The sequence below is a fragment of the Cololabis saira genome, chromosome 6, assembly GCF_033807715.1.
Source record: "Cololabis saira isolate AMF1-May2022 chromosome 6, fColSai1.1, whole genome shotgun sequence".
NCBI classification, from domain to species: domain Eukaryota; kingdom Metazoa; phylum Chordata; class Actinopteri; order Beloniformes; family Belonidae; genus Cololabis; species Cololabis saira.
Window position 1 is genome coordinate 41,406,998 of NC_084592.1, and position 144,179 is coordinate 41,551,176.

General features: G+C 39.8%; 2 protein-coding genes across 2 annotated transcripts; both read left to right on the forward strand.

The window, feature by feature from the left end:
- The first annotated feature begins 1,722 nt into the window (after positions 1-1,722).
- LOC133445638 (S-antigen protein-like) lies at positions 1,723-3,449 on the forward strand. Its single transcript, XM_061722961.1, has 4 exons — positions 1,723-1,755; positions 1,817-2,063; positions 2,111-2,405; positions 2,552-3,449. Exons 1-4 carry the CDS (start codon positions 1,723-1,725, stop codon positions 3,447-3,449), a joined length of 1,473 nt encoding a protein of 490 aa, XP_061578945.1.
- A 20,756-nt stretch (positions 3,450-24,205) lies between these two features.
- Positions 24,206-116,017, forward strand: LOC133446553 (phospholipid-transporting ATPase IH-like). Its single transcript, XM_061724600.1, has 30 exons — positions 24,206-24,354; positions 51,611-51,733; positions 53,096-53,185; positions 53,596-53,676; positions 56,625-56,732; positions 59,072-59,200; positions 63,370-63,473; positions 64,210-64,260; positions 66,167-66,231; positions 66,315-66,396; positions 67,310-67,460; positions 69,180-69,377; positions 70,757-70,930; positions 72,650-72,816; positions 74,575-74,646; positions 78,330-78,403; positions 78,492-78,595; positions 82,672-82,853; positions 87,221-87,454; positions 90,651-90,828; positions 91,890-91,992; positions 93,442-93,587; positions 94,610-94,669; positions 95,156-95,283; positions 96,888-97,023; positions 99,243-99,266; positions 101,200-101,265; positions 102,669-102,772; positions 106,839-107,004; positions 115,346-116,017. Exons 1-30 carry the CDS (start codon positions 24,316-24,318, stop codon positions 115,610-115,612), a joined length of 3,606 nt encoding a protein of 1,201 aa, XP_061580584.1. The 5' UTR covers positions 24,206-24,315; the 3' UTR covers positions 115,613-116,017.
- Positions 116,018-144,179: the final 28,162 nt, after the last annotated feature.

Below are 144,179 nucleotides of genomic sequence, written 5' to 3' on the forward strand. Positions count from 1 at the left end.
ATTGATTCATTTTTTACTAAAACGGACTTTGGAAAACGTTGCTCAGCCACGTTCTCAACCACCACGTCCTGCCGGCTCACTGTATTGCTCCTGATCGGTTGCTAAGCAGTTCAAACTCCTCATTTCTCCCTACATTTCCTTCTTGCCTTCTCAAGTACCATCATGCACCTGACACCCCCTTCAGGAAACTTACCTGTCCAGGTATTGCAGTTATCCAGGCCAAGGATTGTCAGGTGGAGGAAAGTCTATCCCAGGGTGGAGACAGGGGGATGATGGGAGGAGGAGGAGGAGGTGATGGGGGGGGTCACGACCAGAGACGGGGGGGGTGGGGGGGGTTGGGCAGGTAAAGGGGATCGTGTTCAGGCTCCTGGGGACAGGAGGCTTGGCGTGGCACCGCACTGCCCACCCAACATCAACGCTCTCAGGTTCCCTGGCTCAGATGGGCCAGATAATCACCCTCCCCTCCACAGGGACCATCTGGAGGCAAGAAAAGGAGCTGAGGGCCATATTTTATTTCCATAAAATCTAAATTTACTCATCTGCTGGAGAAAAGAAAGACGGCTTCTCCCAAAACCACCACAACCTGATAGGCCGATTCCCACAAAACCTTCAGACACGAGCGAAACGTTTAACGGTTCGTCCGCAGAAAACGCAGACACGTGTTGTCGCCTGCAGCGGTGCTGCCTCTCCTACCTGAGAGTCTCCCGTTTGATTGACGCTCCTGTCTCTGCGGAGATCAGAGGACAGCCACTGTGATGGTTATCTCCCTGCGGTAACCAGGACACCCTTAATCCCATAATAATCTTTAACAGGAGTACCCTAACCTCGTGCAAAAAAAGCACATGCAGACAATTGCACGTGTGCATACACTGACACAATAACAGGCACGTTTGAAAACAACATTTCAAACCTCTTTCTGAGAGTTTTCTGTCAACAAAGTCACAGACCAGAACCTCAGAAGTGCCGTACCATCAGCGAAATTAATAACTTTAAACCATATAATGACTTTTTGGGGTGTTTTTGTCCACATGGAGGGAAGGACTGGGTCAGACATCCTTTTTCTTTTATTTCTTGTTTTATTTTTCCTCTGAACTGTCTCTATTTGACCCATTTGTGAATATTCCCAACACTTATGTGCTCTGTGAGGCAATTCAGGCCGGTCACTCTGCAGGGAGATGTGCTCCGTAGGGGGTCTGGGAGTCACTGGATGTCACTGTTTAACAAGCTGTTACAGCTCTGCCATATAGACACAAAAAACCAGGACAAAGAAAGGCCTTTTCAATTTACTGCCAGTGTTAGCAAGCTGAGGGGCCATCATGGGAACCTAGTCGGGGGTCCAAATAGGTCATTAAGTTAACTCAAACCAAAACAAAAAAGGTCTGTTCATCTTTACATTTCTATTTTTCGATGGCAAAGTGTTCTACAATGATTAATCAGTTACACTGACACGTAAAATATATGCTTTCTTACACACATTGATAAGTGAAAGGCAGCATGGTGTGGAGTCACAGGATACAGGTGGGAACAATGAGGATGAACAAGGTGGGAACAAGAATGATGATGCAGGTGGGAACAAGGAAGATAATGCAGGTGGGAACAAGCGGGATGACAGAGGTGGGAACAAGCAGGATGGCGCAGGTGGGAACAAGAATGATGACGCAGGTGGGAACAAGGAAGATGACGCAGGTGGGAACAAGGAAGATGATGCAGGTGGGAAGGAGCATGACGCAGGTGGGAACAACCAAGATGACTCAGGTGGGAACAAGCCAGTGATGGAAGTGGGAACAAGAATGATGACGCAGGTGGGAACAAGCAGGGTGACGCAGGTGGGAACAAGCAGGGTGACAGAGGTGGGAACAAGCAGGATGACGCAGGTGGGAACAAGCTGGGCGACGCAGGTGGGAACAATCAGGGTGATGCAGGTGGGAACAAGCAGGATGACGCAGGTGGGAACAAGCTGGGCGACGCAGGTGGGAACAAGGAAGATGACGCAGGTGGGAACAAGGAAGATGATGCAGGTGGGAAGGAGCATGACGCAGGTGGGAACAACCAAGATGACTCAGGTGGGAACAAGCCAGTGATGGAAGTGGGAACAAGAATGATGACGCAGGTGGGAACAAGCAGGGTGACGCAGGTGGGAACAAGCAGAATGACAGAGGTGGGAACAAGCTGGGCGACGCAGGTGGGAACAATCAGGGTGATGCAGGTGGGAACAAGCAGGATGACGCAGGTGGGAACAAGCAGGATGACGCAGGTGGGAACAAGCTGGGCGACGCAGGTGGGAACAATCAGGGTGATGCAGGTGGGAACAAGCAGGATGACGCAGGTGGGAACAAGCTGGGCGACGCAGGTGGGGACAAGCAAGGCTTGAGAACAAGCAGGATGACGCAGGAGGGAAAACGCCAGTGATTGAAGTGGGAACAAGGAGAATGATGCAGGTGGGAACAAGAATGATGACGCAAGTGGGAACAAGCAGGATGACGCAGGTGGGAACAAGCAAGGCTTGAGAACAATCAGGGTGATGCAGGTGGGAACAAGAATGATGATGCAGGTGGCAAAAAGCCAGTGATGGAAGTGGGAACAAGGAGCATGACGCAGCAGGGAACAAGGAAGGTGACGCAGGTGGGAACAAGCAGAATTATGCAGGTGGGAACAAGCAGGATGACGCAGGTGGGGACAAGCAGGATCACGCAGGTGGGAACAAGCAGGATGACGGAGGTGGGAACAAGCGGGATGACGCAAGTGTGATCAAGCAGGATGACGCAGGTGGGAACAAGGAAAATGACGCAGGTGGGAACAAGGAAAATGACTTAGGTGGGGACAAGCAGGATGACGCAGGTGGGAACCAGGAGGATAATGCAGGTGGGAACAAGCTGGGTGACACAGGTGGGAACAAGCAGGATGAGGGAGGTGGGAACAAGAATGATGACGCAGGTGGGAACAAGCAGGATTATGCAGGTGGGAACAAGAACGATGACGCAGGGGGGAACAAGCAGGATTATGCAGGTGGGAACAACAGGATGACAAAGGTGGGAACAAGCACGATGACGCAGGTGGGAACAAGCGGGATGACGCAGGTGGGAACAAGAATGATGGCGCAGGTGGGAACAAGGAAGATGATGCAGGTGGGAACAAGCAGGATTATGCAGGTGGTAACAACAAATGATGACGCAGGTGGGAACAAGGAAGATGACGCAGGTGGGAACCAGGAAGATGACGCAGGTGGGAACAAGCGGGATGACGCAGGTGAGAACAAACAGGATGACAAAGGTGGGAACAAGCAGGATGACGGAGGTGGGAACAAGCAGGATTATGTAGGAGGGAACAAGCCAGTGATGAAAGTAGGAACAAGAAGGATGACGCAAGTGGGAACAAGAATGATGACGCAGGTGGGAATAAGCAAAATTACACAGGTGGGAACAAGCAAGGCTTGGGAACAAGCAGTGTGACGCAGGTGGGAACAAGCAGGATGACGCAGGTGGGAACAAGCTGGGTGACGCAGGTGGGAACAAGGAAGATGATGCAGGTGGGAACAAGCAGGATGACGGAGGTGGGAACAATCAGGATGACAAAGGTGGGAACAAGCAGGATGACGCAGGAGGAAGCATCAAATACCTATTTTAAACAGGCCTTGAATGTCTTAAAAACAAGCTTTTTATTTTTTTGCTAAATAAATTTGAAATTCAGCCTCTGAGCCATGTCTGCAGCATCCCATTCTCAAACCTCGTTATCTATGCGGGATTCTGAGTGGGCGGGGAGGCTATGATAATGAGGATCTGCAGTTGTGTTATACATCAAAATGTGCGTCTCGATCCTGCGACGATGCCCATTACTTTTCTCAATCAAAAGCGTTACTGTGGCGACGATAGACGCCAAAAAGCGCGCCCCCCCTTCATCTGATTGGTCCATATTTGATAGTTCCTACTTTCTGCTATAACTTTTGAATGGTTTGACATAAAGACTCGTGGGTGGTGTCATCGGACATGGTTTTGAGTCCTTGAATATAATTGGTGCAAATTAGCCCCGCCTCTTCTTCTGATTGGTCGATATTTGATAGTTCCTACTTTCTGCCATAACTTTTGATTGGTTTGATATAGAGAGTCGTGGGTGGTTTCATCCGCTAAATGTCCAGGCCTGAAGAATCTACATGCAAGTCATACAAGCTTCCACTGCAGCCTGAACGTGCACAAGGGTGCGAGGGCCCGCTCATCGCTGCTTGCAGCTTTAATTACTATTATTATTATTGTTTATGTTGTAATTCTGCATGTTTTCTGAATAAAGGAATACAGGAATGTCTAACCTGAGCCGGTCTCTGGTAAATCTCTGGTACCTGGTGCCCGGTAGGCCAGAGAAGCTCAGCCCCATCTCCTCCCTCGCGGCCTCTCAGGTGCTCAAACGTACCGTAGAAACACTTGAGGGAAAGAGTGCAGCGGCTCAGCAACGCCACAGGCTTTCAGACTTTTATGACTAGTCTCAGTGGTATAACTGCAGCGCACATCCATCTCCTCGGCATTAGCGTGATAGATGTATTTTTCATGCTGCCATTACGGCTGAAGCGGTGTGCTGTGCGGAGCTTGCATATGCTAATGTGCCCTCTCACACCTGCAGTTTCCAATTACCCCTGAGGAACAGAGCCAAGACGCAGTTTGCAGCCTCCGGCATTAATATGAGTAATGGCGAAATTGCACAAGTCCTTTTGTAGAAAATTGGTAGAAAAAGAAAAAGGAGAAATCACTCCAGACGGGGGTTGGAGGGGGCAAGGAACGCGAGGCAGAAGTGGGAGGACAGGTGAAGGCAGGAAGAATGGGGGCAAATTTTCATGGTTCCACTTTTTTTTTGCCTTGAAATTTTCGTTGCTACATATTGATTTTACCATTTTCGAACAACGGCAGTCTATTTGTGAACCCGACTGTTTCCTCCGATCCAAATTGATCACTTTGTGAGATTACTCGCGAGAGTAGAAGAAGTGATTTGAAAGCTTTCCTGTTTTTTTCTTCCTTATTCCTGTGTGTTCAGGTTCGTAGCTGATCTCTTCTCTTACTTTCACTCTGCCTCTCAAACTCAGAGATCTCTCCATCCCCAGTGTTTTCTTCTCCCTCTATCTCAGCCACAAACAGCATGAGATGTTTAGATGTGTTTGACCACATTATAAGGGGATAAATAACATCTGATCGGCCCATTTTCAGTAGTGATGTGTGGATCCATACTGAAATATCGATACTTCTGCTCTAAAATCAATTCTCAAATGAAAAGATCGATACTTTTGATACTAATTTGTGGTCATTATATCATTAGCAGGAATATGATGGAAAGTAACTAAACAATTCAGATTTTGTCTAAATGACACGCTGCTGGTAGGAACTACTTTTTTCATTTTCATTTCTTATTTTTGTTTATTATTCTCTTATTTATTTTAGTGGTTTCATTATTTTACTTTATGGAAACACCTTTTTCCAACTCTGGTTTTCCTGGTGTTGTAACAGCTCGGCTGTGTCGTGAATGAGGCCACTACCTCAGTATAATTCTGACTTTAAAATAAACAGCTGAATAAGTGACTCTGATGTCTTGTATTCTTAAACTATCTAAAATACACCAATTTTTTTAGATTTTGGGGACATTAGTGGCGCTTTTACACTAGTACCTACTCAGCCCAACTCGACTCGCCCTCGTTTCTTTTTCAATATCCAGATCGGAAGTAGGTTGGAGCGAAGCTGCTGTGACGTATTTGATTGTGTATCTAAACGGAGAAGACAACAACACTAAAGATGTAGAACCTGGAGATGATATATGTGCTGCTGGGTCTGTGGCTTGTGTTCGATATCAAGTTAAAAAATGAGAGTGAGAGAAGTTTCAAGCGGCAATGCTTTTTTTTTTTTTGTTCGTCTCGGCGCTGCTGAAAAGTCAGCTGGTAGTCGCGAGCAGCTATGAAGTGACAGAGCTCCTGGTAGATCTGGTCGTTCCTTATCGCCGTCTAGATCCCTTTTTAATTCTCTCCTCAGCACCAGGTTTATGAACATCTGCACCTCAGAGTTGGATCACCAAACAGACTTTTGCTTCATTGCTGCTGGAATAAAATAAACAAGAAGCCGCCAGAGTTGCTCTTTCGCTGATGTCACATCCTGACTCAGACGTCTGACTCCAACTCCCCGACCAATCGGTGGCCTGTAGTGTGATGACATCACAGCCCGACTCAGCCGCTTAGAACCTCTGCAGAGTAGTTACAGAAAAAGTATCTACCGTATTTTCTGGACTATAAAACGCTACTTTTTTCATAGGTTTTGAACCGTGCAGCTTATACAAAGGTGCAGCTATTCTGTGGATTTTTCTTCCACCGCTCGGGGCGCTATAACCGGAATTAGAATCAAAACTAAGACAAAATACATGCAATACATACATTTTTTAGCAGATAGAAGTAGAAGCAGATTTCAAACAGATAAATAAATAAATAAATAGCGGTTATTTTCTCTTGGTTCTGTCCTGTTTTAATCAGCAAAGTTGCTGCCGTGTTAAAAGACACTGTTAGGAAAGGATCTATTTAGGTACAAACATGTACATGATTTACAGTTCAAAATCCTTCTGTACATGTAGTAAATATCTAATCTAACAACATAAATATCTGCGGCTTGCATATCTTTTTTTTTAAGCGGATGCAGCTTGTATATCTTTTTTTTATTATTTTTTTTAAAAATAGAGAGGATGCGACTTATATGCAGGTGCGGCTTATAGTCCAGAAAATACGGTACTCGGCACGTTAGACCCCTAGTGGGAAAGAAGCAAACCGAGGCCAGGCGAGCCGAGCTGAGTAGGTACTGGTGGAAAAGCGCCATAGGTGTATTTGCACAACGTATCGGTATCGAATCGGTATCCCCGATACCAGCCTGAGTTTCACACAATATCGGATCGGAAAGGAAATCGGTGGTATCGAACATCACTAGTTTTCAGCACTTTGAGTTGACAGTGTGATTGACAGGATTCCTCCTCTGCTCACCTCTACTGCAGCCACGCCCCTTTATTTCCCCCATCCCTGTCGTGTCATTTAAAGAGTATAACCTATACCACATGCATGAAGGAGACCGACACACACAAGTCATGCATGCACGGGCGACAAGAGGCACCTGGTAAAGCCCTGGCAGGATTAGAGAGTTGTAGGAGTTGGTTACGGTGAGGAACACATGTTCAGGTCACTCTCTGTCTGGCTGCTCTGCTCCAAACACTGTTCCTCTTATTATATTCCCCTCTCTGCTTTTCTTTTCTCTCCCCTTCCATCCGCAGCCCCCTCTTTTCTCCTCCTCATATCTCCATTGGTGTGTGCGAGCGACCAAACTGAATAATGTTTAAGGGGTAAGGAGGGGGGCACCAAATCCTTAGAGAGGACTTGGCAGTGGCTCTCTCTCCCTCTCGCTTCATTGCTTCGGTCCTTCCCAAATCCTATTTCACGGTGCCAAGCATCCGCTCCCTGGGATCTCACAGCTCCCATCTCCAGACGCAGGTTTAAGCCCCTCTCTTGGCACCCGGACTTGGGCACGGAGAGGAGGCATGTGACACACATAAGCACCGCCAGAGATACAAACACACCTATTATCTTTGTTTGGAGAGGGGCCTTGTGTCCTGCAGCGTGCTGCACAATCTTTGTCTCACAAGCTCCATTAGACACATGGGCTAACTTCAAACACCAATCGAGAGGTCACACAAAAACGTTGCACAAACGGTGCTTCATCCTGCCGGCCGGGTCGCCCCCAGCAGTCACCCGCAAGCTGAACACTCTCAAAAACTCAAACAACAACAAATAAAGCTAATGTGGCCCCCGCAGCTGGAGCTTCACACATTAATAAAACAGCTCACAAAAGGCTGTAATCTTAATCATCACCTTCTGCTAATTTACTTTGCCACGATACTGGATATGGTCCTTCAATTACAGCTAATCAAAGCAATTAATTAGTGACCAAATTACTAGAGTCTACACACCGACTGAGCCACAGCCAGACACGCGCATGTGCCATTTCCGGCTGTTTCCTGCGCTTCTGCGCAACGGCCACTAGATGGCGCCAAATACCCGCGTAAACCGTACGCAGTGGTTGTTATGAGACACATGATCAAACATTTACCCAAATAACACTTCCATATATACATTTCCAGTGTTTGTGTTATGTTCAGTACTCGAGTTGTAAAAAGAATTCAGGGGGGATGGTGGATTTTATCATATGGGGACAGATAATTTGTGCTGATTACAAATAATATAATATATTAAAAATAATAGCACTGACCAAAACAGCTGCAGAAATACTGCAGGAATGACATAGCAGCAGTTAAATGCAGCCTTCTGTAAGCTTTAAATATCCACTGGGCTTACATCAAATACATCAAAACACAACAATAAAAAACAGTTTTCTGAACTTATCAATATGACTCTGTCCTTCACAGGATAAGTAACATGGATCACTGAAAAAACTCAAAATCTTAACAAGAATATTTGTCTTATTTCTAGTTAAAATGTCTAATTTTAGTAAAAAAAAATCTCATTACACTTAAAAACAAGACTCATCACTGGAAAAAACAATTTCCACCTGTTTCAAGTAGATTTTCACCAGTGGAACAAGATTTTTTTGCTTGTAATAAGAAGACAAATCTTGTCCCACTGGCAGATTTTTCTACTTATTTCAAGTGAAAATTTACTTGAAACAGATGAAAATTGTCAAATAAGTTATTTTTCTGGTGATGACTCTAAATGTTGAAATAGCAGTAAAACCACATTCATTGATGAAATGACATAAGGGATGGAAAGGAGGGATGGCAGTTTTACAGGGGGGATGATTTTGACCGTTTTTATTTCAGGGGGGGATGCCATCCCCCCTCATCTCCAGTACTGGTTATATTTATGTAATAATTGCTCGGGGATCATGTTCTGGGTCTCTGGAAAGATCCTGGAGACAACTTCTGTTGTCATACACGCTATATAAATAAAATAAAATTGAATTGAATCAAATTGAATACCCTGAGCAGATCGTGATTGACCCTTCAGTCTAAGTTCATAATGAAATTACATGAACTGAGATGACGTCACTGCAGCCTTCCTAATTAGAAATAAACCTGAGATTGGAATTAACACCAGTGAAGTTAAAAATATTCAATAACACAATCGGATGAATGTGAAGCTGGCACTAGTACCAATCAAACACATTTCCAGTAACATCACTCATATTTACCAGCTGTCTTTGAAAGCGCTCAGGAACATCTGCACTTTCAAATGGATGCAGCGGTTTCTCCGTCATCAGCCCCATATTCTTCATTTTCCGTGGCCGTGGCGTCGATAATTCACGCCCACAGCATGATAGGATCCTGTGTTAATGCAGACAATCGTGCAGTCTCAGCTTTTCACGGTGCCACAAGAGCTGTGATGATTACAAAAAAAGAAAAACTGTAAAGAAAAATGTCCCCAATAAAAATTGTTGGCAGTGTATAACAAGCAAGGATAGAGGAAATGCTTCTGTGTTTCTATATAGTTGAAGCAGCTAATGTTCTTGGACCTTGTTTTATTTTTTGTATCAGGGATTATTGACAGGACATATAATTTAGTAAACTGATGAATGAACTGAGTAAACTGAATACAGTCTGGCAACAAGGATGGGATGCTAAAAGATGAAAATTACTGTAAAAACCTGGGACCTGAGACTGGAAAAGTGGAAACTGTGGCAAATGAAAAGGAAATTGGTGTTTTCCTGTCGATTATTGACAAGCTTTTGAAAATTTTACTCCTGCCACATAAGCCAAGTACAAAAAGTTATGCCCAATTCCCCAAAGCAGTCAGCAATCATTACAAGCCTCAGCCATTTGTTATCGGGGACAGGTTTAATTTCAGAGGAATCAACAAGAGAGTGAATGAGTGAGTGACTTCATAGCAGCTCTGCAACAGCTGTGTACCAACTGTGATTTTGGTGCTGGCTTGGATGATGCCCTCCGTGACGGGTTTGTGAGTGGACTGAAGGAATTCTCTGGGAAAATAAAACAGTTAATCGAGTGTACAACCAAAGTAAAAAGAGAGATGGCAAGCGGAAATCAAGTAACACGATCTGTGGATGACAAGCACTAACGGACACATGGGCTCTACGGGAGATCAAATCAAATCAAACTTTATTTATATAGCACTTTTCATACAATAGTAACGCAAAGTGCTTTACATAATAAAATCTTTTTTTCTTTAAATAAAAGCTTCTTTCAGTTCACTTAAAAGACAAATATGTGATCAAAACTTACTTATCCAGACAGACATTAGAATTATAACGCCTGTCTTTTATATTCTGCTGAAAAATCTGCTGTTTTCTTTGTTTTAAATTGTGTTTTCTATGTATTGATTGTTGTACGGCGACCTTCAGTGCCAAGAAAGGCGCCTTATAAATAAAATGTTTTATTATTAAAATCAACATTTTTCATAGAAAAACTCACTCACTAATGGTTAAAAATACACATCTTTTTCACACACATCCTCATGTTAATAACCACACAGCACACATGTACCCCAATCCCACAGACTTTAAAACATGCAAGTTCAATGCTATTAAGGCACTTTAACCTTTATATCAAAGCATTTTGTTTTTTCATATAAAATAAATACATTTTTTATGCAGTTTAGAAGTTTTGGGGATGTCCCTTTTTTTGGCACCTCCGCTGCTGAAATCGGGGCGTCCCTTATTTCTATTTCTGAAAGGTGGCAACTCTAGTCTCAACAACCCCATCCATCTTCCAGGCAGTGATGGATCAAATCCTACAGGGAGTAGGACAGGTAACCTGCCTCCTCGACGACATCTTAATCCCAGCTGCTTCAAGAGGAGAGCATCTGTGTAAACTAGAGGAAGTGTTGAGTCGCCTGGAAAAATACGATGTGAGGGTCAAGCATCATCTCCTGCAGAGGAGCTTAGTGGTTCATTATGGCCTTGTAGACTTGTAGTTCTCCAGACCACTTTTTGGTGGTCTTGGTCTTGTCTCGGTCTCGGATAATTGAGATGCTGTTGGACACCAAGGTGACAAAATCTTGTGGTCATCAGTTCTTCAGTGTTATCTGGCTGCTATAATGGTAAATAATATAATTTCAAGTTGATAATTGTATCTTTAATATTTACAATTCAGGTTTCATCTCCAAATTAAGTTTAAATCCAATTTAAATCAGTAACATTTACTATTCCTTCCTTTTCTGAGGTGGAGGGGGGTGTTGGAGCTGGTTATTCTGCTAGAGGACTTTGGGACTAGTTAGTAGTCGTGTTAAATCCTTAAAAGCACTGGAGTCAATCCTCCAATAGTGTAGAAATAGCGGTAGTGCAGTCGCCACACATATCTGATCTCAGCTGATGGATGGAAACATTTATAGTGAGTTCAACATCATCATCCACGTCTCTGTGTTATTGTGCTGCAGTTGAAAACAAGCTCATATGGAAACTAGCTGAACCAGGATGATGTTCTACAATCACGCAGGATCAGGACATTACCAGGTTTGTTTTGGTCTCAAGCTGAACTAGTCCTGGTCTTGATACTCTCTGGTCTTGGTAGTGTCTTGGTCTCGGTTTATGCGGTCTTGACTACAAGTCTAAAGAATCTCGTACATTAACTGAGACAGAGAGCAAATATGTTCAGATTGAGAAGGAAGGCCTGTCTATTAATTCACAAGTATTTCCCTGAGATTTATCACTAATTTTAGATCTCTTACTCACCACTGTTCTTTGTATGCCCGGGTCGAATGGTCTGCTCTAGCCACCCGTACACTTTATCATTGGTATGTCTTTGTTTGTAAGGCCATTCTGGTCCTGCTTCCAGCTTATTTGGGGAGGTATCTCTCTCAAAAAAGCACTGGGAGTCTGAATCTTTGGTCGCAGGACTTATTTTTACTGACTGTACCAAGAGTCTGCACTGGACAAGCTAGCAGGGCTTTCAGCGATGCTGCCCCCTCTGCTTGGAATGACTTGCTGAAAATCTGAAAATTGAATAATCTGGTATCACTTGATGCTTTTAAGGTTCTTCTGAAAGACTTGGAAGCAAGTACAACTGGCTCTAGATGCTTCGACTGCTAATTTTGTCTGTGATCTTTATTTCTGATTTGTTTTTAACTGTTTTGGTATTGTTTGTTTGTGCAACTTTCTGTTTGTGCTGGTGCCTGTCTTGGCCAAGACTCTCTTGTAAAATCGATTTTTAATCTCAACAAGACTTTTTCCTGGTTAAATAAAGGTTATAATAATAATAATAATTAAAGCTGCAAGCAGCGATGAACGGGCCCTCGCACCCTTGTGCACGTTCAGGCGTGCTGCAGTGGAAGCTTGTATGACTTGCATGTAGATTCTTCAGGCCTGGACATTTAGCAGATGACACCAGCCACGACTCTCTATACCAAAACATTCAAAAGTTATGGCAGAAAGGAGGAACTATCAGATATCGACCGATCAGAAGAAGAGGCGGGGCTAATTTGCACCAATTATATTCAAGGACTCAAAACCATGTCCGATGACACCACCCACGAGTCTTTATGTCAAACCATTCAAAAGTTATTGCAGAAAATAGGAACTATCAAATATGGACCAACCAGAGGGGCGCGCTTTTTGGCATCTATCGTTGCCACGGTAGCGCTTTTGACTAATTTCGTCGGAAAGGGGGGGCGGCGCGTTTTTTGGTGTCTATCGTCGCCACGGTAACGCTTTTGATTGAGAAAAGTAATGCGCGTCGTCGCAGGATCGAGATGCACATTTTAATGTATAACACCCCTGGATGCACGTTACGGTTCGGGCGAAGAAGCGGCCGAAGAAATGGCATAAATTGCACCAATATTACACGATTAATTCAAAATGGCCGACTTCCTGTTAGTTTTCGGCCATTGCGCCAAGAGACTTTTATTTAAGTTGCGACATGATACAGGTGTGCACCGATTTTCGTGCCCATTAATGCAAACCATTAAACATCAAATGTTTCGCCAGGCCTGGCTTGCGTCCAACATTTGGTGACTTTTGGGGCACGTTTAGGGGGGAAAAAAGGCCCTCCTTTCGTCAGAAGGAAAATAACAATTCCTACAGATACAATAGGGCCTTCGCACTGTCAGTGCTCGGGCCCTAATAATTTCTATGGGAGAAAGTTAACGTTCATTACGGACCACAAACCCCTCTTGACTGTCCTTGGGACGAAGTCAGCCTTCACCACATGAGCTGCTTTGAGAAGGCAGTGGTGGGCGCTCATATTGATGCCCTGTAACTATAACTATCTATAACAGTCTGCAGGTCACGCAAATGCAGATGCACTATCAAGGTTGCCAAGCAAGGTCAACCAACGTCAAGCAAGGTCAGAGAAACATCTTCCATTTCTCTGTTATAAAGGATTTTCCTGTGAAAGCCGATGACATTGTGCACCGCACACACAAAGATCAGGGAGCTCACTCTGAAAGGCTTCCCAAGTCCTGTAAGGGAAGAGACACTCAAACGCTTCTTTAGAAGAAGAACCGAGTTATCAGTGGAACAAGGAGGCTCTCCGGACCCTCCAGCTCTCAGACTAAAGCTGCTGCAGGATCTCCACTAGGTTCTGAGAGGAAATGGCATCAAACAAACCTCGGTCCCAGCTCATCTCCCAGCTTCCAATGGGGCAGCTGAAGGATCAGACGGTCACGTCTGCACTGATGAGGCAGGGGTTGGCGGATAAGGGCTCTGTCACGATGATAAGGAGTTGTTTCTTAATGAGGACCCGGTTTAGTCTTCTGAAACCGAGTCCTGCTGAAACCGTTGAGGAGGAACAAAAAGCTCAGAAGAGATCCTACGGCGAGAGAAGAAAGTGTTGTCTGAGGGTGATCCTGCAGTGCCTAAGAGAACTTTCCGTGAGGGAAAGGAGAAATGGATCAGAGGAACAGTTGAAAAAAAGACTCAGACCTGTTTCTTCCCTGATAAATGATGGTGAGAGAGAGCGCACCTGACACCAGATATGGATTCAGAACAACCCGGCAGCCTCCAGGAGGCAGAAGGGAGGATTTCGATTTCAATTCAATTCAATTCAATTCAATTCAATTCAATTCAATTCAATTCAATTCAATTCAATTCAATTCAATTCAATTTCAATTTCAATTTTATTTATATAGCGTCTAATACAACAAAAGTTGTCTCTAGGTGCTTTCCAGAGACCCAGAACATGAACCCCCAAGCAATTATTACATAAACAATGGTAAAAACTCCCATAGTGGGAGAAAAGCCTAAAGCCAAACAGTGGCAAGAAAAACTCCCCTTTAGGAGGGAAGAAACCTTGAGCAGGACCAGGATCATAAGGGGGGACCCTCCTGCCGAAAGCCAGGTCAGCACGCAGCTCCTGAAGCTCCGGCCTGCAAACATGCACAAAAGAGAGAAAAGGGGGCCAGCACAAGGAACTACAGGAACGATGGACAAAAATGATGGCTATGAGATACTTATAATAAATAAAAATGGAAAAGGAGAAGAGAAGAAGGGAAGAGGAGAAGAGAAGAGAAGAGAAGAAGTGTGAGAGACACCGCCCAGTGGATCATGTCGGTCCCCCCTGCAGCATAGGCCTATAGCAGCTTATCTACCACGAAGCTATATTTGAGACTAACTATTAAGCCTGAGTTATGGTTCTGTGTCAAAACGACGCCGTGCCTACGGCGTGTGGTACGCGTCGACGCAGACCACACGCCGTCACTGACGCCGTCACTGACGTGTACCTCCCAGAAATTGTAACTACGCCGAGAGGGCTGAGATTGGTTCGCTTGGTAGCAACGCATTTCCGGTTTCCGGTTTGAAGCAGTCATGAACTTTCTGCGCTCTTTTCTTCGTGTATGTGTGATTTTTTTTGTTTAGTTTTTTTGCACAATAGTTGTCCTTATCTCTTTGATTCACTGTGACCGGAAAAAGTCGGATAAACCATTCAGGAAAAGATTGCTAAGTAGCGGTCACGGGGGGGTACTGCACCGCAGCGAAATGGAGTGATGGAGAAGTCCGAAGGGTTCACGACGGCCTCACGGCGACGGCGTGTGCTCTGCGTCGATTTGACGCAGAACCATAATTCAGGCGTTATAGTCTTGTTCTATAGCTGCAGCTATGACTACTGACTCTAACACACTAGAGTTTACACTACCTAGAGGTTTACTAACAACAACTAGAGGTTTACTAAACACTAATTGTAGGCTTTACTAAATAGAAAGGTTTTAAGTTTGGTTTTTCTACCCCGGTACTCGCTCTCTGGTGAAGCCTCCAGTACATGCCGGGATTCTCCTAACCCAGCAGAGCCGGTGTCTCAGCCGCTACACAACTACCTGGACGCCGCCGTCCACAAAAAACAACTGGACCTTTAAAGAGCAATGAAACTGGATCCCTTTCTGGGTCAAGTGTTCTGATCATCTTTCATTAACTGGTTCTGAAAGGTTCATTATTAGCATTGGAAGCTATCTGTTCTGTTCAAGAGCAACTGGAATGGAAAAAACATTAGACACAGTTTAATTCTTTTTCAATTCATGCAAAGTGAATATTTTGTGAATATTTTGTTTACAGTATTTTTGTAAATTGCAGTATTTTCAGTTTTGGGGATTAAAGTTTAAAGGGGAGGAATGAGAGTGCTCGGCCCTCTGGTGGTCGTAGTCGGCAACAGCCTGGTCTGGAACCTGAGTTTTTGCACGTTGTTGATGTCTGAGTCCGGGTCTGCACTGCAAACTTTATTTCTTGTATTTCATTTAGTAAATTCATTTTAATTTCAAATCTGTACGTTAAATATCTTTCTCTCTTTCTGTTGCTGTTAAACTCTTTTACTTTTTAATGCATTTTGATGTAAAGCACTTTGGCTTGTCTTGTACATGAAACGTGCTTTACAAATGAACTTCTTCTTTGCCTTCCTCTGCTGCATCTGCCCTAAACCACAACATGTGACTTCAGTTTTGAGGACAACCTGGAAGAAACAAAATCTGCCTGGACTGCTCGCTGGAGGCCGGCTCCAGAAGTTTTTAAATGCCAAACTTCACATCAGAAATAAACATGTTTACAGGCTTTCAATTCAATTCAAATTCAAAAATACTGCATTGATCCCTGAAGGGAAATTAAATGAATACATTTATTTTTATGTAACCATTTTGCTCTGTATCACTCTGAGGAGTTTGAATGTTTTTGTACCGTGTCAAGTGAATTTATACAAAACAATATTTACTTCAAATATGAGGTGTAGCCTTTTTAATTGACAGTTGGCTCAGCTAATGGCAAGTCAATATCATTTTCTCATCAGTCATCATCATGCTACCACGCTTACATTTACTTCACAGCCTGCCAAATGTTTTTGGACGACTGAACAAACAAAAATAAACAGCAATAAATTACAGGTTGCAATAAAGAAATGACAAACCACGTTGCAATTATATCAAGCGTAACAGTTTTTATTTATGGTGCAACATTGTTCTTTGCTGTCAGTGTCATTATGTTTCCTTTTTTTATTTTTACAACTTTGCTATCAATTTATCAGTTTGAAAACAAAGCCCCATCAATCAACCTGTCCATTACGCTCAGAGGCGGTTCTAGAGTTTCTTGGGGTCCAGGGCAAAGACTCACAGGGGGCCCCTCCAACTTATTAATCAACCTTATATAGTTAATAATCTGACACTAACAAAAAATGTGAGGGAAAACCTTTTTTTTTTAAATATGGCGCAATTGTATTGTTTCAAAATAAAATACAAACACAACTGGCTCACAACAAGTATTTCCATCCGTGCACCATAGTAGCACATTTTCTACATTTTTGGCATTTGAACTGCATTGAATTCTATTCTTTCTTTCTTTTTTTTTTTGTTTTTTTGTTTCTCCCTCCCAGATGGATAGCTTCTCTTCATCTTGACAGACCAGCTCTCGCTGCATTCTTCTTTTATGTCTCCTTTATGCTGTTACACGTTTGCAAATAGCAGAAAAGGCACATTAGGTACCTGTCATGGTCAGCAGTTCTTGTGTGGCGCAACAGTGTAATGAGGACCGTCGGCTGAAGAGGGCGAGGACGGGGTCGGGGTTGGGCCTATTATAACCCTTTTACACCAAACTGGCTCCAGTGCTGGTTCTGGTTCACAAGTCGTTAAAATTGTAAACCAGCTGAGAACCGGTTTGTTTTTCCACAGCTCGGGTGCTAAGAGGAGCCACGTCATTACATCACTGCAAATGTCAGTTACGTCGCTGCGTTTGCGTGAAAGTTGCAGCAACAACAAGGTATCTGCTCTAATAGGACTTGGTCCACGTAGCTCCTCCATGGACCACATCTAGGGTTGCTACCTTTCAGAAATAGAAATAAGGTATGCCCTGATTTCAGCAACGCAGGAGCCAAAAAAAAGCCCCAACACTTCTAAACTGAATAAAAATGTTTATTTTATATGAAAAAACTAAATGCTTTGATTTAAAGTTTAAAGTGCTTTAATAGCATTGAACTTTCATGATTGTAGAGACAGCCAACCATACTAGCAACTGAAATATCCTCCTATGCTACGTATGTCCACATCAGCCAAGATGTATAATATAGCCTACAGGTGAAGAATATGGTGTAAAAGTTAATTTATTTCAATAATTCAACTAGAATATGGTGTAAAAGTTAATTTATTTCAATAATTCAACTAGAATATGGTGTAAAAGTTCATTTACTTCAATAATTCAACTAGAATATGGTGTAAAAGTTCATTTATTTCAATAATTCAACTAGAATATGGTGTAAAAGTTCATTTATTTCAATAATTCAACTAGAATATGGTGTAAAAGTTCATTTATTTCAATAATTCAACTAGAATATGGTGTAAAAGTTCATTTATTTCAATAATTTAACTAGAATATGGTGTAAAAGTTCATTTATTTCAATAATTCAACTAGAATATGGTGTAAAAGTTCATTTATTTCAATAATTCAACTAGAATATGGTGTAAAAGTTCATTTATTTCAATAATTCATCTTAAAAGGTGAAACTAATATATTACCTAGTCTTATTACATCCAAAAGCAAGATATGTTAAACCTTTATTTGTTATAATTTTGAATAATTTTTAGCAAAATTTTTTTCTCAAATAAAGGACAATTCCGTATTTTACGGGACGGGTGGCAACCCTGACCACATCTCTAAAAGACAGGTTGTCTCCTCCTCAGACCCATGATGCTTTGCTGCATCCAGATTCATTCTTATTTGAAAATGTCTCCGTCTCCCAGTCTTGCTGTTGACGTTGGTCTTAATAACTCCGCTCCCTCCGCTTACGTAAGCGGTTCTTTCCTCTTAGCCTAGCAAAGAGTTGCTGCTACCTTGGAACTCAGTGGAAACAGAAAGCCCGGTTCCAAACTCAGTACTGGCCCAGAACCAGAACCAGCCCTGGAACCAGTTTGGTGGAAAAGGGGTATTAGAGGGTTCCTTCCCCTAACGGAAACACATCTCCTTCCCTACTAAGGGGTCTGTTTGTAGTGATGGATATCTGTCAGATCTTTTCATTAGCCTTCTACCAATCGGTGCAAAATTCTGTTTTTTTTCCCTCCCTGTAGCACCCTATAATGTAATAATTTCCTGAAAATGTAATAAAATTTGCACTTAACTCATTCGAAAATGTAATAAAATCCAATAATGTAATAACTTCACCAATAATGTAATAAAATATCCTGACTGATATTGTAATAACATTTTTACCGATAATGTAATACCGTATTACATTATTGGGAATTTATTACATTTTTAGGTGGGTCTTTTTTTTTTTTTTTAAACAAGTAATACTTGACAGATAATGTAATATATATGTTCATTTTCAGTCCAGAGTTCTACATTTTGTGTTTTAAGAATCTAAGAATGTTATATACACTGGATTTCAAACACCAGAATGACTATTGGGTTAAATTGCAGACTTTGAGTACTATGTAATAAATGTTATTACAATACCCGTCAGGATATTTTATTACATTATTGGGTTTTATTACATTTTTGATTGCAAACACCGCAAACATCCCCCGGAAGCTGTATTAATAATAACTTTAATCAAAGGAACGTTTTCTATGTGCATTAAATAATTCAGGTAACTGAGTTAAGTGCAAATTTTATTACATTTTCAGGCGTTATTACATTTTCAGGAAATTATTACATTATAGGGTGAAATTATTACATTATAGGGTGCTACACTCCCTGAATAGTCCTTTGGTTTATATGTTTTTATTCTCCATGTTCTGCTTCAGCAGTGCTTTGGGTTGAAAATACAGGACTTTGTTGTTACTGCAAACTCTTGACCTCCCTAAACCGCCAACGTGTCATCATTCATTTCTACGACATAACAATCCACACGATCGCCACCACTGATGAACAAAGAACATGTTGCATCGTTCCACTGACTCATCACCACTCTAAGCACCTCGGGGTCTTGAGGGAGAGAAACAGCTGCATCGAGCGCCGACGGGTCGGAGCTGAGAGCGCTGGATCCCAATGCATTATTAATAGGGCCGGTGCTAATTGAAAGTCTTAACTCTGCAAATGAAACGTCTGGAGCAGACATCCCGCCGTACTGCCCTGCTGCTAGAAGGGCTCCCTTAGAGTCGGAGCTGCCCTCATTTTAGCGGCTCGTTCCATAACTCATCTACTTGAGTTTACATTTTACACCAACAGGTCCAAGAAGATCACTGAATGACTCAATGGAATACTCTGCCAACCGACATTATTTCATGTACAAGTCCCCACACCTTCTCACATCTGGCCAAGCATTGGTTAGCCTACTGTCAAAACAAGTCTGTGTACATTTATGAAGTGTGTTGTGTGTGTGTGTTGGGGGGCAGCCTAGCTTTAATCTTAGATGCCAACATCTGACAGATCCCATGCTCTGTTGAATCTGCTTCCATGTTTTATTTATCTATTTTATCTATGGTCTTTTTGCTTTGTTCTGCTCTTTTACTTGTTCTTTCTTTTTCTATACTAATTTTTATGTAGTATTCCATCAACCTGCCCAGGGACTACAGGTGGAAAATAGCAAGTTGCTACATCCGGGCACAATATATTCTCTTGTAAAAGATTACTGTCTTATTGTGCACTGTCCTTGTTTTGAAATAAATAAATACATTACAATTACTACTGTAATAGCTGTTCATGCACAAAATGGACTAGTTTTTCCTTTAATTATTTACTTCACACATGATGTAATACTGTTTATTTATGTATATAGATTTACTTTCATTAATAGTTTATATTTTATTTTATCTTTTACATGCCCCACTTGTAATCTCCTTTTGTTAGACTATTTGATTTTTATTTCACAGTCATATTGACTGTGGAGAATTTCTTTGTACTGGGAACTTGTTTCTTACTGAACATATGACAATAAACATTTTGACTCTTGAATCTTCTGAAGTCCAGGTATAATATACACTTGTAAATGTGGGTCTGATTTTATTTATTGTGTCGTAGGGCCGGCACCGACACCAGGGAAACAAATCTAATTTCTTCATGTCTGACATGACAATAAAATCTCCTCGAAACCTGAGTGACTTTGCACAAGTTCTCCTTAAAGCACGCTTTGAATTTCCCTCAGGATTTAATAAAGTATCTATCTATCTATCTATCTATCTATCTATCTATCTATCTATCTATCTATCTATCTATCTATCTATCTATCTATCTATCTATCTATCTATCTATCTATCTATCTATCTATCTATCTATCTATCTATCTATCTATCTATCTATCTATCTATCTATCTATCTATCTATCTATCTATCTGAACGTTTTCTCAGTTGAAACTCTTGGATTTTCTCTTAATGTCAAGTAAACCGAGTTAAAGAAAAATATAAAACAATTTGTGCATGCATTTAAAAAGAAACACATATATATTTATATAAATAGGCCAGTCTAAACGTTATTAACTGGTTTTGTTTTATGGCTCCAAATATCAGTACAGAATGAATAATAAATGAACAAATAATGAATGATTTATAAGTTTGATTTGTCCATTTGAGCACCTGGTCTAGACAACAGATGGGCCGAGGGCTCGACCAGCCTCTTAAATAAGATACAACACAAGCATTTACTTGCTTTTTGATAAATATTCTGATTGAAAACAAAGTTATATGTTATTTATCTTGACTACAGTACGAGCTTTGTGCTGACGCGGTGTGTGTGTGTGTGTGTGTGTGTGTGTGTGTGTGTGTGTGTGTGGCAGCTGGCATTCAGGGCATGTGAAATGTCTCTTTCTAAGTATATTCATAGATTGAATACTCTAGCAGCCAAATAATTATGTCAGAGACTAAAAATACACTCAAACAGCGGCCACAGTGGTGGACGCTGCTTTAGGACCAGATTCTACTTCTGCATCACTCTTTTTACTTTAGTTTGGTAGTTGTATATTAAGTATAAAATGGATTATAAATGTTTCAGTAGTGCTACGAACCCCTTTGATTTGGCCGTATTACACATGGGAGGGGGCAAATGTTGAAGAACTTTTGAGGGTGACAGTCATGAAATTCATTCATTTGCAGAGCTGGGTAGAGTAGCCAAAAATTGTACTCAAGTAAAAGTACTGTTACTTCAGAATAATATGACTCAAGTAGAAGTAAAGAGTAGTCATCCAAATAATTACTTGAGTAAAAGTAAAAAAGTACTTGGTGAAAAAACTACTCAAGTACTGAGTAACTGTTGAGTAACGTATGATTTATTTTTTTAACACAACCATTCAAACAGACAAAAGTACAAAATAATCATCTTCAGGCAAATTAAATCAATAAAATAAATTTAAATTAATAAAAAATAAAAAATACTGTAGCTTAAATTAAAATAAGCTTAAAGTAAATTCAAATACTTTAATAAATAATCAAATAAATAAAATAACAGAATAAAAAAATAAATGAAGCACAAGTAGCACAAAATTTCAAGCCTTTGTACTTTTCTTTTTTAACCAGGCAGAACTAGAACAAGCCCATGAACTCATAGAAACTCTGTGTGTGTTTGAGTCTGTGTAAATGTGACAAAACATGCAAAAACAAACATTTTTCCCAAAGAATCACCCAGTGATGTCATAAGACTGACACGTACACGGATAAAAGGGATAAAAGAAAAGTAACAGCTCAACGTAGCCTAATGTAGCGGAGTAAGAGGAACAGTTTCTTCTTCACAAATCTACTCAAGTAAAAGTAAAAAGTATAGTGATTCAAAACTACTCCTAAAAGTACAACATTTCTCAAAACTTACTCAAGTAAATGTAACGGAGTAAATGTAACTCGTTACTACCCACCTCTGTTCATTTGCCACCGTCAATTGCAATAAATTGAGATTGTGGACACCAACATCCTTGATCCAGAACAAAGAAAATATCAGTGTTGAGTGTTTTATCATGTAGTTGGAAGTCAGTAAACAGTGAAAATACAGTACAACAGTGTTTGCATGTTTGCTCATTTTAATGTTTTCTAATATCTCCTGAGCATTAAGGCAAATGTTACATGTACATTTCTATCAAATCACAACTTTGATCAGAAACAGATTTTTGTTTTCATGCATCTCCCAAGTACAGCACAGTTGGTGCGGTACAGTTTTACGTTGTCATGCAATGTGATCTACAGAGAATATATTGGAATATTAAATTCAGTTCTTAATCTGTACATAGATAAATTAATTTAATTTCACTTAAGTTAAGGAAGTTGTATACCATTGTAAATCAGACCTCACATATTTTTCTATTTTGTATGGATAGAATCATCTATTAAATATATAATAAATATATATAGAACAAAAAAAACAGCTTATGCATGTGTTATTTGGCTGACCTGGTCCTGTTTTTGGAATAAAGGAGTATTTCTGGTACATCCGTCGGAAATGTACAAGTTTTGAAGGGCTGACCACCACACTGAAGTCTTAACTGTTCACAGAGTTTCACAAATAATTTAAAAACACAAATGCAGATAATAATCAATCAATTGAGGTTTGTAAAATGGGACTCCCCAGAAGCTACTGCTTATGAATAGGGGCCCAGTCACACAGCAAAACTACTATAAATTACACAGATACATATAATAACCTTATACATCAGGTATTGGTACATAAACATTGACAGATAGTTTTAGAGTTAGACATAATTTGAGAATAAGACATCATTTAATAAGAAGAGACATCATTTAATAACAAATTTTGTTTTAGTCTCTTTTTGAAAATTGAGAGAGATGCAGACTCTTTTATAGCATTTTATATCAATCTCATTCCAAATTTTTGGACCTTTACAAGTTACACTGAAACTTGTACATTTCAGTTTCCTTTTCTTTCCCTTTAAAAGTTGTTTTCCCCTTGTGGCGTGTTCATGAGTGGGAGCATAAGTTATTGAGTCCGTCATTGAGTCTAAAAACTACATTCTACAGCAGGCATTGTGGAAAATGTTCCACTCAGTAAGTTTCAGAAGCTTATATCCATAAAAAAGAGGATCAGAGGGAGCACTAAATTTGCTCCATGATAAAACTCGGATCACTTTCTTTTGTAAGATCTGTAATTTGTCAACATAACTTGGATATGTATTACACCATAAAACATTACAATCATTTAAATGAGGCTCAAATAGAGACCGGTACAGAGTTAGGAGAAGCTTCAAGAGGAAGAAAATGTCTCAGCCTATAAAATAAGCCAACATATTTAGATAATTTCTTTGATAGTTCATCGATATGTTTCCTAAAGTTTAAAAATTCATCCACATATATTCCCAAAAATTTAATAAATTCTACCCTCTCGATAGCTCTACCTCTCAACTCTTTCAAACAACCTCCTCAGTGAAACAGAAATTATTCCTGGACTTTAGTTTGCTTGCAGTGCTACTCTGGAGTAGTTTTTCCTCTTTACACCACGAGCAGATCTACTCTCCCTGCACTTTGGTGCGCTGTTTGAATTTATTCCCATAAATCAGAGCCGCCAGTGCGCATGCGCCGCGCAGTCATCTGACGGGTGCGCGCTGTGGCCGTTTTCTCAGCAGCGGCTCAATCGAGGGCCAGCGTCTCCGGCAAAGAGCGGCTCCTGCTCCGAGCACCAGCATCTCCTGCAGGGACAGAGCATCCCACCGGCCGGGGGGGCTGAAGGGTCGCCGGTTCGATCCCTGGGATGTAGCGGCGGGGGCGCGCAGCTCGCTGCGGGGACGCGCCGCTCGCTCCGCGGCTGCAGCATGAGAACCGGAGGAGGAGCGCAGTGATCCGCGGCTGTTCGGGGACCGGGGACTCGGTGGCGGCGGGGAGGAGGAGGAGGGGGGGGTGCATGGATCATGGATGCCGGGGGAGACTCCCGCACTAGGTAGCGCTCACGGAGAGAGCGCACCGTCCCCGTGGCACCGCGCACCGCCGCGGGGCGCACCGCCGCGGGGCCAAAGGGACGATGGACTTCAGCCTGATCCGGAGCCTCATCAGCAGATACGTAAGGGCCGCGCCTGCATGTGCATGTGCACCCCCGACTCCTGCACCTCACCTGTGCACCGTGCACGTTCATCCACCTGAGCGGTAATAACGCGCAGGGACGGACTCATGTCCACATGTGGACTTCTGTCCGTCCCTCCTGCAGGGCCATTCTGCAGCTGAATGGAGAACCTGCCATTGCATGCATTAGTATTAGGGCCAAGAATGAGAAAAATACAAATAATATTTTAGAGGAGGAAGATTTTTTTTTCATTATGCACTTCGAGAAAAAAGTCGAAATGTCGAGAAAAAAGTCGAAATGTCGAAAAAAAGTCGAAATGTCGAAAAAAAGTCAAAATGTCGAGAATAATGTTGAAGTGCAATTTCGAGAAAAAAGTCGAAATGTTGAGAAAAAAAGTCAAAATTTCGTGAATAAAGTTGAAATGTTGAGAAAAATAGTCAGAATTTCGTGAATAAAGTTGAAATGTTGAGAAAAAAGGCGAAATGTCGAGAAAAAAGTCGAAATGTTGAGAAAAAAGTCTAAATGTCGAGTATAATGTTGAAGTACAATTAAGAGAAAAAGTCGAAATGTTGAGAAAAAAGTCGAAATGTCGAAAATAATGTTGAAATGTTGAGAAAAAAGGCGAAATTTCCAGATTAAAGTTGAAACACAATTTCGAGAAAAAAGTCAAAATGTTGAGAAAAAAGTCGAAATGTCGAGAATAATGTTAAAATAGAATTTCGCGAAAAAGTCGAAAGGTTGAGAAAAAAGTCAAAATGTCGAAAATAATGTTGAAATGTTGAGAAAAAAGGCAAAATTTCGAGATTAAAGTCGAAATTTCATGAATAAAGTCGAGATTTCGAGAATATAATCGAAATTTCAAGAATAAAGTTGAAATACATTTCGATTTTTTTTCTCGAAATTGTATTTCAACATTAATCTCGACTTTTTTCTCAACATTTCGACTTCATCAGCAGATACATAAGGGCCGCCGTGCGTCAGCCGCGCCTGCATGTGCACCCCCGACTCCTGCACCTCACCTGTGCTGCACGGGCACGTTTATCCACCTGAGCGGTGACGCGCAGGGACGGACTCATGTCCACATGTGGACTTGTGTCCGTCCCTCCTGCAGGGGCAGGGCTGGTTGTTACACCGCGTCTCTGCAGCTGAATGGAGGACGGGCCAGTGGCTCCACATGCATTAGTATTAGGGCCAGGCAGGAGAAAATACAAATAGTGCAATTTCAAGAAAAAAGTCAAAATGTTGAGAAAAAAAGTCAAAATTTTGTGAATAAAGTTGAAATGTTGAGAAAAAAGTTGAAATGTCGAGATTAAAGTTAAAATACAATTTCGAGAAAAAAGTCGAAATGTTCAAAAAAGTCGAAATGTTGAGAAAAAAGTCAAAATGTTGAGAAAAAAGACGAAATGTCGAGAATAATGTTGAAGTACAATTTCGAAGAAAAAGTCGAAATGTTGAGAAAAAAGTCGAAATGTCGAAAATAATGATGAAATGTTGAGGAAAAAGGGGAAATTTCAAGATTAAAGTTGAAGTGCAATTTCGAGAAAGAAGTCAAATGTTGAGAAAAAAGTAAAAATGTCGAGATTAAAGTTGAAGTGTGAAATGTTTTTAGTTTAGTTTAGTTTATCGGTCCTTTCAATTTCCACAACACAAATAACCCAAAGTACAGGTGTAAATCGTCAGTGTTATACAAAAAAAAAAAAATATTTGGTATATATATATATATATATATATATATATATATATATATATATATATATATACAATTTTAACTAAATGTTGAGAAAAAAGTCAAAATTTCGAGAAAAAAAAGGCTAAATCTCGACTTTATTCACAAAATTTCAACTTTTTCCTCAAAATTGTATTTCAACATTATTCTCGACATTCTGACTTTTTTCTCGACATTTCGACTTTTTTTCTCGGAATGCATAATAAAAAAAAAATCTTCCCCTCTCAAATATTGTTTCTCCTGCATGGCCCTAATACTCTTCCGTACATTAACGACTCGTGTCATGCAGATGGACTTAGATGGCCTGTTTAAATGAGCCACAACACCCAGCGAGTCAACCATCTCCCAGCTCTGGGTCGCACTCGGGTCTGCAGAGGAAATAAATCCCAATTAGGGCCAACAGAACCCGGAGGCCCTGCAGCGGCTCTTACAGCCGTGTGGAAGCAGATTAATAAGATGTTTCAGGCAGGAAGTCCTGGTCGTGGTTTTAGGGAGTGATCCGGTAACCGTGTAACTGGTCCGGAGCACCTTCTGCAGGCAGGAGCTCGTGATTGTGTGACAGGACAGGAAAAAGCTGCAGGGCTGAATTAGAGGGAAAGAAGTGACCTTTGACCTGCTGGTGAAGATCTGAGCATCCCTGAGTATTCTCACCTGCGACCGCTTCGCCTGACCCCAAAACCGACTCAGGTGTTGTGAGCAGCCAGCAGGCTGTGGGTTGTTTCCAACTAATTAGTGTAAACGTGTTTGTTAGTGGCAGGTTGATCCAATAAACTAATATTTGGAGATATCAGGTCCAGCAGGAAGGAGGATGAGAGACAGAGGGAGGGATGGACATCAATAACGCCTCATTAGGGATGGGAATTGATAAGATTTTTATGATTCCAATTCCATTTTCGATTCTGCTTAACGGTTCTTCTTGGTTCTTTATCGATCCCCTTATAACGGAAGAGTATTAGGGCCATGCAGGAGAAAAAATATTTGAGGAGAAGATTTTTTTTTATTATGCACTTCGAGAAAAAGTCGAAATGTCGCGAAAAAAGTCGAAATTAATGTTGAAATACAATTTCAAGAATAAAGTCGAAATTTCATGAATAAAGTCGAAATTTCGAGAATATAATCAAAATTTCAAGAATAAAGTTGAAATACATTTAGACTTTTTTCTCAAAATTGTACTTCAACTTTAATCTCGAAAATTCGCCTTTTTTCTCAACATTTCAACTTTATTATCGAAATTGTACTTCAACTTTAATCTTGACATTGCGACTTTTTTCTCGAAGTGCATAATGAAAAAAAAAATCTTCCTCCTCTAAAATGTTATTTTTATTTTTCTCCTGCCTGGCCCTAATACTCTTACGTACCTTATCGATTCTCATTTGGAGAAAAAAAAAGCCCAACAACATGGCACTAATATGATAGGCAGTGTTCTTTAGTTAATTAGTTACCTGCAGTTTTATTAGCCAAGGACATGCTAACGATGCTGCTGGGTTGAGAAGTACCGACATTAGTCAGGAGTGGATCTAAAACACGACATTCATTGATTGTTATTGCTGCTGTGTTCACAAATGTTTTTGCATGTTGGTAGTATTTCCTCCCTTTGACGAAATATTCACTTGGCAAGTACTGAAAGTTGCTCTGTTGTCGTCTTTTTTGCTGAAATGTAACCAGATTTTCGAGCGTTTGTATCGCTTGGTCGCCATGTTTACTGTTGACCACTGCCTTTCGGAACAACTGGAATTGAAAATGGAATCGTTTGTAAAACTTGCAAACGATTACAAGGAATTGAAACACTGGGAACTAGGAATGTTTTACCGTTCACGATATACCGTCAAAAAAAATTCCCCACGGTAAGAATTTGTCATCTCGCGGTAAAAACGATAAATTCCCATTAATTACGTTTTTGTGTAAAGATTATTTATGGTTCTGCGTTAAATCCACGCACAACGTACGGGAAGGAAGGAAGGAAGGAAGGAAGGAAGGAAGGAAGGAAGGAAGGAAGGAAGGAAGGAAGGAAGGAAGGAAGGAAGGAAGGAAGGAAGGAAGGAAGGAAGGAAGGAAGGAAGGAAGGAAGGAAGGAAGGAAGGAAGGAAGGAAGGAAGGAAGGAAGGAAGGAAGGAAGGAAGGAAGGAAGGAAGGAAGGAAGGAAGGAAGGAAGGAAGGAATAGATAAATTCCCGTTGATGAGGTTTTTGTGTAACAAACATGGCGGATCTGAGTCATTCCAGTTTTGCAGTACAGGTGTAACTAATTTAATTGGTTTTTATTAATTCAATTTAATTGGTGTAGTTTAGTAGCATTTAGTATCTTTTAGAGCAGTGATTTGGGGGCTACAAAGACTGAATGTGGATAGATTTATAGTTAAAAAGGTGGAGTTGAATTGGTATTTTTTTTTATCGTCATTTTTATCGTTATCGGGATAAATACCAGAAATTATCGTGATACATTTTTTAGTCCATATCGCCCATCCCTAACGACTGGAATTGAAAAGGGAATCGTTTGTAAAACTTGCAAACGATTCCAAGGAATTGAAACAGGTTCTGGATTCCCGTCCCTGCCTCTCATCCCTCATCCCTCAGCCTCCGCCTCTCCATCCTCAGAGACTGAATCGTTGTGAAATTATGAATCACTTGACTTTTAGAGCGGCTGATAAACCTGCACGTGCCGGGTATCTGGACGGCTCGTACTCGCGTATCGCCCTCTGATAATCCTGCAATACTCCCAACAGCTGCTCCCGTAATGAGACGACGTAGTAGAACAAACATTACATCATGCAAGGTGATTAAAATGTGATGACCTGCGAGTCGAAGCCTTTTCAGACAGCGAGAGCCGTCTGCTCCCATCAAGGTCACTGCCCAAATGTGGCCCAACAGCGCTGAATTAGTCCATCTACTTAAGCCATTAAATCGTGCACCTTCGGTTCACCTGGACTCCGCGCCGCCGCGCGGGTTCGAGGCCTTTTAACGATGCGTTCGGTGTCCTCTCGTAATCACGCTGTCGCCGGGTCGGGGCCCGTCCTTGATGCATCTGTTTGTGGAGAAAAAAAAGAGTTTTCCATCTCCGTCGGACAGACCTGATTTTACTTCCTTTTGCTTCGGTCTCAGACGACAAAAGTGCATATTTATAACATTTAAAAATTAAAATGTTGTTAGAAGGAAAAAAAAGTAAGACTTTTGTCGTCTGTTGTTTTCTTAATCAAGTTAATTTGACAATAAATTGATGTGAAAAATACAGAGAAATTCAATTAGATTAACAGTCATTTTATTTTGTAAAAGAGCAGATATTAAAACAGTCGTTTATATTAAGTACATATAAACGACTGTTTATATGAATGGGGGTAGGATTAAAGAAATTTACACTTCTTCCTACTCCTTTTGCACATGTAAATTAAGATATTAAGTGTTAAAAGATGACATTCTTTGTATTTTTTTTCTTTTCTTATCTTCTCTTTTATTTGTGATCTTTTTACATGTACAAAATAAATCAATCAATCAATCAATCAATCAATCAATCAATCAATCAATCAATCAATCAATCAATCAATCAATCAATCAATCAATCAATCAATCAATCAATCAATCAATCAAATTTGCTTCTTAGCTGCCTTTAAAACTTTGGTTTTGTCACCTGTTCATGACGACTGTCAGAGTTAAATTTAAACCTTCACCTTCGTGATGCGGGAGTTGCCATGGCTACGTTGGTGAGGAACCAATCAGAAGATGGATTTGATCCCGGCTCCTTCTGTTGGATAAAACGCTGAACCCCCCCCCACACACACACACACACACACACACACACACACACACACACACACACACACACACACACACACACACACACACACACACACACACACACACACACACACACACACACACACACACACACAGGCCCTGACGGACCGCATACAGCAGCTACAACAGGAAACACTATAAAGGGGTGTGAATTAGAAACTATTTAAAATGCTTTGTTTGACTTGGAAATCTTTAAAGGAGCAAATAGATGTTCAATTCCATTATAGACTTTTTTTTTTACTACATGCAACAATTAAAATGTGTCAGCCAGGAGTGTCCGGTGAAGTGCGTTTCAGCTTTGCAGTACAGCAAAAAGGTGTCTTAAAGAAAACGTGGCATCTTTAACGTGCAAGAGGCTGAAATGGGCCGTTTTGTTGTGTAATAACTTCAGTCCCAATACACCCACTACCCCTACTTTTCAGCACTACCCCTAAATTTTGCACGTTCCCGTGAGGGTAGTGGTGTCCCAATTCCTCTTCTCATCTAGGCGGAGTGCTGAAAACGAGGGTAGTGGCTATGAATCTGGCCGTGCGGATCGAGGGTTTTCAGATGCTCACTAACTGACAGAGGGCTAGAAAAATACCCCAGAATGCTTTACGTCATCATTTGCAGACTGAATAATAATTAAAAAAAAACATGGCAGACATTTCTTATTTTTTAGTGAATAAAATCAATATTTTGAGTTAGTTTCTGCATAAAAATGCGTTTTGATTACATTTATAGTGAGAAATATATATTTTACTTTCATAATATTCACTCAGTGAATGTACATAATCACTCGTTTGCCCGTTGTTGCGAAGATCTCGCCAGAATAAAGGCTGATTTATGGTTCCGCGTTACACCAACGCAGAGCCTACGGCGTAGGTTATGTGGCGACGTGCGCCGTACGCCGTACCCTACGCCGTACCCTACGCCGTAAACTACGCTGTAGGCTCTGCGTCGATTTAACGTGGAACCATAAATCAGCTCCCGAGCCGGCAGGCTCTTCTCATCCCGAAAACGTCTGATCAAATTTCTTAACAGGCGTTATTTGGATAAACTGAGCCCAGGTTGGGGATCTTAATAAAGATCTTACGCCTGAAAAAATATTAAAACTTAATAAAGTGGCATATTAACAGCGCTACAGCTGAAATTAAAACAGCGTTTGGCTCTGGGCTTCCTGATATGGTGTGACGTTTGTGCAAACGTAACTACACAGTCGCTTACGTACCCGAACGTAAACCACAGTGACGTAGCAAGTGGTGTCCCAATCCCTAGGGAAGATTACAAGGGCCCTACTCATTTTTAGGGCTAGTGGTAGAAAGTAGGGGGTGTATTGGGATTGGCCCTTAAGTCTGTTTACTCTTTCCATCTTGTAATGAAAGAAAAGACGAAGGCCTCATGCAGGGAGACGTTTGGTACCATAATGGCACTTTTACTCTAGTACCTACTCAGCGCGACTCGACTCGCCATGCTCCGGTTTTGCGCTTCTTCACTAGGGGTCCATACTTTTGAATTGATACTTTTTCTGTAGCTATTCTGCCGAGGTTTTAAGCGGCTGAGTCAGCTGTATCTGACATCATCACACTACAGGCCTCGGTCGGGGGGTTGGGAGTAGGGATGGGCGGTATGGACTAAAAAATGTATCACGATAATTTCTGGCATTTATCCCGATAACGATAAAAATGACGATAAAAAAAATACCAATTCAACTCCACCTTTTCAACTATAAATCTATCTCGCTCTCAGATCCGCCACAAAAACGTCATCAATGGGAATTTATCCTTTTTTCTTTCTTTCTTTCTTTCTTTCTTTCTTTCTTTCTTTCTTTCTTTCTTTCTTTCTTTCTTTCTTTCTTTCTTTCTTTCTTTCTTTCTTTCTTTCTTTCTTTCTTTCTTTCTTTCTTTCTTTCTTTCTTTCAGGCTCATTTCCTTCCTTCCTTCCTTCCTTCCTTGTTTTCTCCCTTCCTTCCTTCCTTCCTTCCTTCCTTCCTTCCTTCCTTCCTTCCTTCCTTCCTTCCTTCCTTCCTTCCTTCCTTCCTTCCTTCCTTCCTTCCTTCCTTCCTTCTTTCCTTGTTTTCTCCCTTCCTTCCTTCCTTCATCCTTCCTTCCTTCCTTCCTTCCTTCCTTCCTTTACACAAAAACGTCATCAATGGGAATTTATCGTTTTTACCGTGAGATGACAAATTCTTACCGTGAGGAATTTTTTTGACGGTTTCTCGTGAACGGTAAAATATCGCCCATTCCTAGTTGGGAGTCAGACGTCTGAGTCAGGAGGCGGAAATCAGCGAAAGAGCGACTCGCGGCTTCTTCATTTTATTCCACCAGCAACGGCAGCAGAAGTCTGTTTGGTGATCCAACTCTGAGGTGCAGATGTTCATAAACCTGGTGCTGAGGAGAGAATTAAAAAGGGATCTAGACGGGCGATAAGGAACGATCAGATCTACCAGGAGCTCTGTCACTTCATAGCTGCTCACGGCTCCAGCTGACTTTCAGCAGTGCCGAGACAAACTAAAAAAAATTTTAAAAAGCATCGCCGCTTGAAGCTTCTCTCACTTTCATTTTTTAACTTGATATCAAACACAAGTCACAGACCCAGCAGCACATCTATCACATTATCATAGACGATTTACACACTGGATGACTCTGACTTATAAGGCTCTTCTTGGCTTGGTTCCTGTTTATTTATGTTTATTTCTTCAGAGAACTAAAAGCCATTATGCTTTAAGGTCGAATGACACTTTGCACCTGGCTGTTCCTCGTTTTCGGACTAATTTGGGGAAAAAAGCTTTTAGTTTCTCTGCACCCTCTGTTTGGAATACCCTCCAACTTGAACTGAAAATGCCTAAACTTGTTTCATTTGAAGCCTTTCGCTCACTTCTTAAAAACCGACAACGAAAATCCTTTCGGCAGTGCCTGTGTTTTTAAACTACATGTGCTAGTGTTGTTGTCTTCTATCTACTGTCATTTAGCAGACGTTTTTATCCAAAGCGACTTACATCTGAGAGAACAACACAAGCACAAAAATCACATAGGAGGGTGCATCTTGGGCTTTATTTCTCTTCAGTGACATCACATCTTAATATCTCATGAAAATCTAATTGAACTGTTACGCGGGAAAAGACCAAATCAGCTGGTTAAAGGGCCAGCTGTCTCTTCCTTTTATGTAGAAGGTGCCGTCATGTCTCGGCTCGCCGAGCGGCCCGTGGAGGGTTAGAGCAACTTTACAGCCGGCTGGTGTTGAAAGACGGGACGCTGCCCGCCACGGTCCAGTTTCCCACATTACACCCCGCTGCTGCAGACGGTTAAGGGCAGTCTATTCCCGTCGTCTGCACGTTGACTGGGCCGGCTTTAGGTGGCCAGGACCTACAGCTGCCATCTGGGTCTGTTTGTGTTCAAGCCCGAGCGACGCGGCGTGCATCTCTGTTACAGGGATCTTTAAGTCACATATTATGGTAGAAAAACATTCTTTTAAACATTAAATGCAGACAGAATGACGGCTTCTTAGGATGCAGATTGCAGTGACGGGAGAGAGGAGCTAAGTGAGGTAGCACAGCTGGATTAAAGACTTATGTAACGGTTGGATCACAGCGAGTCAAGTGGGAGAAGAAGCTGGGACATCAACAGAATACAAACGTCCTCATCTAAAAGCACTTTTCTCTCATGTTCAGGCTTAGATTTTGTCACAGGTATTCTGTCAAATGCGTCATTAGTATTTGGAAAGCTTCAGTTTCTTTGGCGCTCGTTTTATTTTCTTACGGTGAACTAAAAGCGTCAGGTGGTAAATCTGTTTTTTTCTGGAGATATGGATATGGCAAAATATCGCGATACTTTGCCGGCCGATTCGATATATCAATTTTTTTTTATTAATTAATTTTTTTATTTATTTATTTTTCAAATAATAAATCACGTTTCAGACAGGTTGTAAATCGAGTGCAACTTTTTTTTTGATCACATTTTTAAATCCAGTGCAACTTTATTGTATACATGAGCTTAAATAATATTGTTAATGTTAATTTCATATTATGTAAATAATATGAAAAACATGCAAATACTGTATGTTGTAACTTTAGCTTGTATAGTTACAATAAAACGGCATGGATAATTTGAATTACATTGTTTTGACTCAGTTTGTGAATTATCACCATAATCTGATGTATGCACAACTCAGATTTTAAGATGCAGAATGCCTTTTACAGTTTTCAGCGAACTTTGTATAACATCGCAATATATTGCAAAATTTGGATATCGCAATATCATATCGTATCGTAGGGCTGGGCGATATGGACCAAAAGTCATATCTCGATATTTTCTAGCTGAATGGCGATACTTGATATATATCGATATTTTTTCTGTGCCATAATTGGGGTTTCCCCCAAAGCATTATAGCATAGCATCTCTGTTAGCTTCATTTTTCTCTGAGGCAAACCCTTAAAAAAACAGTCAGTTTTAATACAAAGCCTCGTGCCAAATGTCACACAGGTTCCTTTATTAACAGAGGTCTGCACAATATCAAAATGTATAAAACAAATGAAATAAAAAATAAACTGCCTGCATATATAGAATAAAAATGCTTCTTAAATAAAATAAAACAAATATCCCTTTCTTGCATAACAATTAAATTAAAATATACTGTGCAATTAATACAATGTAGACAGTAACAGGCAGACTTTTCCACTGAGGTTGACATTTGTGCAAATAACAAAACATTTGTGAGGATGTAAAATAAAACATTCAAGTCAATTTCTCACAAAATATCAAAATCATAAAAAAAAAAAATATATTTTTTTAAATCGATATAAACGATATTGTCTCGTACCATATCGCGTTTGAAAATATATCGATATATATTAAAATCTCGATATATCGCCCAGCCCTATCGTTTCGTGATGTGTATCGTGAGGTCCTTGGCAATATTCATCTATGTAATGTAACTCTTTATTTCAGTCTATTGTGATAAAAGAAAAAAGAGTCCAAAACATTCTCTTTGAGCCCAAAAATCAACGTACAACAAAGATGTTACAGATATTCTATTTGTTTTCACAGGATGCATTTTAGGATGAAGGCAAACTCATCCTGTTGTCAGTGTGTAATACAACCTCATGGAAATCTTGTTTCATGAAACCCCTTTAGACTCGATGTAGCTGTCTGTTGCTACGGTGATTACATGAGTAGAAGTGGGGGATCTTCAGCCTGTTTCCGCCTAACTTGATGGTCTAAAGACATTTTTATGTGAGCAATGTCACAACAAATTTCATAACAAGTCGACTTTTTCTGCAATAAAATGTCACTTGTTCCTCATCAAAGTCAAAATAATAGACACAATTGGCACGATTGGGTGTTTACATGCAGCCTATTTATGTGTTTTAACGCAGGACGACCTCAAACCTCAAGATTTCAACATCAAATTGCATTTACCCTCCAAATAAAATGTGATTCAGCAAACACAGGTTCAGCTGTTCTGCTGTTAAACTCACCCAAATAAGCTTTGCTGCCAACATTAACCTGCAGCTTTAATGAAATGTATAGTTTTATTTACAAAATATACTTCATATCCACACAAAAAAAAAAAAAAAAAAAACAAGGATGAAGGACATCTTTTGAATTCTGTTGTATTTTCTTTAAAGGGAGAGGATGTTCAGATTTGATCTCGACCTTCTAATCAAGTTTGGTCTGGTTTGTGCTGGAATCATCACAACTGACGTGCTCTGACACTTCAAAGGGCCACTTTCAGTGACACAGTTTGACGAGACATGAAAGGGCATCTCTGACTAACCCCGTCTCGTGATCGTGCAGCTGTGCAGCCAGGCGGCGTATGCCACCAACATCATTATTTAGCCAAAATCAACATCACTAAAGGCTCAAAAGTTACAAATTATGTCGTACCTGTGAGCATAATGTGAGATTAAATCAAACGTCAGACCGTCTACCAACTGGCTGAAGAAAGTGCCAGATGTGTGTGAGCACGTGCAGTTTAACTGACACTCAAATGACATATTCAAATGACATGTCGAAAAATATGCCGTGACCAGATGTGGACCGTGTAGCACCTGGACCTGACAGCCTGGGAATGTCGTTGCTCCTTCTTAGGGCTGTGACAGTCTTCCCACTGATGGGAAATCTGGGTATTATTTCCTTTTATTAACCCCATGTAAAGTTTGAAGCAGCGCGGGGGAACATTTGCCATTTTAAACTGAGACTTTGAGTCGTTCTGATGACGCTGTCCAAAATGAGTCCTGTTTGGTCTCTGGGTTCGATCACTCGTTTTCTCTTCTGTCAGTACTTTCCGGAGTCTCTTAATCGTCGCCGCCGTAATGTTCACTAAGGGTGCTTTCACACCTGTCCCGTTTGGAGCAGTTGTTCCGGCACAGGGAGCGTTTCCCCCTAAAGATCGGAACGTTTGGTATATGTGAACACAGCAATCGCGCTCGGAAACGGCACAAAACAAGCGAGCCGAGATCTTCTAGGAGAGGTGGTCTCAGCCTGATTCCATTCTAAACCTGAAGCGGTTAATTTTTTTAATATGTAGTGAGAACATAATCGACACAGCAACCGATACAACTCCATTCATTGTGTATGTCCGACCGCGGCGCAAGGAGAAGAGTTGGTGCAGCCTCGACCACCTTCTCTCCTATTGGACGTGCCGAGATGTTGTCCCAGCGCGGCACGGTGAAATTAAAAAATGTTCAATTCGGGCACACGCAATTACGGCGTGTGGTACGCGTCGACGCGTACCACACGTCACTGACGCCGTCACTGACGCGCACCTCCCAAAAATTGTAACTACGCGTCGAGGCGACGCAGACCAAACGCAGGCCGAGAGGGCTGTGATTGGTTCGCTTGGTAGCAACGCATTTCCGGTTTGCGGTTTGAAGCAGTCGTAAACTTTCAGCGTTCTTTTCTTCGTGTATGTGTGATTTTTTTTTTGATTTTTTTTGTTTTTTTGCACAATAGTTGTCCTTATCTCTTTGATTCACTGTGACCGGAAAAAGTCGGATAAACCATTCAGGAAAAGATCGCTAACTAGCGGTCACGGGGGGTACTGCACCGCGGAGAAATGGAGTGACGGAGAAGTCCGAAGGGTTCACGACGACGTCACGGCGACGGCGTGTGCTTTGCATCGATTTGACGCAGAACCATAATTCAGGCTTAACGCGGAACCATAAATCATCCTAAAGCCGGCGGCTGCGGTCTGTGCTTTGCGCCCTCTCTGTGAAAGGGGCTTGTTGTTTATCCCGGGGTGCGGAAGACCGATCCGAGATTTCAGTCTCCATATTGATACAGACGCCTGTGGTTTGCATATTGGTTGATACCTGATACCGATCCAGTACCATTGTTGAATTGTACGTCAACAACAAAATTGAAGTAAGCGTATCGGTTCGTGGATTGGTTCGGTTTTTTCGGTTGACATCCATCCATCCATCCATCCATCCATCCATCCATCCATCCATCCATCCATCCATCCATCCATCCATTGAAAGTAATTCCACAGCGTCTGGGGTCTGGACTCTGCAGGGTTACTCTTGCTTCTGTGGTGGATTTACTTTAATGCTTAGAGTCGTTCTGCCATCTCACCCAACTTCTACTTTGCTTTAGTGGCCAACACCCACCCTGATGATCCTGCATGGTATTTTGGTAAACCTGGGAATTCCTTTCCCCTTTTCCACCAGACCGGTTCCAGGGCTGGTGATGGTTCACAACTTGTTCAACTTGCGAACCGGCTGAATACCGGTTTGTTTTTTCCATAGCTGGGGTATCATTGAGCCATCAAATCAAGCCCAAATCATAATGTCTGGATAGAGGTTCTGCTTCCGCGTTGTTTTTTGAGAGCAGGAACTTCTGCTGTGGCGTTCTACCGTTGACATCCTGCCTGGTGACTAGGGATGGGCGGTATGGACTAAAAAAATGTATCACAATACTTTCTGGCATTTATCCCGATAACGATAAAAATGATGATAAAAAAAATACCAATTCAATTCCACCTTTCTAACTATGAATCTATCACCACATTCAGTCTTTGGAGCCCCCAAATCACTGCTCTAAAAGAATATTAAATGCTACTAAACTACACCAATTAAATTGAATTAAAATTGAAACTGTAATGACTCAAGCTCCTCGCTCTCAGATCCGCCTTCCGCCATTTATCTTTCTGCCCCCAAATCACTGCTCTAAAAGAATACTAAATACTACTAAACTACACCAATTATATTGAATTAATAAAAACCAGTTAAATGAGTTACACCTGTACTGCAAAACTGGAATGACTCAGATCAGCCATGTTTGTTACACAAACACGTCATCAATGGGAATTTATCCTTTTTCTTTCTTTCTTTCTTTCTTTCTTTCTTTCTTTCTTTCTTTCTTTCTTTCTTTCTTTCTTTCTTTCTTTCTTTCTTTCTTTCTTTCTTTCTTTCTTTCTTTCTTTCTTTCTTTCTTTCATTCTTTCACGCTCATTTCTTTCTTCCTTCCTTCCTTCCTTCCTTCCTTCCTTCCTTCCTTCCTTCCTTCCTTCCTTCCTTCCTTCCTTCCTTCCTTCCTTCCTTCTTCCATTCTTCCTTCCTTCCTTCCTTCCTTCCTTCCTTCCTTCCTTCCTTCCTTCCTTCCTTCCTTCCTTCCTTCCTTCCTTCCTTCCTTCCTTCCTTCCTTCCTTCCGTCCTTCTCCCTTCCTTCTTTCCTTGCTTCCTTCCTTCCTTCTTCCATTCTTCCTCCCTTCCTTCCTTCCTTCCTTCCTTCCTTCCTTCCTTCCTTCCTTCCTTCCTTCCTTCTTTCCTTGCTTCCTTCCTTCCTTCTTCCTTCCTTCCTTCCTTCCTTCCTTCCTTCCTTCCTTCCTTCCTTCCTTCCTTCCTTCCTTCTCAAAATCAGCTTTACATAAAAACGTCATCAATGGGAATTTATCATTTTTACCGTGAGATACAAATTCTCACCGTGGGGAATTTTTTTGACGGTTTATCGTGAACGGTAAAATATCACCCATTCCTACTGGTGACGTGTAAAGGATGGTAAACCAGTCCGGGTGACGTCTTCCAGCCAGTAGCCGTTAGCCAGTAAGGTTCTTCTTCACCTCAATGAGGACTGCATTGTCTTTGTATTTATCTTGGCTGGCCTCCCACTCCTCGGACAAGCAGCCAAATAACTAAACTGTCTATTTATAGACGGCCTGTATGTGGAGTGATGGATGCCTCAACACTTGGAGATTTCTTTGCAACCCTGTCCAGCCTTCTGCAGATCAAATAGTTGTATGTTTTTAAGAGATCATCTTTCTCCGAGTCTTGGTTCACTTCAACAGATGGAACAGCAGACTCAAAATGTTTGAGGATAATTTATCAAAGTACTTCTAAACCACACATGCAAAGTCATTTCTTTAATTGGACTCCAACTGTGCAAACTTCTCGTTATGGGATGGAGGAACCTCCCTAATGCAGGAGAGGCATCAGGGGTGCAAAGTTCCTGCAAAATTCCTTAATTATTTATAACACAATAAAGGACTTCACAGGAATCCAAAATAAGCTAAAAAACAAACTCTTTTACAAGGAATAGAAAGAAAGAAAACCACAAGGAAGACAACAGAACAGCCAAATAAGACACACGTGCAAACAAGGAAGTCAGCCTAGAATTTGAGAAACCAAGAAATAGACTTTCAAAATAAAGCAGGAATGAGTCAAAACCCAACAGAATTCCAAAACCATGACCCCACTGACTCCAATTCAACTTCATTGAAGTGATTTGTCACTTACAGTTCATTTTAATACTTTTTCCTCCAAAATGTAGTATGCAGCAGTACACAGGATGCTAACAATTAAACTGACAAGTATCTGCTAAAATGCCCGATTTTGTGGTGGAACACATTTTCTGATGTTGAACTGACCAGTCTAGCGTAAGAATGGGCGATATTTTACCGTTCACGATATACCGCGAAAAAAATTCCCCATGATAAGAATTTGTCATCTCGTGGTAAAAACGATAAATTCCCGTTGATGACGTTTTTGTGTAAAGCTGATTTATGGTTCTGTGTTAAATCCACGCACAAGGTATGTGAAGGAAGGAAGGAAGGAAGGAAGGAAGGAAGGAAGGAAGGAAGGAAGGAAGGAAGGAAGGAAGGAAGGAAGGAAGGAAGGAAGGAAGGAAGGAAGGAAGGAAGGAAGGAAGGAAGGAAGGAAGGAAGGAAGGACGGAAGGAAGGAAGGAAGGAAGGAAGGAAGGAAGATGAAGGAAGGAGGAAGGAAGATGGAAGGAAGGAAGGAAGGAAGGAAGGAAGGAAGGAAGGAAGGAAGGAAGGAAGGAAGGAAGGAAGGAAGGAAGGAAGGAAGGAAGGAAGGAAGGAAGGAAGGAAGGAAGGAAGGAAGGAGGATAAATTCGCGTTGATGGCATCTTTGTGTAACAAACATGGCGGATCTGAGAGCGAGATTTATAGTTACAAAGGTGGAGTTGAATTGGTATTTTTTTTATCGTAATTTTTATCATTATCGGGTCACTGTGGTCACATAACTGCCGTCCAGTTTTGGTTGAGCATAACCGCTTTTAAGGTATCCTTGTACGTACTAACAACTGCCAGACCAGTATGCAGTGAATAGTGAATAGTGAATACTGCGTTACACGCAAAGTATGTAATATCTTTTTTTAACCCTTGTGCTGTCTTTGGGTCAAAATGACCCAATTGTTCTATCCTTCTTTCTTCCTGCTCTCTCCTTCCTTCTTCCTTTCCTCTTTTCCTCCTTTTTTACCCTCCTTTACTCCTTTTTCTTCCTACCTCCCTTTCGTCGATAAAAAACCCTGAGCGCTTTAATGCATTTTTATTGTTTTAAGGCCTATGTTACAATGTTCAGTCAGTTAAGCCTAACGTAAGCTCAAAGATGGCCAAAAAATGTATTTAGGCAATTTATTTATTTTAAGTTATTGTTCTTTGCTGGTATAATGTCTGCTGGAATATTTAAGAAATGCTGGGAAATTAAAAAATGTTCAGTTTTTTATGTTCAACAAATGTTTTCTACCTTGTAATTTTGTAAAAGATTTTTTTCTTTTAAAAGCATGCCTAAATCAAATTTATTTGATTTATGCGATGGTGAAAAAATTGGCAAAATAAATGAAAAACTGCGAAGAACCATGTTCGGTATTGTTCGGTATTCGGCCAAGTGTTTATAATTATTTTCGGTTTCGGTTTCGGCCACAAATTTTCATTTCGGTGCATCACTATTTATTACCTTCTTTGCTTTTCCTTCCTCCCTTCTTTCCTTCCTTTCTCCCTTCCTTCCATCTTTTCTCCCTTCCTTACTCCCTTTCCTACTTCCTTCCTTCTTTCCTTCTTTCTTCCTTACTTCCTTCTTTCCTTCCTTCCATCTTTTCTCCCTTCCTTGATTCCATCTTTTCTCCCTTCCTTACTCCCTTTCCTACTTCCTTCCTTCTTTCCTTCTTGTCTCCTTTCTTCCTTACTTCCTTCTTTCCTTCATTCCTTCTTTTCCCCCTTCACCCTCCCTTGACCCAAAGACAGCACAAGGGTTAAATCTGCCTTAATCTTTTTCCACCAGATGGTTTTGTTCAATGAATTCACAGGAAATTGTGATTGTTTGGGTGTTTGTCACCTTAAACATGATGCGTTTGTCTGTTGTTGTGACTTAGATGAAGATTAGATCACGTCTAGGGCAAAGTGCTGCCTGAAACCAGGATTCACAGGGGTTCACATACATACGACACTCTGCGTAAACTGTTTGTTTGTATTTCATTTTTGGGTGAATTATTTGTGAATTTAAAAATGAAGTGAATTCCCCAGAACTAAAGTATCTGAGGTTTTTAACCACGTCACAGAGTTTCAAGTTATTATTGTAGTAACTTCTGTGAGTTTTCCCTGAAACAGTTTGGAGGAATCGAGCTGACGCTGCAAAAACCTTCTGGTTCAGCCTGACGAGCTTTTCCTGAGTGGAACTGCTGAAGTTTGCATTAAACATCATAAAAGTTTTTAATGGGAACCAGATTCATGAACAGGAGCAGTCTTAAACTCTAACACTTTATGTGACAATAAATTTCAGTGGACTGTAATGTGTCAAATTAAATGCAGGATTTTTTTTCAGGGTTTTTTAAGTGTGAAACACTAGATCCTGCTACCCTGACATTATACCACATACTAGTGTAATGCGTGTGTATGTATATGTATATATGTTTGCATGTATATATATATATATATATATATATATATATATATATATATATATATATATATATATATATATATATATATATATATATATATACAAACATAGGACACTCAAGGTCGCCGTACAAAAGGACAATAAAAACAATATATATATTAAAAAAAATATGAATATATATATACACGCATACATAAACTTTTGGTCTGTACCGTATGTATGTATGTATATTATATGTGTGTGTGTATATATCGTTTATTTCCCCTGATGCTTTCCTGGATCAGTCTTGAAGCAGCATGTATATATGTGTGTGTGTGTGTGTGTGTGTGTGTGTGTGTGTGTATATATATATATATATATATATATATATATATATATATATATACATACAATTTTATACAATTTTAACTAAATGTTGAGAAAAAAGTCAAAATGTCGAGAAAAAAACGCATAATCCGATCTGATTGTAGAGTTTAAAGCACTATTTAGGCTTTTTGAAATATAAATAAGTGCAAATATCTTTTTTTGGATGCATTATCTGTGCCCCAGTACAGTCTTAAAGGGGACCTATTATGAAAAACACTTTTCTCTTGCTTTAATATACAGGACTGTCTCAGAAAATTAGAATATTGTGATAATATAGAATAGAATATTGTGAAGTTCTTTATTTTCTGTAATGCAATTAAAAAAACAAAAATGTCATACATTCTGGATTCATCACAAATCAACTGAAATATTGCAAGCCTTTTATTATTTTAATATTGCTGATTATGGTTTACAGCTTAAGATTAAGATTCCCAGAATATAAAATTTTTTTGAGATAGGATATTTGAGTTTTCTAAAGCTGTAAGCCATGATCAGCAATATTAAAATAATAAAAGGTTTGCAATATTTCAGTTGATTTGTGATGAATCCAGAATGTATGACATTTTTGCATTACAGAAAATAAAGGACTTTATCACAATATTCTATTTTATTATTTTCTGAGACAGCCCTGTATATACATATATATATATATATATATATATAATTTCCATATTTTTTTCCCGATGCTTTCTGGGATCAGTTTTGAAGCAGCAGTGGATGCGGCCAACCGTCAGGTCTCTCTTGCATGTGTTGCTTAGTCCGGCTGTTAGATACCCATGTGGACTCCCTCCCTGCACTGCGTCCCACTTCCTTCCTGCGCGTCGGTGTGTCCGGCGTTGGCGGGAGAAGTCCACTGAAGAAGATACCTGTGGGTTAATGAGGTATCGCTGCTCAACCTGTGCCGCTGCCGTGCAGCGTGAAGAAGTGTAGACACTAATCAGGTCACTTAATGGTGTATATCTTGTACTACACCTGTTACATAACGGAGATGTGTGTGTTATTGCGCTGCTGTGATGAAGCCTAGTTTCTCTTATAATAATGCTGCAGATCTATGCATCCAAACATTTAAAAACAATGCCAGGGCTAAAAATACCCCCCTGGCTTATAAAAAGCCGGAGGAGTATTACGGTCTGGGAGCCAGCGGCCTGCTGCAGCGATGCACCACGTTGCCGTGGGAGACCTCGGCGCAGAGCTGCAGCGGCGGGATGCTTCGCTGCTATCAAACCCATTGTGCCACCGCCGATGATTGATGATGATGTAAGAGCATCTCTTTGTTAATAAAGATAAAGCCTTCATGTGCTGCAACCAAACCCACGAGCCGCTTTGTTTGACGGAGCAGCGGAGTGAGCAGAGAACTAGTGGGACGCGGGTTGATACGGATCAGCGAGGATTAATGATCAGATAACTACAAACCACACACAACCCCCCCCTCATCGCTCTCCAGTAGTTATACTTTGTCATGGTGTGACACTTGCTGCCAGGAAATGGTGGAAACAAAGAGCAGGCAGATGAAAACGGTTTGGAAAACGGATAATCGGATGCTTGAATGGAGGAATTAGATGTCATAAACCAAAGAATTAGCTGATCCATGTCGTTAGTTATCAATATTTGCTATTTAACATTAGCGCTGGGGATCGATTCAAATGTCAAGAATCGATTCGATTCCGATTCTTAAGATTCAAAATCGATTATCAAGATTTGATTAGATCCCATTCGATTCCAATATTGATTTGGGTTAGTGTTATTATACGTTTTTTGAGCTGTTGCATGAATTATATGACTGTAGTTATGCAACATATTAATACTAGTATTATATTGAGATTCAACAGCAAGTATTGGCAGCTAATGATGCTGTAAGGACAAATCAGCTCCCAGAATGCTGATAGAACTGCTTTCAGAAACATCGTGGGGCAGAATTACCAAACAGATCCAGGGAGGAAACAGAGACGGATGAAATCAGTTTTATTTTTTCCCACATTCCGTTTAAATTTTTTCCATTCTGTGTATTTCGGTTTTTCATTTTTTGAGAATTTGGTTTTTAGCATTTTATGCAATTGTAATCCTAAGACAGTATACAGGACTGTCTCAGAAAATTTTAATATTGTGATAAAGTCCTTAATTTTCTGTAATGCAATTTAAAAAAAACAAAAATGTCAGTTTAAAATTAAGATTCCCAGAATATTCTAATTTTTTGAGATAGGATATTTGAGTTTTCTTAAGCTGTAAGCCATGATCAGAAATATTAAAATAATAAAAGGCTTGCAATATTTCAGTTGATTTAAGATAAGATAAGATAAGATATCCTTTATTTTCTCCCTCAGTGGGGACACTTATTTTTGTTGTCAGCAGTACACTTAGCACTCACATGCAGGAGGTTGTAAAAAGACTGAAAAGTCACAATAAAAAATATATAAAAAATACAAAAAATACATATAAAATATGTATAATCACAGAATATGAACAGTATATACAGATTTGTAATGATTTTTGCATTACAGAAAATAAAGGACTTTATCACAATATTCTAATTTTCTGAGACAGTCCTGTATAAAGTAATGAAATATAGACAATTTATGCAATTATGACTGAAAACTTTAACGTTTTCATACCTTTAAACATATTTAAAGGCAAAAACACGGCAGCAGTTATTCTCGTGTCCAACAAAACATTCCTTTTTTGGGCCTAAACAAAAAAATACCTAAAGTTGTAATGTAATGATGAAAAAAAATCGATCTAAACATACGAATCGATTCTTAGGAATTAATATGAGAATCGATTTAGAATCAGAAATCGATTTTTTTCAACACAGGCCTATTTAACATACTTTTCCCTGTGTAGTTTTGTCCTGATGTCCTCGTGCTTGCAGCAGACCTGCTTCTTGCTCTGACCTCTCGATCCCTTCTGCAGATTCTCCCGGGGTCTAATGTTTGGAGGGGTCTCAAGTCGCCTGACGCTGTCGGAGACACGTCTATTTTTACCTCATTGCCGAGTCAGATCTGTGATTCTGAGGTTTTAATGAGCTGCTCGTTTCACAAGCTGTTGCGTCAGGTGTTAGTTGATCGTCTCAAGCTGGTTAGGGTCTGTGGATCATGTTGTCCAGAAACACGTGAAACGGGATCGTAGCGGGACGTTTAGGCCACGTGGAGCGAGAACAATAACGAGGTCCGGCTCTGCCAAAATGTTGAGGACATTTAGGTCACCGGAGCGCTTTTTCCAGAACTTCTCTGTTAACGGTGAACACTCGTGCGTTGAGCTGAGTCAGACGAGACGCTCTGCTGGTTCCGGGCCAGTTCTGGTTCACAACTCCAACCTGCCAACCAGCTGAGAACTAGTGATGTGCGGACACTAGCGGAGCAGGCGGGGGGGCAAACCTCACCTTGCCTTGCACATCGCCATTGATGAGAGCAAAGTGATTGAAAGGTTTGTGGCGATGAAGAACCGGCTGATCGTTAAATTTGTAACACCACCCCACCGGATGGAAATATGTTTTGTTGTGGTTCTCTGCCCACCGCTGGATGAAACCATCATTGGTAAGCTGTCATAATATTAATTATTTCTAATAACATTTTCATGACGCTGAATATATGGCCTTTCCTATATTGTTTGTTGCTGTTTGACCGTCCTGTCGCGCGGTCATTGTGTTAAATACATGTCGTCCTTGTAAACTGTTGTCGTGTAGGTTGAACACACGTGTCTTAATTGTGCTACTCGGCGAATCCGACATCTATGGCTATATAAAAATATCCCCACAATAAGTCATAATTAGGGGTGGGCAAAAATATCGATATGGCAATATATCGCGATACTTTACCAGCTGATTCAATATCGATATTCAAAATTTGAATATCGATTTTTTTTTTGTTTTTTTTGTTTTTTTTAAATATTTTTTATCCCCGATTTTTTTCCCATTCTATCACCCAGTGCTCCTACCTAAGTGACAGTCCTGGGCATTGCCACTCTCTACCAACCCTAGGAGGGCCCTGCACTGAGCTCAGGTTTTATTTCACGTTTTATTTCATTTTATAATTTATTTTTTATATAACACAATTGCCTGTCCTTAAAAAATGAAAAATAATGGACAGAGGTTAATTTATTTATGGATTTATATCTATACTGACTGATCACTGTGCCTGTCCTTGGTTTTAGTACCCATCTTTCTTGTGTTTATTATCATTTGCCACATAATTAAAGCAACCTCATACTAAATTTAATGTTAATTTCATATCATGTAAATAATATGAAAAACATATATAAATAAGTTGTAACTTTAGCTTGTATAGTTATAATAAAACATTGTTTTGACTCAGTTTGTCCCATGAATTGTCACTATAATCTGATGAACGTGCAACTCGGATTTTAAGATCCATCACTATCATCTGATGTACATATATACAACTTGGATTTTAAGATGTGTAATGCCTTTTTCAAATTTTTCGGTGAACTATGTAGAATATAATAATCGGGATATCGCATAATCGGGATATCGCAATGTGTATCGTATCCTGGCTCAAGTATCGTGATGCGTATCGTATCGTGAGGTCCTTCCCACTACCCATCCCTAGTCATAATTATGAGATAAAAAGTCGAAATTATGAGATAAAAGTCGAAAGTATGATATAGAAAGTCGAAATTATGAGATAGAAAGTCATAATTATGAGATAAAAAGTTGAAATATGACTTTTTCTCATAATCATGACTTACCGTGGGGATATTTTTATTTTTAAGGCTAAGATTTCATCTTATTTTTTTCTTTTACTGGCGGAAATGGGCTTCCATAGACATCACTGGATGTCATTTGATTTTTATCTCCAGTTTGATAGTTATATCTACGTCTGCATTAGGCTAATAATTAGGTTTGACATAATGACTGGTAAATCCATGGTGCTAGAACCTCATGTGAAGGTTCTGACCGTGTCGCCTGCGTGCTGTGGTTGTGTGTCAGAGACGCTGATCTGTGGCATTCTTTTAGCGATTATGTTTTAACGGGGATGTTTAGGCCACAAGGGCCCATCTAGAATGCTTCGCCCCCCCTTGGCTGGGACCCCTGCTCCGCCCCTGTGTGCGGATCAATACTGAAATATCGATACTTACGATACCAGATCTGTATAAGCTCTAAAAAAGATTCTCAAACTAAAATATCAATACTTCTGATACTAATTTGTGGTAATGTTTATCATTAACAGGAATACGGTGGAAAGTAACTGAGCTATTCAGATTTAGTCTAAATCCTGCTGGTGGGAACTACTTTTCTCATTTTTATAGTTCCTATTTTTGTTCATTATTCTCTTATTTATTTTGATGGTCTTATTATTTTACTTAGGATCTTTTTTTTAAGTGATGGAAACACCTTTTTCTAACAATCTGGTGTTTCTGTTGTTGTAACAAGTACTCGAGTTGTAAAAGAAAATCAGAGGGGATGATGGATTTTATCATATGGGGACAGATAATTTGTGCTGATTACAAATAATATAATATATTACAAAGAATATTCGTCCTATTTTAAGTTAAAATGTCTCATTTTAGTAAAGAAATCTTATTACACTCAAAACAAGACTCATCGCTGGAAAAAACATAAATTTTCACCTGTTTCAAGTAGATCTTCACTTAAAATAAATAGAAAAATCTGCCAGTGGAACAAGATTTTTTTTGCTTGTAATGAGAAGATAAATCTTGTCCCACTGGCAGATTTTTCTACTTATTTCAAGTGAAAATTTACTTGAAACAGGTGAAAATTGTCAAATAAGTTATTTTTCTGGTGATGACTATACATGTTGAAATAGCAGTAAAACAACATTCATTGATGAAATGACATAAGGGATGGAAAGGAGGGATGTCAGTTTTACAGGTGGGATGATTTTGACCGTTTTTATTTCAGGCGGGGATGCCATCCCCCCTCATCCCCCCTCAACTCCAGTACTGGTTGTAACAGCTCGGCTGCATGGTGGATGAAGCTGCTTCCTCAGTATACTTCTTACTTTAAAATAAATAGCTAAATAAGTGACTCTGATGTCTTGTATTGTTAAACTATCTAAAATACACCGATTGTTTTAAATTTACCAGGCACAGTAGGTTCATTTCGCTGATACCAGCCTGAATTTTACTCAATATCGGATCCGAAAGGAAATCGGTGGCATCGAACATCACTGACAGGTGGTGACTTTGTTAGACGTCGCTAACGAAATAAGAGTGGGAAATCCAAAGTGGTGATGAGAGTCAGACCCAAGGGGGATTTAGGTGAGTGGACTATCAGCGTGAAACAGTGCTTAACGGTGGGATCATGGTGGTTCTGGTCAGGACCTCTGCGTCTACGATCACAGCTTGTGTTAGTTCACTAGATACAGGCCCAGGGATGCTGCAGTGGTTCCCTCTCAAACGCTCTACCTTAAGCTTTACAAATGTGGGTACATGTTTCCTTAATCATCAAGCCCTGAACCACATTTTTAAACCATTCAAATTAATTTCACAAACAAATTGCACAGTAATATGAACTTGTCTCATCAGTCGGTTCGCCTTTACAGGACTGTCTCAGAAAATTAGAATATTGTGATAAAGTCCTTTATTTTCTGTAATGCAAAAATGTCATACATTCTGGATTCATTACAAATCAACTGAAATATCGCAAGCCTTTTATTATTTTAATATTGCTGATCATGGCTTACAGCTTAAGAAAACTCAAATATCCTATCTCAAAAAATTAGAATATTCTGGGAATCTTAATCTTAAACTGTAAAACATAATCAGCAATATTAAAATAATAAAAGGCTTGCAATATTTCAGTTGATTTGTAATGATCCAGAATGTATGACATTCTTGTTTTTTTAATTGCATTACAGAAAATAAAGAACTTTATCACAATATTCTAATTTTCTGAGACAGTCCTGTATAATTGGCTAAAAGAGTTTAAAGCACTATTTAGGCTTTTTGAAATATAAATAGGTGCAAATATCTTTTTTCGGATGCATTATCTGTGCCCCAGTACAGTCTTAAAGGGAATCTATTATGAAAAACAAGTTTTTTCTTGCTTTAACATATATAGAGTGGTCTCCCCTCAGCCTGCCAACTCAGATAAGTAGGAAAGCAACCAAATTCTGCAGTGTCTGTACAGCCGCCCGGATGAGCCGTCCAGTGTGATGTGGATCTACGAGCCGTTCAGATTGTGCTCCCTTTCGTTACGTAACGTAAATGTGATTTACATCGGTTGGCCTCCGATGCGTGAAACCACGCCCACAACTAACTCCGCCGGCCGGAGCTTCCGCCATTTTTTCGTAGCGGTGTATCTCGTCATTCAGGCAGCCAATCAGCAGAGCCTCATTATCATAGCCCCGCCCACTCAGAATCCTGCATAGATAATGAGGTTACAGAATGGGATGATAAAGACATGGCTCAGAGGCTGAATTTCTAATTTATTTAGCAAAAACAATCAAAAGCTTATTTTTAAGACATTCAAGGCCTGTTTAAAATTGGTATTAGATGCCGTAATAGGTCCCCTTTAAGTCTAGTCTAGTCCTGGTTGGTCTTAACTCAGAACTGGCCCAGAACCAGCCCTGGAACCGGTTTGGTGGAAAAGAGGTACCAGAGGCCGCAGACGTCGGGTGGCGAGCAGAAACAAGCAGCTGAATGTTACAGCGTCTTAGTTCTTCCCACAGTCACGTTAATTAAGACCCGGGGTTCCTGTGCGCTGCACCGAGCTCCAACAAGACACTCCGTCCCTGTGGAGCCACTGGGATGTGATTAAGACGAGAGCAGCTGGCACACATGGGATCCAGTTTTACTGGTTGTTTCTGTCAAGGCAGCAATTCTATCGTAAACTTTAAAACAAGAAGACTGAATATTTGTAAGTTCTTATGTGACATAATCTAAGGATGGGGCAAACTGCACTTCACCAGAGGTGAATTCCCCCCTCGGTCGGGGCGTCTCGTCTGCACAATTTCTTTCTAATAGTTGACGTTATGGAGCACAGACATTTATTTTAAGACCAAATGTTTCCTTCTTGTTATGTTATGTTTTATTTGGTTCTAATTGATCTGCTATTGAACTGATGGATTTCTACAAGTAACTTGGCTTATTTTGAATAGAGCTGGGGATCGATTCAAATGTCAAGAATCAATTCGATTCCAATTCTTAAGATTCAGAATCGATTATCAGCATTTGATTAGTTTCGATTCGATATTGATTTGGGTTAGTGTTGCCTGGATTATATGACTGTAAAATAACTATTGAAATAATTATTTCACAATAATTATTGTGAAATAACTAAGAAATAAATAACTCAAATAGGCATTTCAATATCCATTTAAAGTGCAAAAAAAGAAAGAAATTGCAACAGCTCAAGCAGTAAACAAATTATTTTAGATTGTCTGATTTATTCTGTCACCAGACACACAGCTTGCCATGAAGCACCCAGCATTTTTCAGGTATTTCATGACAAACCGTGTCTGATAACAAAGAAACCAAACAAGCTATAGTAAATATAGATAATATGAACTTCATTGAACTAAAATAACATTTAGAAATTTAAGCTGAAATGTCCAGCATTTTCTCTAAAGAAAAATAGTTTTTAAAACTACTGGGACTACTGGGATTAAAGTTCACCAGGCAAAAATGTAATGATGAAAAAAAAAAATATATATATTTTTTAATAAAAAAAAAAAAAAAAATCGATCTTTAGACATACAAATCGATTTTTAGGAATTAATATGAGAATCGATTTAGAATCAGAAAATCGATTTTTTTCAACACAGGCCTAATTTTGAAAATCTTGAGAAAAACCTAATTCTCATTTTTGAGATGATGAAAATAGTGAATTTCTGGGATTTTTAAAACCTTTTAAATCACTTCAACATTAGTTTTATAAATTAATTGAGCGTTAATTACTCCATACTGGTCTTTTTAATCGTATTGTGCAAAAGGAATGGCCTTTTTCCAAAGCAATGTTCTTCCACTTTGACAGTCTTTTTCTTTAGACCAGACCCTCACAGTGAACACATTGGGGGTGGGTTGTTTACCGTCCTGCCCGAGGGCACTTCGGCATGTTGACTGCAGACCACAGACCTTTGGACTTAAACGTGAAATGAGAAGCATAAAAGTGTAATGTTTATTAAACGTGGCTGCTTATAGCAGCCACCGTTTCTGAGCAGACTTTGACAGCTCAGCAATAAGTCAAATAAATGCAAATAAAATCACGGCTAAATCGTGTGTTGAACTCAAACCTTCTCCCTTTGAGCTGGTATTCATGTGTCCGTAATGTGTTTCTCTGTTAGTGTGTGGGGGAGGAGATCTGGGTGGACAGTCGGACGGTGTATATCGGACATAAAGAACCCCCTCCGGGTGCCGAGGCCTACATCCCCCAGCGTTACCCCGACAACCGCATCGTCTCTTCCAAGGTGAGCGAGTGAGAGTTCATCATCTTTCTGATCCTCTGCTTCACGTCCCGGAGGTCGTGCAGTCGCTCTCCAGCAGAACCCGATCGATGCATCGCCGTTTCCTCTCGCCGGGAGGATGTTTGTGGCGGCGCCGCCGGTTCCCTGTCCGGTTCTCTCTCCCTTTCCCTGACCAATTCCCTGTCCATTTCCCTTTCCTGTTCCCTCTCTAGTTCCCTGTCCAGTTCTCTGTCCTGTTCCCTGTCCGGTTCCCTCTCTAGTTCCCTGTCCGGTTCCGTCCGGTTCCCTTTCCCTTTCCCTGTTCGGTTCCCTGTCCGGTTCCCTTTCCCTTTCCTTGTCCGGTTCCCTATCCTGTTCCCTTTTCGGTTCCCTCTCCGTTTCCCTCTCCGTTCCCTCTCCATTTCCATGTCCTGTTCCCTGTCCGGTTCCCTCTCTAGTTCCCTGTCCGGTTCCGTCCGGTTCCCTTTCCCTTTCCCTGTTCGGTTCCCTGTCCGGTTTCCTTTCCCTTTCCCTGTCCGGTTCCCTCTCCGTTTCCTTATCCCGTTCCCTCTCCGTTTCCCTTTCTAGTTCCCTGTCCGGTTCCCTCTCCGTTTCCTTGTCCAGTTCCCTGTCCGGTTCCCTTTCTAGTTCCCCGTCCGCTTCCCTGTCTGGTTCTGTGGCTGGTTCTTTCTGGTTCCCTCTCCGTCTCCCTCTTCGGTTCCATGTCCAATTCCCTCTCCCTTTCCCTGTCCGGTTCCCTGTCCGGTTCCCTGTCAGGTTCCCTGCCTGGTTTTCTCTCCGGTTCCATGCCGGTTTCCCTGTTTGGTTCTCTCTTCATTTCCCCGTCCGCTTCCCTGTCTGGTTCTCTGTCGGTTCCCTGTCCGGTTCCTTCTCTTTTTCCATGTCCGTTTCCCTCTCCGTTCCCTCTCCATTTCCATGTCCTGTTCCCTGTCCGGTTCCCTCTCTAGTTCCCTGTCCGGTTCCGTCCGGTTCCCTTTCCCTTTCCCTGTTCGGTTCCCTGTCCGGTTCCCTTTCCCTGTCCGGTTCCCTGTCCGGTTCCCTGTCCGGTTCCCTGTCAGGTTCCCTGCCTGGTTTTCTCTCCGGTTCCATGCCGGTTTCCCTGTTTGGTTCTCTCTTCATTTCCCCGTCCGCTTCCCTGTCTGGTTCTCTGTCGGTTCCCTGTCCGGTTCCTTCTCTTTTTCCATGTCCGGTTCCCTGTCCTGTTCCCTCTCTTTTTCCATGTCCGGTTCCATGTCCGGTTCCCTCTCTTTTTCCCTGTCCGGTTCCCTGTCCGGTTCCCTGTCCGGTTCCCTGTCCGGTTCCCTCTCCATTTTCCTGTCCGTTTCCCTGCGTCTCTGTTCCCTCATCTCTCACTCTCTCCCACAGTACACCTTCTGGAGCTTCATCCCCAAGAACCTGTTCGAACAGTTCAGAAGAATCGCCAACTTCTACTTCCTGGTCATATTTCTGGTCCAGGTAAGTCGCGTGTGATTGGTTAAAGACTCCTTGTATAAACGAGTCTTCCAGCTTAACTTTGGATTAAACAAAGGACTTTCTTAATGTGTTTTATGTTTCTAAACCCTCTTAAGGGAACAAACTGAACACGGCACAGTAACGTTTGTGTTTACTACTGTAATCCTTGTTTGGTTCATGTTTTCTGTACCAGTTTATCTGAACTTTGGTCCGTAGGAGCGATTGTTGTGTAAAATTAGAAAAGTCCATGACGAGGACACTTCAGATTTGCTATCGTGGAGCTTATTTTAGAGGCTTCCAAGCTGCGGCGCCTCCACCGTCAGCTTCCCTTTTCTCATCCTCCCCCTCTGTTTCTGCTGCCCCTGTTTGCCCCCCCGACTCCCCCAACCTCCCACCGTTCCTCTGTCCTGCAGCTGATCATCGACACCCCCACCAGCCCCGTCACCAGCGGCCTGCCCCTCTTCTTTGTTATCACCGTCACCGCCATAAAGCAGGTAGGACGCACTCATCTCCAGGAAATATCACCCGCAACCCTTCGGCCTCCCCAACCAGCCTGAAATAAACACAAACACACACTCTCTCTCCACCAATCGGGTGCTTTATTATCTGTATATACAAATTCCTCTCCCAGCAAAAGGACACACCATTGAATATGTCTGGTGATGTGAGAAATGTGATAATGAATGGCCTCCACTGTTAATCATCTGAGCCGAAGCTCCGGTGAATCCTCTCCTCTGAGTCCTGGTGCCGACTAAAGTTGCTTTCTTCAACGAAAATTATGATTTAATATCGTCGTCAACGAACTAGGGCTGTTCGATTTTGCCCAAAAATAAAATCTCGATTTTTTTCTCTCAAAATCCGATTTTCGATTACGATTACGATTATTTTGTGAATTGACAAAAGGCAAAGAAATGATTTCAAATATGCTGTTTTTTTATTGAACATTTGCCCCATTGGGCTTTAAGTGCAAACTTTGCTCTTATTAAACCAAAAATGAATGAATAAAGTGCAAAACTCTGTAAAATAAGTTGAAAAAAAGTTTTAAAAAATATAATAAAATATAAAGTTTTATCTCTGAAAAAAAAAATCAGCAAATCAGCACTTGCAAACATACAGTAAGTTATATTTCCAATGAAATAAAACAATAAATTTTCTAATTAAACTAAACTGGGTCTTTGCATGCTAAATAATAATGCAACCCATGAAGGAGGTAGAGGTGTGTAATGTCAGTCATTACATTTGCTATTCACATTTGCAAGTTTTTTGCAAGGAACACGAGCCGGTCTACCGGTGGCATGTTCCAACGCCCCCTCCTACACTAAAGAGCCTCTCCCATGGGGCACTTGTCGCAGGTATTGAGAGGTATTTCCATCAATCATTAATATGGTATCAATCATTAATATGTGTGCAGACAAGGTAAAAAAAAAAAAAAAGGGGAAAAATCGATTTTACGAGTTTCACGTTTTAACATTGTTCTAATTACATAATCGCTATTACGATTTAAAATCGATTAATCGAACAGCCCTACAACGAACCTTTATCACCTGAGGAAAACGAGACGCAACGAAAATGCTGGTCATGTGACGATAACGATAATTAAATATATAATGCAATATCGTAGAGGAATAAAAATGAACTAAAATGTAGATTACAAAATAAAAATTCTGCTAAAATGTGTCTTCATTTTCGTTGACCAAAACGAGACGAAATGTTCTACCAAAGATCTTTAATGTCCATGTTTTCAGTAGTTTCTCTGGTTTAGTTCTGCTGGGTGACGTTAGTCCTCAATCCCAGTCGCTGCAGCGGGGAATCAGATCCAGAAGATGCAGCTGCAGAGTTAGAGGCTGATGCCGTTAACGCAGAGCTCTAGTTAACGTCCATTAAAAACAAAGTTACATAGAGAAACGCGGGGATCTGCTCTGGGACTGGAGAAGAAGAACCATCTTTGGATACACTTTCCTACAAAGATGTGGAAAAGAAAACCCAATGTGTCGTCGGAAAAGAAAAAGACGGCGAGAAATGTGGAAAAATAAATAGGTATCAATAATGTAATTATAAGATAACCTTGTTTGAATTGTAAAATGGGTTTGGCTAAATACAATCTTTCACTAAAACTAGACTAAAATGGTCCCGGACAATTCTGACTAAAGTAAGACTAAAATGCTCAGACTTTTAGGCGACTGAAACTTGACACGATTAAAAAGAGAATGACTAAAACTAATAAAAACTAAAATGATAGCTTGACCCAAAGACTAAACTAAAACTAGAATTGAAACAGGCTGACAAAAACAACACTACATCCATCCATCCATCCATCCATCCATCCATCCATCCATCCGTCCGAGATGGAGACTAAAATGTCATCAGTTTTCGTAGACTAAAACGAGACTAAAATGGACAATTCTGACTAAAATAAGACTAAAATGCTCAGACTTTTAGTCAACTGAAACTTGACACGACTAAAAGGAGAATGAACGTGACTAAAACTAATGAAAACTAAAATGATAGCTCGACCCAAAGACTGGACTAAAACTAAAATAGAAACAGGCTGACAGAAACAACACTACTGCTGACGGAGGAGATCAGCGATAGGTGACGTTTGAGTTTTACTGAGAGACAAACGTCTAAAAACACGTTTGCTTTGAAATCCCAGATACAGGCCAGGAAATCAATCACAGCGTGTGATAGGGCTGGGCGATATGGAGCAAAAGTCATATCTCGATATTTTCTAGCTGAATGGCGATACTCGATATATATCGATATTTTTTCTGTGCCATAATTGGGGTTTCCCCCAAAGCATTATAGCATAGTATCTCTGTTAGCTTCATTTGTTTCTGAGGCAAACCCTTAAAAAAACAGTCAGTTTTAATACAAAGCCTCGTGCCAAATGTCACACAGGTTCCTTTATTAACAGAGGTCTGCACAATATCAACATGTATAAAACAAATGAAATAAAAATAAACTGCCTGCATATATAGAATAAAAATGCTTCTTGAATAAAATAAAACAAATATCCCTTTCCTGCATAACAATTAAATTAAAATACACTGTGCAATTAATACAATGTAGACAGTAACAGGCAGACTTTTCCACTGAGGTTGACAGTTGTGCAAATAACAAAACATTTGTGCAAATCTCAAATAAAACATTCAAGTCAATTTGTCACAAAATAAGCTATATCAAAATAATAATAACAACATTTTTTTTTTCTATTTTTATTTTTTTAAATCGATATAAACGATATTGTCTCATACCATATCGCGTTTGAAAATATATCGATATATATTAAAATCTCGATATATCGCCCAGTCCTAGCGTGTGATTTAAACCTCCTCTCCACGTCTCCCGATCCCATGTACTGTAGGGTCTGCATAAGAAAAAAATCTATATTCTCTCCTCCCTTTTTATCCTTTCCTTTGCCATCTTGTGCCGTCTCTCTCAGGGCTACGAGGACTGGCTGCGACACAAGGCCGACTGCTCCACAAACGAGTGTCCGGTGGACGTGGTGCAGCAGGGGAAGGTGGCGAGGACACAGAGTCACAAGCTGCGGGTAAGAGTGGCCTCATTAGAGGAGTACAGCACCTGAGGCCTCGGTGCAACGCTGCAGCACTGCTGCACCGCCGCCTCCCCCTCTCCCTCCCCTCCGCAGTGCTCTCTACCTCCGTCCCACTCGCCTTTCCCACCAATTAATCGTAGCGAAGCTGCGGCAGGCGCTCCCCTGCTGCACTGCACAAGAGTCTGGGGCAGCAGCAACCCGGCCGGCGGTTTCATGCGTCAGAATGTTCCTGCCATCCTCCTCTGATGTTCTCTCATGTCAGTCTGATGCAGAAACAGGTCACTCTCTGGTACCGGGGCTTAGCCTTTTTAGAAGAAAAGAAAAACAACATTTATATAATGTCAAACCTGACGGCTGAACCTCCCCCGGGGAAAACGTTTCGATTTTTATCAAGTTTTTACTTTTCTGTATTAGGTTCAAACCTACACTTGGATTTTATGGATTAAATACACAAGTCTTGAGTATTATTACTATCTCAGTCAAAACTGATGATTGTCTTCAGAAGACCTGATGAAGATTAGACTTTTGAAATCCTCTTGACCCGTGCTTTGTTCAACATTAGAGGAAACTGATGCATGCATGAGACTGATGGAGGCATGAAACTGATGGATGCATCAGTCTCATGCATGCGTTGATCTCACGGAAATCTGTGAGGCCTTCATGCAAATCTACTAAAACCTCTGCAAACACACACAAAGCTGTTTGGATCCATAGTCTCTTACCTGTATGTGACCTGAGGTCCCGTCTTGAATGCAAGAAGCTTTTCAAGACAAGCTGCATTTGAAAAAAATCTTCTTTCTGATTAAAATGTCCTCTGACTACAATTATCTTCCAGTGCAACAACAAAAAACGCAAGCAATCTTTATACTGTAGATGAGGCCCCAGGGGCGTGCTGCCACTCACTCGCTTTATTTTATACTATTTATATACTTTTTATTTTGACCACCAAATAATGTGGTTTTCCTGCCTCCTCCTCATCCACAACATCTCCATCTCAGTCTCCGTGAAATTCAGAGGCACGGTGGCTCGACACGTCTCATTCATCCTGACGCCCAAACAGGCTGCAGGAAGCCGCTGCGCATGCTCAGCAGGCTCATTTATATGCAAGTGCTACTTTGCATTGCCCTTTTATGGTAAAAAGTGGAAGTGTAGAGGGCGGGATATGCAGCAAATTCACCTGCGCAACCTTCCAGCTGGACTGTGATTTATAAAGCGAACATTGCCTGCAAGTGTGCGTGCACACGGTTTTATAAATCCGGATTTCTTGCGCCCGCCATTTTCGGCTTTTGGCTTTACGTGCACTTTTAGTATGAATCCTTCGCACTCTTTTATAAATGAGGCCCCAGGGAAATAAAACAGGACTCAGATGAAAATTCAGATGACCCAGCTTTCCACCAGTTTGAATTCGTAATTATCCATTTGTCTGTAACTTTGAGCTTCGAGTTACTCACGCACAAATTAAATAATACGCACAAATCAAATAATACGCACACACAAATGTTTGCAGTCGATTTTCTCTCCATAGTTCCTGGCCTCTGGTGTTTGAAAAGCTCTACCAGCGTTTGCTCTGTTGGCCTGAATTAGATTTTTGCCTGAAATTTAGATCTGAAGTTTCTTTATGTTACATTTGATAAATATTAAGTTTGACAGATGCAACATGCCTCAAAAGCTGGCAAATAATTATTTAAACTAACTGTGATGTCAGTGTCGAGGAGAATCAACATCCAACTCTGGAAACACAAACTGCAACGAAACAAGACCGAACTATTTGCATTATTTAGAAGTTTGTACATATAAATATATAATACGGGCGGGCATTTAGAAGACAGTTTTCCCATGAGCCTTTGTGCCTGTCATTTGTCTGCCTTCACAGCTGGCCGTAGTTTGATACGATTGTTGAGAGCGACTTGTGCGTGACGTCATCACATGACTTCACCGTGATCTTCATCGGCGGAGAGAGAGAAGAACCTCCTTTATCTCCTCCTGCTTCTTTATCTGTCACCGTTGTTGTTTCTGCGTCTCACCGTCTCTTTCTTGTTAAGATCTGTCAGCGCTGCAGATCAAACGGAGCGGATTAGAGGGTGAATTTGGAGCAGGAATAATGATGAATACATTAATCATATGAAATCAGAGAGCATGTGTCATGTGCATGGCCGCCGCCGAGATGGGATTTACCCGAGTTTAAGCTGCTCTGCTCTCATAATCTCTTATGCAACTTCTCAATCCTTTGAAAAAAAGGACTGGTAAAGGATGAGCAGATGGTTCCCCAGGTCTTTATGTTCCTCTCTCAGTCTTTGTGCTCATGTGAACCAAACGATGTCCCTCTCTGCCAGGTGGGAGACGTGGTGGTGGTGCGGGAGGACGAGACGTTCCCCTGTGATCTCATCCTTCTGTCCTCCAGCCGCTACGACGGGACCTGCTACGTCACCACCACCAGCCTGGACGGAGAGTCCAGTCACAAGGTGACGATTCCTCTTCCTCCCACTCCGTCTCGCTTCAAGGAAGAGTATCAGGGCCAGGCAGGGGAAAAATAACAATAATGCTTTAGAGGAGGAAGATTTTTTTTTCATTATGCACTTCGAGAAAAAAGTCAAAATGTCGAGAAAAAAGTCGAAATATCGTGAATAAAGTTGAAATGTCAAAAAAAAAGTCGAAATGTCGAGAAAAACGTCAAAATGTAGAGAAAAAAGTCAAAACGTCGAGAATAAAGTTAAAGTACAATTTCGTGAATAAAGTTGAAATGTCGAGAAAAAAGTCAAAATGTCGAGAAAAAAGTCAAAATGTCGAGAAAAAAGTCAAAATGTCGAGAAAAAAGTCAAAATGTCGAGAAAAAAGTCGAAATGTCGAGATTAAAGTTAAAGTACAATTTCGAGAAAAAAGTCAAAATGTCGAGAAAAAAGTCAAAATGTCGAGAAAAAAGTAAAAACGTCGAGATTAAAGTTAAAGTACAATTTCGTGAATAAAGTTGAAATGTCGAGAAAAAAGTCGAAATGTCGAGAATAATGTTGAAATACAATTTCAAGAATAAAGTTGAAATTTCGAGAAAAAAGTCAAATGTCGAGAAAAAAGTCGAAATGTCGAGATTAAAGTTAAAGTACAATTTTGAGAAAAAAGTCAAAATGTCGAGAAAAAAGTCAAAATGTTGAGAAAAAAGTCGAAATGTCGAGAAAAAAGCCGAAATGTCGAGAATAAAGTTGAAATGTCAAAAAAAAAGTCGAAATGTCGAGAAAAACGTCAAAATGTCGAGAAAAAAGTCAAAACGTCGAGAATAAAGTTAAAGTACAATTTCGTGAATAAAGTTGAAATGTCGAGAAAAAAGTCGAAATGTCGAGAAAAAAGTCAAAATGTCGAGAAAAAAGTCAAAATGTCGAGAAAAAAGTCGAAATGTCGAGAAAAAAGTCAAAACGTCGAGATTAAAGTCAAAATGTCGAGAAAAAAGTCAAAATGTCGAGAAAAAAGTCAAAATGTCGAGATTAAAGTTAAAGTACAATTTCAAGAAAAAAGTTGAAATGTCGAGAAAAAAGTCGAAATGTCGAGAATAATGTTGAAATACAATTTCAAGAATAAAGTTGAAATTTCGAGAAAAAAGTCAAATGTTGAGAAAAAAGTCGAAATGTCGAGATTAAAGTTAAAGTACAATTTCGAGAAAAAAGTCAAAATGTCGAGAAAAAAGTCAAAATGTCGAGAAAAAAGTCGAAATGTCGAGAAAAAAGTCAAAACGTCGAGAATAAAGTTAAAGTACAATTTTGAAAAAAAGGTTGAAATGTATTTCAACTTTATTCTCGAAATTTCGACTTCATTCACGAAATTTCAACTTTATTCTTGAAATTGTATTTCAACATTAATCTCAACATTTCAACATATTTCTCGAAGTGCATAATGAAAAAAAAAATCTTCCTCCTTTAAAATATTATTTTTATTTTTCTCCTGCCTGGCCCTAATACTCTTCCGTACGCTTCAAACCTGATTTTAAATGATCATCTTTGATCCCCCTTCAGTTAAAAAACCAAAAACCCAGCAGGTTCACGAATCCACACATCTGTAAGATTAGTTCCACACTTTTCTGAAGGGTTTCAAAAGTACAGAAGTATAAATTTAAGCCCCTTCTGAAGCCTGAACAATGCCCGCCTCCTCGCTCAGAACAATGCCGGTTATGTAACGGCGTGAGATCTATTTCTGCAAGCATCAACACAAGACAACGGCGGCGTTGCCAGGGGCAGCGGATCAAAGATGTTACACGTTTAAATCCCAGCGTGCGTGGTCCGGAAAAGATTTAAAATAAATAAAAAAGGTGAAGAAGCCGCGTTCTGATCTTTCCAAGAAATATGAAATCATTTCATTTAATCTTCTCTCTGCAGTCGTCACATAGTTGTTTCATTTCTTTAGTTTTATCTGACTTTTATCAGGTCGGTTTGAGTTTATAACAGTTGTTGAATTGGTTTTGACATGTGTTGAATGTTTGATCCCCAGACATCCAATAATTATTTTTTATTTTTAAAGCAGAAATATTGATATTTAAGCAGTTTTAAGACACAATGAACCGTAGGAAATTCAGATTCAGACGACTTTATTAATCCCTTTAGGAGGTTCCCTCGGGGAAAATGACATCTCCATCTCACTCACTCAGCACCGTCATATACGAATCAAACACCCCAGAAACCAAACACCCATGTAAAGATAAAAAATTAAAAAATAAAAATAAAAACAAAAATAGAAATTAAAAAAATAAAAAGTGCAGTGCTATAAATAAAATTATATGGATAAAAAGGTTAAAAGTTAAAGTTAAAAAAGTTAAATCAGACATCTATATGAATATTTATTTAATTTGTATGTTTAAATACACAAATGATGTGTGCATTAAATTAAAAAGATACTTTTAAAAATGTTTTTGACAAAAATTCAGTAGAATAAAAGGTTAAACGTGTTTCAGGTGTTTCTAACTGCAGCTCAGACGCCTTTAATGGCCTTTAAGTTTCAGATGTTGGCTCCGTTAAAAAGATCCTCTGATATTTATAGAAATAGATTATTATTATTTTACCCAAATGTGACTCAAATGTGACTCAGATGTGACCGAGACCTTTATGTACCTAAACTACAGAGGGTCACATGACCTTCTTTTACTCGTTACGAGTTTGTTTATTCGTTGTATTTTAATATGAAATTGCATTGTTGAAGGTATTGCACGACACTGTTAATACAAACGTAACAAGATCGGCATCCGTTTGTACTTATTAGCCTCCTAGTTCAGATTCAGATTCAGACGTTTTATTGTCATTATACGAGGTATACAACGAAATTAAAAGCAGCATGGAGTGGTGTTTTCCGTCAAAAAAATGTTTTAAGTAAAAAGTAGAAAAAGTATAAATTAAAATAGTACAAAATAAAATAGAATAGACTCTGTAATAATGGTATATATACAAAAGATTTTCAACAATGCAGCAGTGCAAACATAGCTTCAGTTTCAGTGAGAATACGCCATTCAGTTCTTGAAAATGCTTTTATTGTGAAATATTTGCAGGAAGCTGTTGGGAGAACGCTCATTTTAAGCAAATTTCAAGTTAGCACTTGAAATTGCAATAATGTTTAAAAAAAAACAAACAAAGAAGAACACGATAAGCACAGTAACACAAAGAAGAAGAGGAAAAAAAGAAGTAGACGATAATGGCTCATATAAATAAAAAAGACCGCCTGTTCCGAAGCTACCGGTAAAAAAAAAGAAAACAGACGTCAAAAAGAGACTTTATAAAGAAGAGTATATCATGTTTGGATTTAGAGCAGCTGAATTGGACCCTCAGCCCCCTCCGTGTTTCTTATGATGAGAGTTTCTGGTTCACAAATTTGCAAAAAGGTGGAGAACCGCTGGTTCAGAGGCCCGTCAGAGGCCCTGATGAGCCCCGACGCATTCTGTAATAACGGTGCATTTTGTAATAACGGTGCATTTTGTAATAACGGTGCATTTTGTTATAAAGGTCCAAAATGTAATAACTTTGTCATTTCATTTTGTAATAAAGCCGCATTTTGTAATACATTTTTTTTGTATTATTAAGTTATCTTATATTAAGTTATTACATTTTGAGAAGATTATTACAAAATGCACTTGCAACTTATTTATTCTCTAGAAAATGTAATAACATGGTGCATTATGTAATAACAATTCTAAAGCATAGTTTATTTGTTTGTTATTGGCCTATATAATTCCAAACTTCAAATAGGAAACTAAAGTTATATTTGGAGTATTATACATAGATTAATTGGGCTACATAGCTCGAAGGGAAATTGCATAAAAAACAGCAAAAGTCACTCTTGTATAAATTCGTTGTTAAACAAACAACAATAATAGGTATTATTACATAATGGACCATGTTATTACATTTCCTAGAAAATAAAAAAGTTGCAAGTGCATTTTATAATAATCTTCTCAAAATGCAATAACTTATTACATAATGTGGCAAAATGTATTACAAAATGGGGCAGTTTATTACAAAATGCGGCTTTATTACAAAATTAAATGACAAAGTTATCACATTTTGGACTTTTATTACAAAATGCACCGTTATTATAAAATGCGGCTCAACACGCCCCCCCACACTGGCTGTGTTGGTGACATTTCCTCCGTTTCCCCCCCCCTCAGACCTACTACGCCATCCCCGACACCATGGCCTTCAGGACGGAGCAGGAGGTGGGATCTCTGCACGCCACCATTGAATGTGAACAACCACAGCCGGACCTCTACAAGTGAGTGGAAATTATATTACAAATAATATAATATATTACAAATGATAGCAGTGACCAAAACACCTGCAGAAATACTGCAGGAATGACATAGCAGCAGTTAAATGCAGCCTTCTGTAAGCTTTAAATATCCACTGGGCTTACATCAAATACATCAAAACACAACAATAAAAAACACTTTTCTGAACTTATCAATATGACTCTGTCCTTCACAGGATAAGTAACATGGATCACTGCAAATACTCAAAATCCTAACAAGAATATTTGTCTTATTTCTAGTTAAAATGTCTCATTTTAGTAAAAAAATCTCATTACACTTAAAACAAGACTCATCACTGGAAAAAACAACAATTTTCACCTGTTTCAAGTAGATTTTCACTTGAAATAAATAGAAAAATCTGCCAGTGGAACAAGATTTTTTTGCTTGTAATAAGAAGATAAACTGTCCCACTGGCAGATTTTTCTACTTACCGGTATTTCAAGTGAAAATTTACTTGAAACAGGTGAAAATTGTCAAATAAGTAATTTTTCTGGTGTTATTTTTCTGTTGATGAATCTAAATGTTGAAATAGCAGTAAAACCACATTTATTGATGAAATGACATAAGGGATGGAAAGGGGGGATGGCAGTTTTACAGGGGGATGATTTTGACCGTTTTTAAATTCAGGGGGGGATGCCATCCCCCCATCTCTCCCACCCCTGCACGTCTTCATTGATTCCTCTGTGGCTTCTCTCTCAGATTCGTGGGACGCGTCAACATTTACAAGGACAAAGACGAGCCAGCAGTGAGGTGGGTGTGTGCCTCTCCTAAACTACTACTACTAGTATTATTATTACTACCACTACTGCTACAGCTACTACTACTATTACCGTATTTTCTGGACTATAAGTTACGTTTTTTTCATAGTTTGACCTGGGATGCGACTTATGTGACTTATGTGTGAAATTATTAACACATTATTGCCTTTCAAGATGACATGTCTATTCTTGGTGTTGGATTCTATAAAATAAATTTCCCCCAAAAATGGGACTTATATATGTTTTTTCCTTCTTTATTATGCATTTTATGGCTGGTGCGACTTGTACTCCGGAGCGACTTATAGTCAGGAAAATACGCTACTGCTACTACTACTACTAGTACCATTACTACTAATACTAGTTGTCAGGGTTTGAAATTTCCCCCAGTTTGAGTTTCAGTTCTGTCTCCTGTTTCCCATCTGCCCTGATCGTCTGCACCCGTGTCTCGTTAACCCCTGTGTATATCTAGTCTTGTCTTTCCCCTACTCTCTGCTGGTCCGTACTGTTTCCTTCCTCCATGTGGCATGTCAAGTCTGATCCTGTTTTGAGTTCTGGTTTTTGGTCTGCCTTTTTTGATCCTGCTCAGCAGCGTTTTTTGGTTTTTGTCTTTACGAATAAATCCTGCTTTTGGTTGAACTCCTGCCTCCTGCTCTCCTGCGTTTGGGTCCTCAACAAAACCTCATCGTGACACTATTATTATTACTACTACTGTCATCTAGCAGACGCTTTTATCTGAAGCGACTTACATGTGAGAGAACAAACACACAGGGAGTAATTATGGTTAAGGCCTTGCTCAAGGGCGTGGTTCATCTTGGTTGCCATTCTGGGGCTTAAACCTGGTTCCTCCAGACCAAAGTCCCCCTCTGTGGCCACTAGACTACCACTGAACACACATTATTATGTGTTTTTAGTTAAAAAGTGACGACCTTTCTGGACTACTTAGAACTTAGAACTCTAGAACTCACTGCCATTAGAAATTAAATCCATCTCAGAGTTTAACATGTTCATCACCAAAACTAAAACCAGGTTAAAGAAAAATCTAAACTGTACTCATCTGTAAATAGTGTGTATATTTGTGTGGGAGAGTGGGTGAGGGAAGGTTTTATATCATGTAAATGCAATATTGCATTATTGTATTATTGAATTGTATGGTCTTTTTAATTGATGTATATGAATTTCATATTGTACTGCAATGTTGTGGAAGAGAATTAGCACTAGCTATAAACTCTACATGCATCACATCAGCTGCAAGCTATTAATATTAGTATTAATATACTAGTATTATATTGAGATTCAACAGCAAGTATTGGCAGCTAATGATGCTGTAAGGACCAATCAGCTCCCAGAATGCTGATAGAACTGCTTTCAGAAACATTTGTGGGGCAGAATTATCAAACAGATCCAGGGCAGCGAAAAGAGACGTATGAAATCGGTTTTATTTTTTCCCACATTCCGTTTTTATTTGTTCCATTTTTGGTCTTTTTCAGTTTAAAATTTTTGAGAATTTGGTTTTTAGCATTTTATGCAAATGTAACCACAAGACAGTATATAAAGTAATGAAATATAAACAATTTATGCAATTATAACTGAAAATGTTAATGTTTTCATACCTTTAAACATATTTAAAGGCAAAAACATGGCACAAGTTATTCTCGTGTCCAACAAAACATTCCTTTTTTGGGCATAAACGGAAAAAAAAACAAAAGTTGTAATGTAATGATGAAAAAAAATCGATCTTTAGACATATGAATCGATTTTTAGGAATTCATATGAGAATCGATTTAGAGTTGGAAAATCGATTTTTTTCAACACATGCCTAATTGTCCCTGTCAAATAAATAAATAAATAAATAAATACAAATACTAACCACCTCCTCCTGATTTCCTTCCCCTCTGCAGGACACTGGGAGCGGAGAACCTGCTCCTGAGAGGAGCCACGTTGAAGAACACGCAGCACATCTACGGTAGAGTGACGAGGAGGCGGTCGCCGTGGAAACCTCTCCGGGTCCTGGTTTGTCTGTGTAACTCTGCGTCTTCTCTCCCTCAGCGGTCGCCGTCTACACCGGCATGGAGACCAAGATGGCCCTGAACTATCAGTCCAAGTCCCAGAAGCGCTCTGCCGTGGAAAAGTAAATCACCATCAAATTAAAAGCAATCAAAATATGAAAAAAAAGCAAAACAATTTAACAGTCTCATCCAGAATTAAAGAACAACAGCAAAATAATGTGTTGGAGAGGGAACAGGAGGAAGCAGAACGCTTATTTAGTCCTGTCCCTTCCTCACAATATCATATCATATATGCCATAGAAAATATAACAATTAAAATAAAATAAGAAAAGAAAGAAAAGTCAAAATAATAACAAAAATAAATAAAATATAAATAAATATAAATAAATAATATATATAAATATGAATTTATAAATAAATATCAATATAATATATAAAATAATATGTATTGTATATATATTATATTATTTTATATTTTTATATTTGTATTATTTTATTTATTTTATATATATAATATATAAAATAAATATATATATTTATATATATATATATATATATATATATATATATATATATATATATATATATATATATATATATATATATATATATATATATAATAAATAAATACACACAAACAATTAATAATGTATCGTATATGATTTATCACGTAAGGAACAGAATAATAATAAAAGAAATACATACAGAAGGTAAATTGAGTTCTTTAGAGGTCCTTATTTTTATATTTTTCAAGAATTGTTTTCCTGTATGTGTTTTTAAACTGTATAGAGTTAGTGCTTCGTTTGATTTCATCATCAAGACCATTCCACAAAGTTACCCCACAGACTGACATGCACATGCTTTTAAGAGCAGTACGTACACAAGGTTGTTTAAAATGTAGTTTTCCTCTTAGATGATATTCTTCTTCTTTATCTTGAAACATTTTTTGAATGTTTTCAGGCAGTGCATTATTTCATCAGGGATGTGGAGTCGGTCCCTGACGCTGACGCCTCTCTCCTCCGTTTCTCCCCGCAGGTCCATGAACGCCTTCCTCGTCGTGTACTTGTGCATCCTGATCAGCAAGGCGGTGATCAACACGGTGCTGAAGTACGCGTGGCAGTGGTCGCCCGGCCGGGACGAGCCCTGGTACAACCACCGCACCGAGGCGGAGCGCCAGCGGCCCGTGGTGCGTCTGCACCGCCACGCACAATCTAACTTTATTTGTATAGCGCTTTTCAGGCATAAAAATGCAACACAAAGTGCTTTACATAAAACAATACACAAACATGGAACTTATTAATGAAGTTAAAATACTACGGAAAAAGGATATGTATGTATATATATGTATATATATTAGTAAAATAAATATATGTGACATATTTAATAATATATCATATATTTTTAATATCAAAAATGCACATATATATGCTTTAGGTTCTTACCAGCATGGTATTACCCATTAATAAATGTGCAGTGCAATACTACGGAAGCGTATTGCATTCACTTAAGAAAAAAAAACTGCTCTTTTTTTCTGAATTAACGAGATAATTATCTGAGAATTCCGAGAAAAGTTTTAATGAAAAAAAATAATTCTCTGTTTTTCTGAATTAATGAGATATTTATTTCAGAATTCCGAGAAAAGTTTTAATAAAAAAAAAAAATATGCTCTGTTTTTCTGAATTAACGAGTTCATTATCTCAGAATTCCGAGAAAAGTTTTAATGAAAAAAAAATGTATTAATTAATTTAATCAATTTTTTGGTTGCTTTTGCTTTTGGTTTGAAACATTGGGAGATACTCTTGTCTTTAAGTTATATAGATGGTATAACTGGACAGGCGGAACATGTTACTTCCATGAAATCAAGCTCTCAAGTGAATGACAGCTTCTTGCAAGTTGTGAGGTATCTGCTTAATTCAGAAAAACAGAGCAGATTTTTTTTTCTCAAGTTAATGCAATACGGTTCCGTAAAATAAACACTAAAAAAGTATAAAAGTATACCATAAAATCCTAATTGTAGGTCTAAAAAGCAAGATATTAGAAACTGGGAGAATAAAACAATAGAATGTATAAAATAGACCAAAAACATTTAAATATAACATTGAGATAAAACAATGAGATAATAAAACAGGATAAACTAAACTAAAGATCAATATAAAACAGAGTAGTAAGATCCAATAAAAATAGGGGTGAGCATAGAAAATTATAAAGAGTTAAATGAGTCAGTTAAAAGCCTGAAGTACGGAAGAGAGAAAAAATATTTGAGGGGGAAGTTTTTCTTTTATTGTGCACTTCGAGAAAAAAGTCGAAATGTCGAGAAAAAAGTCGAAATGTTTCAAGTTTCAAGAAAAAGTTTGGCCTTTTTTCTCAACATTTCGACTTTTTTCTCGGAATTGTACTTCAACATTATTCTCGACATTTCGACTTTTTTGTCAACATTTCAACTTTATTCACGAAATTTCGACTTTTTTCTCGAAGTGCATAATGAAAAAAAAAGTCTTCCTCCTCTAAAATATTATTTTTATTTTTCTCCTGTATGGCCCTAATACTCTTCCGTAACATTGAGATAAAAGAATGAGATAATATAACAGACTAAACTAAAGATTAATATAAAACAGAGTAGTAAGATCAAATAAAAATAAAAATAGGGGTGAGCATAAAAAATTCTCAAGAGTTAAATGAGTCAGTTAAAAGCCTGATTAAAAAGATGGGTCTTGAGCCTCTTTTTAAAAACATCAACATTCTCTGCAGCCCTGAGGTTCACCGTGAGGCCCAAGACCATTAAAACACTTAAAAACTAGTAAAAGAACCTTAAAATCGGTCCTGAAGCGCACAGGGAGCCAATGCAGCGATGACGTTTCCTCACAGCTCACGCTTGTTGCTTCCTCCTCCCTCCTCCCTTCTGAAGCTGATCCGAGCCTTCACCGACTTCCTGGCCTTCATGGTTCTGTTCAACTACATCATCCCGGTGTCCATGTACGTCACCGTGGAGATGCAGAAGTTCCTGGGCTCCTACTTCATCACCTGGGACGAGGAGATGTTCGACGAGGAGCTGGGCGAGGGAGCGCAGGTGAACACGTCGGACCTGAACGAGGAGCTGGGACAGGTACGGGGCCGCCGCTGCTGCCGCGCTGACAACCACAAAGTATTAATATCTAGGGACCATTATAGACAGAAAACTGTCTTTTGTGGAATACTGTGAGGTAGGAATGGGCCGGGCCATATTTTACCATTCACGGTATACCGTCAAAAAAATTCCCCACGGTAAGAATTTGTCATCTCGCGGTAAAAATGATAAATTCTTGTTGATGACGTTTTTGTGTAAAGATGATTTATGGTTCTGTGGTTAAATTGACGCACAACGTACGTGAAGGAATGAAGGAAGGAAGGAAGGGAGGGAGGGAGGGAGGGAGGGAGGAAGGAAGATATGAGCCTGAAAGAAAGAAAGAAAGAAAGAAAGAAAGAAAGAAAGAAAGAAAGAAAGAAAGAAAGAAAGAAAGAAAGAAAGAAAGAAAGAAAGAAAGAAAGAAAGAAAGAAAGAAAGAAAGAAAAATAAATTCCCGTTGATACGTGTTTGTGTAACAAACATGTCGGATCTGAGAGCGAGGAGTCATTACAGTTTTGCAGTACAGGTGGACTAATTTAATTGTTTTTTATTAATTTAATGTAATTGGTGTAGTTTAGTAGTATTTAGTATCTTTTAGAGCAGTGTTTTGGCTCCAAAGACTGAATGTGGTGATAGATTTATAGTTACAAAGGTGGAGTTGAATTGGTATTTCTTTTATCGTCATTTTTATCGTTATCGGGATAAATGCCAGAAATTATCGTGATACATTATCGTGATAAATTATTTGGTCCATACCGCCCATCCCTACTGTGAGGCCGTGTCACTGTCACTGAACTGTATGGTGTATTGTTGTAAGTTTCTACTTTTTACCTGCAAACAAATCTACCTTCGGGTATCAATAAAGTTACCTTACCTTAAGCTGGGCATACACTGTGCGATATTTTATATAGATATAGTTTGAGACTGCCCCATCTCACACTGCACGACTAGATCGCGGAGTTCAAAAGTTCAGAGCCCACAATTTATGGTCTCAAACTGTACGACCCGATGCTTGGATGCGCGACCCGTCTGTTCACACTATACGTTCATAATCCTCCCGTCGGACCTCTCTGTACTGGAACTCGAAGCCGGTTTTGGGGCAGGGGTGGGCTGTGTCCACCCAAATGTGCGTCCTGCCCACCCGATCAAAGGTTATGGGATCCTTTATTTTTTTATAATTTTATTTTTTATATATATATAAAAAAAAAATCACAAAATATCTGTACCGTTTCTGATTGGGTGGGCACTGCACATCATTTTTAGACACAACAATGAACGCAAATGAACTGCAAAAGTTCTTTTAACTGCACTTATTTGTGTGATGTTATTTTTTATTGTATGTGCTAAATAAAACTAAATCAACACACCCCTCCCACCAGGTGGAGTACGTGTTCACGGATAAGACCGGCACCCTGACGGAGAACAACATGGAGTTCATCGAGTGCTGCGTGGACGGAAACGTCTACATCCCTCACGCCATCTGCAACGGGCAGATCCTCAGCGCCGCCTCCAGCATCGACATGATCGACTCCTCGCCGGGGGGGTACCGGAGGGTGAGTACAAGTACTACTACTGTCATTACTACTACTACTACTACGGTCATTAATGCAGTGGCCACGCCCCCTTTCAGCTGGACCTGTGACCTCATCACATGAGGTCACAGGTCCAGCACCGTTTCAGATAAGATGTCAGGATGTGGTTGGAGTAGGACCCGGATGCAGGAGACCATGAGGAGTTACTGAAAAATAGTAACTAGTTACCGTTATTAGTTACTTCATTAAAAAGTAACTCAGTTAGTAACTCAGTTACTTAGACCAAAAAGTAATGCGTTACTATGAAAAGTAACTTTTTAGTTACTTTAAATAGAAACATTATTTTATGCTCCCATTTAAAGCCCCTCTAGCCTTCATTTCAGCAGGTGCTGTATGGATTTGCATTGTGCCTTGTGTTCTGCATTCTGATTGGCTAAACAGTCTCCCCACTTCTTCACTTCCTGTATCAATAACGTTGGTCTCTTAGCAACAAGCTGAGAACGGCCAATGAGCTTCAGCAGCAGCTCAAGAACGGGAGCCTTTGATGAATCGTTCATTACAGTCTCAGATATAATCCATGGTGGCATGTCGGTTTAGAAGAATCTTTTTGCCCAGAATGGAAAAAGAGCGAAGACAACGACCCATAACTATTTTCTTCTCTGGAAAAAACACTCCTGCACCGCGGCTTTAGGAGAAAAAGACGCTACAGAGTCAGGATGCAGCGGCTCAGAAGAGCAGTGGAATACGTGCGAGGCGGTGCTGATCTCTGCAATTTGAAGCCTTCTATAATTGTAAAAAGAATTTCACTTATCACAGGTTCTTTTTGGAACGTAACCCCTGTGAAAAACCAGGGATTACTGTAATGATAATATCTCCACGTTGCGAAACTCACCTTCTCTTGGCTCGCCATGACCGTCATGTTTTTGAAAGCACACACACACACACACTACATTTCCTCTGGTCTCCGCGTGTGGGGAAAAAAAGCTTCACTGTAGCCAGAAATAAAGGGGTAACGCACCGTTTGGTAACGGTAATTGCGTTACTGAATTTAAAAAGTAATGCGTTAGAGTATTAGTTACCGCAAAACTAACGGCGTTACTGTAACGCGTTACTAAATAACGCGTTAGTCCCAACACTGACCACAAGGCAGGAGTTCCAAAGGCCAACACATTAGTCAGAGCTGAAAGACAGGGTTTAAAAAAAATACCTATAAAAACTGAAAATAATGACACAGAAAAACAGTCTGGGCAAAAGTACCACAAAAAATAGAAAATTATAGAGAAAACTGAGCTTTTTTATTTTTTTTCCAAGTGAATGCAGCACCGTAGGATGTGTCCTACATCCATTCCAGGAGAAGATCTTCTTTTAAAGTCTTTTTATTAGTCTTACACGGGGAGAAAATGTCCTCAGGTGCCCAGAGAAGAGATGAGCCTTGCTTTAATGGTCGGAGCAACGGAGATTAGTTTAGCTTTAATAAAAGAAATCTCGCTGAGTCAGCAGGAGCGGCCCCCGCCAAGGCGGGGATGTGCAGAACCGGCGCCTCGTTTTATTGTAAAGTTCGCTGAGAAACGACCACAAATACACAAAATCAATTCTGCAGAAGAATCAGCAGGAAATGGGAGGCTTTGTTTCGCTTGTTAGTTCCTACGACGCGTCTTTGGACCCGTTTCCACCTGAGTAAAGCGTGTGTGTGTGTGTGTGTGTGTGTGTGTGTGTGTGTGTGTGTGTGTGCGTTTGCAGGAATACGAGGACCTGTTTTTCCGGGCGCTGTGCCTGTGCCACACGGTGCAGGTGAAGGAGGAGGAGACGGTGGACGGCATCAAGAGGGGCATCCACCAGGGCCGGCCCACCTCCTTCTACATCTCCTCGTCGCCGGATGAGGTGGCTTTGGTGGAAGGGATGAAACGGTAAACGTTTTTAGATGACCTCCCATAAGGCCGAGCAATCGAGAGCATTTCGTACTTCCAGTAAAACGTAAAAGGGTTGGTCCTGATGCTGTGATCTAGTTAAGGCAAGGCAAGTTTATTTGTATAGCACAATTCAACAGAAGATAATTCAAAGTGCTTTACATCAACATTAAAAGCAGCAAGACACAATTAAACAGTAAATAACAAAGAAAATGAAATAAAATGATAAGAAAAGAGGTAAAATAATATTAAATTTAAGAGTACGCTTAAATAACAAATAAAATGAAATACAATGATAAGAAAAGAGGTCAAATAATATTTAATTTAAGAGTACGCTTAAATAACAATTAAAATGAAATAAAATGATAAGAAAAGAGGTCAAATAATATTTAATATAAGAGTACGCTTAAATAACAAATAAAATGAAATAAAATGATAAGAAAAGCAGTCAAATAATATTTAATTTAAGAGTACGCTTAAATAACAAAAAAAATGATAAGAAAAGAGGTCAAATAATATTTCATTTAAGAGTACGCTTAAATAACAAATAAAATGAAATAAAATGATGAGAAAAGAGGTAAAATAATATTTAATTTAAGAGTATGCTTAAAAAATTAAATAAAATGAAAAGAAAATAGGTAAAATAATATTTAATTTAAGAGTACGCTTAAATAACAAATAAAATGAAATTAATAAAATGATAAGAAAAGAGGTCAAATAATATTTAATTTAAGAGTACGCTTAAATAAAAAATAAAATTAAATAAAATGATAAGAAAAGAGGTAAAATAATATTTAATTTAAGAGTACGCTTAAATAACAAATAAAATTAAATAAAATGATAAGAAAAAAGGGTCAAATAATATTTAATTTAAGAGTATGCTTAAATAACAAATAAAATGATAAGTAAATAGGTCAAATAATATTTCATTTAAGAGTACGCTTAAATAACAAATAAAATGAAATAAAATGATGAGAAGATAGGTAAGATAATATTTAATTTAGGAGTACGCTTAAATAACAAATAAAATGAAATAAAATGATGAGAAAAGGTCAAATAATATTTAATTTAAGAGTACGCTTAAATAACAAATACAATGAAATAAAATGATAAGAAAAGAGGTTAAATAATATTTAACTTAAGAGTACGCTTAAATAATAAATAAAATGATAAGAATAGAGGTAAAATAATATTTAATTTAAGAGTATGCTTAAATAACAAATAAAATGAAATTAAAATGATAAGAAAAGAGGTAAAATAATAAAAAGCACAAGTTGTTAAAAAGTAAGGGCAGTACAGCAGGTAAGTATTTAATTAAACAGTTCAGTCTTTGTAGGCCAGCAGTAAGATTTTAAACTCTGGAAGCCAGTGTAGTGATTTCATGACCGGTGTAATATGGTCCAGTTTCCTGGTGTTTGTAAGAACTCTAGTTAACTTCACGCTTCCAGACCTCGGGAGGACACGTATAATAATTCCTCCGCTCGTACTCATTCCGTTAAAGCTTTAAAATCCAACTGGACCTCCCAGACTGTTATAGCCCTTCCACCCTTCCTTAAATCCATATCCCTCCGAATATCCGCTGCTATTCTCAGTCTTGCGGAGTGCAGCACTAAACATGTGTTTCATCCCTCTGGTGCATTGATTTTACAGATGTGTGGGGGGCTTATCCATGTTTTTAGATCAATTCCTGCTCAGCTCTGTCAGAAGTGACTCATCTTTGCGGCGTTAACTCGTGTTTTTCCTCCTTTCCCCGGTCAGACTGGGCTACACGTACCTGAGGCTGAAAGACAACCACATGGAGATCCTCAACAAGGACGACGAGATTGAAAGGTCGGTCTGTTAAAGTGTCTTTTGTGTTTCCACAACGGGAGATGAATCAGGATTCACGGCCTTGTTTGAATAAATATATGAATAATATTTGCATATCATTGTGATTGATTAAGCATCAGGTCCATTTCAGTGATGCTGATATACGGTGTAATCAGTACTCGAGTTGTAAAAAAAAATCAGGGGGGATGGTGGATTTGATCATATGGGGACAGATAATTTGTGCAGATTACAAATAATATAATATATTACAAATAATAGCACTGACCAAAACACATGCAGAAATACTGCAGGAATGACATAGCAGCAGTTAAATGCAGCCTTCTGTAAGCTTTAAATATCCGCTGGGCTTACATCAAATACATCAAAACACAACAATAAAAAACAGTTTTCTGAACTTATCAATATGACTCTGTCCTTCACAGGATAAGTAAAATGGATCACTGCAAAAACTCAAAATCTTAACAAGAATATTTGTCTTATTTCTAGTTAAAATGTCTAATTTTTAGTCAAAAAAATCTCATTACATTTAAAACAAGACTCATCACTGGAAAAAAACAACAATTTTCACCTGTTTCAAGTAGATTTTCACTTAAAATAACTAGAAAAATCTGCCAGTGGAACAAGATTTTTTTGATTGTAATGAGAAGATAAATCTTGTCCCACTGGCAGATTTTCCTACTTATTTCAAGTGAAAATGTACTTGAAACAGGTGAAAATTGTCAAATAAGTTATTTTTCTGGTGTTATTTTTCTGGTGATGACTCTAAATGTTGAAATAGCAGTAAAACCACATTCATTGATGAAATGACATAAGGGATGGAAAGGGGGGATGGCAGTTTTACAGGGGGGATGATTTGGACCGTTTTTATTTCAAGGGGGGGATGCAATCCCCCCTCATCCCCCCTCAACTCCAGTACTGGGTGTAATTGAATTGAATTGAAATTTTATTTCGAACATGAAACAGTAGTGAATACAAAACAAAACAATAATAATCAATAATAAATACATGTAAATAAGAAAACAAAAAAAACAAAAATATGAATAAAAACATGCATCCATCATAATTAACATGCTCGAAAAGGAGTAGGAAGAAGTAAAAACGTATTAAATCCTACCCTCTAAACTCATTATAATCAAAATGAATTTAATTTATATACAAAAAACAAAAGATATCTATATATATATATATCTATATATACATTTATAACACTGATGGATGGAAACATTTATAGTGAGTTCAACATCATCATCCACTTCTCTGTGTTATTGAGCTGCAGTTGAATACAAGCTCATATGAAAACTAGCTGAACCAAGATGATGTTCTACAATCACGCAGGATCAGGACATTACTAGGTTTCTGTTTGGTCTGGAGCTTAACTGGTCTTGGTCTTGGTTAAAACAAAAAACTGATGTCAGTAAGATTTCCTGGGGTTTTATAAAAAGCTCCTGCTGCTTTGATCCATGTGTTTACGTCAGCGCCCCTCGTTCCCCGTGGCTCTCCATCACGCTCAGCGGCCGCCTGTCAATACAGGGCTATTTTAAGGAAGCAGGGGAGCTGTGTGTGTGTGTGTGTGGGTGGGTGGGTGGGTACGGTGGTCAGAAGTAGCCGTTACAGAAGTTAAGTCATGGACTTGAAACAAATTTATCCAAGAACCAAGAACAGTGTTTTACAGAGACCCATTGACAAGCTCTGCTTACTCCTGGAAGCAGCAGATTGATTTCTGATTTCTTAGGGCTATGTGCTGGAAACCTCTGGCCCTCCAACACCACATACACAAATACATGCAGACTATACAGGACTGTCTCAGAAAATTAGAATATTGTGATTTTCTGTAATGCAATTACAAAAACAAAAATGTCATACATTCTGGATTCATTACAAATCAACTGAAATATTGCAAGTCTTTTATTATTTTAATATAGCTGATCATGGCTTACAGCTTAAGAAAACTCAAATATCCTATCTCAAAAATTTAGAATATTCTGGGAATCTTAATCTTAAACTGTAAACCATAATCAGCAATATCAAAATAATAAAAGGCTTGCAATATTTCAGTTGATTTGTAATGAATCCAGAATGTATGAGATTTTTGTTTTTTTAATTGCATTACAGAAAAGAGGACTTTATCACAATATTCTAATTTTGTGAGACAGTCCTGTATATACCCCCGCCTGAACTCATACATCCCACATACATATTGAAACTCTAAGCATATATTCGTATGGACCAGGAATCATGAACTGTTATGGACTATGAAATACTTCTGAATTTGTGAGATTGATATTTGATGTTTGTGTATTGATAACGTATGAGAACCCTGCCTGAGTCTGTTTCTTTTTGGCCCTTTTTTGAATGTGTGTCAGTAATTGTGCTGCTTTAGCATCTACAATTAGGGGCCGGTTTGTTGAGGCCAAAATTAATCTTGGTTAGTCTACATATACTTTATTTACTTAATTCTTTATTTGAAAGAAGGTGTATATATTGGTTTTTGGGGGCATGGTGTTGTTTGTGTTGTATGTATTATGGACAGATAAGTTCAGAAGGAATAATTTTTGTCTTCGTGCCCCTCCTTTCTGATGTCAGAGCTTCTGCAGTGATTTGATTAGTGATTAATGAACCTGCAGCTGAAGGGAAGAGAGTGAGAGTGGGAAATGGGACAGTTTTGTGACCGCAAAGGGCAGATCGCAGAAATGATACTAAGATACTTTTTGTCTTTTTATAGATACTTCTTGTAACAGTATAATCTGCTGAAGTGGTACACTATTATTAAATTCCTGTAAAAGACTGTGTTGACCCGCTCAGTAGCGGCTCACAAAAGTTTGAAAGAGAAGCCACAACATACTGTTTATCTACTAAAGCAGAAGAATCTAAATAACCTGCCGTTTTGAAATTTTGGTCTAAAAAATTGTTATTTTCCTCTCATTGATCTCCCGATGATTATGTCAGGGTTTAGTTTAGTTTCAGTTTATTTATTTAGCAATATAAGACAAATTGAACAATAAATGTAAAAACATTGAAATAATATGCAAGGAAAGGAAGAAGCCCGGTGGCTTATATAGAATCCTTTCCCAATATGAATAAAAAACAAAACAAAAGCTACACAAGGGGGAGTAAAAAAAAACAAAAAACACAAAAGAAAATGTAATTCTTTAAATGTTTTTTGAATATTGGCAAGGATGGTGATGATTTAAGAGATTTATTGAGTGGATTCCACAAGTGGGGCCTCTGAAAGATTGAAAAATTGATGTTTACATGTTCTACAAAACGGTAAATTAAAATCAACTTTGTGCCTTGTGGCAAAAGAATGAATATCGGAATTAACACAAAAGAAATTATGAAAAGAAGAAGGAAGATCTTGTATACAGTATAATTTTTAAATTTGAACATAAATAAACATGTTTGAAAAATGTTAATTTTATTGACGGATAATAATGAATATTTAATGGGGGCAGATGGCTCATATCTGTTTGCATGTGATATCATTCTGAGAAACCTTTTTTGAATTGTCAATAATTTATTAATATATGTTGAATGTGTCGAAGCCCAAACAATGTTGCAGTAATTAAGATGAGGGAAGATTAACCTATAGTAGAGAGTTAAATGAATGGAATTTGGTGGTTTGTAAAGCAGATGAATGGATAAATGAAGACCTGAACAGGCGTGTGACGTCCTCTCCTCCTCAGGTTTGAGCTGCTCCACGTGCTGAACTTCGACTCGGTCAGAAGAAGAATGAGCGTCATAGTCAAGTCGGGTTCAGGTAAGATGGTTTTAGAGCTCCTATCACTCATGACGGGAGGCTGGCAGCTGATTTGACGTGTGTGTTTCTGTGTGTGGGTTGTTCTCAGGAGAGTACCTGCTGTTCTGTAAAGGTGCCGACTCGTCCATTTTTCCCCGAGTCGTGTCTGGAAAGGTGGAGCAGGTGAAGGCGCGGGTGGAGCAGAACGCTGTCGTAAGTAAACCGGCTCAGACGAGGTCTGAGGATACGCTGGAATCACATTCATTCATTCATTCATTCATTCATTCATTCATTCATTCATTCATTCATTCATTCATTCATTCATGGTAGGGCTGGGCGATTTTGGACAAAAATAATTTTTTTCTCTGAAAACCCGATTTTCGATTTCGATTTCGATTTTTTTGGTAAAACTACAAAAGACAATGGAATAAATTGTTTCAAATATTTTATCTTTATTTTTAAAGAAAAATAGCAAACAAATTTCCCTATTGGGAATGAAGTGCAATTGATACTGTAAATCCTCCTTGAGTTTAGTAAACTGACAACATTTACAATTTTCTTGACCAAACAAAGATGACTAGACGAGCTCTGTCTGTAATGCAGCCAGCTGCAAAAAAAGGAAAATCGATTTTCTGATTTTCCTTTTTTTAACATCGTCTTGATTAATAAATCCGATTTAGATTTAAAATCGATTAATCGCACAGCCCTTATTCATGGGTTTTCCTTTCTGGACCTTTAAGGCAGGAAACCTCAGTATACAACACGTGTTAAAAAATAAAATTAAAAACAGGATCAGTCAATATTGACGGCTTTAATCTCCTAAACGACTGGTATGACTCCGCACTCGTGCAGCGTTGTCTTTTCAGTCTGTTCTGCGTCTGTTATCACGTCACACTTTGATCTAAAATGAAGAAGCAAGTCATCACAAAGATATTTGAAATAAAAAATCTGCTCTTTGTTTCATTAATGATGCTTTGTGATGAGACTTGGACTCCTGTCTCCTCGTTCTTCTAAGGAAGGAGGACTTAAGACTCGAGGAAAGGAACCAAAAATGTACAAACTGGGCTAGTACTCTGTGTGCGGTTTTAGACGTTTCCCTGCTTCCACACACCCTGATACGAATTCCATCCATCCATCCATCCATCCATCCGTCCGTCCGTCCATCCATCCATCCATCCATCCATCCATCTATCCATCTATCTAGGGATGACCCTTGATTAGAATCAGGTGTGTTGAAGCAGGGAAACATCTAAAACAGGGGTGTCAAATGTGCCGCATGCAACCCGAGAGAGATTTTCATGCAGCTGTGAGAAGTTTCCAACGCAAAAAAACGAAATGTTAATTTACTAAAAAGGAAGGCATAAATAATTGCCATGAATCGCAGCATATCCAATAATATATTTCTTCTACAAATCCATCGTTATTCCACAAATAGAGCAGTTTTCAACTTTTTTTTAGTTTTCTAGAATGCATTTGCCGATTTTATTTCTTTGTAGACGGTCGTTTATTTTTATTAACTGACTACTATTATACATTTTCGCAGGAAAAATATCACTGCTAAAAAAGATGAGATATTTATTCAGAGAATTTCAGTTTTGAATACGATAGTGACAAAGTAAAACAGTTAAAAAAAGAAGTGCTGACTTTTTCGGCACACTGGCGTAAATATCCGCGCCAATTTTTAAAAATAAATACACTTAATTGTACTGGAAAAATCTCTAAATCACAAAGAAACACTCTCAGATGTAATAAAGATTTTGCTTTTAATTAAATTGCCTATAAAAAAGCGAAATATAAAAAAAACCATAATTGTTTCTGTTTATCTTTGTAAAATGATATTAAAAGTTTCTTACATAATTTGAAAAAAAAACGAGAAATTTCAAGAAAAGATCCTGAAGAAATATATTTTACATAATTAGAGTGTAAACAAAGTGCATATTTCCTTTAAAATTAACTAAACTGATATTGGATTAGATAACAATAGTAAAAAAAAAGAATTAGAAAAAAAAAATGTCACACCGTTTTTGTTATTTTGAGCGTGCAGCCCGCGAAAAAAAAATTGGTCAAATCCGGCCCGCCAAGCAAAATGAGTTTGACACCCCTGATCTAAAACATGGTGGACTTGGACTCGATTGTATTTATAATAAGACTGCAACTACACACTATTCCTTTATACTATATTAGTATAACAGACTATTTATTATACTGTACTTACTATTTTTGTAGTTCATTTATTCAGTTTACAGTACACTTGTTCAGTTTCTGTTTATTTTATACAGTATTTTTCATTTTTCATACTTTTTCCTACAACCGACTTTGAGCTGCTGTAACACCCGAGTTTCCCCTCTGGGGATCAATAAAGGACTATTTTATCTTATCTTCTCCCTGGAGGACCAGGGTTGGTGACCCCTCTCTTAGAGAAAATCTCTCTCCAGGGAGATTTCCTCATTTCCTTCCTGAAGATCATCCAGTTTATGGTTGAAGAGACAGAGTTTGTTTGTCCTCGTGAGGCCGTCTGGCGAGCCGGAGCCACGTAGAGATGTGATGTACTTTATTTATACAGCACTTTCCAACAGCCTTTCGTGTGCCAAAGTGCTTTACAGCAAGTAATGGATGAAAAGGAGGATAAATAAGAATCTAAAACAATAAAATACAACAAAATCCAATAGGATAAAAGTGTCATCACACTACTGGGGGTTAAAAGCATCTTAAATAGGTTTTTAGCTGAGATTTAAAAATGCTGAGGTTGATCCCCAGAGGGGAACTTCGGGTGTTGCAGCTGCTCAAAGTCGGACAACATGAACTCTTTTACATGAAATACAGTAAAATAGAAACTAATGTAGTATAAACAGAGTTTATACCGCAAGTAAAAAGGAGGATGAATAAGAACAATAAAATACAACAAAATCAAATAGGATAAAAGTCTCATCACACTACTGCATATTAAAATCCATCTTAAATAGGTTGTTTTTGGCCGAGATTTAAAAATGCTGAGGTCAGCAGCTTATTCCAGATCCTAAAATAGTTCTTTATTGATCCCCAGAGGGGAACCTGGGTGTTACAACAGCTCAAAGTCGGACAACATGAACTCAGACCAAATAAACGATAAAGATAAATTATAAGTAGGAAAAATAAAAAAATAAATACGGTAAAATAGAAACTGAATAAGTGTATTATAAACATTGTACAATATAATAAATATTTGTTTCTTAATTATTCAATAAAAAAAAAGATTGCTTCAACATATCTGACCAATGGGGAAGCATCTGCCCACTGCGGGACGTTTGTGTCAAAATTATTCAATAAAAAAAAATACTTCAAAACTTTTTTCACTTCAATTTGAAAAAAATATTTTCGATCGAAAAAAAAATGTTCAAATGCAATTTTTTGGGTCTCAAATATTTTTTTTGATTGAAAATATTTTTTTCTTTTTGAAGCAACTTCTTTTTGGATTAAATGATAAAGAAACAAATGTCCTACCCATAATATGGCCCAAACACAAAACAACACGACTTCAATAAAAAAAATTGCTTCGAACAAAAAAAACTTCACTTCTATTATAAAAAACATTTCCAATGAAAGAAAAAGTTCAAATGCATTTTTTTGATTCTCAAATATTTTTTGGCATTCAAACCCTTTTTTTCTTTGATTGAAATAATTTTTTTTGATTGAAGGGACATTTTTTTTAATTGAAAATATATTTTTCGATTGAAGCAATCTTTTTTTTGATTGAATAATTAAGAAACAAATCTACCTCCATACACGTGCGCGTGGACTACGGACTTTTAAAGGCCGATGTGTTGCTGAACGTGGTTAAAAACTGCGTTTCGAGCTTCTTGTACCAAAATACAGGGTTCCTACGGGTGCTTGAAATCCTTGAAAGTGCTTGAATTTCAATGTTGTGTTTTTAAGGCCTGAAAAGTGCTTGAATTTTAGTTTAAGTGCTTGAAAGTGCTTGAAGTTATAACTCTGTGTCTTTCACAAAATTGGAATCGGACTGTATAGTTTAGTTATTACAAGGAGAAATAAAATCAGTCAGATGAAACATAACTAGATGTTTACAGCACGCTACAATATACATAATTGTGATAAAAAGCGGAAAAAATAATTATGAGTATATATATTCCTGTAGATATTTTACCCCAGCGATAAGGTGCTTCAAGATTTTGAAAATGACCCTTGAATGTGCTTGAATTTGACCTTGAAAAATGTGTAGGAACCCTAAAAGTAACATCTTAAATTACGTTTACTGACGCTGCACTCGTGACATCCTGATCTGTCTGACCCAGGAGGGGCTGCGGACGCTGTGCGTCGCCTACCGCCGGCTGTCGGAGGCCGAGTACCGGGACGCCTGCGTCCGCCTGACCGAAGCCAAGCTGAGCCTGCAGGACCGGGAGCAGCGGCTGGCGCAGGCCTACGACGCCATCGAGAGGGAGCTGGTGCTGCTGGGAGCCACGGCGGTGGAGGACAGGTGGGTCCATAATAGGGGTGTAACGATACACTAATCTCACAATACGGTACGATACACGATATTGAGGTCACGATAACGATACGATATTATAGCAGTATTTTTTTAACAACCTTGAATGAGGAACATATGACTTGAAAAAAAGGTATTTTATTTGAAAGACACAAAATACAAAACAATGCTGTGCGTTAGCCCTATTGTTACAGTTTGTAATGCTTTATAACTGTTTACGTTTTAAAGAGAAAGCCAGGCCAACCATTTTCCACAAACTGAACTAAAAGTAAATGTCAGGTTTGCATTATGATCTTCAGTTTCATACAAGTACAAATATTTTGCCACAAACTGAATAGTTTCTATCATGTATGATTTTACTTTTTTCTTTTCCAGAAATTTAACAACTAAAATTAAATAAATAAATAAATACAAGTAAATAAATACATACAATTTTACATCATAAAAAAGATTGATTCATGCTCACGTTATAAAGGCTGAATTATACTTCTGCGTCAAAACGACGCCGTGTCTACGGCGTGTGGTTTTTGGACACGCAGAGGACACGCCGTCACATGCGCCGTCACTGACGTGCACCTCCCGAAAATTGTAACTACGCGTCGAGGAGACGCCGTCCACACGCAGACCGAGAGGGCTGTGATTGGTTCGTTTGAAAGCGAAGCATTTCCGGTTTCCGGTTTGAATCAGTAGTGAACTTCCAGGGCTTTTTTCTTCGTTTATATGTGATTTTTTTTGTTTTTGTTTTTTGCACAATAGTTGTCCTTATTTCTTTGATTTACTGTGACCGGAAAAAGTCGGATAAACCATTCAGAAAAAGATCGCTAACTAGTGGCCGCGGGGGGTACTGCACCGCGACCAAACGGAGAGACGGAGAAGTCTGAACGATTCGTGACGGCACCACGGGTGCGCCGTGTGCTCTGCGTGTGTGTGACGCAGAAGTATACTCAGCCCTTAAGTTTAAGAGGAGATTTATTTTTGTTAAGAAGGTTATTTTGGTAATTCAGGGTTGATTATTTTATAAATATATTCTTTATATTCTGTAAATCAGGGACTATAATGACACTAGTCAGTTTATCTGTAGTGATTAGTCTGTTTTAGATTGGGTGGAGTGATACGCCGCAGTACGGCACTAGGTGCTGTGTTGATGTTCTAAAATCCTACGCTGTTGAGGGACATTAAAGTACACTGGAACTCAGCAGAAGTTTCCCCGTGTTTATCCTACTCACGACCCCAAAAAGGTTTAATTTAATAAGGTAAGGCTTAACTCTACACCAGCCTTACATAAGTAAAAGTTCAGAGCTCAAAACGGGACTAGTTTCTTCTGAGCGGAGTAAGATTTTGGTCCGCGGGTCGAGCCGCGGTCGGCACAAATACGCTGCGTGTTACTAGTCAACACAGTAGATTAATAACCCAATATTGCGATACAGTTTGTCACATTTCGTGACGTTTTTGTATCGCGAAATTTCGTGGCACGATATATTGTTCCCCCCCTAGTCCTGGGATGGAGGGAAGGGAAGGAAGGATGTAGAAACACTTTGATCTAAAATTAAGAAGTAAGTAATCACAAAGACTTTTGAAATACAATTTGTCTGCTCTATGTTTCATTCATGATGCTTTGTGATGAGACTTGGGGCCAGTCCCAATACACCCACTACCCCTACTTTTCAGCACTACCCCTAAATGTTGCGCGTTCCCGTGAGGGTAGTGGTGTCCCAATTCCTCTTTGCATCTAGTGGTAGTGGCCAAATCGAGGGGTAGTGGCTATGAATCTAGCCCTTCAGCGCGAGGGTTTTCCGATGCACATTAGCTGACCGAGGGCTAGAAAAATTTCCCAGAATGCTTTTCGTCATCACAGACTGAATCACAAAAAAACATGGCGGACATTTCAAATTTTTAGTGAGTAAAATCAATATTTTGAGTTAGTGTCTGCATAAAAATGCGTTTTGATTACATTTCTAGCGAGAAATATATATTTTACTTTCATAATATTCACTCAGTGAATGTACATAATCACTCGCTTGCTCGTTGTTGCGTTGTATCTTCGGATCTCGCCAGAATAAAGGCTGATTTATGGTCCCGCGTTACACCAACGCAGAGCCTACGGCGTAGGTTACGCTGCGACGCGCGCCGTACGCCGTAACCTATGCTGTAGGCTCTGCGTCGATTTAACGCAGAACCATAAATCAGCTCCCGAGCCGGCAGGCTGTTCTCATCCCGAAAACATCAGATCAAATTTCTTAACAGGCGTTATTTGGATAAACTGAGCCCAGGTTGGGGATCTTAACGGTTACTTTTACGCCTGAAAAAATATTAAAACTTAATAAAGTGGCATATTAACAGCGCTACAGCTGAAATTAAAACAGCTTTTAGCTCTCAGCTTCCTGATATGGTGTTACGTATGTGCAAACGTAACTACGCAGTCACTTACGTACCCGAACGTAAACCACGCAGTGACGTAGCAAGTGGTGTCCCAATCCCTAGGGAAGATTACAAGGGCCCTACGGTACTTACTATTTTTATAGTACATTTATTCAGTTTACAGTACACTTGTTCAGTTTCTGTTTATTTTATACAGTATTTTTTATTTTTCAAACTTATAATTTATCTTTATCGTTTATTTAGTCTGAGTTCATGTTGTCCAACTTTGAGCTGCTGTAGCACCCGAAGTTCGGCGGTGGAGGACAGGTGGGTCGATGGAGGGATGGAGAGGGAGGGAAGGAAGGATTTAGAAACGGTGCAGCAGCGGGGGACAGAAGGGAGATTAATGAATCATTAATCTGGCTTCAAAGTATTTTCATGACTCATGAGGGCAAAAAAAGATTCCCAGCGAGGCTTTAACGGTGACTTATGATCAGGCTGCTGCACCGCCTCTTCTCCCCCTCTTCCTTTCATCTCCAGGGTGCTAAAGCTTTGGGTTTTTAGGGTGTTTTTTTTCTTTGCTCTGACCAGAATGACCTCAGGATTGATCCTACTGATCGATCGGCTGCTTGACAGGTTAATGTCCTGAAGAGCGAGGAGAGGCGGTCCTCTATGATGTTAGGCCTGGGTGATAAACCCATAATTTACTGACATTCACTGCCATGACCGACGTCAATTTCCCCGTGTCGGTAAATTTTTATTGGTTTTACATTAAGCAATATACATATGTTTACAGCAATACAGGTTATAGAAAATACAGGCAAAGTATGGCTGTAATATTCAAATACTTATATTGTCCCTTTGAGTCCAGATGTACATAAAAATGATTGTCCATTGAGGTTTTTGTACAACCCAGGATAACAGAAGTAGCATGTACAATATAGCACAATATTCCAGTGTAAAAAATAAAATTTAAAAAAGGGTGTTCTATTAAATTGCAAAGATAATAATGAAGGATATTATGAGGGGAAGCCGCCGCCTCACTCTAGACAATCGAAATTAATAGCAGCAGCTTAATGCAACATGAACATATATAAAATTTCACAATTCAAACATGTAAACCATCTTAGTATCGCTTACTTCGCCGGCCAGAGGTGACCCCGGCCGCCGGCCGGAAGTGACGTTAAATGCAACGATATATAAAACGATTTAATATATATTAAAAACATTAATAACTAGGTATGTCCCGGTACTTTTTTGGCCGATACCGATGTTTTGAAAATGCCGTGATCGGGCTGATCGATCGGGACAACACTAATGATAATAATAATAATGGAATAATCGAATACAGCACGAAGACAAATTATTTAATATATCTTGAATATTGTGATTAGACAACGGCCATTACAGTGTTTTTCTTTGTTATAGACTAAATGGCCTCCTGGCCTCCAGCAGGAATAACCTGGTTTTGCACGGCCATGTAAACACCAATAACCCCCTTTGAATAACCGGAATTTGCTCATATTCTTGGTCAGAATCTTGGTCTTTTATAAGGAAGTTCTTATAAACATGGAGAAAGGCAAGACCACGCCACACTTTTGGAGTGAGGAGGAGACTAATCACTTCATAAATGTAATGAAGGATATGAACATTTCTGCATTTGTAGACGGTAGAAAGTACCAGGATAGCCAGATTTACAAGAAGGTGAGCGAAAAGTTGCACGAAGCAGCATTTGTTTTGAATTTGGATACAGGAAGAAGAAGCGGAAATGACTGGAATTGCGTCATGACGTTCTCCGCGCGTCGCTGGTTTGATCCAGATATCCCGAATGATTAATCACCATGTAAACAGGGATAACTCTGTTTACTCACGCATGTAAACGGAATATTCAGAATGTTTCAGTAACCGGAATATTAGCAATAACCTGAATTTTGACTGCATGTAAACGTAGTCACTGATCTGACGCTCATTGATCTGTTGATCATTGATCTATTGATCAGGCTGCAGGAGAAAGCCGCCGACACCATCGAGTCGCTGCACAAGGCCGGGATGAAGGTGTGGGTCCTGACGGGGGACAAGATGGAGACGGCCGCCGCCACCTGCTACGCCAGCAAGCTGTTCCGGCGCAGCACCCAGATCCTGGAGCTGACCAAGAAGCGCACGGAGGAGCAGAGCCTGCACGACGTGCTGTTCGAGCTGAGCCGCACCGTGCTGCGGCAGCGCTCCATGTCCGGGTACGTGGTACCACCGGTACCGCTGGTACCCCTGGTACTGGGGTACCGGTACACACAAGTCACGGTCAGGTACAAGCTTGTAGGCCTGTGTTGAAAAAAATCGATTTTCCGATTCTAAATCGATTCTCATATTAATTACTAAAAAAATTCTAATTCCTAAAAAACGATTCGTCTAAAGATCGATTTTTTTTTTTTTCATCATTACAACTTTTGGTATTTTTTTGTTTACGCCCAAAAAAGGAATGTTTTGTTGGCAACAAGAATAAACTGATGCCATGTTTTTGCCTTTAAATATGTTTAAAGGTATGAAAACATTAAATGGTTAGGTTATAATTGCATAAATTGTCTATATTTCATTACTCTATATACTGTCTCGGGGTTACATTTGCATAAAATGCTAAAAACCAAATTCTCAAAAATGTAAAACCGAAATAGTACGAAAATGGAAAAAATTTAAACGGAATGTGGGAAAAAATAAAAGCGATTTCATCCGTCTCTGTTTCCTCCCTGGATCTGTTTGATAATTCTGACCCACACGATGTTTCTGAAAGCAGTTCTATCAGCATTCTGGGAGCTGATTGGTCCTTACAGCATCATTAGCTGCAATACTTGCTGTTGAATCTCAATATAAAACTAATATTAATATGTTGCAGAACTACAGTCATATAATTCATGCAACAGCTCAAAAAACTGTTTTAATAACACTGACCCAAATCAATATCGGAATCGGATCAAATCAAATCTTGATAATCGATTCTGAATCTTAAGAATCGGAATCAAATCGATTCTTGACATTTGAATCGATCCCCAGTCCTATAGAAAATAATATTTTGGTCCTTTAATTTAGAAAAATGTAACAATCCAACAATAATGGCTTATTGGTCCTAAGTTTTAGTGAAGCAGTTCAGTTCTGCTGCAGCGGAAAAAAAAACTGAACATAAAGTAGGGGTTTAACATTTCAACAAGTCCACTGTTATTTTATATTGTTTTTTTCTTCCTGGTTTGGGTTCGGTTTATTTTACACATTAGAGAGAAGAAAAACATTAACATTTCCATTGTTCTGTCTGGAATAATTTTTTAAATTTGTTTTATTTTTTATTTATTTTATTCTTTATTTCATTCATTAAACGAATCGAATCGCTGATTTGTTGCTGATAATAACTGAGTTTCTGGGACGAAAACGACTGCATCCCTTCATTAATCTAATTCAAACCAATTAACAGAGATCCTCAGGTCACGTGCTTATCAAATATTGTAGAACTTACACTGGAGTACAAGTACAATTTCGAGAAAAAAGTTGAAATGTTGAGAAAAAAGTCGAAATGTCGAGATTAATGTTGAAATACAATTTCAAGAATAAAGTCAAAATTTTGTGAATAAAGTTGAAATGTTGAGAAAAAAGATTAAATTTCGACTTTATTCACGAAATTTCGACTTTATTATTGAAATTGTATTTAAACATTAATCTCCACATTTAGACTTTTTTCTCGACATTTAGACTTTTTTCTCAACATATCGGCTTTTTTCTCGAAGTGCACAATAAATCAAAATCTTCCCCTCTCAAATATTTTTTCTCCTGCATGGCCCTAATACTCTTCCGTATATGGGTCAATGACGAATAAGGATTTTCAACAGGTCAATTTTAAAATATAAAAAAAAATCTACTATTCTATTGCAGTAGTTCAAACATTAAGAATGTTGTGTACACATAACTTCATATAAACATTTTAAATTGAGTTTTTCTGTCAAGATGAATTGGCACTAGCCTTAAAAAAGGTCATGTGGTGGTGCAACCATGATTCATATTAAAATAAATTAATTTTTCTTAACATCTTAAAGGAGCCGTCTGTAAGAAATGTCCAAAACTGGTACTGCAGTCACTTTCAAAATATTGTTGAGCGGCGTGTACCCTCCCCCTCCTCCCCCCGACCAGAGGTTGCCAGGTAGGCTGCAGAATGCAGCAGGAACGTAGGCTGCCATGGCTGCCATAATTAGAGCCGAGCTGGCAACCCGGATGCCGAAACAATACTGACTTGGTGATTGGGAGATAGGTGGAGGGTGGAGCTTCAGAAACAATACTGACTTGGTGATTGGGAGATAGGTGGAGGGTGGAGCTTCAGAAACAATACTGACTTGGTGATTGGGAGATAGGTGGAGGGTGGAGCTTCAGAAACAATACTGACTTGGTGATTGGGAGATAGGTGGAGGGTGGAGCTTCAGAAACAATACTGACTTGGTGATTGGGAGATAGGTGGAGGGTGGAGCTTCAGAAACAATACTGACTTGGTGATTGGGAGATAGGAGGAGGGTGGAGCTTCAGAAACAATACTGACTTGGTGATTGGGAGATAGGAGGAGGGTGGAGCTTCAGAAACAATACTGACTTGGTGATTGGGAGATAGGTGGAGGGTGGAGCTTCAGAAACAATACTGACTTGGTGATTGGGAGATAGGTGGAGGGTGGAGCTTCAGGCCAAAACAAAAAATGACAACATAAACATCAGTTGAGGGCTGCAACTCCTCTTTTTAAACTGGAATATCCTGGCTTGAGTGCTGTTGTCAGTGACATAAGTATTTGAAATTAACATTTTTAAATGTCTGTTGACATATCGGGGTCATTTTATGATTCGTTTTATTATTGCTCTTACATACAGCTCCTTTAACATCTTTTTTTTTACAAGTTTTCAATATTATACAAAAATTGTTGTTTTTTTAATGGTCGTGCCACATGTTATTTCATAAAATGGACATCATCAGTCAAACTTTGTTTGTATATTATGATGGAAATATAAATACAAATATGTTTCAATCTTACACACTACAAGAGATTTCGGAAATCATGCCAGATTGATTTAAAAACATTTAGAGTGATTCCAAAAAATGTTTTCTGGTCGGACCGTCGCACCACATGACATTTTGACGCTTAAAACAACAACAAAATCCCAAATAACTAGTATTTTTTTTTAAATTCAAGTATCTCCATATGTGGGACAGGTAGGTCATATATATGGTATTTTTTTATCCATTTAAACCTATTTTGAATTGAAAAGAAATCTGTTTTTCAGAAGATATAGTCGTCACGTCATTGACCCATATACAGTATACATTTTACAGCAGTAGCGCCCCCTACTGACCAGCCGCCACTGGTCCCGGTACGGGTCCAGATCCGGGTTAACCGTCTCCCCCCTGTTGTCTCAGGCTGTCGGTGGACTGCCAGGACTTCGGCCTGATCATCGACGGCGCCACGCTCTCCGCCATCCTGAAGCCCGGCCAGGCGGCCGTCGTCCACGGCAACTACAGGGAGGTTTTCCTGGAGATCTGCCGCAACTGCAGCGCGGTGCTCTGCTGCCGCATGGCGCCGCTGCAGAAGGCCCAGGTAGGGATGGGAATCGACAACCGGTTCTTGTTGAGAACCGGTTCCCAGTGTTTCAATTCCTTGGAATCGTTTGCCTTTTTTGCAAACGATTCCCTTATCGATTCCAGTGGGCGTAGTTACGCTGCATACGTTGCATTCGCGCCCAGCAGGAAAACACGGGGACAAAGCGGCATACACGCTCGAAAGTTTGGTTACATTTTACCAAAAAGGATGACAACAGGGCGACAATACTTGCAATGTGGACATTTATCAGGCCAGAATAGATGACTGTCACCGAGCAGTGACTAAGTTTGTGGTGTTGAACATGTTACTGGACATTCTTGTGTAATTGCCACAGAATAATTAGTTGTATTTAGTTAATTTCTACAGAAGAATATTTATTTTATTATTATTATTTTATATTAAATTCATATTTTATATCACAAATAATTATGTGGGGACCCCCTGGCACACCATTGAGGAGCCCAAGGCTGGGGGCGTCTAAAACCTCACTTGTATTTTTTTGTTCAAAGATATAAAACAAAGTTGATGCTAAAATCAACCTGTTTGTTCTCCTTTTTTCCAAATGAGAATCGATAAGAGAATCGATAAAGAGTCGAATCGTTAAGCAGAATCGAAAATGGAATCGGAAAAATATAATCAATTCCCATCCCTAGGCCCAGGCAGGTGCAGGTGCAGGTGCGGGTACAGATGCAGGTACAGGTGCAGGTGCAGGTGCAGGTGCAGGTGCAGGTACAGGTGCAGGTACAGGTGCAGGTGCGGGTACATGTACAGGTGCAGGTGCAGGTACAGGTGCAGGTGCAGGTACAGGTGCAGGTGCAGGTGCAGGTACAGGTGCAGGTGCAGGTACAGGTGCAGGTGCAGGTGCGGGTACAGGTGCAGGTACAGGTACAGGTGCAGGTACAGGTGCAGGTGCAGGTGCGGGTACATGTACAGGTGCAGGTGCAGGTACAGGTGCAGGTACAGGTGCAGGTACAGGTGCAGGTACAGGTACAGGTACAGGTACAGGTACAGGTACGTCCCACCGAGTCGCAGAGATCAAACCGTCTCTCCGTCAACAGATCGTGAAGCTGATCAAAGCCTCCAAGGAGCATCCCATAACCCTCGCCATCGGCGACGGAGCCAACGACGTCAGCATGATCTTGGAGGCGCACGTGGGAATCGGTGAGTCGCTTTACCACCTGTTTTTTTTAGTTTTTTTTTTAATACAAAACAGGTAACAATACACGTGCGCAAAGCAAAAACAAAAATGCATACATGTACAGGACAAGAGGGGGCAGTAGAAAACAAACAGAAATAACAGTTCAAAACAACGATAATCAATCACTGGCTCTTAAGTTTCTCTATTTTACTTATAAAATAATTATTTAAATGATTTGCACTGTCTTTAGGTTTAGTGAAAAACTTTCCTCCAGTTTCTAAATAAGATGGTGTATACTTAGTATTGCCTTTAATTAAATGACTTAAAGTGCTCCATAATCTTTTACTATCGTGTTTAATTTCATGAATAATATTACCATAGTAGTTTTTTTTCTTTCTCTTATTTAGTTTAGTAACAAAATTTCTTAATTTACAATAAACTTGCCAATCTGACTTAATACACGATGATAAAGCTATCTGTTTTGCCTGATCTCTTTCAATCATGTATTCTTTCAATTATTTGTCCAACCATGGAGAGTTGATGGCTCTAACTGTTTTTTCTCACAGGTGCGTGCTTATCTATAACATTCGTTAAAGTTTCATCAAAAACCTGAAAGGCAGCCTCAGGATCATAAGCAGCAGAATATTCGTTAACCTAGCATTTGCAATATCTCTCACATATTTTTCTTGATCAAAATTTTTAAATAATCTCTTTTTAATTATCTTAAAACCTTCCTTTGGTACTTTTGTTTTCCTAACAATTGCGATTAAATTATGATCAGTGCATACTATAGGCATCGATATAGCTTTCGAACATACGTCTGGAGTGTTCAAATAGAGATGATCAATACATGTCGCCACTTGCTTGCCATTCTTATTAAAGCTAATTCTTGTTGGTTTATCCATTGCTTGAAATAATCCAGAAGCTGCACATGTATCTATTAATTTCCTTCTCATCGGACACGACAAAAACTTCCAGTCTACATTCATATCGGCCATAAAATAGATTTCATCATTAGTACTACAAACAAAATCTAACATATCACACAATTTATCTAAATATTCCTGGTTAGCACTGGGTGGTCTGTAACCACATCCAATAAGTATAGGTTTGAGATGTTTTAAATGCACTTTCAACCAAATAACTTCAATGACAGATTGCATTAGATCATTCCTTATTTTAGCAGGCAGGTGGCTCTGCACATAAATACAGACTCCAGCTCCATAAGCATTTCTATCTTTCCTATAAATATTAAACCCATCTACCATTACTACTTACTACGAAACGATATTCTGAGTTAATGAGAATGAGTTGAATAAAGTTACCAGACTGTTTTGTTTCGCTTTATATGTTTTATCATGCATCTTATGTATAAAAATAGACCTACTCAATGATATTGCGCCTTATAATACGGTGCACCTGATGGTCCGCAAAATACGGTACTTACTTACTTGACTGTTGTCTCTCCTCAGGCATCATGGGTAAAGAGGGCCGGCAGGCGGCCAGAAACAGCGACTACGCCATTCCCAAGTTCAAGCATCTGAAAAAGATGCTGCTGGTTCACGGCCACTACTACTACATCCGGATCGCCGAGCTGGTGCAGTACTTCTTCTACAAGGTACGAGGGACGCCGTTCCTCTGGGTGTCCTCTTCACTGTGCCTCCCAGTCCAACACGGAATTACAAAAAAACAGATTTCTGCAGCGTCTCCGACAGATCCCAGGATCCATGAACATTCCCCCGATCATCGTTGTGGGCGGCCGCTGCAGCGAGCTCGGCCCTGCCGGCTGGTTTTAGTTGATTTCTTTCCTCCTACTTGGCAAGCCGTCCCCCAATCAGCAGGCTTCCAGCGCGCAATCTGCATGAACAGAAACGTGTAGATGGCTGCAATTCTGAATGAATGAATGAATGAATGAATGAATGAATGAATGAATGAATGAATGAATGAATGAACGAACTAATTAATTAATTAATTAATTTTTATTTCGAACATGTATATAAAATGAAAGTAAAAATAATAATAAAAAGATAAACATTTACATCTTCATATTAACATATGTTCGAAAAAAAGGAGTAGGAAGAAGTTTACACTTTTTTTTTTTCTACCCCTTTATAACGCTATGGATTTACATTATTGCTATTATTATATCTATACAGTGTCCATATAAATTTAATCTATATAAATACTCCGTAAACATGCCTATTATTACATAATTATCCATAAAAGTATATAGACAATATACATATTACATAAATATTATATCAATATCTAGAAAATACAACTATTATATACATCTATATAAATATACACTATATAAACGACACCCAATAAATATATATTACATAATTTTAACTATCCCTCTCAACAGATAATATATACTACATAGATATCTAAACATATCTTAAGCAAGTATAATATACCATTTTTCCCTATTTTGTTTCTAACACTCCTAGTTAACGCATTTCCTCTTCCATATACGTGTTTATAAATAATGTTTTGTATTTCTTTTTAAACAGATTTATGATAGTACTTTGTTTCATTTCCTGCTCCAAACTGCAGAAAATTTTAGATTTTCATTTTGAAATTGTATTACTTGTACTTGTCACAAGCTCGTCACCTTCTCCACTCTTGTCGTTGCAGAACGTGTGCTTCATCTTTCCCCAGTTCCTGTACCAGTTCTTCTGCGGGTTCTCCCAGCAGGTAGGTGAAGATAACGTTCACGTTAGTTAGTTGTGGGCGTGGTTTCACGCATCGGAGGCCAACCGATGTAAATCGCTCCCAGAATCTGAACGGCTCGTAGATCCACATCACACTAAACGGATCATCCGGGCGGCTGTACAGACACTGCAGAATTTGGTTGCTTTCCTCCTTCTCTGAGTTGGCAGGCTGAGGGGAGACCACTTTATATATGTTAAAGCAAGAAAAAACTTGTTTTTCATAATAGGTCCCCTTTAAAGTTGAGAAGGCCTCGTCCCCCCGTCACCATGGAAGCATCTTGGATGAGAGGGACGGCTGAAGTCTGTCCTCCTCCAGCGCAGGTTGAGAGACAGAGAGGGAGATCAAAGAAATGTATTTTAAATGTAATTCAAATTGTAATAATGGTCGTCTCAACAGCAGTCAGCGAGGTTACAGACGGTGTTTCAGTTCCAGATGTCAGACTCCATCTGTGTCTCGTTCTCTCCGCAGCCGCTGTACGACACGGCGTACCTGACGCTGTACAACATCAGCTTCACCTCGCTGCCCATCCTCCTGTACAGCCTGGTGGAGCAGCACGTCGCCATGGATACGCTGAAGAGGGACCCCTCCCTGTACAGGTGAGTGTCGCCATGACGACGCGCGTGTTTCTCTTTTTCATTAAAGTTTTTTTTATTTATTCATTAGGCCTGTGTTGAAAAAAAATCGATTTTCCGATTCTAAATCAATTCTCATATTAATTCTTAAAAATCGATTCGTATGTCTAAAGATCGATTTTTTTTTTTTTTACATTACAACTTTTGGTATTTTTTGTTTATGTCCAAAAAAGGAATGTTTTGTTGGACACGAGAATAACTAAACTAAAGTTTTGGTTATAATTGCATACATTGTCTATATTTCATTACTTTATATACTGTCTCGGGGTTACATTTGCATAAAATGCTAAAAATCAACTTCTCAAAAATTAAAAAAAAATGTAACGCAATGTGGGAAAAAATAAAAACGATTTCATACGTCTCTGTTTGCTGCCCTGGATCTGTTTGATAATTCTGCCACACAATGTTTCTGAAAGCAGCCATGAGCCATGTGCTATTTATTTTTGCTATGATGGGAAATTTAAGTTATTTTTGGGTTTTGAGCTCTGTGCCTTTCTTTATTTTGCTATGATAGGATATTTGAGTTTACTGATAATTCATTTAAAAAGTCTTGAGCTTTGCTCTTTTGCATTTGATTTAGATTTAGATGTATTTATTCAGCATAGTATAAAAAACAGAAAGAGTAACATACAAATGTAAAAAGAGATTGGTAATGTGCTAGGCTGAGGCAAAAAGCCCAAGGGGCTTATACGAGGCCTCTACCTATGTGAAATACAGCAAAAAGATTGTACAAAGATTTAAAATATGCAGAATACATGATTGCAGTCTAAAAACAAAAACAAAGCAAATAAACAGCAGGATGAATAGAATACGTGGTATCTACATGATTAAAGAAAAAAATAACAAATCTAGAAATATTATTAGGTAATCTGATCAATTAAATGTGTCCTGAGCTTACGTTTAAAATTATTGAATTATTACCTTACGATTTGCTGTAACCAATGTAAGGTACCAGTAAAAGGGGTAGGTATATATACAGGACTGTCTCAGAAAATTAGAATATTGTGATAAAGTTCTTTATTTTCTGTAATGCAATTAAAAAAACAAAAATGTCATACATTCTGGATTCATTACAAATCAACTGAAATATTGCAAGCCTTTTATTATTTTAATATTGCTGATTATGGCTTACAGTTTAAGATTAAGATTTGTTAAAGGAGCATGAGGCAGGATGGAGGCAGGATTTATGAAAAGAATTCATATACATTTTAAGTTTTCTAGTAATAATGTCAGATGAAGCGTTCCAAACCCAAAAGAATGTTTCCTCTAGTGTATCTCTCCGTTGCCTTGAACAGGCTGTGTGCTGCAAAATGTGCTGCAATTCGGGGCCCGAATTTCCCGCGCTGTCCTGCGGATGTGACGTCACATGACGCTGCATGCACGTTCTCCCCGTTCTCCCGTGCCGGCTTCACTGTTGGCTGCAGTACCCCCAACGGCCGTCGTGGCGAAGGGTGGCGCTAGAGAGTCTCATTTCTTAAAAGGAGCCTCAAGCTCCTTTAAGCTGTAAGCCATAATCTGCAATATTAAAATAACGATGTACGATGCGCGTGTTTGTGTTTTTCCCGCAGGGACGTTTCAAAGAACTCGCTGCTGCGCTGGCCCGTGTTCCTGTACTGGACCTGCCTGGGCGTGTTCGACGCCGTCGTCTTCTTCTTCGGTGCCTATTTCCTGTTCGACAACACCACCTTCACCAGCAACGGCCAGGTGAGTCAGCGCAGGTCCGGAGGTGAAACACGGAGGCGTCGGTCACGTAGGAGCCACCCCCCCCAGGTACTGCTGGAGCCCCCCCTCAACCCCGTAGTTCAGCAGCATCGGACCTCCATCCATACCGACTCGGCCGTAGCATCTTCCTCCGTATCGCTGAGTCAGTTGATCTCGATTGACCTGTTTTTTTTTTGTTTTTTTTGTTTTTATTTTTTTTTTTATTTGTATCTTTTATTTGGAAAAGCCTTGATTTCACAGATGCAGATTTAAATAGCGTCAAAATCACTTCTGGCGCTTTTCCACTAGTACCTACTCCTCATTTGTTTTTGTTTCAGCTAGAGTTCTCATAAATTACCACTTTATTCTCGTAATATTACGACTTTATTCTCGTAATATTACGACTTTATTCTCGTAATATTACGACTTTATTCTCGCAACATTATGACTTTATTCTCGTAATTTTACGACTTTATTCTCATAATATTATGACTTTATCCTCGTAATTTCCCTTAAATAAATAAATCTAAATCTAAAAAATATTCCTTTTTTTTGTCTTAGTTTGGCCCTAATACTCCGTCGTACATCTTAAATATTACATACAGAAAATTACACACAAGGCAGAATCAGTAAAGATCGTGCTGTAGATTATATCAATATATCATATTACAAAACACATTTTGATCCCACTCCTTATTTTTGTCAAGTTAGCAAAAGTCAGACCTAATAGGTTTTATGTACTCGGTCCACTTAGAATCACATCTGGTCAAATTTCTCCTTCTCGATTTTTAGAGAGAATGACAACTTTTCCATGACATATATTCCATATATTATTCCTATCCATTCATCTATAGCGGGGGATTCAGGTTTTAACCACCTCCTTGTAACAGCTTTTTTGCTCGCTGCAAGGAGTATCTGTATGGGCTCAAATTAAAGCCATAAATATTTTGTATCTGTAAATAAAATTTGTACTTGTAGAAATATTTTGTGCATGTGCAAAATAAATTGGTACTTGTCGAGATATTTTGTGCATGTGCAAAATATTTCTACAAGTACAAATATTTTTTGCAAAAGCACAAAATATTTCTACAAGTGCCAATTTTTTCTTCACATGCACAAAATATTTCTACAAGTACCAATTTTTTCTTCACATGCACAAAATATTTCTACAAGTACCAATTTTTTCTGCACATGCACAAAATATTTCTACAAGTACAAATATTTTTTGCAAAAGCACAAAATATTTCTACAAGTAACAATTTCTTCTGCACATGCACAAAATATTTCTACAAGTACAAATATTTTTTGCAAAAGCACAAAATATTTCTACAAGTGCCAATTTTTTCTTCACATGCACAAAATATTTCTACAAGTACCAATTTTTTCTTCACATGCACAAAATATTTCTACAAGTACCAATTTTTTCTGCACGCGCACAAAATATTTCTACAAGTACCAATTTTTTCTGCACATGCACAAAATATTTCTACAAGTACCAATTTATTCTGCACATGCACAAAATATTTCTACAAGTACCAATTTTTTCTTCACATGCACAAAATATTTCTACAAGTACCATTTTTTTCTGCACATGCACAAAATATTTCTACAAGTACAAATATTTTTTGCAAAAGCACAAAATATTTCTACAAGTAACAATTTCTTCTGCACATGCACAAAATATTTCTACAAGTACAAATATTTTTTGCAAAAGCACAAAATATTTCTACAAGTGCCAATTTTTTCTTCACATGCACAAAATATTTCTACAAGTACCAATTTTTTCTTCACATGCACAAAATATTTCTACAAGTACCAATTTTTTCTGCACGCGCACAAAATATTTCTACAAGTACCAATTTTTTCTTCACATGCACAAAATATTTCTACAAGTACCAATTTTTTCTGCACATGCACAAAATATTTCTACAAGTACAAATATTTTTTGCACATGCACAAAATATTTCTACAAGTACAAAGTTTATTTACAGATACAAAATATTTATGGCTTTAATTTGAGCCCATATATCTGCAGCAGTTTCTTATCTTTGTTATTCCACCCCTCGATTGACCTGTTTTTTAAGTTGAAACATCTTGAAGTTCATTTGAATCTGATTCTTTTCTCTTTTCTTCCCCCCTTTTCTCCCCGCTTCCTCGCTCTTTATTTTGCTCCCCCCCTCCTCGTTCCTCCTCCTCCTCCTCTTCTTCTTCTTCTTCTTCAGCTTATGACCACCAACACACAGATGGTAAGCCTGGCTCCCTCCCTGACGGCTCTCTCTCTCTCTGTCATCCCCTTTTAGTTCCCGTTGTACCGCTTCTGCCTTCAGTTCCCCCGTCCCATCCTCCCTCGCCTCACCGCATCCATCTAGTCTCTAATCTCTGTGAACCCTGCACAGTCCCCGCCCCCCTAACACGCCCACCAGTAGAGATGTGAGCCGCTTCCCCGCTTTTGTCTCTGTACCTTGTTTTCCGGTCGGAGATAAATCAACGCTCGTATTTGTGGCAAAACCAACCCGAGATCCAACATCTCTGTTGTTCCGTCTGCTGTGTTTGTGCATCTGTGTGTAGTTTGTGTGTCCTTGTTCTCGTGCCAGACGCCGGTTCCTTTATTCATGTCTCTGTTTGTTGTGAGTTTCAAGTACTAAAATCTCTCCGTCCTTCAAACGGAAGTGTTTGGCATCGACAACCAGCTGTAACCACCATGCAGGTTATCTAATAGAGGGAATGCATTGACGTCACTTCCCCACTTGATCACGCCGCCTTACTCGTACTGAGTGGCAAAACATCAGCAAAAATGGCTGCAACTAGTGGAGAAGACGGGATAATGGGCTTAAATTAGCGTCAGTTGGACTTGACAGTGACCCGTACAGTTACCCCAAGAACCAGTGGTCCATGGACATTAATATTTGGCCACAAATCGAGTTTCCTGATATTTATACAGGACTGTCTCAGAAAATTAGAATATTGTGATAAAGTTCTTTATTTTCTGTAATGCAATTAAAAAAACAAAAATGTCATACATTCTGGATTCATTACAAATCAACTGAAATATTGCAAGCCTTTTATTATTTTAATATTGCTGATTATGGCTTACAGTTTAAGATTAAGATTCCCAGAATATTCTAATTTTTTGAGATAGGATATTTGAGTTTTCTTAAGCTGTAAGCCATGATCAGCAATATTAAAATAATAAAAGGCTTGCAATATTTCAGTTGATTTGTAATGAATCCAGAATGTGTGACATTTTTGTTTTGCTAATTGCATTACAGAAAATCACAATATTCTAATTTTCTGAGACAGTCCTGTACGTACTTAATTTCTACGCCGGGGAAATACACGAAGCAAAGCTTGAAGGCATACAAAAGTATTGACGCTTGGTCCTACTCCAAGACAGGATTTATTGGCGAAATTAAAGTGATGAGGACACCGAACTTTATGATTGGACCATTTAACGTTAGCTACCCAAAAATCCAACATTACCTGATACAAAATGGGAACTGCAAATCCATGTTTCGGTGCCTGGAATCCAGTTGTTTATGCGAATTGCAGTGATCCATTTGTCTCTCTTAAGCTTATTTTTCAGCAGTCTGTAAAACGATAACTCAGATTTCTTGCTAAATCTATGAGTACAGTCGATCGCACAACAGCTCTTTCCCGTTTTAGATGTTTTCCAGTTGCTCAAACTGAAAGTTTACGCTGACACTCAGTCTTTCTGCCACTCAGTCTTTCTGCCACTCAGTCTTTCTGCCACTCAGTCTTTCTGACACTCAGTCTTTCTGACACTCAGTGGGCGAAACCCGCTGTGAAGTCGTATCTGTGACGTCATGCGCATTCCCTCTAATTAGTTTGTCTTGACCTTTTATCCTCTCTCTCGCACCTTTTTTAGGGTTTTAAGCAAGTTTTTAAAAAGATGTGGAAGTTTTTAGTATAAATAGTTGTAGTTTATTGAGTCCAAAACCTCAAGAATGGGCTGCTTTCTAGGCCTGTGTTGAAAAAATCGATTTTCGAATCGAATCAAATCAAATCTTGATAATCGATTCTGAATCTTAAGAATCGGAATCGATTCTTGACATTTGAATGGATCCCCAGCCCTGGTGCTTTCAGATCCTCTCTTAGACGACGAGGGTGTTTGTTCTCCCGGGTGCAGAAATGTTTTCCCTTTTCCGTTTTTTTCCGCAGATGTTTGGGAACTGGACGTTTGGGACTCTGGTCTTCACTGTGCTGGTGTTCACGGTCACGTTTAAGGTGCGTGAGGGCGTTTCCTTCGGGGATGAGGAGGAATCATTTCAATGATGTCATCAGCAACTTGTCTGTTACGTGACATCAGGCGGACGATTCTACATTTGTTTTGTGTTTGCCCATCATCAACTGTATTTTGGAGGAACATGGAAAAATGTATCTGTGATAAAACTGGACAGTCCGTCACAATCACACCCAAAGATATTATCTCCAAATTTGAATGTGATGACAAACCAATATGCTTTATAACAAATCTTATGCTTCTGATGGGTAAATTTCATATTCATAAGATGAAGTTCTTCAAGTCCCGTCCAAACTTTGATATAGTTACAGTGGAATTAAACTTTTATATAAACACTTTAGAGCTAATGCCAAATAAGAAAAGTGAACGAACACTGCTGTACTTTAATAGCTTACTTTCAGTAACTCCAGAATAAGGAGATATTTTGTGCCTTACTTTATTTTAATTTATATTTTTTTCCTATCGTTTTATATTTGTATTATCCAATTGTAAATATCTACACTGAGAAAGATTTTATTTTACATACAAAAAAAAAAAACGTGACATCAGACGTCGTCATCAGAGCTGGGTAGAGTAACCAAAATTTGTACTCAAGTAAAAGTACTGTTACTTCAGAATAATATGACTCAAGTAGAAGTAAAAAGTAGTCATCCAAATAATGACTTGAGTAAAAGTAAAAAAGTACTTAGTGAAAAAACTACTCAAGTACTGAGTAACTGTTGAGTAACGTCTGATTTATTTTTTAACACAACCATTCAAACAGACCAAAGTACAAAATAATCATCTTCAGGCAAATTAAATCAATAAAATCAAATCAATTACAATTAATAAAAAATAAAAAATAGCTTAAATTAAAATAATCTTAAAGTAAATTCAAGAATTTTATTTATTTTATTTAATAAATAATAAAATAAATAAAAAAAAATAACAGAATAAAAAAATAAATTAAGCACAAGTAGCACAAAATTTCCAGCCTTTGTACTTTTCTTTTTTAACCAGCAGAACTAGAACAAGCCCATGAACTCATAGAAACTCTGTGTGTGTTTGAGTCTGTGTAAATGTGACAAAACATGCAAAACCAAACATTTTTCCCAAAGAATCACCAGTGATGTCATGAGATTGACGCGTACGCGGATAAAAGGGATAAAAGAAAAGTAACAGCTCAACGTAGCCTAATGTAGCGGAGGAAGAGAAACAGTTTCTCCTTCACAAATCTACTCAAGTAAAAGTAAAAAGTATAGTGATTCAAAACTACTCCTAAAAGTACATTTCCCAAAACTTACTCAAGTAAATGTAACGGAGTAAATGTAACTCGTTACTACCCACCTCTGGTCGTCATGGACCTTATGGATCGCTGTAACGCTGAAGCGTTTCCTCTCTGTTCCAGCTGGCCTTGGACACGCACCACTGGACCTGGATCAACCACTTCGTCATCTGGGGGTCGCTGCTTTTCTACGTTATTTTCTCCCTCCTCTGGGGCGGCATCATCTGGTAACGCCACGCTTTTACACCACCGAGCATTAGGGCTGGGCGATATATCGAGATTTTAATATATATCGATATATTTTCAAAAGTTTTTTTTTGTTATTTTTTTTTTTATTTTGATATAGCTTATTTTGTGATAAATTTGACTTGAAGGTTTTATTTGAGATTTGCACAAATGTTTTGTTATTTGCACAACTGTCAACCTCAGTGGAAAAGTCTGCCTGTTACTGTCTACATTGTATTAATTGCACAGTGTATTTTAATTTAATTGTTATGCAGGAAAGACATACTTGTTTTATTTTATTCAAGAAGCATTTTTATTCTATATATGCAGGCTGTTTATTTTTATTTAATTTGTTTTATACATTTTGATATTGTGCAGACCTCTGTTAATAAAAGGTACCTGTGTGACATTTGGCATGAGGCTTTGTATTAACCCCTCCTTGAACCGCCACCTTACTGTGGTGGAGGGGTTTGTGTGCCCGAGTGATCCTAGGAGCTATGTTGTCGGGGGCACTTTCGCCCCTGGTAGGGACTCCCATGGCAAACAGGTCCTGGGTGACGGGCCAGACTAAGAGCGGTTCCAAAGCTTGTCATGGTGAAGAAAGATCAAAGGACCGTTACGTCGCCCGGATCGGCGTCACCGGGGCCCCGCCCTGGAGCCAGGCCTGGGGTCGGGGCTCGTAGGCGAGCGCCTGGTGGCCGGGTCTTTGCCACGTGGGACCCGGCCGGGCTCAGCCCGAAACGGCGACGCGGGTCCGCCTTCCAGTAGGCCCACCACCCGCAGGAAGGACCATGGCAGGCCGGTGCATTGTGGGCTGGGTAGCAGTCGTGGCGGGGTGCCTCGACGACCCAATCCCTGGACCAAAACCCTCACAGTGGGGACATGGAATGTCACCTCGCTGGGGGGGAAGGAGCCGGAGCTTGTGCGTGAGGTTGAGAGATACCGGCTAGAGATAGTCGGGCTCACCTCCACACATAGCTTGGGCTCTGGAACCCAGCTCCTTGAAGGGGGCTGGACCCTCCACTACTCTGGAGTTGCCCATGGTGAGAGGCGGCGGGCTGGTGTGGGCTTGGTTATAGCCCCCCAGCTCAGCCGCCATGTGTTGGAGTTCACCCCGGTGAACGAGAGGGTCGCTTCCCTGCGCCTTCGGGTCGGGGATAGGTCTCTCACTGTTGTTTGTGCCTACGGGCCGAACAGCAGTGGGGAGTACCCGGCCTTCTTGGAGTCTCTGGGAGGAGTACTTGATAGTGCTCCAACTGGGGACTCCATTGTTCTACTGGGGGACTTCAACGCTCACGTGGGCAATGACAGTGATACCTGGAGAGGCGTGATTGGGAGGAACGGCCTCCCCGATCTGAACCCGAGTGGTGTTTTGTTGTTGGACTTCTGTGCGAGTCACAGTTTGTCCATCACGAACACCATGTTCAGGCATAAGGGTGTCCATCAGTGCACGTGGCACCAGGACACCCTAGGCCGGAGGTCAATGATCGACTTTGTTGTCGTTTCATCTGACCTTCGGCCGCATGTCTTGGACACTCGGGTGAAGAGAGGGGCTGAGCTGTCAACTGATCACCACCTGGTGGTGAGTTGGATGCGCTGGCGGAGGAGGAGGTTGGACAGACCGGGCAGACCCAAGCGGATTGTGAGGGTCTGTTGGGAACGTCTGGCTGAGCCCTCTGTCAGGGACATCTTCAACTCCCACCTCCGGGAGAGCTTCTCTCGGATCCCGGGGGAGGCGGGGGACATCGAGTCCGAGTGGACCATGTTCTCTGCCTCCATTGTCAACGCGGCGGCTCGAAGCTGCGGACGCAAGGTCTCCGGTGCCTGTCGTGGCGGCAATCCTAGAACCCGGTGGTGGACACCGGAAGTACAGGATGCCGTCAGACTGAAGAAGGAGTCCTACCGGGCTATGTTGGCCGGTGGGACTCCTGACGCAGTAGATAGGTACCGGCAGGCCAAGCGGGCCGCGGCTCGGGCAGTCTTGGAGGCAAAAACTCGGGTCTGGGAGGAGTTCGGGGAGGCCATGGAGGAGGACTTTCGGTCGGGCCTCGAGGAAATTCTGGAGGACCGTTCGGCGCCTCAGAAGGGGGAAGCAGTACTCTGCCGGCACCATTTATGGTGCTGGTGGGGAGCTGTTGACCTCGACTGGGGACATTGTCGGACGGTGGAAGGAATACTTTGAGGATCTCCTTAACCCGACTGACATGCCTTCCACTGAGGAAGCAGAGGGTTGGGGCTCGGAGGCGTGCTCATCTATCACCCAAGCCGAGGTCACCGAGGTGGTTCGTAAGCTCCTCGGTGGCCGGGCACCGGGGGTGGATGAGATTCGCCCTGAGTACCTCAAGTCTCTGGATGTCGTAGGGCTGTCTTGGCTGACACACCTCTGCGACATTGCATGGAGGAAGGGGACAGTACCGCTGGGGTGGCAAACCGGGGTGGTGGTCCCTCTGTTTAAAAAGGGGGACCGGAGAGTGTGTTCCAACTACAGGGGGATCACACTTCTCAGCCTCCCGGGGAAAGTCTACGCCAGGGTACTGGAGAGGAGAATGCCGCCGATAATTGAACCTCGGATTCAGGAGGAACAATGCGGTTTTCGTCCCGGTCGTGGAACACTGGACCAGCTCTATACCCTCCGCAGGGTGCTCGAGGGTTCATGGGAATTTGCCCAACCAGTCTACATGTGTTTTGTGGATCTGGAGAAGGCATTTGACCGTGTCCCTCGTGCCATTCTGTGGGGGGTGCTGAGTGAGTATGGAGTCCGGGGCCCTCTACTAAGGGCTGTCCGGTCTCTGTATGATCGAAGCAGGAGTCTGGTTCGCATTGCCGGCAGTAAGTCAGACTTGTTCCCGGTGCATGTTGGACTCCGGCAGGGCTGCCCTTTGTCACCGGTCCTGTTTATAATTTTTATGGACAGGATTTCTAGGCACAGCCAGGGGCCGGAGGGGATCCGGTTTGGGAACCTCAGGATTTCATCTCTGCTTTTTGCAGATGATGTTGTCCTGTTGGCTTCATCAGACCGGGACCTCCAGCATGTGCTGGGGCGGTTTGCGGCCGAGTGCGACGCGGCAGGGATGAGAATCAGCACCTCCAAGACCGAGGCCATGGTTCTCGACCGGAAAAGGGTGGCATGCCTTCTCCGGGTGGGTGGAGAAGTCCTGCCTCAGGTGGAGGAGTTTAAGTATCTCGGGATCTTGTTCACGAGTGAGGGAACAATGGAGCGTGAGATTGACAGGCGGATCGGTGCAGCGTCCGCAGTAATGCGGTCGATGTACTGGACCGTCGTGGTAAAGAGGGAGCTGAGTCGAAAGGCGAAGCTCTCGATTTACCGGTCAATCTACGCCCCTACCCTCACCTATGGTCATGAACTTTGGGTAGTGACCGAAAGGACAAGATCGCGGATACAAGCGGCCGAGATGAGTTTCCTCCGCAGGGTGGCTGGACGCTCCCTTAGAGATAGGGTGAGGAGTTCGGTCACCCGGGAGGAGCTCGGAGTCGAGCCGCTACTCCTCCACATTGAGAGGAGTCAGCTGAGGTGGCTTGGGCATCTGTACCGGATGCCTCCTGGACGCCTCCCTAGGGAGGTGTTCCAGGCATGTCCCACCGGGAGGAGACCCCGGGGAAGACCCAGGACACGCTGGAGAGACTATGTCTCTCGGCTGGCCTGGGAACGCCTCGGACTCCCCCCGGAAGAGCTGGAGGAAGTGTCCGGGGAGAGGGAAGTCTGGGCATCCCTGCTGAGGCTGCTGCCCCCGCGACCCGGTAACGGAAAAGCGGGAGAAGATGAGTGAGTGAGTGAGTGAGCTTTGTATTAAAACTGACTGTTTTTTTAAGGGTTTGCCTCAGAAAAAAATGAAGCTAACAGAGATGCTATGCTATAATGCTTTGGGGGAAACCCCAATTATGGCACAGAAAAAATATCGATATATATCGAGTATCGCCATCCAGCTAGAAAATATCGAGATATGACTTTTGGTCCATATCGCCCAGCCCTACCGAGCATCCTCACAGTGTACGGGTCCGTGACGGGAATATCCTTCCTGCCCTTTTCTCTCCTCCACCTGTTCCCAGGCCCTTCCTGAACTACCAGAGGATGTACTACGTGTTCATGCAGATGCTGTCCAGCGGTCCGGCCTGGCTCAGCATCATCCTCCTCATCACCATCAGCCTGCTGCCGGACGTCATCAAGAAGGTCCTCTGCAGGGCCCTTTGTCCCACGGCCATCGAGCGAGCGCAGGTAGGACGACCCGACACCAGCTGAGGGACTTTTGTTAGCGTTAACTATCGGCGCTTTTATACCAGTACCTACTCAGTGCGTCTCAACTCGCCTTGCCCTCGTTTCTTTTTAGACACCCAGATGAGAAGTAGGAGGTTGGAGCGAAGCTGCTGTGACGTATTTGATTGTTGATCTAAACGAACAGAGGTGTCAAAAGTATTTACATTCATTACTCAGGTAGAAGTATAGATACTAGAGTTTAAAAATACTCCTGTAGAAGTTGAAGTATCAACTCAAGTTTTTTACTCAAGTAAAAGTATAAAAGTACTGGTTTCAAAACTACTTAAAGTATAAAAGTAAAAGTAATGTAAGGGAGAAAAAAGCCATTAAGGACAAAAGCTATTGAAAATGAATGCATCTTAGTATAATGCAAATATATTAAAGAAGCATATATGTGTACTATTGAGCATTAACATGTGTTTCAGAGAGCAGCAGATATGATGACTAGTTGCCTATAAGTATTGTAATGGTGTAAAAAGTCAAACTTCAGAGACATGTTATCATTTATCCTAACCTTTATTGGAATGTACATCCAAGTTTAGTTGCAGGAATCTGAGGGAACGGATGTAAGAACAAAACTGGACAAGAACATCTGAAACAACCACAACCAAATTCACTCTATCCGGATGGAGCAATTTAACTGGATAGTTTTTTTTTAAAGGCCGAAATGAAGTAGAGTAACGAGGCTGTTTTTAAAATGTAAGGAGTAAAAAGTACAGATAATTGTGTGAAAATGTAAGGAGTAAAAGTAAAAAGTCGTCTGAAAAATAATTACTCCAGTGAAGTATAGATAACCAAAATTTCTACTTAAGTAAGGTAACAAAGTATTTGTACTTCGTTACTTGACACCTCTGCCCGGTCCACACTCCGACCCTCCACCTCACCCATAGCTTTCTTAGTATTAGCAGCGTTGTCGCGCAGAATTACGGCTGTTTGATGCTCAAAATAATGATCAAAATAATAATGATATATCTGATCCCTGTTCGGGACGCAACATCCGATTTCCATCAAGTCTGAAACATTGGCCACGGTTACATGATGTTTTTTAATTCGAAATTAATTATTCCGAATTAAATAATTCCAAATTAAACTATTTTCCTTCGAGCTTACCGTACATGGAAATAATAATTCCGAATTGAGGTTTACATGGAAAACATGTTTGATCGGCTTTATCCAATTCCGCTTAAGGTCTGGGGGTTGGGAAGGTTCTGATTGGATAGGGGGGGGGCCGGAAGTTACGTTTACCGGAAGAAAAACAAACTTAGCCGCTACAACTTTGAAAAGCTCACAATTTTTATGTTTCCTGCTATCTGTTCTTTTAATTATTTCCAGGTCCTCCAAGCTATTTATTAAATAAATGGTCTCTGCTCTTGACCACGGTTTACTGCGTGCTGCCATCTTGAAACTTTGTTTCCAAAACAAGCCCAGTGTGGAATAAAAGCGTCATGGAGACAGACGGACGAGGAAACGAGCAGCGCAGAAAGACCGGAATTAATTTAAAGTGGAATGAGTTTATACATGATCGCAGAATTATTCTATTCAGATTTAAAATTGGAATAAACCAGCCACTTACTTCGGAATTAAGTTTGAGGCCACGTTTACACATAGTGGGTATTTACAAAAACGGATATTTCCCCCTCTGCGATTTGAAAAATATCCTTGTATACACAAACCCAGATAAATACACTGTTAAGGTGCTATGAGCATCCAAACCTGCAGGGGGCAGTGTAACGAGAAGCATAAAGTCATGCTAGCCAATCAGAATCCTGGAAAAAAACATCAACAAATGACACGTGTGAAGCCTGAATAATATGGTTCCTCGTTAAATTGACGGAGTAGCCTACGTACGTTGCACGTCACCGCGTACCCTACGCCGTAGGCTCTGCGTTGGTGTAACGCGGAACCATAAATCAGCCTGGACTGCCAGTTACTTCCAAGACGGAACGAGAGTCTTTCGTTTGGAGTGACAGAGATGTGGAGTTACTTTTAAATGTGACTTTGAATATAAAACAGGTAAAATACAAGAAAATATTGACGGTGGCCAAACAAATTGTAAACACAGGTCTCACACATGACGCTGGTGATGTTTCTGTTGCATAATGTGACGTTCTGAAGCCTAAATGTCCATTTCCCTCCGTTTACAAGCAAACGTGAAAACTGAGTTTTTTTAAATCTCCACTTTGGCCGGAGTTTTCAGAAATGATCGTTTTTGGTGACTTTGAGCTTCGTTTTCGTGTAAACGAACGGCCAAAATGCATAAAAACACCACCGTTTTTGCTCCGTGGAATTCTGAATGGCCATTTTCATTGTAATTTTTTACTCATTTTAAATCCGATTAAATTTTAATTCTGAATTAAAGAGGAATTAAACTTCCCATGTAAACGCACTGAATGTGATCGGGCCCCGATTTCCAATCACGTGATGGGATGGGGACATTCCTCTAACCGCAGCTACCTCGTCTGCTGATCACGTGACCCTAGCAGGGATTGTTTAGACCTGTAGCAGCTCTCGGCCTCGGCCGATCCTCCTCTCACTCCCTGTTCTGTGTGACGTAGCCTCCCGGGAACTGAAGCAAGCTTCAGCATGAATGAGGGGAAATAAATGAGTGAAAGGTCTGACAGATTTCTTCTACCTGTGCTTTCTCTCCTCTTTTCTCCTCTTTTCACTGCACCCTAACGGACCACCGTGACGAACCTCCACACCGTTCCTTCTCCTTCTCCTTCACTCCTCCCATCATCATCTCCTCTCTTCCTGCACCCCCCTGCACTCATCCCCCCCCCCCCCCTCCGGGCTAATGCAGTCCTCCCGCCCGTGCCTTACCGTGGAGCCCTCCACCATCTTCATGCTTTCTCAGTCCTCCAGCAGAATGAGTTTCTGATTGGCCCAGAGAGACGCGAGAGGAGCAGGAAGAGGAGGTGACTCCCTCGTCGCCCTCGTCGTCTCTGTTGTGTGCACGCTTGCATGGCCCGGTCTAAAAACCGACCTAATTGTGACACTAACGAGCCGCCGGTGGCGGCACCGCGGCACATTTGTGAGGCAGGTCACGTTTGCTGTGTTTTATCACGTCGTCTTTTTCATCTGTGTCCTGTCTCGTATGTTTTGCACGCACCCACACCGAACCCTCATCTCTGTCATTTTCTCACTGTGTCGTGTGTTTTGCAGTAATGATGCTCTCATCAGGTTTTCTTACTGGACTGTAAATATCTCTCGTAAAAACTCTAGTATGATGTATAATTGTTGTAATTAAGTATTTGATTCTCAACCTTCAAATAAGTTTTTATCAAGAAAGAAAGAGTTTAAAACGTCCCATATCTCCATCTCCCTCAGCATGAATAATGGATATTATTTAAGGACATTTATTTAGCTACGTGGACCAAGTCCTATTAGAGCAAATATGTTGTTGTTGCTGCAACTTTCACGCAAACGCAGCAACGTAACTGACATTTACAGCAACGTAATGACGTGGCTCCCCTTAGTAAGTAAGTAAGTAAAGTTTATTTACAAGACTGTCTCAGAAAATAAGAATATTGTGATAAAGTTCTTTATTTTCTGTAATGCAATTTAAAAAAAACAAAAATGTCATACATTCTTTATTCATTACAAATCAACTGAAATATTGCAAGCCTTTTATTATTTTAATATTGCTGATTATGGTTTACAGTTTAAGATTAAGATTCCCAGAATATTCTAATTTTTTGAGATAGGATATTTGAGTTTTCTTAAGCTGTAAGCCATGATCAGCAATATTAAAGGTATTGTGACATCATTTTTAACATGCTTTTAACACTATTAAAAGTCTTGGCCAACATCCCTCAAATGTGTCTAAAAGAGTGTAACAAGAAAAACTTCACTCTAGTACTCTTTTCCTGGCTTTTTATTACAGTGTTTTTTTGCCCCGTGAAAAATGCTTCCTTTCCCCCCTTTCCTGTCAATCATTGCTCCGCTCCTCCTCCAAACCTCCTCCTCCTCCAGCCATACGTTCACAGCGGCGTCGGAGAGTTATGCCGCGTTCCATTTGTCCTCGGAAGTGGGGATTTACTAGTTCCCAGTCGGAATTTTCAACTGAAACGCCCCTCGAAGTGGGATTTCCCACTGGGAAAGTGGGAGAAGCTTCACCACCCCCGAGTTACCATTCAAAGATGGCTGCTATTCCCAGTTCCCAGTTCCGATTTCCGAGGTAAATGGAACGCGGCATTAAGCCGAGAGCGACAGGCGAAGCATGCACGGAAAAGCAGGAGGGCGAACCACAGCAAACAATCATAAAAATAAAGGCATGCAAGCAGCACTGTCCCCTTATCTTAAGTCCAGTCAGTGGCCGCGGGTCTTCTTAGCAGTTTTCCTCCGGTGATTAGAACAAAAGAGGCTCTAAACAGCTCCTTGTTAAGCCTCATTTATGGTTCCGCGTTAAATCGACGCAGAGCCTACGCCGTAGGGTTCAGCGTACGGTGCGCGTCTCCGCGTAACCCTACGCCGTAGGCTCTGCGTCGGTGTAACGCGGAACCATAAATCAGCCTTTATGGTGCGCTGGAGAGGAGCGGAGGCAGGGAGCTGGGTGGAGGGGGTGGTGATTTAGCGGATCGTTACGTAACGATCCGCCACCAAACCAGATGAGCCGTTTTTGCACAGTTATGCGGAAAATCCCAGAAAGCACACAATACACTGAATGTTAAAAGTTTGTTGTTTTTTGGGTGTAATTGATGTCAAGACACCCAACAAAACACAAAAAATCAAGAAAAATGTGTTTTTCATGTCACAATCCCTTTAAAATAATAAAAGGCTTGCAATATTTCAGTTGATTTGGAATGAATCCAGAATGTATGATATTTTAGTTTTTGTAATTGCATTACAGAAAATCACAATATTCAAATTTTCTGAGACAGTCCTGTAAATCCTGGGATCCTATCAAACTTGCTTGCAGAGAAAACCAGTTTTATTGGGGCTCTGTGTTTTCTCTGATCATGTGTAGTTTATTTAAAACTCCCTGTGGCTGCCGGCTGAAGTCAGTTCTCAGTCGGTCCAGTCAGAATACAGCTCACGTGATCCGGGTCGTTATCGTACATTTTCCTTTTTTTTCTCTTTTCCTTTTTTTCTCCTTTTTCCTTCATTTTTTCTTTTTTTCTCTTTTTTTCTTCCGTTTTCCTTTCCTTTTTAATCTCAACATTTCGACTTTTTTCTCTAAATTTTGACTTTTTTCTCAACATTGCGATTTTTTTTCTCGACATTTCGACTTTTTTCTCGACATTTTGACCTTTTTCTCAAGATTGTACTTCAACATTAATCTCGACATTTTGACTTTTTTTTTTTTTTTTTTTTTGAAATTTTGACTTTTTTCTCGACATTTCGACTTTTTTCTCGAAATTTTGACTTTTTTCTCAACATTGCGATTTTTTTCTCGAAATTTTGACTTTTTTCTCGACATTTCGACTTTTTTCTCGACATTTTGACCTTTTTCTCAAGATTGTACTTCAACCTTAATCTCGACATTTCAACTTTTTTCTCGACATTTCGACTTTTTTCTCGACATTTTGACTTTTTTCTCGACATTTCAACTTTTTTCTCGAAATTTGACTTATTTCTCAACATTTCAATTTTTTCTCAACATTTCTACTTTTTGCTCAAAGTGCATAATGAAAATAAAAGTCTCCCCCCAGTTATAACTATTATAGAAACATGCAGCATGTGTTTCCTTCATTCTAAGGCTGATACAAGAATTTTCATTTTTTGCGGCTCCAGACATATTTTTTTTTTTGTGTTTTTGGTCCAATACGGCTCTTTCAACATTTTGGGTTGCCGACCCCTGCCATAGCGTCATCTGCAGACGTTAAGGGTGGGGTGGGGGTTGGATTCCCTCCCCTCCCCGCCCTGACAGAACCCGTGAGGGAGGCGGTGGAGCTAAAGCCACTAGGACCTACGACTCCATGACATCAAACAGCCGGCTCAGCGAACCCTAGAGGCTTCCCTCCTCCCGCTCTGAGGCGGGCAGGGGTCACCATGGTAACGGCACAAAGGGAGTGTTGACAGTGGGGTGTCAGTGTCTAAATGCCACGGCCACGAGGCTTCCTGCTCATCTGAGCTGCACGCTGCTGTGGCTCAGTGGGTGCTGGGCAGCGAGATCGGCAGCTATCCCTCCGTCTAACACACTATTAGGATTCATAATATCCAATAAGTGTGGTTGTTTTTAAATGGTTGTGTTTTCCACCGTTTGTTATCCTGAAATCATTGCAGCAACTTAAACAGATGCAGAATCTTAAGGGCTTAAATTGAAGGTGCAAAGGTTTAGTTGTGAAATTAAATAAATCCTGGAGTTAATACAGATGAATTGAGTTTCTAACTAAGGTGTGGCAGGGCTGTTACTAAGGTATCTAATCTAATGATTACACAGACCAAACATCAGTTGTCCAGGCGGTTCGATAAACCGTGGAGTTCATGTGGTGATAAATCGGTAAACTGGCGACATCTGGTGTTTGAAGGTGGTACTGCAAGTTTGTTTTTATGGAGCCAAATCAAGGCCAAAAGTTTTGCTAATTTGAAAATAAAATTTGAACCTGAAAATTCTTTTTTACAGTTTCAATTTTATTTTTTTCAGTATCAGATCTTTTTGAAACTGAAAAAAAAGAAGTGAAACTGAAAAAAAAGAAGTGAAACTGAAAAAAAGATTTGAAACTGAAAAAAAGATCTGATACTGAAAAAAATTAAATCGAAACTGTAAAAAACAATTTTCAGGTTCAAATTTTATTTTCAAATTAGCAAAACTTTTGGCCTTGATTTGGCTCCATATGTTTTCTGTTGTATTCCATGTGCACGTTTACATGTAATGGGAATTTTCAGAAGGTTTCTGTTGCTGATGATGATTATTTATGGTATCTATGGTTTATGGTTGATATATATATATATACATATACATATATATATATATATATATATATATATATATATATATATATATATATATGTATATATATGTATATGTGTATATGTATATTACGGAAGAGTATTAGGCACCATGCAGGAGAAAAAATATTTGAGAAGGGAAGATTTTTTTTTTTATTGTGCACTTCGAGAAAAAAGTCGAAATGTCGAGAATAATGTTGAAATACAATTTCAAGAATAAAGTCGAAATTTCGTGAAAAAAGTCGAAATGTCTCAGCTATCTCAGTAACTAACTAACTTATCTTCATCTATAGGCCTACGAGGCATTTTGTAAAGACAGTTTGTTATAGTCTCAGAATTTACTGTATTCTTGAAATTTCGACTTTTTTCTCAAGATTGTACTTCAACATTATCCTTGACATTTCAACTTTTTTCTCAACATTTCGACTTTTTTTCTCTACATTTTGACTTTTTTCTCGAAGTGCATAATGAAAAAAAAATCTTCCTCCTCTAAAATATATATATATATTTTTTTTTTTTCCTGCCTGGCCCTAATACTCTTCCGTAACATACATATATTACGGAAGAGTATTGGGGACCATGCAGGAGAAAAAATATTTGAGAAGGGAAGATTTATTTTTTATTGTGCACTTCGAGAAAAAGGTCGAAATGTCGAGAATAAAGTTTGAAATACAATTTCAAGAATAAAGTCAAAATTTCGTGAAGAAAGTCGAAATGTCTCAGCTATTCACGCAGCAGCCGTAACTAACTAACTAACTTATCTTCATCTATAGGCCTACGAAGCATTTTGTAAAGACAGTTTGTTATAGTCTCAGGTTTACTTTATTCTTGAAATTTAGACTTTTTTCTCAAGATTGTACTTCAACATTATTCTCAACATTTCAACTTTTTTCTCGACATTTTGACATTTTTTTCTCGAAATTGTACTCCAACATTATCCTTGACATTTCGACTTCTTTTTCGACATTTCGACTTTTTTTCTCGACATTTTGACTTTTTTCTCGAAGTGCATAATAAAAAATAATAACAAAATCTTCCTCTTCTAAAATATTATTTTTATTTTTTTTCCTGCCTGGCCCTAATACTCTTCCGTAACATACAGTGTGTATATATATATATATATATATATATTATATATATATACAGTATTTATATATATATATATATATATATATATATATATATATATATATATATATATATATATATATATATATATGTATACAGTATATATATCTCATGATCACTAAAACTCAAGTCCCAAAACACAGATTAAACCTTCCGAAAATGACGACACTTGTCTGTATGCAGCTCATCTTCAACGTTTGTTCTCCTTCACAAGTTGATTGTTGCTTTTTTCTGTTGTTGATGTTTAGAGTTTTCCACTGATTTCCCCCCCGTGTCCCTGCAGGAAACGGAGAAGCTGCTGCCGGGTCATGTGACCTCGTGGTCCCCGCTGTCCTGTTGTCGCCCCGGCGACGGCGCGGGAGCCGACCCGTCCCACCTCCACCTCGGCGCTGCAGAGACGCGGTCCCTCCGCAGGGCCGATCCTCTTCCGCAGAAGCTCCTGGCCCGCCTGGCGGAGGGCGGGGGGGAAGACCGCTGCCCCGTCAGCGTGGTCCGACTCTCGGGGGCCGGATTCGTGTGCTACGCTCCCGGACCGGAGACCTCGGTCTAGCCGGGGAACAAACAAACAAAAAAGAAGCAGTTTCTGAAACTATGTCTGAAAGAAACAACGAAAACGACCAACGATCAAGGATTTCTGAAACCAAGCAAACATGTTCACACACTTCATTTCACCACGTGCATTTCCTGGGCGACACCTGGGGGGACTTCCTGTCCAGGTGCCCTGACTCCGCCTTCTCACCAGTCTTTGTTTTGGCCCCGCCCCCTTCTCGGCCCATTCAGAGTTCCCACTCGGGAGTAGTCCGGGGACTAAACGGGGGGCCACCTCCCGGACGGGCCCCCTCCTGGTGGGGAACCCACTAGGGATGGGCGGTATGGACTAAAAGATTTATCACAATAATTTCTGGCATTTATCCTGATAACGATAAGAATGACGATAAAAAAAATACCATTTCAACTCCACCTTTTCTTTCTTTCTTTCTTTCTTTCTGGCTCTTTCTTTCTTTCTTTCTTTCTTTTCAATCTTTCTTTCTTTCAGGCTCTTTCTTTCTTTCTTCCTCCCTCCCTCCCTCCCTCCCTCCCTCCCTCCCTCCCTCCCTTCCTTCCTTCCTTCCTTCCTTCCTTCCTTCCTTCCTTCCTTCCTTCCTTCCTTCCTTCCTTCCTTCCTTCCTTCCTTCCTTCCTTCCTTCCTTCCTTCCTTCCTTCCTTCCTTCCTTCCTTCCTTCCTTCCTTCCTTCCTTCCTTCCTTCCTTCCTTCCTTCCTTCCTTCCTTCCTTCCTTCCTTCCTTCCTTCCTTCCTTCCTTCCTTCCTTCCTTCCTTCCTTCCTTCCTTCCTTCCTTCCTTCCTTCCTTCCTTCCTTCCTTCCTTCCTTCCTTCCTTCCTTCCTTCCTTCCTTCCTTCCTTCCTTCCTTCCTTCCTTCCTTCCTTCCTTCCTTCCTTCCTTCCTTCCTTCCTTCCTTCCTTCCTTCCTTCCTTCCTTCCTTCCTTCCTTCCTTCCTTCCTTCCTTCCTTCCTTCCTTCCTTCCTTCCTTCCTTCCTTCCTTCCTTCCTTCCTTCCTTCCTTCCTTCCTTCCTTCCTTCCTTCCTTCCTTCCTTCCTTCCTTCCTTCCTTCCTTCCTTCCTTCCTTCCTTCCTTCCTTCCTTCCTTCCTTCCTTCCTTCCTTCCTTCCTTCCTTCCTTCCTTCCTTCCTTCCTTCCTTCCTTCCTTCCTTCCTTCCTTCCTTCCTTCCTTCCTTCCTTCCTTCCTTCCTTCCTTCCTTCCTTCCTTCCTTCCTTCCTTCCTTCCTTCCTTCCTTCCTTCCTTCCTTCCTTCCTTCCTTCCTTCCTTCCTTCCTTCCTTCCTTCCTTCCTTCCTTCCTTCCTTCCTTCCTTCCTTCCTTCCTTCCTTCCTTCCTTCCTTCCTTCCTTCCTTCCTTCCTTCCTTCCTTCCTTCCTTCCTTCCTTCCTTCCTTCCTTCCTTCCTTCCTTCCTTCCTTCCTTCCTTCCTTCCTTCCTTCCTTCCTTCCTTCCTTCCTTCCTTCCTTCCTTCCTTCCTTCCAGGGCTGTTCCATTTTGCCCAAAAATAAAATCTCGATTTTTTTCTCTCAAAATCCGATTACGATTATTTTGTGAATTGACAAAAGGCAAAGAAATGATTTCAAATATGCTGTTTTTTTATTGAACATTTGCCCCATTAGGCTTTAAGTGCAAACTTTGCTCTTTTTAAACCAAAAATGAATTAATAAAGTGCAAAACTCTGTAAAATAAGTTGAAAAAAAGTTTTAAAAAATATAATAAAATATAAAGTTTTATCTCTGAAAAAAAAAACAGCAAATCAGCACTTGCAAACATACAGTAAGTTATATTTCCAATTAAATAAAACAAGACATTTTCTAATTAAACTATACTGGGTCTTTGCATGCTAAATAATAATGCAACCCATGAAGGAGGTAGAGGTGTGTAATGTCAGTCATTACATTTGATATTCACATTTGCAAGTTTTTTGCAAGGAACACGAGCCGGTCTACGGCATCTGGCTTGAGGGATGCCCGGTGGCATGTTAGTATATCACCATGGTTACAACGCCCCCTCCTACACTAAAGAGCCTCTCCGATGGGGCACTTGTCGCAGGTATTGAGAGGTATTTCCATCAATCATTAATATGGTATCAATCATTAATATGTGTGCAGACAAGGTAAAATAAAAAAGTGAAAAATCGATTTTACGAGTTTCACGTTTTAACATCGTTCTAATTACATAATCGCGATTACGATTTAAAATCGATTAATCGAACAGCCCTACTTCCTTCCTTCCTTCCTTCCTTCCTTCCTTCCTTCCTTCCTTCCTTCCTTCCTTCCTTCCTTCCTTTCTTCCTTTCTTCCTTCCTTCCTTCCTTCCTTCCTTCCTTCCTTCCTTCCTTCCTTCCTTCCTTCCTTCCTTCACGTACGTTGTGCGTGGATTTAACCCAGAACCATAAAAACATCTTTACACAAAAACGTCATCAACGGGAATTTATCGTTTTTACCGCGAGATGACAAATTCTTACCGTGGGGAATTTTTTTTTACTGTTTATCATGAACGGTAAAGTATCGCCCATTCCTAGAACCCACCCGGACGGGCCCCTCCCCGGGAGCCACCTCCTGTTGGAGCCACCACCTCCCGGTGGGGTCTCCACCCGTCGGGGCCTCCACCTCCCGGACGGGCCCCCTCCTGTTGGAGCCTCCACCTCCCGGACGGGCCCCCTCCGGTCGGGGCCACCGCCCAGCAGGGCCTCCACCCGGCGGGGCCTCCACCTCCCGGACGGGCCCCCTCCCGTCGTTTCCAGACCGACATTCGTGCCTGTTCCTCCACTTTCACCTCCCTTTTTTTTGTTTTTTCTTTTGCTTCGTTGTAAATGTCTGAGCATTTCTGTAAATACGTGGTCTGGCCGAGTCCGGGCCGCCGTCAGAAGTCAGCCCTTTAGGTATGCGTGCGAGTGCATGTGCGCGGAGAGAATGCATGACTTTTGCCTGTTACTGGATGTTTGTGCGTGACACACTTTTGCCTTACAGGAAACACAGCAGCAGACTAGGAGCCAAAGGAGAAACCTGTTACCAGAGCAGAGCGGGGGGGGGTGAAAGCCGAGGCCTTACACACCCGTCAGCCGCCGCGGTGGGGGGGGGGGGGCCGTGTGTTAGCCGCCCTGCCTTAAATCAGAAACTCTATTTTCCAGCGGGTTTGAGTGTTCAGGGGGGTCTGGAGGTGTCAGCGTGTCCATATACCCCCCCCCCCCTTTCTACTTCCTGTTATTGTTTTGCGGCTTTTGTCTGTTTGATCCGTCGATGGCGGCGCATTTGATCTCTCCCCAGCCGGCGTTATGCAAACGTTACAGTCAGAATGCTCGTCATGGGGGGGAGGGGGGGGTATCGCATTAACCCATCTGGGGTTTCCTCTAAAACAGGGGTCTTCAACCGGGGGTCCGTGACCCCTAGGGGGGCCGCGGAGGTACTGCAGGGAAATAAAGGCAATTTTAACCAAAATAATTTGGGAGAGTTAAAAATAAATAAATAGCATTTTGTTTGTTATAGTCTCAGAAGATTGACTCTAGTCTCGAAATTTTGCCTTTTTTCTCAACATTTCAACTTTATTCATGAAATTTTGAATTTTTTCTCAACATTTCGACTTTTTTCTCAACATTTCGACTTTTTTCTCAACATTTCGACTTTTTTCTCAACATTTTGACTTTTTTCCCGAAATTGTACTTTCACATTATTCTCGACATTTCGACTTTTTTCTCAACATTTTGACTTTTTTCTCAACATTTCGACTTTTTCTCAACATTTTGACTTTTTTCTCGAAATTGTACTTCCACATTATTCTCGACATTTCGACTTTTTTCTCAACATTTTGACTTTTTTCTCAACATTTCGACTTTTTTCTCAACATTTCGACTTTTTTCTCAAGATTGTACTTCAACTTTATTCTCGACATTTCGACTTTTTTCTCAACATTTTGACTTTTTTCCCGAAATTGTACTTCCACATTATTCTCGACATTTCGACTTTTTCTCAACATTTTGACTTTTTTCTCAACATTTCGACTTTTTTCTCAACATTTCGACTTTTTTCCCGAAATTGTACTTCCACATTATTCTCAACATTTTGACTTTTTTCTCAACATTTCGACTTTTTTCTCAACGTTTCGACTTTTTTCTCAACATTTCGACTTTTTTCCCGAAATTGTACTTCCACATTATTCTCGACATTTCGACTTTTTCTCAACATTTTGACTTTTTTCCCGAAATTGTACTTCCACATTATTCTCGACATTTCGACTTTTTTCTCAACATTTTGACTTTTTTCTCAACATTTCGACTTTTTTCTCAACATTTCAACATTATTCTCGACATTTCGACTTTTTTCTCAACATTTCGACTTTTTTTCTCGACATTTTGACTTTTTTCTCGAAGTGCATAATGAAAAAAAATCTTCCTGCTCCAAAAGATTTTTTTTTTTTTTTTTCCTGCCTGGCCCTAATACTCTTCCGTAACATACATATATACATATATATGTATGTAATTTACTTTTGACAATAACTATTTAGTCCACAACTCTACATAAATGATTCCAATGACGTGAGTCATGTGACTAATGTCAACTTTAAGTGAGGAAAAAACCAGCTAGCTAGCTGTTTAAGACAAGAAAATTCGTTGCAAAATTGACTTGGCTATTTCATATTTAACGCCTGATCCCTGGGCTAAAAAAGGTTGAAGACCCCTGCTCTAAAACTACTGATGTCAGCCACCGTTTCCTGCGCCGGTGTAGCCGAGTGTCCCACCCGTCGTGTCCAGCAGGGGGCGTCGCGGGTGGCTGTAGGCGGACACTCGAACCGGCGACGTCCCAAACAACTCGATGAGAATGTGGATCTGAAGATTGTAGCTCCTCGTGGACGAACCCCCCCCTCCCCTCCCGCATTTTTAACCGCATTTCTAACCCCCTTCTTCCCGAAGCGTGTCCGTCTGGTAACGTTGGGGGGGGGCGGGGGCGACCGGCTCTGGAAGTCTTGAATGTCAGATTGTGAAACATTTTTGTATGTTTATACAGTTTATTTTCATACACATCGCCATCTTGCCAACTTGTATAGATTTAATAACAGGTTTTCAGTATTTTTCTACCGGCGCACAGAGGATTTATTTGTTTGGAGAGGTCTAGATTTGTCCCTTTCAGTTTTCACCCAGAGCCTCCAGGGGGATCGGGGGGGGGTTGGGACAGAGATAACTTTTAAAGAGGAGACCTTGGTGCTTCAGTCGCAGCATCTCACCTCACCTGTCGTCACTGTACCTCATCCAGACGCGTCACACAATAATAATAACGCTGTAAAGTCTCATCATTCAGGGGAATTATTTCTGGTTTCTGTTCAAAAATGTGTTTATAGTATCTGCGTCCTCAGATTTATATGGAAGAGTATGAGGGCCATGCAGGATAAAAAAATATTTGAGAGGGGAAGATTTTTTTTTATTGTGCACTTCGAGAAAAAAGTCGAAATATCGAGAAAAAAATCAAAATGTTGAAATTAATGTTGAAATACAATTTCGAGAAAAAAGTCGAAATGTCGAGAATAAGGTTGAAATACAATTTCAAGAATAATGTCGAAATTTCGTGAATAAAATCGAAATTTTGTGAATAAAGAGTAAATAAAGAGAATAAAGTTTAAATACATTTCGACTTTTTTCTCTACATTTTTACTTTTTTCTCAACATTTCGACTTTTTCGCGAAATTGTACTTCAACATTAATCTTGTCATTTCGACTTTTTCCTCTACATTTTTACTTTTTTCTTGACATTTCGACTTTTTTCTCGAAGTGCATAATGAAAAAATGTCAAAATGTCTAGAATAATGTTGAAATACAATTTCAAGAATAAAGTTGAAATTTTGTGAATAAAGTCGAAATTTCGAGAATAAAGTTGAAATGCATTTCGACTTTTTCTCGAAATTGTACTTCAACATTATTTTCAATATTTCGACTTTTTTCTCGAAGTGCATAATGAAAAAAAAGTCGAAATGTCGAGAATAATGTTGAAATACAATTTCAAGAATAAAGTTGAAATTTCGTGAATAAAGTCGAAATTTCGAGAATAAAGTTGAAATGCATTTCGACTTTTTCTCGAAATTCTACTTCAACATTATTCTCAATATTTCGACTTTTTTCCCGAAGTGCATAATGAAAAAAAAGTCGAAATGTCGAGAATAATGTTGAAATACAATTTCAAGAATAAAGTAGAAATTTTGTGAATAAAGTCGAAATTTCGAGAATAAAGTTGAAATGCATTTCGACTTTTTCCCGAAATTGTACTTCAACATTATTCTCGACATTTCGACTTTTTTCTCAAGTGCATCTCAAAAAAAAAAATCTTCCTCCTCTAAAATATTATTTTTATTTTTCTACTGCCTTGCCCTAATACTCTTCCGTAGATTTAAGCTTAAATTTCCACCTTTCTTTTTCTTTTTTTCTTTAAATCATTCTTTGTGTTGTGAATATTTCACTTGTTACTTTTGTATCTCAGAGAGATTATACTGTATTTTAACTCAGCTAGAATGTGCGTTCAGGTTTGTAACCAAAACGAGAGTAAAGTATAAATTCTATCATTAGATTTATCGACCCTACGGTTCACTCTGCACTTTGTTTTACAGCAGCTCAGTCTGACCCTGAAACCAGGTCTGGTGTCGGTCCGCCGGCGTGCGTAGCTCTCACTTCTCCTCACAAGTTATTTTTCTAAGCCGATTGTAGTTGGAGAGGACGAAGAAGAAGTGACCAAATAGCCTGACTAGGAATGAACCGCGGTCTCGGTGGGTTTGATCACACCAGCCTTCTCCTGCTGATCAGAATGTCTAAAACGCTTTTTCTAAGTCCATCAGCAGCAGCCGGGTCGCTCCGGAGCTCAGCCAAGGTCCGACACGTCACACTCTCCACGTCATGCGTTCAGTACGGTCCTGTTTGGATCAATAAACAAGATTTTGAGAATTATTTCTTTTTTTTTTTTTTTTTTTCTTTTTGGATAAATATTTTAGAAGTTCAGATGTTGACTTTTTTGCCAGCCTGTCTGTAGCAAATAAAGGCAAAGCACTGTATTGTCATTCTGGTTGTAATAAAGAGAGTGAAAACGATGAATTGGCTGATTCATTGATTAATTAGTTGTTTTTTTTGTTGTTTTTTTTAAACAAAACTTTATTGAACATATACAAACTCTCAAAGAGGATAATGGACAAATATCAATTTAAATGCAATATGAAAAGAAAGGAAAATAAAAAAATTTAGATTCTTGTAAGGAATACAAAAAACAAAAACAAGGCGCTCTAAGAATTAAAAGGTGCACATGAATAACAAAATAAATTAAGCATTTAAATTCACATAATGGAGCATAGAAAAGGAGAGTAATTATTAAATTAGAATAACAAAAAACGTCTAAAAATGTCTAGACTTATTTTACTTTTATTTTTGTTTCCTACTCTTTTGAGACATGTGAAAAAAATCGTTAATAAAACCCCGGAAGCAGGGTTTACAATTTCTCCATTTGGCCCAATTAATATGGTACTTACCCAGTAACAAAATTATATTAGTAATATCAGAAACAGAACATTCCAAATCATCCATGAAGAAAATAATATGGCTTAATTCAGAAGGTGGAACATTAATTTTAAGAGATATCCAATTGTGTATGTCTGTCCAGAAACAATGAGACAAAGGACATTGATAAAACAAATGATCCAGTGTTTCTTCATCCGTTTTGCAGAAGGAACATTGATCTACCTCAAATTTAAATCTTTTTTTAAGAAATTCTGCCACAGGATAGACCTTATTCATAATTTTAAAATGTACTTTAACTTTAGCCAAAATAGGCCATTTAATAAATTTGGAATGCGCTTTGTTTAATGTGTTTATATTTACCATGCAAGAATCAGAATCAGAAAAGAGTTTATTGCCAAGTTTTCACACGAGGAATTTGTTATGGTGATTGGTGCAACACAATACAATTATAAAAACAAATATATAAGAGATAAAATAAAATGTATAAACAATAAAAAGTATAAACAATAAAATAAAATGTAGACCAGAAATGTACAAAATGAGGTTTTAAAGTGCCGGGTGAGTCTGTACAAAAGTGACTTAGGAACTTAGGATAGGTAAAATGTAAATGTGAATCCTGTTGAATTATCCTTCTGCAAAAATCATGGAACAATCTGGATTTAAAAACATTACAAATAAACTTGTTGCCACACTTTTTATCAATTGATTAATTAGTGATTCTCTCCGCTACTCTTGGTGAGGTGTAATTCCCAGGCTGAACAGCAGGGGGCTCCAGTCTTCCGAGGAGCACAGGTAAAGCCCCGCCCACCAATCAGCACACCTGGGGGTTCCTCGCACCGACTGCGCATGCGCAGAATACAGAGCAGATCCGTGCATCTTTGATTCAGTGCTCGGTAAACGTCCAGTTAGACCTGTTTTGGGAGATTTGGAGGCTTTTAGTGTTAAATAAATAGTTTTTTTGTTTGCTATTAGTCGTGTATTGTTGGAATGACACTTTTCCGACATGAAAACGTGAAAAGTGATGAGCCGAGGCCACAGGTGGGCTTCAGGAATCAGGTAAGAACCGAACCCGGTTAGGGTCGTGACGTCTTTACCAGACAACATGGAGTTACAATGATATGCATCTAGGTGTGTGTGTGTAAATAATATAATGAAAGTAAATAAATACATTAAGAATACTAATTTGAAAAATAAATAAATATGTAGCCCAGTAATCCCCAAATAATAAGAGAAGGGCCCTGAGTTCTTTAACTCTTTAATTATAACCAATAATAGTTAGGTAATTTTTACTGTGCTTTTACCTTTTAACTATTTTAGGTGTCTTGAGTTTTTTACTCGCTGCAAATAACTATTAATCTTAAGATTCCACTCTTTTGAACCTCTGTAATTTTCTATCTTACATGCAAACACATTAAACAGATGAAATAAGCAAAAATCACACTGGAATCAGTGGTAAGAAAAATAATCTCAATTATTTACTGAAAAAAAACAGTTCAAATAAATAACTGCAGATAAATCTGCGTCAAATGAAATATAGGTTTGTCTCACAAAACCTCCAACTGGTATTCACTATACCATGTAAACAAAACACAATCAGTATGTAAACAAAAACACAATCAGTGGGCCCACACTCACACTAGCCGGCAAAACTAAAAGTCCCTTTAGTTGCAGGCCTGATGCGACGCTTGGGTACGGTGAAGCCAAAAACTGTACGGCTGTTTCACTCAAACTGAGCAGAAATAAATAAAGATGGTACCTTATTCCCACAGTGAAATCAGTTGTGCGGTAGGAAATCTCTCAAACCAGCAGGCGAGGGGTTGGTGGTCCTTGGTAAGGGTGATGGCAGCCAGAATCGTCCTCAACAGCGGGCACGAGCAGTCAGAAACACTCCAGACCATCTCCGGGTAGCTCACAGTGCAGTCGGTAACCTCCGGGGATCTCTTCTTCTTCTTCAAATCTCCTCTTCGGAAAAGATGAATTACAGCCTTATTAGTAAGCTGAGTTAGCTGTACTGTGACTAAAAGTTCATTCACTTAGCTAGTGATGCTAACAAACAATACGGCGGCTAGCAGCGGCTAGCGGCGGTTAGCGGCTAATGCTAATGCGCCCAATACATACCATGAAAACCTGTTCAACACATTTCGGGAAGAAATGTCTCCAGCCTCTCACAGAAGATATGCAGATAATGTCCCGGCACAGACAAGTCGGACAGACTGTCTTAAAACACCAACTACATGCTTAAATACACTTTTACAAACTTTTATAAACTCCTAAAGACTCTGTTTCGTCGTGACTCCGTAGTCAAGCTACACACTGGCACATCAGCTCCGACTTCCGGTTAAACACACCACTTCCTGTTACGGCCACTGCCTTCAAAATAAAATACCATTAATCAAGTAAAATAATCATACATTCACATTCAGCGTACTACACAGTACTTTAACATATTTATATCATTGCACCCTTTTTTAAACTTCTCATAAAATAACATTTTAACCATATTTATGATATATCTTTTTATGAACTGACTTTTAACCTTATTTATTGTACTTAAATTATTTTAAACATCAGCTTTATTAAATGTGATATTATGACCAGGTTACATCCTCCCCCTTCTAATTGTCTGATGTCCTCAACAGACTTAATGAACCATTTATCCACTCAACAACGTGGGGAATGTATTTCCACTAGCTGGCTCTACCCTTTGCCAATCCTTATGGTAACGCCTCTGTGTACTATGGTAAGAGGTTGGTCTCTAGCCTTTCCTGGCTCATCGTAAACAAGTTTCACCACCGGTTTTATTGCTCTTTTAGGCCTAGCTTGTGGTGGGGTCACACTTCGGTTAGAACGGCTAGGCTGTTGTCTATCTTCGTCGCTTGAAACAGACTCAGGCTCTGAATCAGTCTCAGGAGCACTATCCGGATCATCATCTTCTTGAGGAGGGTTCTCTCCCTCAGAGACACTGTCATCAGACAGAACTCCAGGTCCTCTCTGTTCTGGCATGTCGGTATTTGTCTCATCCTTTCTTTGCATTATTTTCTCCAGATATGTTCTGTATGGCCGAAGAGGGTAGTCATACTCAAGGTCTGAAGACTCTGTTGACGTTCCACACTCCATTTGCACTGAGTGGTCGGTTGTGTCTCTCTTACGCCTCTCGTGCACATGTGCTTGAGGTTTCGGCCTGCTACGTACATCGGTATTATCCAGCACTGGGATTCGCACAAACTCTCCTATTGGCAAGAGATTATCTCTGTGCAAGGTTTTCAGCTTGCCTTTGCCACTCTGCGGCTTCAACTTATAAACCGGTAAGTTTGGCATCTTCTCCACTACAACATAGGGAACATCACACCAGCGGTTTTCAAGCTTATGCTTCCCTTTGAGTCCCAAATTTTTCAGCAACACTCGGTCACCTGGCTCTAGGTTCTGAAACCCTAGTCTCTTGTCATACGCCTTCTTGTTGCGCAGATGAGTTTTGTTGGAAGCTTCAACAGCCATTTGGTAGGCCTGCTGCAGGTCTTTCTTTAGTCTTGTGACATAAGAGGAGTGCTGACTTTCTCCTTTTCCATCTGGGCGGGTCCCAAAACACACATCCACTGGGAGACGAGCTTCTCTCCCGAACATAAGGAAATATGGAGAGTACCCGGTAGAGTCACATTTTGTACTGTTGTACGCATGTACAAGATGTACTACATACTGGCTCCATTGTCTCTTTTTCTCTTGGTTCAGGGTGCCCAGCATGGACATTAAAGTCCGATTAAATCGTTCAGGCTGAGGGTCACCTTGTGGGTGATAAGGGGTAGTACGTGACTTTCGTATTCCCAGTATCTTCAGCAGTTCTTTGATGAGCCTTGACTCAAAGTCTCTCCCTTGATCGGAATGTATTCGTGTTGGTAAGCCATAATGGATGAAATACTTCTCCACTAATATCTTGGCAACAGTAAGGGCCTTTTGGTTCTTGGCTGGAAAAGCTTGTGCATACCTTGTAAAATGGTCAGTAACAACTAACACATTACTTATTCCTCTTGAATCAGGCTCCATGGAGAGAAAATCGATGCACACCAGGTCCATCGGTCCGGTGCTTACTATTTGGTGTAAAGGGGCAGCTCTTTGGCAAGGAGTCTTCCTCAGAACGCACTCTCCGCAGTTTCTGACATGTTGGTCCACATCGTTAGCCATCTTGGACCAGAAGAATCGGGTTCTGATCATATCCGTGGTCCTTTCTACTCCTAAATGACCTAAGTCATCGTGCATAGCCTTTAGTACTACTGCCTTGAACTCAGCAGGTAGCACAAGCTGGTGAGTTTTCTCTCCTGCATGACTTGTACTCACACGGTGGAGTAACCCGTTTTTCATGAGCAACTTTCCCTTTTCTCTTTTCATATGCAGCATCTCTGGATTTGACTTTATGTCGTCTGGCCAACGACCACACTTTAGGGCCTGGATCGTTGGTCCTATCAGGGGATCTTGTCCTTGAGCTGTCCTCAGTTCCAGCACAGACATTTGTCCCAGGGTGTTAAGCTGCATGCGTGTGGGAAAGGCGTACACATCTGGAATACAGTCAGGAGGAGCTCCAAGCTGTTCGGCATATCTAGGCGAGTCTCCTGCAGAGCCCAGGACTCCGACTCTCTGGCATATAGATTTAACTCCAGCCTGGGAGATGCTCCGCCACTCAGTCTCCTCTTCTTGTGGCTCCATTCTTGACAACAAATCAGCATCAATATTGTTCCTGCCAGGTCGGTAGATAATGTCAAAGTCATACACTGACAGATCCGACAGCCAACGATGTCCCGTAGCGTTAAGCTTCGCTGTGGTAAGGACATACGTTAAAGGGTTGTTGTCTGTGCGTACTGTAAAGCGGGCTCCATATAAATAGTCGTGGAATTTTTCTACAAGTGCCCACTTTAGAGAGAGGAACTCCAACTGATGAATGGGATAGTTCTTTTCTGAAGAGCTTAGTTTTCGACTAGCGAATGCGACTGGCCTCAGTCCCTCTGCGTGTTCTTGATAAAGAACACTGCCTAGTCCAGACAGGCTGGCATCCACGTGCACTACATATGGTTTGCCGGGGTCGGCAAACGCCAGAACTGGGGCATTGGTGAGGCAATGTTTTATCTTCTCAAATGCCTCAGTACACTCTTGGTCCCACCGGGCTCCAAATGGGTCTCGTTCATCAAAGTAGACATCACTTTGTCCCTTTTTGGGTTTCCTCCCACGCTGGGTGGGGGCGTATCCTTTAGTGAGGTCAGTCAGGGAACGGACGATAGATGAGTAGTTGTGGATAAAACGCCGATAATATCCACAAAACCCCAAAAAAGATCGCAAGGTCTTAAGGTTGATGGGTTTGGGCCATGTAGTGACGGCTTCAATCTTTGCAGGATCGGCTGCGACACCCTCTGCCGACACTATGTGACCCACATACTTGACCTCCGTTTGGCAGAACTGGCATTTGTCAAGTGAGACTTTGAGTCCTACTTCCTTAAGTCTGTCCAAAACTTTCAACAGTCTCTCCTCATGCTCCTCCAGGGTCTTTCCAAAAATGATCAGATCATCCAGATAGACGAGAACTTGGAGCAAGTTCATGTCTCCTACTGCTTTTTCCATCAGTCGTTGGAAAGTCGCGGGTGCCCCGGTGATGCCCTGTGGCATCCGCTCGAACTGGTAGAACCCTAAAGGGCAGATGAAAGCAGTCTTCTCCTTGTCCTCTTCACTCATGGCTATCTGATAGTAACCGCTCCTTAGGTCCAAGACAGAAAACCACTGACTGCCTGAGAGGCAGTCCAGAGCCTCATCGATGCGTGGTGTTGTATATTGGTCAGGAATAGTGCGACTATTGAGTGTACGGTAGTCGATGCACATCCGTATCGCTCCATTCTTTTTCCTGACAATTACTATGGGAGACGCATATGGACTTTTGGACTCCTTGATGATGCCTGCGGCTAACAACTTCTGGATGTGGCGCCGCACATCATCAATATCTGCGGGAGCAATGCGTCTGGAGCGTTCGCGAAAAGGTCGTGGGTCTGACAGACGAATTGTGTGATCCACCCCTTTTGCGAGTCCCACATCCAGTTCATGTAGCGAGAAAACATCTGCTCTTTCGCACAATTTCTGACGAAGTCTTGTCCTCCACTGTTCAGGAACGGGTGACTCACCAAAGTTGATGAAGCTGGCATCAAATGCCTCAGAGTCTGACTGCTGCTTTGGAACTGTTGTCACGACATCTGCAATACACAGGCGACCCAGAACAGTACCAACTGGTATAGTGGCATCTTTGAATGACTCGTTCTGGACAAGAGCTATGAACTGGTTAGTGTCCACTGCATTGCTTGGTATCACTAGTGGCTGTAACAGCACACCTGCAGGAAGAGGGTTGATGGGAGAGGCTTCAACCATTAAGATTTCATTGGGAAGTGGCTGCTTTAATGTGGCTTTGCAGATGACTTTACAGCTGCTTCCTGCAGTGAGCAGTAGGGAACCAGGACCCTCCCACATCACACACCCTACTTCATCATCATCTTCCTCCCTCAGCAACTCAGAAGTGCTCTTGTCTCCTTCTTTTTCAGGGCCAGTGCTGTGTATCACCAGGGTGTTGGCCACGGGCAAATCAGATGCATCATCGCGCAGTTGAGCCAACCGTTTGGAGAGACTGGTGTTAGCGTTGGTCCCTACAATCACAGGTGTCTGGTCTGGACCGGGTGGGTCAGGACAAATCAACGCTAGAACTGACAAGGTGGTTGGTGTTCCTGCCACCTTCTTCGGAAACTCCATATCGACCACCACATAGCCACGGTAGGGGTAACTAGAAGCACTCAAACCCCAAATGGCAAGCTGGCTCACAGGATAAATAGGGGTATCTGCCAGATATCTCTCGTACCAGGATTCAAAGATTATGGTAACCCTTGAACCGCTGTCCAGTAGTGCATCACACAGGTGCCCGTTCACTTTCAGTGGCTCTACCGATGGCGGCCCAATTAAGCCATCTGGTATACCCAAAGGCTCAAGCATGCTCACGGCACTCTTTCTGACTGTGCAAGCGGTTTCCTCTGGTGCATCTTCAGTAGGCTGGGGGTTGCTGGTTTTCGCTTTCTTTAGGGCTTGGATAAGTTTCTGGATCACTTTGTTTTGATTCTCAGGATTGCTGCATCTTCCTGCAATGTGTCCACTTTCACCACAGCGGTAGCAGATATAGTCTCCAGAACCAGCTGTAAATCGGTTGGAAGTGTTTACTGCCATTACAGTTGGTGGCGTGTCAACCTGACGTGTAAACTTGGAGTTCACCTTTTGTTGTAGCTGTTTTACTTGTTGCTTCAGAGCTACTACTTCAGGTTCCAGACTAGTCTGAGTATTAGCAGGTAGTTTTTCAGGTCTCTCATCAGCGGCTTGCGGATGTGTGGTGAGTGCTGCAAACATGGATTTTACTTCCTTAAGTTCAGCCCTCAATGTTTGTATCTCTGATTTTTTGTTTTCAGTCTGAAGCTTAGCGTGGACTGTGCGCACTGACTGATTGAGCTTTGCTCTGGAAGCTTCGTACTCCTCCTCGGCACGAATTTCACACAGGAGTTCAAGGAAGGTTGGAGGGTTGGCCCTCCTTTCTCTCAGTCGAAGTTGAATTAACATCAGGTCAGCATTTATTGCACCTTTGAGTAGTTGTTCAACCCGGGCTCTGTCCATACTGCTGGCTGGGAGACCACCTCTTTGTACGACTTTGGACAGGCAGCGCTCCAACCGCCTCAAGAACTCAGACAACTTTTCTCCAGGCTGCTGCTGCTGTAGTCTGAAAGCAAAATACAAGTCATCTCCTGACTCTGCTAGGCCAAATGCACTTTCAAGAGCTTCTAAGCACTTTCCTGGTGTAACTTCAGGATCAGACAAACGCACAGCTCTTATCACCTCCAGGGCTGGTCCCTTTAAGCTCTCCATTATTCTCCTCCGTTTATCTTTTGGGAGACCATCACTCTCTTCGACCATCAGGTAGGCTTGCTCCAACCAATTATCAAATTGCTCCTCCCCTGCTGGAGTGGGTGTGATGCCTGAAAATATTCGCAGTCGGCGATATCCTCCACCCTCACCAGCTGGTTTGGTTGTTTTGTCTAACAGGTCACCCACTGCTCGAAGGATGGACTCTGTAGACGAGGGGGCTGGCTGAGTCCCAGTGAATAACGCCTGCACATCATCCATAGACTTCCCTTCAGTCTGAAGCAGAGCACTCAGTTTAGTCGTGAAGTCATCCTCAGCTTCCGAACTTTCAGCTACAATGAAGATTGGCCATGTGGGAACTCCTTCTGCTGGTAGCACCTCCCTTGGGACACTTGGATCAGTCACCTTTTCTCTGCACTCACACAGCACTAGTACTCCACTTGGCGCATCACTCATCATTCTTCCTCTTACTCGTACACGTCCAAGACACTTTATAGTCTGTAATGCATCTTCTATTTGCACAATCTCTGTGTTTTCTGGGACAACTGTCAGTAAGGCATGGCTCTCATCTAGTGCCTCTCCTCGACACCAGTTCTTTAGTTTGTTTACGAGCATTGAATGACTCTGCATGGCTCCTGTATTCTGTTAAATACTGCTAGGGTCACTATCTTATTTATTTACACAATGTCATTTACTTAATTGTACGAATCTAGAAACTCAAGACACCATTTATCCCAGCGGTGCCTCCATTTATGTAGCCCAGTAATCCCCAAATAATAAGAGAAGGGCCCTGAGTTCTTTAACTCTTTAATTATAACCAATAATAGTTAGGTAATTTTTACTGTGCTTTTACCTTTTAACTATTTTAGGTGTCTTGAGTTTTTTACTCGCTGCAAATAACTATTAATCTTAAGATTCCACTCTTTTGAACCTCTGTAATTTTCTATCTTACATGCAAACACATTAAACAGATGAAATAAGCAAAAATCACACTGGAATCAGTGGTAAGAAAAATAATCTCAATTATTTACTGAAAACACAGTTCAAATAAATACCTGCAGATAAATCTGCGTCAAATGAAATATAGGTTTGTCTCACAAAACCTCCAACGGGTATTCACTATACCAGGTAAACAAACACAATCAGTATGTAAACAAAAACACAGTCTGTGGGCCCACACTCACACTAGCCGGCAGATACTACCTAAAAGTCCCTTTAGTTGCAGGCCTGATGCGACGCTTGGGTACGGTGAAGCCAAAAACTGTACGGCCGTTTCACTCAAACTGAGCAGAAATAAATAAAGATGGTACCTTATTCCCACAGTGAAATCAGTTGTGCGGTAGGAAATCTCTCAAACCAGCAGGCGAGGGGTTGGTGGTCCTTGGTAAGGGTGATGGCAGCCAGAATCGTCCTCAACAGCGGGCACGAGCAGTCAGAAACACTCCAGACCATCTCCGGGTAGCTCACAGTGCAGTCGGTAACCTCCGGGGATCTCTTCTTCTTCTTCTTCAAATCTCCTCTTCGGAAAAGATGAATTACAGCCTTATTAGTAAGCTGAGTTAGCTGTACTGTGACTAAAAGTTCATTCACTTAGCTAGTGATGCTAACAAACAATACGGCGGCTAGCAGCGGCTAGCGGCGGTTAGCGGCTAATGCTAATGCGCCCAATACATACCATGAAAACCTGTTCAACACATTTCGGGAAGAAATGTCTCCAGCCTCTCACAGAAGATATGCAGATAATGTCCCGGCACAGACAAGTCGGACAGACTGTCTTAAAACACCAACTACATGCTTAAATACACTTTTACAAACTTTTATAAACTCCTAAAGACTCTGTTTCGTCGTGACTCCGTAGTCAAGCTACACACTGGCACATCAGCTCCGACTTCCGGTTAAACACACCACTTCCTGTTACGGCCACTGCCTTCAAAATAAAATACCATTAATCAAGTAAAATAATCATACATTCACATTCAGCGTACTACACAGTACTTTAACATATTTATATCATTGCACCCTTTTTTAAACTTCTCATAAAATAACATTTTAACCATATTTATGATATATCTTTTTATGAACTGACTTTTAACCTTATTTATTGTACTTAAATTATTTTAAACATCAGCTTTATTAAATGTGATATTATGACCAGGTTACAAATAGATAAGATAAGATAAAATAATCCTTTAATAGTCCCACAGAGGGGAAATTTGCAGTTTACAGCAGCAAAGGGGACAGTGCAAAAACAAGAGGCATCAATAGAAATAGTAATAACACAGTAATAATAACACACTATAAACAGTAAACTGGTATATACATTAATAAGAAGAAGAAGAAAAATAAATAAGAAGAAATACTAGTATATGAAAAAATAACAGACGGATATTTACAGATGGATATTTACATAATTGCACGTTGCAGTGAATGAAAGATATTGCACATTATTTCCCTTTATGTACATTTATTGTCAGGTTGTATGTGGTCTACTGTGAGCAGTTCTGGTTGTGTATCTTAATTATCATATAGAGTGATATAATATAGCACGATATAATATAAAGTAATATATGTAATACTATAATAGTATATAATAATATCCTGATATAACATAATAATGTTTATAATATTATAACATATAACAAAATGATATCCCATACTATAATATATAACAATATAATAATACTATAATAGAACATCCCATGAGATCTCATAACATAATATAATAATACACTATATATATATAAACTGTATTTGCAGACACTGGGTCCAGAATACAAAACGAGATACAAAGACACAGACATTAAAAACAAAGAGAAAGAGATTCACTTGTGTCATTCTAATTAGTTAAAAACATACAAACATTTCCTTGTGCCATTCAAATTAGTTAAAAACATACAAACATTTCCTCCAGTGCTTCCAGAAACAGGAGGAGAACCTTGTATCGCTCTGTGTAGTCTTTGTTAAGGCCATAATTAAAACATTCTTTGACTCCTTCAGTCTACACATAAATCTAAACATAAAATTCCTCAGTACAGCATGGAAAGTGGGAACATCACTGGTCACAAACATTTCACTTGCACTTGTGCATCTAGGGAGTTTTAAAAAAAATCTAAAAGCATCCTTGTATGCCACTATAAAACAATATATCATGATAATGCCAAGAATAATTATTAGAATTAGAATTGGTAATATATATATTGCAATGAGGGGCGAGGTCGGACCGCAGTCTTCATCCTTACTTTCTATTTCCTTTTCCAACATCTTTGCTGTTATTAAGAAGTAACTCCCTAATCTCAGTTGACTTCCTATTATCTGTCCTATTGTTATCGTTACAAGTGTGTGTGTGTGTGTGTGTGTGTGTGTGTGTGTGTGTGTGTGTGTGTGTGTGTGTGTGTGTGTGTGTGTGTGTGTGTGTGTGTGTGTGTGTGTGTGTGTGTGTGTGTGTGTGTGTGTGTGTGTGCGTGCTCCTCTAAAAGTGGGTGATTGTTGACGTGCAGATCCATAAATAAAGAAGTATTTTAAGAATACTTTTCTTTGTAATGACTTTTTCTGACTTCAAACCATCATCTCCTGAGAATAAACACAAAACAGAGAAGGAGGTGCTGATCATTATGGGTGTTTTTTTAACATGAGCTCATCTGATACACCTTTATGATTATATTATAGTCCAGTCTGGAGTTGTGGCTCTAAAACAGTCCAGCTGGGGTTTGGTTCTGTTCCCCGGCCCGTGTGACTGGTACCATATCCATGCTGAGATATAATCAGGTGTTCAACCAGTACTCAAGTTGATGGGGTATGAGGGGGGACGGCATCCCCCCTGAAATAAAAACGGTCAAAATCATCCCCCCTGTAAAACTGCCATCCCCCCTTTCCATCCCTTATGTCAATGTGCTATTACTGCTATTTCAACATTTACAGTCATCACCAGAAAAATAACACCAGAAAAATAACTTATTTGACAATTTTCACCTGTTTCAAGTAAATTTTCACTTGAAATAAGTAGGAAAATCTGCCAGTGGGACAAGATTTATCTTCTTATTACAAGCAAAAAAATCTTGTTCCACTGGCAGATTTTTCTACTTATTTTAAGTGAAAATCTACTTGAAACAGGTGAAAATTGTTGTTTTTTCCAGTGACGAGTCTTGTTTTAAGTGTAATGAGAATAGTTTTTAACTAAAATTAGACATTTTAACTAGAAATAGGACAAATATTCTTATTTTGAGTTTTTGCAGTGGTCCATGTTACTTATCCTGTGAAGGACAGAGTCATATTGATAAGTTCAGAAAAGTGTTTTTAATTGTTGTGTTTTGATGTATTTGATGTAAGCCCAGTGGATATTTAAAGCTTACAGAAGGCTGCATTTAACTGCTGCTATGTCATTCCTGCAGTATTTCTGCAGGTGTTTTGGTCAGTGCTATTATTTGTAATATATTATATTATTTGTAATCAGCACAAATTATCTGTCCCCATATGATAAAATCCACCATCCCCCCTGATTCTTTTTTACAACTCGAGTACTGTGTTCAACTGACGTTTGCATAAATGTGATTTATTCTGGGAGCATTTCCCACAACAACCTAATATTTATTTAGATTATTCTTTTATGTCAAATGGAGAGATGTGTCCGTCCTAAAAAGAGGGCGAGAAGGACGACATGAGAACAGGAAGAGAAGGTCACTTTTGTTTCACCGACAGTTATTTATACGTTTGTTTCTCATAATCAAGCAGCAACATTAACCTACAAATGAACCTCTGAGGACCAGAGTTCACTGGTCTTGAAGAGGAAGAGGAGGAGGAGGAAGAGCTGGATGAACAGTCAGAACAAAGTAACGACCCTGGTTGAACCTTAACGGCAGTAAAACTGATTTTATAGGTTTGGAGTTGAATTCTGAAGTCGGCTGCTAGAAGTTTAACCAGCATTTGGACGATGGAAGCTGACGCTAAACCGTCTCTGTGTCCTTGCTGATGGACCTTCGAGGATCCATGAGGCACCGGACCGTCCGTCTAGTCTTTCTTCAGGTAACTGACTCTTAATGGCTTCACTTTTACACTTTTACATTTGTATTAGATATGTAGTTCTCAATACCCATAGCTCTTCACTGCAAAAACTCAAAATCTTACCATGAATATTTGTTTTATTTCTAGTTAAAATGTCTAATTTTTAGCCAAAAAATCTCATTACACTTAAAACAAGAGTCATTACCAGAAAAATAACTTGTTATTTGACAATTTTCACCTGTTTCAAGTAAATTTTCACTTGAAATAAGTAGAAAAATCTGCCAGTGGGACAAGATTTATCTTCTCATTACAAGCAAAAAAATCTTGTTCCACTAGCAGATTTTTTTACTTATTTTAAGTGAAAATCTACTTGAAACAGGTGAAAATTGTTGTTTTTTCCAGTGATGAGTCTTGTTTTAAGTGTAATGAGATTTTTTTTTACTAAAAATTAGACATTTTAACTAGAAATAAGACAAATATTCTTGTTAAGATTTAGGGTAACACTTTACAATAAGGGTCCCTTAATTAATGTTAGTTAATGCATTATTAAGCATTAATTAACAGTTATAATAATAATAGTTAAATAACCATTATTATGCATTACTTAACATTAATTAGCATATTAGTTAATGCATTAATAATGTCTACTGCTCAGAGTTAATTAATACATTAGTAAGCATTGATAAAAGTTACATTATGTAATTATTTATCCTTATGTATGCATTACTTAGTATTAATTAATACATTAGTTAATACATAAGTAAAATGTCAATAATGTCCCTAGTAATCATTTACTAATGGTGTTTATTTGGAGTGAATAAGCATTAAGTAACAGTTACCTAATACATCTACTAATCATTCACTAATGGTGTACATGTTACCTGGATGGGCATTATTAAACAATTATTAATAATGCATTAACTAACGTTAATTAAGGGACCCTTATTATAAAGTGTTACCAGATTTAGATTTTTTGCAGTGTAAAGATGTCTCCACCGCTGGACGTCCAGCTGTCTTAACCGGTGGAAACCCGATCAAACGTGCACGATGAGCATCAGTCTCACACCGTGACGCAGCTGTTGTGCCTTTTCTCCACACTGGATGTCGCTGTTGGATCGGCGGTGGGTTCGTTCACTCCCCTCCCCCACCGGTCTGCAGGGTCTGTCAGGTCTGCAGCATCATGTGTGCTGAGGCTGCAACATGCATGTGTGACTGAGGCTGTTTCCTGCTCCTCCTCCAGCCCCGCCGCCGTTCCTCACGTCCCTGCCGTTTCCTGCCGTTTCCTGCCGTTTCCTCTGCGTCTTCTGTGGACGAGTCGGCGTCTCCACAGGCTGTCACGTCGGCTTCAGCATCCTCCCATCATCCCCCTCTGCAGCCTCCTTCACCCTGAACGTCCTTCTCATCTACCTGGAGCTCCATCAGACGGCAGGCGAGAAGGTCTCGTTCCTGGGTGTCCCTGCCCTCCGTCAGCCCTCCTTCTGCTCGGCCGGGCTCGTCATCATCTGCCGTTTCCTCAGCACCGCTCTCCCTCCCAGGCGTCGTCGGGCAGAAAGCAGGCAAGCTGTCTCTTCTCCCCAGGAAGGTGTGTTTCGCCTGGGCGGCCGGCCTGCCGCTGCCCCTCTGGAGGATGATCCTATGGATGAAGACGGAGGAGATGGCCCTCGGGGAGCTGCTGGAGCGGCTCAGGACCGTCACCCGGAGCATAGGTGGGTGTGAGGCTCACCTGCCTGCTGCTGCTGGCAGATGTTTAGTTCAAATCAAAAAGGCTCAACATTGTTTTTCTGAAGGAAATTAGAGGTTTAAAAGCAACGAGGAGCAGAATCAGGGTCATTGAGTCGTCGGTCGTGACGTCTCTGCCTCTCCGTCGGCAGGTAAAGGCCGTTTGTCTGTCTGGTTGTTTAAATACTGAGGCTCTAGGGATGGGCGATATTTTACCGTTCACGATAAACCGTCAAAGAAATTCCCCACGGTAAGAATTTGTCATCTCGCGATAAAAACGATAAATTCCCGTTGATGACGTTTTTGTGTGAAACTGATTTATGGTTCTGTGTTAAATCCACGCACAACGTACGTGAAGGAAGGAAGGAAGGAAGGAAGGAAGGAAGGAAGGAAGGAAGGAAGGAAGGAAGGAAGGAAGGAAGGAAGGAAGGAAGGAAGAAAATAAATGAGCCAGAAATAAAGAAAGAAAGAAAGAAAGAAAGAAAGAAAGAAAGAAAGAAAGAAAGAAAGAAAGAAAGAAAGAAATTAGCCTGAAAGAAAGAAAGAAAGAAAGAAAGAAAGAAAGAAAGAAAGAAAGAAAGAAAGAAGAAAGAAAGAAAAGAAATGAGCCTGAAAGAAAGAAAGAAAGAAAGAAAGAAATGAGCCTGAAAGAAGAAAGAAAGAAAGAAAGAAATGAGCCTGAAAGAAAGAAAGAAAGAAAGAAAGAAGAAGAAAGAAAGAAAGAAAGAAAGAAAGAAAGAAAGAAAGAAAGAAAGAAAGAAAGAAAGAAAGAAAGAAAGAAAGAAAGAAAGAAAGAAAGAAGAAAGAAATGAGCCTGAAAGAAAGAAAGAAAGAGAGAGAAGAAAGAGAAGAAAGAAAGAAAGAAAGAAAGAAAGAAAGAAAGAAAGAAAGAAAGAAAGAAAGAAGAAGAAGAAAGAAAGAAATGAGCCTGAAGAAAGAAAGAAAGAAAGAAAGAAAGAAAGAAGAAAGAAATGAGCCTGAAAGAAAGAAGAAGAAGAAAGAAAGAAAGAAAGAAAGAAGAAGAAAGAAGAAGAAAGAAAGAAGAAAGAAAGAAAGAAAGAAAGAAAGAAGAAAGAATGAGCCTGAAGAAAGAAAGAAAGAAAGAAAGAAAGAAAGAAAGAAAGAAAGAAAGAAAGAAAGAAAGAAAAGAAATGAGCCTGAAAGAAAGAAAGAAAGAAAGAGAGAAAGAAAGAAAGAAAGAAAGAAAGAAAGAAAGAAAGAATGAAAGAAAGAAAGAAAGAAAGAAAGAAAGAAAGAGAAAGAAGAAAGAAAGAAAGAAAGAAAGAAAGAAAGAAAAGAAAGAAAGAAAGAAAGAAAGAAAGAAAGAAGAAAGAAATGAGCCTGAAAGAAAGAAAGAAAGAAAGAACGAAAAGAAATGAGCCTGAAAGAAAGAAAGAAAGAAAGAAAGAACGAAAAGAAATGAGCCTGAAAGAAAGAAAGAAAGAAAGAACGAAAGAAATGAGCCTGAAAGAAAGAAAGAAAGAAAGAAAGAAAGAAAAGAAATGAGCCTGAAAGAAGAAAGAAAGAAAGAAGAAAAGAAGAAGAAAGAAAGAAAGAAAGAAAGAAAGAAAGAAAGAAAGAAAGAAAGAAAGAAAGAAAGAAAGAAAGAAAGAAAAGAAAGAAAGAAAGAAAGAAAGAAGAAGAAAGAAAGAAAGAAAGAAAGAAAGAAAAAGAAAGAAAGAAAGAAAAGAAAGAAAAGAAATGAGCCTGAAAGAAAGAAAGAAATAAAGAAATGAGCCTGAAAGAAAGAAAGAAATAAAGAATGAGCCTGAAAGAAAGAAAGAAAGAAAGAAAGAAAGAAGAAAGAAAGAAAAGAAAGAAAGAAAGAAAGAAAGAAAGAAAGAATGAGCTTGAAAGAAAGAAAGAAAGAAAGAAAGAAAGAAAGAAAGAAAGAAAGAAAGAAAGAAAGAAAAGAAATGAGCCTGAAAGAAAGAAAGAAAGAAAAGAAAGAAAAGAAAGAAAGAAGAAAGAAAGAAAGAAAGAAAGAAAGAAATAAAAGAAATGAGCCTGAAAGAAAGAAAGAAAGAAAGAAAGAAAGAAAGAAATGAGCCTGAAAAAAGAAAGAAAATAAAAATAAGCCTGAAAGAAAGGAAAGAAAGAAAGAAAGAAAGAAAATAAAAATAAGCCTGAAAGAAAGAAAGTAATGAAAGAAAGAAAGAAAGAAAGAAAAGAAATGAGCCTGAAAGAAAGAAAGAAAGAAAGAAAAGAAATGAGCCTGAAAGAAAGAAAGAAAGAAAGAAAGAAAGAAAGAAAAGAAAGAAAGAAAGAAAGAAAGAAAGAAAAGAAATGAGCCTGAAAGAAAGAAAGAAAGAAAGAAAGAAAGAAGAAAGAGAAGAAAGAAAGAGAAAGAAAGAAAGAAAGAAAGAAAGAAAGGAAAGAAAGAAAGAAAGAAGAAAGAAAGAAAGAAAGAAAGAAAGAAAGAGAAAGAAAGAAAGAAAAGAAAAGAAATGAGCCTGAAAGAAAGAAAAGAAAGAAAAGAAATGAGCCTGAAAGAAAGAAAGAAAAGAAAGAAATAAAAGAAATGAGCCTGAAAAGAAAGAAAGAAAGAAAGAAAGAAAGAAAGAAAGAAAAGAAATGAGCCAGAAAGAAAGAAAGAAAGAAAGAAAGAAAGAAAGAAAGAAAGAAAGAAAGAAAGAAAGAAAAGAAATGAGCCTGAAAGAAAGAAAGAAAGAAAGAAAGAAAGAAATGAGCCAGAAAGAAGAAGAAAGAAAGAAAGAAAGAAAGAAAGAAAGAAAGAAAGAAAGAAAGAAAGAAAGAAAGAAAGAAAGAAAGAAAGAAAGAGAAAAATTGCCATTTTTGTATTTTTCTCATCGTTATTGAGATAAATGCCAGAAATTATCGTGATAAATGTTTTAGTCCATACCGCCCATCTCTATGAGGCTCACATATGTTGGTGTAGATGGGACTTAAATCCTGTGAGACGAGAGTTGGAGCCAGTTGAACCTGTGATCTGTCATTCTTACACTTCATGCCTGTCAGAAGATGCTCCAAGAATCTCGACCCCGACTGTAGAAATGTGTAGAAATATAAACTGAATCGTGAACGTTTGGATCTGTTGGTTTTTGTTTTCTTGTCGGAGCTCCACCCTGAATGAAACACATCTGGTCAGAAGTGTCGAGGCAGTAACGGGACGGCGCCTCGGACGTGACTCGCCTACCAAACCTGGATTATTATCGTGCCTTTTTTTTTTTTTCTTTTTTTTCTTTAATTTTCTTTATTATTATTATTATTATTATTATTATTATTATTATTATTATTATTATTATTATCCTCACATCTTACATTACACAGCTGGTGTACAATTGTTTACAATTGTTGTCAGGGAGAAAGAAAAACATCAGCATGTCAAAACATAGCTGTTGCCCTATAGTTGTGTAATGTTGAAAGAAACAAAACCTGCCTACATTTATATTTTTTAAGGAAAAACGAACAAACAGAAACTAACTAAAGACAAAAAAAAATAAATTTATAAATCAAAACGGGATTGTATGTGCTTGTAACAGCGACTACATTCAGTTATAGGGAGACCAAACTACAATATTATAAGGGTTTGGATAATCATGAACGTTGGGCTCTGTCTGTTTTTGTTTTCTTGCCGGAGCTCCACCCTGAATGAAACACAATCTGTCAGAAGTGTCGAGGGCAGTAACGGGACGGCGCCTCGGACGTGACTCGCCTACCAAACCTGGATTATTATCGTGCCATTTTCATATTAGATTTTATTCAAAAAGCAAAGAAACATTTCGGCTTGTTTATTATTTCTGGTCGTCACTAGAAATAAACGAGTGTTACTAGTCGTTTGCCTTTGCAGAACTGTCTTTGAGCCTTGTCTACATTTTTTAATTAGGTTGTTTAATACACCTTTATGATTATTATATTATAGTCCAGGCTGGAGTTGTGGCTCTAAAACAGTCCAGCGGGGTTTGGTTCTGCTTGGTTATGCTGAGATATAATCAGCTTCTTAAGTGACGTTTGCATAAATGTGATTTATTCTGGCAGCATTTCTCACAACAACCTAATATTTCATTAGATTATTCTTTTATGTCAGAGATGGAGAGATATCCTACAAATATTAGATTTTTTTTAATGCAAGCTGTAGCACTGAACTATTATTATTATTATTATTATTATTATTATTATTATTATTATTATTATTATTATTATTATTATTATTATTATTTATTAATGTTTTTATTCACTTATATTTGTCAGTATTGTACCCGAGCACTGATGTCGCTGTTATTATTCTTTTATGTCAGAGATGGAGAGATATCCTACAAATATTAGATTTTTTTTTTAAATGCAAGCTGTAGCAAAGAAACATTTTGGCTTGTTTATTATTTCTGGTTGTTACTAGAAATAAACGAGTGTTACTAGTCCGTTTGCCTTTGCAGAACTGTCTTTGAGCCTCGTTCTAGTCGGCGTTGTGTCCAGTGACGCTGCAGCTCGTCAGTTAAAGCTTCTGATTACAGAACAGACGTTTCTCTTTCGCCAGACCGAAGCACTAATATGATTTTTGATGTTTGAATCTCTTCTCCTTTAATTCCATTTATAGAGATCTCCCTTAATCCATCCACATTCAGGACAGAGCCACACACACACACACACACACACATGCACACAATGGTTTAAATCCATATTCCTATTTACAGCTTCGAATTCACATTTAGAGGAACTTGTGTTCGGCGTTGCCGCGGTGACCGTTCTGGTTTGTGAAGCGAGTCGAAACATGCATGTAAATATTTTACACACATTTACAAATCCATCCCAGCAAGCTCTGGCTGAATCTTCTCGGAAGAAGAAGAAGAAGATGGTGGAGTGAGTAGGCGGAGAAGGAACGAGGCTGCATCCTCTCTTTAAGAGGTGAATCTGCTCTGGATGGAGCTGCATTGGTCTTCTTGATGAGGACGGGCTCCTACTTGGAGAAACAGGCACTGCGAGGCTTTAGTTGAGCTGCAGGAGAGAGCAGTAATCGGGCTCAGTGTCAAACCGTGGTGGGGTTGTCTTTTCCTGGGCCTTTTTTCCTCTTTTTTCTCTTGTCATTTGTCACTTGTCAAGCAAAACACATGAAAACGCCACCATTTGCTACGTTTAAACGGGGCCCAAGTCTGGCCCTGACACTCGGAGGGGACAGTCTGGTCGCGCTGATCGCAGGAGACGGTCGGATGGAAGTGACGGCTGCAGAGAGAGGGATTCTGGGAAACGGTGCAGCGTCGGAGGATGATGAGTCCTGTTTGGTCGGGTCTGGGAAACTGTGTTGTTGTTGTAGGAAGACAGAAACGCTTGACGTCCCCCAGAGGGAGGTTTACTGGGCTGCAGTGTTGTGTCTGGCTCGGGCCCTGGCGGGTTCGTGGGGGCAAACGGGGCATCAAGTTCAGCCTCCATACGTGGCTGGAGCTATGTTTCTTTTCTCTTCCTCCACAAAACAGGGAGGACTGTAGCACCCTATAATGTAATAATTTCCTGAAAATGTTATAACGCCTGAAAATGTAATAAAATTTGCACTTAACTCAATCGAAAATGTTATAAAAGCAAATAATGTAATAACTTCACCAATAATGTAATAAAATATCCTGACTGATATTGTAATAACATTTTTACCGATAATGTAACACCTTATTACGTTATTGGGAATTTATTACATGGTACTCAAAATCTGCAACTTTAACCAATAGTCATTCTGGTGTTTCCAAATCCAGTGTATATAACATTCATAGATACTTAAAACACAAAATGTAGAACTCTGCACTAAAATGAACATATATATTAAATTATTTGTTAAGTATTACATTATCAGTTTTGAAAAAAAAAAAAAAGACCCACCTGAAAATGTAATAAATTCCCAATAATGTAATAAGGTATTACATTATTGGTAAAAAATGTTATTACAATATCAGTCAGGATATTTTATTACATTATTGGTGAAGTTATTACATTATTGGATTTTATTACATTTTTGATTGAGTTAAGTGCAAATTTTATTACATTTTCAGGCGTTATTACATTTTCAGGAAATTATTACATTATAGGGTGCTACAAGGACATCTGAACCCTTTACTGCAGAAGCAGAGAAACCCTTTTAATAAACATGATAAATATCCAGAAGAACAAGGTCCCTGCACTCCGCTGCAGTAAAAGTGCTTCTGACTGAGATACTGACGAGGTAAAGTCAGAGGAAACAAGCAGTTAAATTATCATCACGATTCACCCTGAGAGGAGACAAGCACACGATAGTAAATAATGGCCTCTTCAAGGAGGTCACATGACCACCCGAGCCACCCTCTCTCTGTGTGGAACAGAGGTGTCAAAAGTATTCACATTCATTACTCAGGTAGAAGTATAGATACGTATAGATACTAGAGTTAAAAAATACTCCTGTAGAAGTTGAAGTATCAACTCAAGTTTTTTACTCAAGTAAAAGTATAAAAGTACTGGTTTCAA

Coding starts and splice junctions, on each gene's coding strand:
- LOC133446553 (XM_061724600.1), top strand. CDS start 24,316: ATGGACTTCAGCCTGATCCGGAGCCTCATCAGCAGATAC. Junction 24,355..51,610: donor GGAGCCTCATCAGCAGATAC/GTAAGGGCCGCG, acceptor TTTCTCTGTTAG/TGTGTGGGGGAGGAGATCTG. Junction 72,817..74,574: donor TTGGTGGAAGGGATGAAACG/GTAAACGTTTTT, acceptor TTCCCCGGTCAG/ACTGGGCTACACGTACCTGA.
- LOC133445638 (XM_061722961.1), top strand. CDS start 1,723: ATGACGCAGGTGGGAACAACCAAGATGACTCAG. Junction 1,756..1,816: donor GAACAACCAAGATGACTCAG/GTGGGAACAAGC, acceptor GGGAACAAGCAG/GGTGACGCAGGTGGGAACAA. Junction 2,064..2,110: donor GAACAACCAAGATGACTCAG/GTGGGAACAAGC, acceptor ATGATGACGCAG/GTGGGAACAAGCAGGGTGAC.